At 47.9% G+C, this 141972-nt stretch overlaps 4 protein-coding genes across 12 annotated transcripts in view; 2 read left to right on the forward strand and 2 right to left on the reverse strand.

The window, feature by feature from the left end:
• Positions 1-6152: 6152 nt before the first annotated feature.
• On the forward strand, positions 6153-28239 carry XCR1 (X-C motif chemokine receptor 1). 3 transcript variants are annotated; one of them, XM_032649050.1, is made up of 3 exons: positions 6228-6285; positions 9780-9825; positions 27193-28239. In XM_032649050.1, the coding sequence occupies exon 3, from the start codon at positions 27210-27212 to the stop codon at positions 28209-28211; it is 1002 nt and encodes a 333-aa protein (XP_032504941.1). In that variant the 5' UTR covers positions 6228-6285; positions 9780-9825; positions 27193-27209; the 3' UTR covers positions 28212-28239. The 3 variants fall into 3 exon arrangements, with proteins under 3 accessions (XP_032504939.1, XP_032504941.1, XP_032504942.1); XM_032649048.1 differs by lacking the exon at positions 9780-9825 and having other exon boundaries at positions 6153-6285; XM_032649051.1 differs by lacking the exons at positions 6228-6285; positions 9780-9825 and adding an exon at positions 23453-23626.
• FYCO1 (FYVE and coiled-coil domain autophagy adaptor 1) lies at positions 6154-120258 on the forward strand. 3 transcript variants are annotated; one of them, XM_032649030.1, is made up of 18 exons: positions 6154-6285; positions 43261-43403; positions 46391-46497; positions 48116-48241; positions 52122-52228; positions 62162-62305; positions 65766-65856; positions 66805-69180; positions 70229-70321; positions 71024-71142; positions 73566-73733; positions 75688-75840; positions 76590-76801; positions 78215-78359; positions 103281-103376; positions 106894-107104; positions 114295-114404; positions 116392-120258. In XM_032649030.1, exons 2-18 carry the CDS (start codon positions 43349-43351, stop codon positions 116465-116467), a joined length of 4389 nt encoding a protein of 1462 aa, XP_032504921.1. In that variant the 5' UTR covers positions 6154-6285; positions 43261-43348; the 3' UTR covers positions 116468-120258. The 3 variants fall into 3 exon arrangements, with proteins under 3 accessions (XP_032504921.1, XP_032504924.1, XP_032504923.1); XM_032649033.1 differs by lacking the exon at positions 6154-6285 and adding an exon at positions 28884-29019; XM_032649032.1 differs by lacking the exon at positions 6154-6285 and adding an exon at positions 33053-33824.
• Positions 81305-90833, reverse strand: CXCR6 (C-X-C motif chemokine receptor 6). Of its 3 annotated transcripts, none has more exons than XM_032649046.1 (2): positions 89970-90129; positions 81305-86504 (listed from the first exon to the last, which is right to left on the reverse strand). In XM_032649046.1, exon 2 carries the CDS (start codon positions 86481-86483, stop codon positions 85458-85460), a length of 1026 nt encoding a protein of 341 aa, XP_032504937.1. In that variant the 5' UTR covers positions 86484-86504; positions 89970-90129; the 3' UTR covers positions 81305-85457. The 3 variants fall into 3 exon arrangements, with proteins under 3 accessions (XP_032504937.1, XP_032504938.1, XP_032504936.1); XM_032649047.1 differs by having other exon boundaries at positions 89904-90129; XM_032649045.1 differs by lacking the exon at positions 89970-90129 and adding an exon at positions 90162-90833 and having other exon boundaries at positions 81306-86504.
• Positions 120259-133947: 13689 nt separating the features above from the next.
• CCR9 (C-C motif chemokine receptor 9) overlaps positions 133948-141972 on the reverse strand; it is a 16877-nt gene continuing 8852 nt past the window's right edge. The window contains exon 3 of one of the 3 annotated variants that reach the window (XM_032647307.1): positions 133948-137156. In XM_032647307.1, coding sequence (XP_032503198.1) covers positions 135965-137038 — 1074 coding nt within the window. In that variant the 5' untranslated portion in view covers positions 137039-137156 and the 3' untranslated portion in view covers positions 133948-135964. Of the gene's footprint in view, positions 137554-141972 lie in introns of all 3 variants that reach the window. The other 2 variants (XM_032647308.1, XM_032647306.1) reach the window with 2 other exon arrangements.

Below are 141972 nucleotides of genomic sequence, written 5' to 3' on the forward strand. Positions count from 1 at the left end.
CCAGGAGAGAAGTCGAGGGCATGGGCAGGCCCCAAACTCCCTGTGACACCCAAAAGCGCTCCCACCCCTGCCCTCACAGGTGGGTGTCCTCTCAGGAAATCCCCTTCTTTTAAGGGGCCTGAGGTACTCAGAAGTCTTTGCTGCAAGTCCGGGGTATTCAGTCCTGTTGTAGGTGAGGTCGGAGCAATGTTTTAATTGTGGTTCCATTCTCTAGATGAGAAAACTAAACCCTAAATGCTTCATCATCTGTCCTCAGGTCCCTTGGCCCTAATGAATCAAAGAAGAAAAGATACATCAGAAACTGTTGCTTGCAGCCTCTTGATTAGTGAGAGAAACAAACCATCAATACACAGTGCTATCTGGCTTCCTCTGTGTGGAAAGTGCAGATGGAGATCGTGAAGGTCTTGTTTGCTAAGGCCACAAGCTCAGGGTGAGTCAGCCGTATAATATAACAATAGAAAAGATATGAGGCTGGGATGTTTAATGGGCACAGACACACAGGCCCTCGCTGAGGTTCCATGTGTATGAAGCCTCCCTTGGAGATCACAGTTCAGTCAGCCAGAGTGCACAGTGGTTCTGGGACATGTAGGAAAGGAGAATGGGGCCAGGACATAACTAGCATGGAGGGGATAGGACTAGCCTTAGGTCTTGGGGGAGGAAGTCCTTCCCAGAAGGCAGAAATGGTTCTTGAAGGGGATGGCCAGGGTGACAGCTTGCCTGGCATTATAACTTTTGAAAATAAGAGTCCAAAATCACTTTACAGGCCTTAACTGATCTACAATATGCATGAGCCAGTTGTGGGGAAGCTCAGAGGTGCAAACATCCTACTAACCCCAAGAGTGGGTGTCTGCCAGACACACTGGCCATAAACCAACTGCTCAGCAATAGTGAGGGTCTCCATTCTGGCCTAGATGGTCCTCAGGTTACGACCAGGAAGCATCAGGAGGACAGAGTGGGTGATTGTGGTCCTTAGCACCAAGCACCAGAGGTTCCAGCAGCAGCACAGGGCTTCAGCAAGGAAGGTAAAAGTGGTCCTGTAAAGCAACTACTGACCATTGCTGGTGGATAAGTTAATCAGAAACTTAAACCAGCTTGCACCAAAAAAGGTCACTGGGGGCTATATAACCAAACCACACAGAGTGCACATTTGGATACAGCTGGACCCAGGGACAACTGGATTTAGAGATTCAACTATTGTCAGGACTTCCTATCTCTCCACCTACATCTTAATCAGCTCAGGCTGCTGTAACAAAATACCATAGACTAGGTGGCTTAAATAGCAGGCATTTATTTTTCATAGCTCTGGAGGCTGGGAAGTCCAAGATCAAGGCACTGGCATGTTTAGTTTCCACTTCCTGGTTTGCAGACAGCCACTGTCTCTCTGTATCCTCACGTGGTCTCTTCCTTGTATGAGTACATGTGGGGGGAGAGAGTATATGAACTCTGGTGCCTCTTCCTTTTCACTAATCCCATCATGGGGGGCTCACCCTCATGACCTCATCCAAACCTAATTACCTCCCAATCCCCACCTCCTAATATCACCACCTTGGGAATTAGGACTTTAACATATGAATTTGATGGGAGGGACACAAACATTCAGTCCATAACAACGTATGTCTCTGATTCTCTCTGCATATTGGATTTATCCTCACAATTCAGCTGTCTCCACAAGGCCAAAGACATGCCTGCAGGCAGCTTTAAGAGAGTGTCTTTGCGGAACTTCCCTGGCAGTCCAGTGGTTAAGACTTTGCCTTCCAATGCAGGGGGTGCGGGTTTGATCCCTGGTCGGGGAGCTAAGATCCCACATGACTCACAGCCAAAAAACCAAATCATAAAACAGAAGCAATATTGCAACAAAATTCAATAAAGACTTAAAGGAAAATGGCCACATCAAAAAAAAAATCTTAGAAAAAAAAAAAGTGTTTTCGCCAACTCTGTATTGAAAAAAATCTCTAGGAAGTGTCTTGATTGGCTTTGCAAGCCCCTTGTCCATTCCTAGCCAGTCACTTTGGCCAAAAGGATGAGGCTGTAGTGATTGGCCCAGGAAGGTCACATGCTCATTCCCACAGCCACACGATGGCTGGAGTGGGGAAGAAGCAACTTGCCCCCAACGTGGGGAGTGCTGTTGTAGGCATTCCAAACAACAAATGCCTGTTGCAGAGGAAGCTGGAAGTGGAAAGAGATGAAGTGGGGACTGTGCTGAGCTATAGCTAATGAACCCATTGGTGAGTCCACATGAGACTCCTGGCAGTACCTAGAAATGATTCAGGGGACTTACTTTGCAGGGGGCTGAAAACCATGGAATAACATCTTGTGAGCCAAAGAAATGCTGATTATTGCTATTATCATGGAGGCTGGGGTGCCCTAGTACTATGACGTCTGCAGTTGATACTTCAGCACTGACAGTGTGCTCTAAATGTGGTTCATTCCTTTTTTTTTTTTTTTTTTTGCGGTACGCGGGCCTTTCACTGCTGTGACCCCTCCCATTGCGGAGCACAGGCTCCGGATGCGCAGGCTCAGCGGCCATGGCTCACGGGCCCAGCTGCTCCGCGGCATGTAGGATCTTCCCAGACCAGGGCACGAACCCGTGTCCCCTGCATCAGCAGGCGGACTCTCAACCACTGCGCCACCAGAGAAGCCCGGTTCATTCCTTTTTAATCTATACCCTAGAGGAGGCCAGTTGCGCTAATCTGGGCAACTCCAAGGGTGGTAACTGGGGCTTAATCAGAAGGCCACACAGCAGAGGAGCTCTCACAAGTGCTTCAGCTATCTTTATAGCTGATCAGTACTAGAGGTTTTGTTAATTAGCATAATGAATGGAGAGAAAGGTGTTCACTGGTGAAGCATGGAGGAACTCCACAAACATATATGAACAGGGTATTCGAATCTAGTGAATCTTTCCTCCTTCCCTGTTAGGAATGTTGCCCCCAGTCCAGCTGCTGATTCCAGAGAAGGTGGGCCAACCTGAGTCTGACTAGATGGTTTGCCAATCCCACTACTAGAGTATTATCACATTTGCCCCAAGTGAAACTTCCTTTCATGTGTGATCTTGTTGGAGCACCCTAAAGGACAGAGAGTTTGGACTTTATCAGGCTCACGGGAGGTGGTGTAACTTGTGCGTATTTGCTAATCATTGTCTCTTTGGGGGGAGAATTTAGTCTGAGACTTCCTTTAATGGTAACCTAGAGTGAGGCCATAAGAAGGAGCCAGCCCTTGAATCTTATAACTAATGGCGGCTATTGGTATTAACCAAACAGAACCTCATGGTTGTATGTGACCAAATTGGGAAGTAGGAGCTCCCCTTCCAAGTCTAGGGACTCATCAGTTTTCCTCAGAAAGACCTGTCATCCATCAGGTCTCAGGGTCCCAGCTGAGCTGGAGTCTGGGCAGGAATCCAACCCCCAAAGAGGTGGAGGAAGGGTGTTGGGTACAAGGCAGGGCTCATTCATAATGAGACTGGGGATTGAGCAGCCTTCCATGAGGGAGACAGGAGAAGACCCAAGAAATGAGGCAAAGATCTGGTACCCAGAACTGGAGTAGACCTGGAGCCGGAGCGCACAAGGGGCCTCCATGGATGTGAGCCTTAGGATCTGGGCTGTAGCCTCCTTAGAGATCTGGCAGAAGTGAGCTGAAGGTAATGTTGGCTGTAGAAAGAACGAGGCTACAGAGACTGGAAACCAGGCCAAGCCTGACAGCTGTCCATCCATCCCAGCAGCACCCTGGAATTACCACAAGGAAATGCAACAAGGTTAGAACTCGTGATGCCTCACTCTGTGTCAGCAACTCTGAGTCATCACCCCTACCTTTCGCTGATCAGCCCTTTCAAGGTAATTGCAAAGACTATGGAGAAAACATCTTTGTAGCTGCTGGCATGAAAATTTCTTGGAGGAGAAATGGTCTTTGAAAGGTCCAATTTTCAAGGGTAGAAAGGGCCCTTCCAGCCTGGACTTGGAGCTTCTCCCCAGTTTTCTGTAGAAGGAAGGAGATTTTCTGGAACATGAAGGGGGAAGGAGAAGTGGGGCTGGGTGCTGTAGGCAGGAGACCAGGGGAGAAGAGCGATGCCACCATAGCCCAGAGGAAGAGTTCAAGGGACTTGTTGGATACATGCATGTGAGTTTAACTTTCCCTGGTCCACTGCCCCCAACTCAAATCTTTAGTCAATTCTCCACTGCCCACTAATGCACCTCCTACTCCCCAGTGTTAGAACTGACCTAAGCCACTTTAGTCCTGTATAACCATTCAGGTCCTTTTGGTTAATAACAGCAGTTGCCATGAGCTAAGGGAGTTGACAATCACCTACTCCCCTATAACCTCACTCAGTGTCACCAAAAGCATAAGTTTCAGAATGAATTTGGCCCTGAATACAGACATTTGTTAGCAAGAAGGTAGTACTTTGAAGTGCAGTCGTTTGGGACCACAAAGAGATGGTGAGGATGAAAACAGAGACCTCAGACAAAGAGGAACAGATCTTAGTGGGCACTACTATAAATGGATTTCCTGTATATTTATTTACAAACACCTATTACTTCATTCAAAAACTCACTGGAGGCAGGGACTACTTGTTTGCTTTTAAAATCCCTGTGTGACCTTACTCCCTAACCAGCAGAGGAGAAATATGACAAAACATGAACGACATAAAAAGGTGCCTTGTGCACTGAGAAACATGAACAATTTTTGTTCTGCTATAAACACTGCAGCTGAAAATCTAGGCTGTTGTCCCTCTCAAACCAAGCATTGTCCCCCAAGGTGTCCACCAGGAAGATCTATGAGGAGATTCCCTTCTGAGGGCAGAAAGGGAAGTGTGGGAGGGGCCTGTCCAATGCAGGTGCAGGGAGAAAGTCCAGTCCAGCAGGCAGGACTGGGTGTCTGGAATCTGGTACAAAAACACGGTATGAAAACAGACCTAAACCAGGTGAGCATCCAGCACTGGGGTCCAGCCAGCCAGGCACCAAGACGGGTAGAACTCGGAACACAACAAAGAGGACCCCAAGAGCAGTGGTCCTCACAAATCCAGGAAGATGGGCAGCAGTTAGGACGGCACCTGGACAACAGTGGATTATAAGGCTCTAGCCACTGGAGTGAAATTTTGGAAGTGGAGGGAACTGCAGCCCTAAGCAGGAACTGAGAATGACAGGAGTAACAAGAGTGGGTTCCAGAGGGACTGAGCCACTGTCAGGTAGAGGCTGAGTGCAGAGAGTGAGAGAAAATCCCAGCGTAAATGAACAAGGACAGATTCAGAGGCAACTTTGAGAGGCTGTTTCTGATAGTTGCAAAACAGTGAACGTATCTCAATTCCTCTTTTTGGCTAGTTAAGGAATCAGTGGAGAGATTCTTTGGAAGCGTGATCTGTGGGCATCTTACCAGGAGGTAATAACGATGGACTTTCACGTTTATGCAGCTCTTTGGAGTTTGTGAAAAGTAAACTAACTAATTTAAATGTCAGAACTAAAGGGCTAGGGCACAATTCAACCTTCACCGTGGCCCAGCACCTCCTCCTGGAATTCCTAAGACTATGACCCACCTGCTTTCCTTAGAAAGAACACTTATGGCTGAGCACCATATGTAACGGGCACATTGTCAGGCACTTTCCTAATTGTCTCCACATTGTACCTTCATATGGGGACAGCAAAGAGGACTGGAGGCCTCTGAGCTACCACGTTCCTATGTTGGTCCTCCTTTTACTTGTCCCAGAGCTTCCTGTGATGGTCTCAGAGTCCAGTCTCCAGCAACCCTTTTTACAGCTGTTTTTAGCAGCTGCTGTCTTGACTCTTGTCAGGTGCATCCTCTGGTTAATGGTTTTTCTTGCAGTGGGTATGCAAACAAAACCTCCTGATGGCTCTGTGAGATGGGCAGAGCAGATATTAATAATGGTACTAATTACTTCTAAGGTGGTAGCCAGCCTTCATGATGGCCCCCAGTGGTTTGTACCTTCTGGTGTTCACATCCCTGATTAGGGTTGACTTGGATAACAAGTGAGATAGTGCAGAAATAACAGTGCTTGACTTCAGAGGTTAAGATATAAAGATCATAAAAGATACTGTGGCTTCTGTCTTGCCTCCTCGATTGCTCATTCTAGGGGAAGCCAGCTACCATGTCAGGAGGACACTCAGGCAGCCCCACAGAGAGACTCATGTGGCAAGGAACCGAGGCCTCCTGCCAGCAGCCATGTGAACAAAGCTGTCTTGGATGTAGGTCCTCCAGCCCCAGTCAAGCCTTCGGATGACTGCAGCTCCAGTGGACATCTTGACCTCTTCCCATGAAAGACCATGAGCCAAAACCACCCAGGTGAGTTGTTCTCAAATATCCGACCCACAGACACTGTGTGAGATAATAAATACTTATTGTTTAAGCCACTAGGTTTTGAAGGAATTTTTAAAAGAGTGGTAGATAATTAATACACCCATTATACAAGTGAGAACCTGAGCCTCAGACACATACAGTGACTAGCCCAAAATTGCACAGCTAGAGTTGTAGCAGAACTGGGAAGAGAGCCCTCATCTTGTGACTGCTGATCCGCACCACACGGGTTCTCTTTACAGTCCCATGATTCATCAGTTCTCTAATTTGGGTTCAGAAGAGGCAGAGATGAGGTTGCAGGCATGGTGCAGCGACTATCCAGGCACCCGTGGCCACACCCAGGGCCTAGACTCACAGGGGTCCTTGACCAGGAATCCAGGGTAGGGAGGGGGGCTAAGACCCTTTGCTCCCACTCGCGTGTGGCTCTCATGAGGAAGAGACACAAGCCATAAACAGGGACTTCTTCCCACCTGGGCAGACCCACACCTGTGCAGGCTCACACACATGTTCTGGCCTCAAGCCAAACTCAAAACAAACTACAGCTGACCCATAATGCTGTAGTTCTGCGGGGGTGTGGTGGGGAAGATTTGTGGTGTTAGGGCTTGCACTTAAGATCCCTGCCTGCGACGCGGGGTCTGCCTTGCCTCCCAGCTTCCCCGCCTCTGATTCATGTGTCCACTTTAGAGAAGTCACCCCACTGAGGGGTGCTTTCAGTTTCCATGTGACGCATCAGCCATGTGATCACGGTCCCCACTCTGCAAGGAGGGCCTGTGGGCAATGTGAGCTGTCTGTAGTGACAGAGGGTGATGGACACAGGGTCAGCAGGTGATCAGTCTAGCTGGCTCTATTTGCTCATCCTTCCGGCTGAGTTGGACTTATTCCAGCAAGAGCTACGATGGCCCCCTGGGTGGGACTGGAATTGGACAAGTCTAGAGGATAGTTGAAGACAAAGGGGTGAGAAGGGCTCTGTAGTCACTGCTTGTCTCCAGGGTCTCTATCCAGGCTGTCAGTGCCAGGGAGGAAGCAACCAGATAGAGCCCTAAAGCAGGGCTGGGCTTCCTAGCAGAGAGCAGAAAAATGCTCACGGGGTTGGCAGAGGATGCAAGAGGGAGTGGCCCCTGGGCTGTGCAGGAGACCTGTGGAAGCAAACAGTGAGAGACCTGAGGTGGTGACATTTCTTGATAAAGGACCTTAAAGGCCCACAGGACATAGTCTTGTGCCTATGTCCTCTTGTGGCATTCAAGGACCTCCATAATAGGAGAGATTTTTTAAAAAAAAGGGTATAGGACACCTGCATTCTAATCTAAACTCAAGATCCCATCACTTGGATCACCTTGGAAAAGTTGTTGGCCCTTGTGGGCCTCAGTTTCTTCATGAGTGGTCAAGTGAATGGTTTTCTAACTGGGTTCCTTGCAGACCAAGGGTTCTGCAGACCACCCTTAGAGTTTGCCATTAGGAGGGAGCCTCTAAACTTATACTGTCCAATAGAAATATGAAGTAAGCCACACGTGCAATTTTAAATTGTTTAGTAAACATATTTTTAAAAATCTAAAAAGAAATAGGTAAAATTAATTTCAAGAGTGTCTTTAATCTATCTAGAATATCATTTCAACATTAATCAATTGATTACATTTATTAATAAGATATTTTACATTCTCTCTTTTGTACTAAATCTTCAATATCTAGTGTGTAATTTGTACTTAAGCACATCTCAGTTGGGACCTGCCACATTTCCAGTGCTCAATAGCTAGAGTTGTGTACCTGACCTGCAAAGAGGGAGGAGGAATCAGGCCTTAAGAGAAGACTTCCCCCTGGTGGAGAAAATAGGAAAATACATGGAAGACCAAAAGATTGGAATGAGCAAAATGTCTTTGGATTGTGAACTATCACATCCATTTCCTTGATTCAGTAATCATGTATAATATCAGCATTATATGTATAGTGAGGGTGTTTGGAGGGAGCACATACAAATCAGAGAAGCAGGTCAAGGCCAGACTCCTGAGGAATTTGGGAGTGAGAATTGATGGCAGAGTCTTTTGCTTCTGGGAAGAAAGTGAGTGTAGACTATACTTTCAAGGAATTTTACTGTGAAAGGGAGGGACCTATAAGGGATGGAGCATAGACTTGAAGATGTTTTAGATGGGGAAAAAAGTATTTGGACAAAATACAGGCTGCAGAACAATTGTCATGATCAGACCAAAGGAACCAGAGGCATTCAAGAGTCAGACCTGCAGAGCTGGTTAAGAATACAGACCTTGGAGCCAGCTTCACTGCTTCCTGACTGTGTGACTTCGGGCAAATTACTTATCTCCTTGTGCATCTGTTCTCACATCAATACAATAGTACCTGCCTCTTGTGTGTACACCGTGTTGAGTTGTGTTTGTTATGAGGATTGATTTTTTTTTTTTCAAAATAACATATTCAAATGCCAATAATAGACATAAGAAAGTAGCTGTATTGTATTAGCTATAATGATTAGAGGGATTCCTTTAGAGGGGAAGCATTTTCTGTGAGTGCTGAAACAGCAGTCTGCCTTTTCCCCAGTGAGTTGAAGTTCACATGCTATTACATGGCAAGTCTGAGAATTCTGTCCTCGGAAGTGACAATATTGTTTCAACAGGGGGCAGGCAGTGGCCAACAACATATTTCTCTAGCATCTTCAAACTGAAACTGCCAAGGCCAGCTTCCTGACCTAGTAGGGACATTCTGGAACATGGTGGTCCAGCCCCTTGTTTTACCTCCTTCCCAGGGAAATATGGAACTTACCGGGATTCACAGTTCTATTCTTTTAACTTTGATGCTGATGAATTCAATGATCTCCTACTTTTTTTTTTTTTTCAAAATAATGGCTACCATCTGTTGAGCCACTACTAAGTGGCAGTCAGTGACCAATATCCCGTCTAATCCATTCAATTCTGCAAGGTGAGATTGGTTTACATAAATGACATTATGCCATAAATATCATTCAGAGTACTTTTTTATTCAATATGATGTTTTTGTTTTTATTAATTAATTAATTTATTTTTGCTGTGTTGCGTCTTCGTTTCTGTGCGAGGGCTTTCTCTAGTTGTGGCAAGCGGGGACCACATCACGGTACGCGGGCCTCTCACCGTCTCGGCCCCTCCCGTTGAGGAGCACAGACTCCAGACGCACAGGCTTATTAGTTGTGGCTCATGGGCCCAGTCGCTCCGCAGCATGCGGGATCCTCCCAGACCAGGGCTCGAACCCGTGTCCCCTGCATTAGCAGGCAGACTCCCAACCACTGCGCCACCAGGGAAGCCCCAATATGTTGTTTTTGAGCTACAACTGTGCAGCTGTAGTAAATGTATTTCTGATTACTGCTTTGTCTTACTGTGTGTGAATGTTCTGGCATTTATGTATCCATTTCCTAGTGACAGACACTTAGATTGTCCCCGATCTTTGCCGTCAAAAACAATGTTGGAGTGAGCATCTTTCCATCTGTCTCCTTATGGCCTATGCAGAGTTTCTCTGGATGAGGAGCCCAAGAGTGGAACTGCTAAATCAGAGGTATTTTCAGCCTTACCTTCTTCCAGGTTGTCCCTCAAATGCTACACCAGTCCATACTCCCACCAGCCTTGCCTCCAGGGTTCTCACTTCCCTCATTCTCATCAGCCCTTGGTATTATGACTTTCTAATATTTGCCAAATACATGGGCAAAAAATGATGTCTGGCAGCTTTAATTTGCATATGCTATTGAAATCTCCTCATATTCCTAGAGCCATTCCAGACTTGAATTCAAAGGGCTGTGCAAAGGGCAGTTTCCATCCAAGAACAGGTAAAAATTTCTGACAGATGTGTAGCTTTTCACCTGGTGACTTCGTGTATCTATTGCTCCCACCAGCCCTAGGAAGTACTCACAGCAGATGAGACTCAGAGGGCTTAATGACTGACCCATGGGTCGTCCAGCCAGTTATTCTAGAACTAGGATGAGAATCAAGGTGTCCTGACCCCTCACCACAGCTCTTCCTACTCGACTGTGTTGTACCCGGAGCCCATCAGTAAGAGATGGCCTTTCCGCCAAAGCGCAGGGTTCAGATGTTTGTGAGAGAGCTGGGGATTTTGTTTGTTTTTGTTTTGTATATTTAATCAGCTTCATTGAAGTGTCATTCACATACAATAAAATGCACCCATGTTAAATGGGTGTTTCCACGAGTATACACCGGTGTAACCACAACCAATCAAGATATGAAACATTCCTGATACCCCCAAAAGTTCCCTTGTAACCCGCCTTTCCAGGTAATCACCCACCTTGCCAGATAATCACCCACCTTGCCAGATAATCACCCACCCTGGCAACTACTTATTTTCTTTCTGTTGGTGTAAATTAGATTTGTCTTCCGCAGATTTTCCAAAGTTTTGTTCAGAATATGTACTCTTTTGTGTTACTCAGCATAACATTTGTGAGGTTCATCTATTTTGTTGCATGGATTAGTAGTTTGTTCCTTTTTATTGCTGACTAGCATTTCAGTGTATGACTGTATCACAATTTACTGGTCCCTTCACTAGTTGGTTGACAGTTGGTTGTTTCCAGTTTGGGGGTATAATGAATAAAGCTGCTAAGAACCTTTAAATCCAAGTCTTTATGTGGAGAACAGGGCCAGGAGCAGGTGGAGGCAATCTAAGATGCAAAATTTAAGGAGGCACTCACTCTAAGGTTCAGGAAGTGCTAACTCTGCACTTCCATGGACCCGAGAGTGAGTGCCTCCTTAAATATCACACCCTTGGCTCCTTGCCTGCCTTACCCCGTCCTGGATCTGGTGAACATATATTTTTGTTGTAGAGGAGAGTGTTAACTGTAAACTAAGAGCTCAAGAGCAGAGCTAGAGTCTGAGTTTCTCAAAGTGTGACCTGAAGACCCCTCTTGCAGCCTAATCAACTGCTGAGCTCGTTAGATGTGCTGACCCCCGCCCCACCCCCTTACCTACTGTATCAGAATTTGCATGTTTAATACAACATTAGTGATACTTACCTACACTAAATTTGTAAAACCACTGCTATGGGCAGTGGGTAATTGTTGAAGCTTTTTGAGCTAAAAATAGCAGGATTATAGCTTTTTTGTTTAACTTTGAAATAATTATAGATTAGCAAGAAATCATAAAAATAGTATAGAGAAATCCCACCTGATTCACTCATTTTCCTCCAGTGGTTACATCTTCCATAACTATAGTACAGTATCAAAAACGGGAGTTAGACACTGGTACAATGTGTGTGTACAGTTCTGTTCCATTTTATCACATATGTAGATTCCTGTAACCACCACCCCAATCAAGATACAGAACGATTCTGTCATCACAAAGATGTCCCTCCTGCTACCCTTTTATAGTCACACCTGCCCCCACCATTCCTAACCCCTGGCAACCACTGATCTGCTTTCTATCTCTATGATTTTGTCATTTCAAGAATGTTATGTAAGTGGAATTGCTCAGCATGTGACCTTTTGAGATTGCATTTTTTAAACTAATCATAAAACCCCTGAGATCTATGCAGATCATTGCATATACCAAAAGCTTGCTCCTTTTTATTACTAAGTAGTATCCCATGGTATGGAATTTAGCCATTCACCCATTATGGGACATTTTGGTTGTTTCCAGTTTGGGGCTATGAAGAATTAATCTTCTGTAAACAATCATGTATTGGTTTTTGTGAGAACATAAGTTTTCATTTCCCCAGGGTAAATGCCCAAGAGTGTGATTGCTGGATCATATGGTGTGTGTTCAGTTTTTTAAGAGACTGTCATACTCTTTTCCAGAGTGGCTGTGCCATTTCACATTTCCTACAGCAGTGTATGAGAGATCATTTCTCTATATCCTTGCCGGATTTTGGCATGGCCCCTGGTTTTTATTTTAGCTTTTCTAATAGGTATGTGGTAATATCTCATCATAGTCTTAATTTGTATTTCCCTCATGGCTAATGACGTTGAATATCTTTTCATGTGCCTATTTACAATCTGTATATTCTCTTCAGTGAAATGTCTCTCCAAGTTCTTTACCCATTTTTAACTGAATTGTTTGGTTTTTTTACTGCTGACTTTTGAGGATTCTGTATATATTCTAGACATGGGTACTCTGTCTGATATGCAGCTTGCAAATGCTATCTCTCAGTCTGTAGCAAAGCTTTTTCATTTTGATGAAGTCTAATATAGCTCTCTTTTGTTTATGCCTTTGGTGTTATGTCTAAGAACTTGTCACTAAGCTTTAGGTCCCCAAGATTTTCTCCTATGTTTTCTTCTAAAAGTTTTTATAATTTTATATGTACATTTATATCCGTGATGCATTTTGAGTTAATTTTTATATAAAATCCAAAATTTAAGTTGAGGTTCTTTTTATTTACTTATTTATTTTTTGGCCTATGAATATCCAATTGCTCCAGCACCATTTGTTGAAAAGTCAGCTATCCTTCCTCCAGTGAATTGCTTTTGCACCTTTGTCAAAAATCAGATGGCCTTACTGGTGTGGGGCTATTTCTGGGCTTTCCATTCCCTTCCATTAATCTTGGTGTCCACCCCTCTGCCCATACTGCGGTCTTAATTACTATAGCTGCGTAATAAGTCCTGAAATAGAACAGAGGGATTACTCCCATTCCTTTCTTCTTTTTCAAAATGTTTTATTTATTCTAAATCCTTTGCTTTTTATATAAATTTTAGAATAAGCCTGTCTCTACCTACAAAAAATCTTGGAGGATTTTGCTAAAAATTTCATTATAACCATATATCATTTGAGGGTGAATTGACATTTTTACTATGATGAATCTTCCAACCCATGAATATCTCTCCATTTATTTAGATCTTTTTTATTTCATCAGCATTTTATAATTTTCAGTGTACATGTTTTGTACATTTTGATGATTTATGCACAGGTATTTCTTTTTGGAGAGAGAGATTGTAAATAATATTGTACTTTAAATTTTGCTTTCCATGTGTTTATTGCTAATACATAGAAATACAATTGATTTTTATGTTGATCTTATATCTTGCAACTTTGCTAAACTCACTTATTATCCTAGGAATTGTTTCAGTTTTGTTTTGTTTTTGGATATTTGGCACTTTCTGGGTAGACCATTATGCTATCTGCAAACAGGGACAGTTTTATTTATCCCTTTCCAACCTGTACGCCTTTTATTTCCTTTTGCTTACTGTGCTGCCCGAGGCTTCCGGTACTATATTGAACAAGAGTGGTTAATATAGACACCCTTGCCTTGCTCCCAGTCTTATGGGAAAACATTGTCTTTCAACATTAGTATTTTGTCAGCTGGTGTGTTTTTTTGTTTTTTGCGGTACGCGGGCCTCTCACTGTTGTGGCCTCTCCCGTTGCGGAGCACAGGCTCCGGACGCACAGGCTCAGCGGCCATGGCTTACGGGCCCAGCCGCTCCGCGGCATGTGAGATCTTGCCGGACCGGGGCACAAACCCGTGTCCCCTGCATCGGCAGGCAGACTCTCAACCACTGCACCACCAGGGAAGCCCAACTGGTGGTTTTTAATAAGTATTTTTTATCAAATTGAGGAAGTTCCCCCCATCCTTAGTTTTTTCTGAGAGTTTTATCATAAAGAGTTGCTGAATTTTTTTTTAATAAATTTATTTATTTATTTATTTTTGACCGCATGTGGGCTTTCTCTAGTTGCGGCGAGCGGGGGCTACTCTTCATTGCGGTGCGCGGGCTTCTCATTGCAGTGGCTTCTCTTGTTGCGGAGCACGGGCTCTAGGCACGTGGGCTTAAGTAGTTGTGGCACGCGGGCTCAGTAGTTGTGGCTTACGGGCTCTAGAGTGCAGGCTCAGTAGTTGTGGCACACGGACTTAGTTGCTCTACAGCACGTGGGATCTTCCCAGACCAGGGATTGAACCTGTGTCCCCTGCATTGGCAGGCAGCTTCTTAACCACTGCCCCACCAGCGAAGTCCCAATAGTTGTTGAATTTTGTCAGATGATTTTTCTGTATCAGTTGATATGATCATGTAGTTTTTCTTCTTTAGCCTTTTAATACAGTGGATTTCACTGATTAAGTATTGAACCAGCCTTGCATCTCTGGAATAAACCCCATATTCTATTTGCTAATATTTATTAAAGAGTTTTTTCAGTTGTATTTGTGAAGGATATTCGTCTGTAGTTATTATATGTACTTTTTGGTACCATCTTTATTTGGTTTGGGTACCAGGGTAATACTGGTCTCACAAAGTGAGGTGTGAAGTATTCTCTCTTCTTCTATTTTCTGGAAAGGGTTATGTAGAATGGGTGTTAATTCTCCTTTAAACATTTAAAAGAATCATCCAGTCAAATTATCTGGGCCTGGAAATTTCTTTCTCAGGAGTTTTAAATTATGACTTCAGTTTCCTTGAAGGGCTTATTGGGTGAGCCCTTTCATATTGCATGAGTTTATTTATTTAGTTATTTCATATTGAGTGAGTTGTGGTAACCTGTGTTTTTTGAGGAATTAGTCTACTTCATCTAAGTTATATAGATGTTCATACTATTTGATTATTATCTTTTTTTAAAATATTTTTATTTATTTATTTGGCTGCGCCAGGTCTAGTTGTGGCATGCGGGATCTTTTAGTTGCAGCATGTGGGATCTTTTAGTTGCGACATGCGGGATCTAGTTCCCTGACCAGAGATTGAGCCTGGGCCCCCTGCATTGGGAGTGCGGGGTCTTAACCACTGGACCGCCAGGGAAGTCCTTGGTTATTATCTTTGATGTCTGCAGAATCTGTAGCAATATCCACTGTTTCCTTCCTGATATTAGTAATTTGTGTCTTTCTCTTTTCTCGTTAGTCTTTCTAGAGGCATATCACTTTTATTGATCTTTTCAAAGAACAAACTTTTTTTGTTTCATTTCTCTTGGGTTTATGTTTGCAATTTTATCAATTCTTCTCTTTATTTTTTCTTTCCTTCTACTTACTTTGAGTTTATTTTGCTTCTTTTTCTAGGTTCTTAAGATAGGTGCTTAGATTATTTATGTGGGACATTTTCTCTTTTCTAATGTAAGCATTTAGTGCTAAAAATTTTCCTCTCAGTGCTGCTTTAACTGTGTCCCACAGAGTTTGATGTTGTATTTTCACTTTTATGCCATTCAATGTGTTTTTTTTTTTAATTCCCCTTGAGTCTTGTTTGATCCTTGGATTATTGAAAAGTGTGCTATTTATTTTCCAGTAACTCACTTGTTGACGATTTTCGGGTACAGTAAGTTGGTTTACTATTTTTATTATATTCTTTTCAGCTGTTGATTTCATAGTGAGGGTGGGTTAGAAGGAGACCCATCTTTATCATTGAAGGAGTCCAGAATTTTGCCAGCCAACTTGTGTTGACATGGAAATCTATACATACACACACAGGAACACACAACCACACACACGCATATACACACACACACCCATGGCATACTTATACCCACACCTAACCAGCAGAGCTCAAATTCTCATTTTCAAAAAACAAGGCTAATGGCAGAGACCATGGTAAGAAAAAACAGGAAAAGGAAGCTGATTAGGAAGGGGAAAAACAGTACCAAATCAGCATTGCATCTCTAAAAGAATTAGGCCAAACCAGAAACCTCCAGCAGAAATAGCAGTGACATTTAAGGGTCTGAGTTGACTGTAGACAAGCTGAATTTCTTGTATGTTGGCAACCCCTGCCTTCTAAGTCAGCTTCTTCCCCACTTCCCACCATCACTGCCCCTATCACAACAAGGTCAATCCAACTAATTCTGCTTCAGAAAACTGAAAGGAAAAAAGACACTACACTGACTACAATAGAATAGAAATTCCAGGAACTAAAGATGTATCAAGAAGAAAGCAAGCTATATCCTGCAAACCAATTCACTGTCTGACAGATAATAATGCCCTCCTCAAATGACATGTGCTGAAAACCATAGACATATTGTATTTATGTTTATATGCAATATATGTAAATATATGTTTATGAAGTCGTTCCCCATCCATCTGATAACTATTTCTGTTTTCCCCCTTTTTTGGTTTCACTTCTTACATTTCAGTCTATCTAGAACTTCATATGGTTGTAACTTTATAATACATTGACATATCTGGCAGTGTCTAGTGTCCCTTAGCAGCTAAGCCATGAAACTGAATCTCTGGGCTCTTAGCTCCAAACGTGCAGTGACACAACTTCACCTCCGTGTATAAGCTAAGGGCACCCAATCCGTTTAGACCATCGTTTCTCAACCTCGGTATTATTGCCATTTTGGTAATTTTCTGTCATGGGAGTTTGTCCTGTTTGTCAGCATCCCTAGCCTCTACCTGCTAGATGTCAGTACCTCCTTCAAGCTGTGAGAACCAAAAATGCCCCCCAGACATCACAAAATTGCCCCCAATGAAAGCTGCTTCTTTAGACATATGCCTCCTTATTTCCTGATTTGGATGCTTTACAAAGCCATGATGCTTGGTGCCATAGCAGCCATCTTGTAGTTGTGAGGAATGACACTACAGAGGCGCTGAGGCTAGTACAAGAGGTAGAAGGGGCCGTGGTTCTTGATGACATTGCCAAGTTGCTGCACCAACCCTAGCATTACCTTCCTATGGAAAATTAACAGCTTCGACCACTTAAGCCTCTTCAGTCCTGTGCTTTGTCACTTACAGCCAAGAGCATCCTAGTGAATCCACGGATCACCTTATTCCTCTGCTTAAAACCCTTTACTAGTTCTCCATTCAGGATGAATTTCAGACTCCTGAGCTTAGCACCCAAGGGCCTTTGCCTCCCTCTCCTTCTCATCTCCCAGCACCCCTCTCGGCACACATCTTGTCTCGAGCCTAAGTTGAGTCCTTTGACCCAGCCTCAAGACCTCCTGTCTCCTGATGTTTACATTTGCTGGTCCCCGAATGGCACATCCTTCCTCCTCTTCTCTCCCTGTTCAGTCCTACTCACCTTTCAAGACTTGGCCCATGTCCTCTCCTTCAGGAACTTTTCCCTGAATCTCCATGTGGTGATTTTGAAACATGGACTCCAAATTATTTGACACTCCTCCACTTGAGAGTGACTTGGGCAGGGATTTGGACCTCTGTGACTTTTCATACTCTGGACACTGAAGCAGGGTGCTAACTGACTAATCCAGGGGACCGTTATTCAGTGACACACGAGGCAATCTTCATGATAAGGACGTGCAGTGTGTGAGATGAGCTAGTCAGACCTGAAGGCACTGGGCAACCCAACCAGCTGATGCTGCTCATCTTTCCAGCCTCAAACCCTAGCGCACTGCTTCTTCCACCACACGTCTCTCTCACTTTGAGTCATTGGGAGGCTCAGAATGTGCCCTACTGCATAAATGTTCCCCCACACCTGGCATTCAGCCCCCTTTCCCTGCATAACTCCTACTCATCCTTCAGATCTCCCTTTGACATCACCTCCTCTAGGAAGCCTTCCTTGCCTCTCCAAGGCTGGTATGCCCAGAGCCTGTCCCTCACATCACACTTAACACACTGTATCCTAACCACCCATTTCCACATCTGTGAGCCTGTGAGCATCTTAACGGCAGGGAATGATTTATTCCTTTTTGAACCACCAGCACCTAGAATAATGCCAGAGCTTGCTATAAAAATAAATGTTCATGGCATGGTTGTGCCAGTGGCATGGCTGAATGTGTTTTGCTCTTGTCCTCCATTCAACAGACATTTATTGAGATTAGACCCTGTACTGAAGGTACAGCTTCCTGCACTGCATCTACTGCCATCGTCCGGGTAGCTGGAGCTCACAGTTATTGAGCGCTCACTGGGCGTTGTCCTAAGTACCTAACTCATTCACTTTGTCTAATCCTCATAACAAGTCCGTGAGGTTGATGCTGTAATTATCTGCAATTCACATGGGGAAACTGAGGTGCCAAAATTCCATGGGCACTGAATCCTGGAGTCCACGTTTGCACCCCTGCAGCCTAACTCTGGAGCCCGTGGTATTAATCTCTACACTGTCTGGCTTCCTTCGGAACCCCCCCGGACACTTGTCACAAATGCAGAGGCCCAAGCCTCACCTGAAGAGCTTGTTTCTATAGGTCTGGGCAGGGCCTGGGAATCTGTATTTTCCACGAGCCCCACATAGTGCAGAAATGATGGGTGTGCCAAGGGCATCCAGGAGCGTCCGAGGCTCTGTGAGGTCTGGCCCTGATGCACCTGTCTCACTGCCTCACGAACACATCCTGTACTCGCTCTTCTCCAAACTCTTGCTGCCTCTGCCAGGAATGCTGTCATGACGCCCACCCACCCACCCAAGTGTGCTTGAGGAGCACCGGTGGGAGTGAGAAGAGGGAGACCTTGCTGCTCAGGATGGGCTGGCAAAGCCCTAGGGGCATCCGCACGCAGCCCCTTCCGGAGGCCCTGGAGAAGGTCAAGAGGCCTCAACCCTCTCAGGCGTCTCTTTAGCCTGCGGTGCTGCCAGAAACGTCCAAAAGGCTCCATTCAGAACCCTGCACACCTTCAGAGCACACCCCCAGGGATTAGTCCTCTAGCTGCAACCCGTGTGGCCCTCGGAAGCTCCTCACAGACAAGTCCTGGTGATGCCAGCAGTGTTTGCTCTGCCTGGGACGGGACCAGCGGGGAGCGGGGCAGCAGTGGAAGCCGGGGCAGCCCTGGCCAGCGCCTGATTTCCCCAACCAGGCCTGTGCGTGGTCGGGTGGGCAGAGCAGGCCTCCAAGGAAAGGGCCTCTCCCCGGGAGTCAGTGATTTCACGGTCACAAAAGGTTGAAGGGGCCATGTGACGATTTGGCAGTTGACCCAGAACCACTCAGCTCCCTTTTGCTGCCTACAGAGCAGCCAGGCCTGCCCTTGGGGGATTTCCCAGCCATGTTCAAATGGAAGCTACCTTGAGTGGGCACCTCTGTTAAAGCCACATCAAAGGTGACTTGCTGGAGAGTCAACAAGACTCTGGGTGATGACAGTCGTCAAGGGGCACGTAGAACGTGGGATGGGTAAAGGTGGGATAGAAAATCAGCATAGGGATTTCCCCCTAACCAATGTTATAAGTTCTGACTATTGATGTGTAATTAAGCACTCTCAAATATAGAGGTCTAAAATAAGAGCCATTTTATTATATCTCATAAATTGTGACTCAGAGCCTGAGCAGCACTCAGCTGGGTAATCCTTTTTCGTGTGGCATCAGTGACGGTCCCTCGATGCCACTGAGCTAGGAGATGGAGGGCTGCTCCAAGGCAGCTTCCCTCCCAGGTCTAGCCCCAACGGAGAAGGCTGGAGAGCTGAGCTCAGCCAGAACTGTCAGCCGCTCCACATGTGGCCTCACCAGCACGGTGGCCTCATGGAGTTGGACTTCATAAATGGTGGTTCAAGGCTATCAATGAGAATGTTAGGGACCCAGCTGAAGTCCCAGAATCTCACTTTCACCACGTTCTATCAGTCAAGTACGTTACCAAGAGCAGCAACGTTCAAGGAGAATGGAGTTAGACTTTGCCTGTCAGTGGAAGGAGCAGTAAAACATTTACAGCCATATGTAATCTCCCATACTACAGACTAGCTGGGAAACACTTGTTAGGGTCATTGTGAGGAGTTTTACTCCACATGTTTGTCAAGCTCCTAGTGTGTTCCAGGCTCTGTCCTGGGCACTGGAGAGAGAGAGCAATGAGCAAGACAGAGGCATGGTGCCTGCCCTCTCGAATACAGCCTAACAGTTACACAGTGCCTGGCGTGTGGGAAGTGCCAGTAAATGTTGGCTGCTGGTATTTTAATTGTTAAATGAATCATTATTGGATAAAAATGATAAGCATAATAAGCATTAGCAGAGAATTGCTTTGAAGAATGACAAGGTGTAAAAGAACACAGGCAACAGGAGGGGGAATTTTAAGCCAAGGAGGAGGGGTAATGAACTAGCGGGGGAGGGAGGAAGCAGCGTGTGTGGCCACCGAGTGCAGTGGGCAAGGGAAGCGTGCACTGAATGAGCTGGATGGGGACGGACCACTTAAGTCTCTGAACTGGATGCCTTACTTCCATCCCTCCAGGTCTGCCTTCCACTTTCCTCACCCACCTCTGCTTCTGAGGCTCCCCTGTATGGGCTGCGTGAACAGTCTCCCTTGCCTCCCTGCTGGTGCCAGTAGAAGGCACCAGCAGGAGTTTGGGTGGAGGGGGGTGGGAAGAGAAAGAGGTTGGCATATTTATTCTTCTGGCTCTCTCTCTGTTGGGCAAGTGGTGGAAGTGAATACTTCCTCTGCCAAAATCCACATCCAGTGTCCAGCAACCTTCTTGTAGGGCCCGTCTCACCAGGTCCTTCGGTGGCTCTTTCTCCTGTGCATTTAGCCCTGGGCTCAGTGGCAGCTGCCCACTCTTGCTGGCCCAGGGGTACTTCACCATCGCTGCTTGCATTCCCTACACCCTGCCCACACCTTTGTAAAAGTCCTTTCCCTGCATTGTCCTCAGTCACCCTCTTGAGAGGGCCACCTGTCCCTTTCTGGAATCCTGAATGATACCACTACACCAGCAAGGACAGGAATTTGGGACTTTATCTTTGGAGCAATTCTGAGAAAATGCTAACCTTCTATCCAGTGGTGTGATGGTAAATCTTAACAACCAGCTCTCCAGAGGGAAAAGCCCTGATTTGCAGTGATTGCCAGATTCCAAGGCGTCAATACTTCCACCATGGTTGATTTCATGCTACTAATGCAACAGCAACCAACTCGTAAAATTCCTAAAAATGAAACGCACACAAGCTGGTATGAGCCAGCTCCAGCATACCTCTGCCCAGATCAAACACTAGCTCTAGTCTCTCCCACTAGGGCCACTCCAGCCAGGGGCTAGATGTTCCCACAGAGAGGTGGATGGGCCTTCTGGATGCTGTCAGCCTCCTCCCTCCCATGCCCTGTGAATGTACTTCCCAGTGAAGCCAGGATGCTGTCTCCAAGGGCTCCCAAAGCTGCAAGACCTTTCATTTGCCCATGCCTGTGCCTCTTCTCATGTGCATGGGGCTGAGGCTCAAACAGAACCATCCATCTTGCTGGACTTGGTCCAATTAGATCATGAGACCCTGGGGATCTAGAGTCAGTGGTTCCCCTATTAACAGCAATTAATTCCCGCCAAGAGCCCCACTCTGATGCTGATGCCAAAGACCTCTTGATGCTGGTCTCTGCCCTGGATCCCACTTGCCCACAGATGGGCCCAGACCCTGAATGTGATAACCAGGCCCCTATCCACATTGTGCTTTACCCAGAACTGAACTTCCCCTTCTGTATGTCGAGTCTGTATGAGGCTGGAACTCAATTCCATCTTTGTCCAGCCTGACCAGTGTTTTAGAACTTTCTGTTTAAGGCGAGAGCATGAACTTTTTTCACAATGAAACCAAATGTGAGGAAATGTGAAAATGTTAGTTTCAAATTGTGTCTTCATATTTAGGGAACAAACATTTGTTAAACACTTGCTATATGAGTCCTTGCAATAATTATCTCCCTCAGCAAGGAACAATTACACACACACACAATTGGACGATAAATCTGTAGAGAAAATTCCTAACTCCAAATAACAATATTTTAATCAAAACAACATGACACTACAAGTATCCTTTCAGAATGAACAAAATTTTTAAAGTTAGTAACACCTGATTTTTGACCAGGTATACACTATTTTGGAAATGTAAATAAATACAACCATTTTAGAGGTTCTAAATGGTAAGTATTTTGGCAGTACTTACCAAAATGTAAAATGCACATTCCCTATGACCCAGAAAGGCACCACTTCTAGAAATCCATCCTACAGTAATTCAACACCAGTACATTAAAGGTGTATGTATTAGATATACCTTTAATCCCTGCAGCATTGTGATAATTTTAAAAATTGAAAGCAAACTGGATGTCCATTGACAGGAAAATAGGTAAATCCTGATACCATAATGCAGTGGAACACTTTCCAGCTGTTACAAAGAAGAAGACTTGGAAAGACGTTCATGCCATTTTGTTTAATGGAAAAAGGATAAATCAGTGTACATGATACGATCCCATTTTTGCAGAGAAGATCAACAGAATTGGAGCCTTCATACGTTACTGGTGGGAAAATAAAATGGCACAGCTCTGTGGAAAATGATTTGGAAGTTCCTCAAAAAGCTAAACATGGGCTTCCCTGGTGGCACAGTGGTTGAGAGTCCGCCTGCCGATGCAGGGGACAGGGGTTCGTGCCCCGGTCCGGGAAGATCCCACATGCCGCGGAGCGGCTGGGCCCGTGAGCCATGGCCGCTGAGCCTGCGCTTCCGGAGCCTGTGCTCTGCAACGGGAGAGGCCACAACAGTGAGAGGCCCGCGTACCGCAAAAAAAAAAAAAAAAAAAAAAAAAAAAAAAAAAAATTAAAAAGCTAAACATGGGGTTTCCAAACAATCCAGCAATTCCACTCCTAGGTAAATACCCAAGAGCACTGAAAATATATATCCATACAGAAATTTACAAGTGAATGTTCAGAGCAGCATTATTCATCATAGCCAAAAAGTAGAAACAACCCAAATGTCATTCAGTTGATGACTGGTTGAAATGTGGCTTATCCATGCAGTGGAATATTATTCAGCCATAAAAAGGAATGAAGTACTGATACATGCTACAACATGGATGAACCCTCAAAATATTATGCTAAGGGAAGGTAGCCAGACACAAAAGGTCACATATGATTCCACTTACATGAAATGTCCAGAATAGGCAAAACCATAGAGACAGAAAGTAGATTAGTGGTTGCCAAGAGATGGAGTGAGGTAGGGAGTAGGATTTTCTGCTGACAAACAAGCATGAATTTCTTTCAGGGTGATGGAAGTGTTCTGAACTGGATAGTAATGGTGGTGTACAACATTGTGAATATGCCCCAAACTACTGAATTATACAATTTAAAATGCTACATTTTTTATTACATGAATTATTTCAGTTTAAAATAATAAAGCATTACTGGTACATTAATCAAGTATAATTTTTGATAAGATTAAAATACCACTTAAAAAAAATACATTATCTTTTATGATCCCTTCCAACTCCAAAATTACCTGCATCTTTCCTTGGTGGAACCCAGGGGCTTAGATGACCCCTAAGCTGTGGACCCCACCTTCCTGTGGAGACAGGCTGGGTGACCAGCTCTTTTCCAAGGGACGAGTGACGTAGCCAGGTTCTACATGAGGTCTTGGGTGGAGTGGGGGGTTGGGAGCAGATCAAGCCAGGACGCCTAGTGGTGGGAAGAGGGGGGTTAGGAAAACTCCCTGTCTCTCTCTCTGTCTCCCTCTGAGACTCTGCACATTAGCCTTCCCCCACCTTCCTCTAGCCTACTGGGCAGGGTGGGTGTTTTGGTTTCTTTGCGCATAATATGAAACAAAGAAGCACCATTTCTGCCTCAAGAAGCGTGTAAAGAGGTGCAGATATAGGTGAGTTCCTTTACAAACATTTCAAACATATGTTTTCCTCTACTTCTAATAGCCTACAGCAGGAGTTCTTAAACTCCCAGGTAGGTATCAGAACCACCTGGAGAGCAGGTAAATAATGCAGATTCCTGAGCCCTCCCTCCAGAGGCTCTGATTCCCTGGATCTGAGGATTCCCAAAAACCTGTATTGCTAAAAAGCAGGTCTGTGGACCGTGCTTTGAGTACAACTATCATATATAATGCTTTGCTTTTCCTTGTGCTAAAGAAAGTGGAGGTGTTTGGTTATAAGTCTCTATGTAAGGCATTGTTATTATTAGTGTTTGGGTAATTGAGAGCTGTATTTCTCAATCCAAATTGTAATGTGGACCAGAAAACTAAAGTTACTCTGTTAGAATTGAAGTGGGCTTCAGAGATGGGGTGGGAGAGCAATGACAGGCAAAGGGAACCAGACCCCTAGGATGTAACTCGGAGAGCTTTGGGGTTTGGCACCATTCTTCTTTCTGTGCCCAAGGCCTACCAGGCCCTGACTGGCAGCTCCTCTGAAATTTTGAGTGAATGAATCAATAACCAACAAAACACTGGAATGTTTTTTGTAGGTACCTGATATCCCTTTTATTTCTAGTTTGCTGAGTGTTTATATCATGAATGAGTGTTGAGTTTTGTCAGATGCTCTTCTGCATTTATCAAAAAGGATCATATAGTTTTTGTCTTAATACGGTCACTTAAATTGATTGATTTTCAAATATTAAACCAACTTCATATTTCTGAGATAAACACTTGGTCATGACGTATTAACCTTTTAAAATATATTGCTGGATTTGATTTGCTAATATTTGGTTAAGGATTTTTATGTCTGTCTTCATGAGGGATATTGGTCTATAGTTTTCTGTTGTTGTAATATTTTTCTCTGGTTTGGTATCAGGGCTATGCTGGCCTCATAAAACAATTTGGGAATTATTCCATCCTGTAGTTCAGGTAGTTTGCCTAAGATCAGTGTTATTTCTTTCTTAAATGTTTGACAGAAGGCACTAGAAAAATCATCTGGGACAGTTTTTTAGAGTTAACTAAATTACTATAATAAAGGTAGGACTATGTCATATCATTTCATGTCAGTTCTGGTAGGTTGAATTTTTAAGGAAATCTGTCCATTTCGTTTGTTGTTGAATTTGTTATAACTGATCATAATATTTCTCTGTTATCCTTTTAAAGTCTGTAAGATCTGTAGCAATAAGCACTCTTTCATACCTGCTATTGACAGTTCGTGTTCTCTCTCTTTTTGTTCTCAGTCTAGCTAGAGTTTTAGTACCTTTAAAAAATTTTTTTTCAGACAACCAGCTTTGGCTTTGTACGATATGAAGGGTGCTTACAAACCCCCTGTTCCAAAATATCTCCAGGAAATCCCAGATATTTGTATCATTTCTGATTTCATTCTAAACTGTAAGCTTCTTGTACGTAGAGTCTATTATGTTCATACTATATAATCCAGCATCTATCATAGCACCTGACATATGTCATTGGTCATTAAGGGCTGTTGTATTGAGTCAGATAAGCTCTTCTTTAAAATGTAAGTACCCAATTTCTAAATGTCAAAAAAGTAGGACCATAAGACATAGTCAGAAGCAGAATGAGTTGACCAGACTAAGTAAAGTGCTCTTAAAAATCCATAAGAAAAACAGTGTTATCCTAAGTAGAAAAATGAATAAAATCCATAAACACTAAAAATAAGAAACAGAAGTGGACAGGAAACATGCAAAAGCATATGTATCCCTCTCTAGATATCAAAAGAATACAAAACAAAACAACCATATTAATATTTTCAACTATCTTCACTTTTGTGTTTAGAGACACAAGTTGATTTAACTACCTAAAATAGGATACATTTTGAGACTGCACCCTCACCGCTATTTTTCCTCCTGTCCCAAACCAGGAAGTGGGAAATTATTTCTCCAGTTCTCCTCCTCAGAATACAAGGTCATAAAGCCTGGGTTCCAGTCTTGGCCCTCCTTGCTGCTTCCTGGCTTTATAACATTGAGAAGGTCATTTTACCAGTCTGAACCTGTCTCCTCTTCTATAAAATGGAAATGGTCACGTCTTAAGAGAGTGCGTTGCAGGATTAAGGGAGCAGTTGAGTATAATGTGTTAGCACAGTGCCTGACACATAGTGGATGATGAGAGTTCTCTTATCTGTTTCAGGCAGCTGCTTCATCCAAGTCTCCCATCCTTCTCTGAGGCCCTGCAGCTTCATTTGCCCCTCTCTCAGTGAAATTTCCAGCTCTTCAATCACTTCTCTTTTGTCTCCTTGGCCTTCTAGTCTCACTATTTCTTTTTTTTTTTTTTTAATTTATTTATTTATATTTTATTTTTGGCTGCGTTGGGTCTTCGCTGCTGCACGCAGGCTTTCTCTAGTTGTGGCGTGCGGGGGCTACTCTTCGTTGCGGTGCGCGGGCTTCTCGTTGCGGTGGCTTCTCTTGTTGTGGAGCACAGACTCTAGGCATGTGGGCTTCAGTAGTTGCGGCATGTGGGCTCACTAGTTATGGCTCACAGGCTCTAGAGCACAGGCTCAGTAGTGTGGCGCATGGGCTTAGTTGTTCTGCGGCCTGTGGGATCTTCCCGGGAAGGCGGATTCTTAACGACTGCACCACCAGGGAAGTCCTAGTCTCACTATTTCTAAAATCTCACTAGCACAGAGGATTAAATCAATTTGACCATATGTTTTCTTAGCTACTCCCCTCCTATTGGACACTTAGGATTTCCACTTGCTTGTAAGATACTCTGTAGACCAAACTCCCAGATGATGAAGCTTTCTGCTCTGAGAGTTAATCCTCTGTGTTAGTGGGGATTTGGTCTCCCAGATTCTCAACATTCACTGAAGTCTTGAGATGATTTCATAATTGGATTTACATGAGAGAGATGTTTGCTCCTTTTGTGTCCTCTCTTTTTGGACCAGTTCCTGGAGACAGCAAGTTTCCTGAAACAATCCTGCCATCAGGGTTTGTACACTTTACGGGAGGAAGAAAAGGAAGGAACAGAGGAAGAAAGAAAGGAAGGGAGGGACAGAGGGAGAGGAGAAGGAAAGGCAGGTGGGCATAGTAAATTCTTAGTAGATATTTGTTGAATAAATGAAGGAATGACCCTGGGATCATTAGTGCTGTTTTGTAGATGAGGACCCGAGGTTCAGAAAGGTTAAAAAGCTTGCCCAGGAACGTGATATTGGGCCCCGCCTTTGATCTCAGGTCTTTGAATCCAGTTCCACTGTCTTTCTCCTACACCTACTGGGACACTGGTCTAGCTTAGTGTTACTCAAATGACAGTCTTCAAGAAGGGAAGGGGCTTATGACATATTGTAAGTTAATGTGTCACTTCCTTCAAGAAAGTCTTGCTAAGGAAAAATGCTAACCAAACCAAACAGCATGCTTAGTGACTTCACATTTTGGCAAAAGTTGCTAATTTCCTTATAAATAGTTCGCTGCCCAGTAGCTGGACCATGGACCACACTTTTTTGTATCATGGGCCCTATTGCTCTCTAGCCTAACCACATGGCTTTGAACTCCATGTCTGTATCACTTCAGATGCTCTCAGCGTCTAGATGGAGCCCTCAGACATCCCGGAGACCAGCACCCCTTTTGAGTATGATCCTCAGAGCTTTCTGTGTGAGAAGAAGACCTTTGTCTTTGCCACCTTCAGCACCACCATCCTGTACTGCCTGGTGTTCCTCCTCAGCATGGTGGGCAACAGCCTGGTGTTGTGGGTCCTGGTGAAGTATGAGAGCCTGGAGTCCCTCACCAACGTCTTCATCCTCAACTTGTGTCTCTCAGACCTGGTGTTCTCCTGCTTGTTGCCCGTGTGGATCTTGGGGTACCACTGGGGCTGGTTGTTGGGGGACTTCTTTTGCAAGCTCCTCAACATGATCTTCTCCATCAGCCTCTACAGCAGCATCTCCTTCCTGACCATCATGACCATCCATCGCTACCTGTCCGTGGTGAGTCCCATCTCATCCCTGCGTGTCCACACCCTCCAGCGCCGCGTGCTGGTGACCGTAGCTGTGTGGGCAGCCAGCATCCTGTCCTCCATCCCCGATGCCATCTTCCACAAGGTGTTCCCTTCGGGCTGTGATTATTCAGAACTCGAGTGGTTCCTAGCCTCAGTCTACCAGCACAACATCATCTTCCTCCTCTCCTTGGGGATTATCCTGTTCTGCTACGTGGAGATTCTCAGGACCCTGTTCCGCTCGCGGTCCAGACGGCGCCACCGGACAGTTAGGCTCATCTTCACCATTGTGGCAGCATACTTCCTCAGCTGGGCTCCCTACAACCTGATCCTGTTTCTGCAGACACTGTTGAAACTTGGCGTCATTCAGAGCTGCGAGGTCAGCCAGCAGCTGGATTATGCCCTGCTCATCTGCCGCAACGTTGCCTTCTCCCACTGCTGCTTCAACCCGGTGCTCTACGTCTTTGTCGGGGTCAAGTTCCGCAGACACCTCAAAAGTCTGCTCTGGCACTTCTTGCTCTGCCGGCAACAGGCACCTGGCCTTCCCCTGTCACCTCACCCCCCAGGTGCCTTCACCTATGAGGGCATCTCCTTTTATTGAGAGGGAGTTTGGTGGAGCAGGTGGCGGTAGACAGAGGAGCCGGAGGAGGTGGAGCTGAAGGGGAAGCAGGGCAGGAAGGAGCATAGAAGGCACAGCTCTGGGACACGCTACCACTGCAGTGACGGGGGTGAAAGAAGTACATTACGTCAAGGGGTCCTATATGCCCCCTCTTCTGCGGAAAATTTCCCCATCTGGAAATTTTATATTGCCATCCAGAAAAACGTTTCTTAGATTTTGAGAAAATCTTTTAGCATTTATTCTTTCATTCAGACATGGATTTCTTATGCTTGCTTAGTTCAGAAGGCTCTAAAATAGGAAAGCATGCCCTGAAAGGAGCATCCCTCGAGACTTTGTGAGGGTCTGAAATTCAACTGTGCAGATGTAGGCTGCTGGCAAGACAGTCTCTCCCCTCCCTGACGGTAGGGCTGTCCCAGCTGATCTTGGAGGGGGTTGGCTCTGGATGGGGCTGTCTGCAGAACAAAAGTAATCACATCCTCAAATAAGCACAGTCAGAAGGAAATCTGGACTCTAAAAACCCACAGCTGGACTCGAGACGTGCTCTGTATCACAGTTCCAGTTGCTAGCACGTGAACCGGCACTTGCATATTTAGTCTATACTCTTCAGAAGGAATGCGATGAGTGCCATCTTCTGCCGGCATTTATTTGGAGGATGTAAAAATGAATGAGATGCAGACGCTACCCTCCAGGTGCCAACAGTCCAGCTCTGAAGCCCAGATAACCAAACACCCACCTTGATGAAGGCATCCAGAGTTGAAGATTCCTCCAGCATCGCCTCCTCTCCAGCTGGGTATTGAGCTGACATTTCCGATTCATCATGTTCCACCTAAAATGTTCTCCCCCTCCTGGTTGATGGTCCCAGCTTCCCCCCAAAACCAAGTTATCTTTGAGCCCTGCATTTCCTTCCCCTCCACTCCCACTCCCACCGCCAAGTCCTGTTGATGTTACCTTCCCAGTGTCTCTCACATGCCGGTGGCTTCATCCCCAAACCGCCTCACTTCCTCTGCACCTTCCTGCTGCTCGTCTCTTTCCCCACCAGGCGTCCTCTGCATTGACATCAGGGTGCTTCAAAACCCTCAGTGGCTCCACGTTACATGGCAAATAAAGCCCAAACACTGTAGGCTTTATTTGCATGTAAATAAAGGCCCCTACAATCTGGTGCCAACTAACATTTCCATTCTTTCTAATTTTATTCCAACGTAAGCCCCCACCCCACAAGCAGCCTGGGATCCAGCCACAAAAGGCCACGGGTCCTCTCCCAGATACCCTTTTCCCAGTCTCCTCTGGGCCTTTGTCATGCTGGGCCTTCTACTCCCTAACCTACAAGCCCCAGCTGAAATGCCAGCTCCTTCAGGAAGGTGTCCACAACCTGTAAATCAGAAGAGCACTCTCTGGGTTGCCACAGCACTCCGCTTGTTCTCTCTAAAATAGTATTTGGCACTCTCCAGCATGTCGTAGTTACACCCATGGGTGTCCTATCTCCCTGCCCCATCACACTGCAGACTGCCAGAGGGCAGGAACCTGGTCTTGCACCCTGCCAAGCAGTGGACCCTGGTGTTCTATCACTGTGTACTGAGTGGGAGAAAAGAATGATAGCTGTCATTTTTCTTACAATTTATGCTCTTTGTAAGAGCCCTGCTCATGTGACATATTCTACCTTGTTTGCCCAGGCTGCTGCTTTATAAATATTAACCTTTCTTTGCTAGTCTCCACTCTCAGAGCACGTTGCTCATCTCTCTCTGTGGCATTGGGTAAACTTGCCCTTGCTTTTTAGTTAGTGGTACACATGCCTGTCTCTTACACTGTCCCAGAGCTTCACATCCAAGGACATAGATAAAAACCACCCTCTGAGCTTCCCCATACCCCACAGACCTGGTCTCAATCTGTGAACCTGATTCAGCTCTGGATAGGGGCCTTTGGAAAAAGCTCCCCATGTGATTCTGACATGCACCCCAGTTGGGAACATTTGGCTGCAACTCTTCGAAAATGGGAATTCCAGAGTCTTCCACAGTCCCTTGAGCAGGACTTTGCACTCAGCAGGCACTCAATACATGCTTGTTGAATAAAGTAGCTACTAATATAGCCCTCACCTGGAGCCTAGAGAGCTTGTAAAGCATGTTCCCCTTCACTTCCAGCTGCAATTGATCAATGATCTATTTGCCCCTGGGCAGCTAGCCTTGAAGGAGTGTGAGCTGACTGGGGAAGAGTGAGGGTCTAGTTTTAAGAATTAGGCCTGTAGCACCTGTTGGAGAGGGCTGGATAGTGCACCCTTGAAGGGATAAAACTCCCGTGGACTTATAGCCGGTTGGTGGGGCCATCACTCACCACAGAAGAAAGGAACAGCAAAAGGAAAGACAGTTATGGGGTCAGAGCTAAGCCTATGAGCCTCTGGTCAGGCTAATCATTCTGCACTCCTTCAAATTGATATTATTACAATTTTATTCAACTTTTGTTCAGAGGGTGGGCTGAGCCCAGGGATCAGAAGAGCTGAGGACTCCACTGACACACCCACTTCGCCAAACCAAAGCAGGTTTTGAGCCCACTTTTCTTAGAAGGCAGGTTTGGGGAGCTTGTATCACTACAGAGCGTGCATGCCCTCACTCCACCGTCTTCTCGCCCCATCCCATTCCTTTACATCCCAAGATACTTACCTAAGTATTCTTTTCAACACATATAGCTGTATCCCTGGGAGCACTTCATCAGTACAATCACATTTGTCTCTTTGCATTTCTAGTGACGTTTTGGCATCCCTAGTAGACTAGCTCCCAGGGTAATCTTTTTAATCCAGAGTCTTCTCCTAATCTAGCTCCTTGGGAATCCAAGGGAAGAGGCACAGAGAAGGAGAGGCATGAATGGGAAGATGGAGGGGCATCCATCCTACCAGAAAGGGAACCTGGGCAGGACTGCTGAAGGAAGCAACCCACAAGCTGCACCCCAGTGACCACACCCCACATTTGTTGACCACACTCTTCATGGACCACCACCTCCTGCTTTCCCCTCCCCCCACCCACTGAAACCACTGCTCAACCTCAACTGGACCATTGTGGGCCTATCCCTCCTACTCCAGTCAAAAAATGGTGCCCTGGACCGAGTGCTGCAGACCTCCTACCACTCCAGGAGCATAAAAAATCCACAGCAGCTCTGAGGGAAGATCCTCTTCACAGCATTTCCACCTCCACACTCTCAGACAAAATCAGCAAGAGAGAAACCTTGCTGATCTCTCAATAGGAACGTGCCTGCAAGCCTGGGGCAGCCCCAGACCTCAGATGACCGAAGCCAGAGTGGAAGTTCCTTGAGGGCACAAACCCCATGTTGCATGTCTAGAACCTCCCTCAGTGCCCAGCGATGTTTGTGGTTGGTTGAGTAAGTGGATAGGAGACCATCTTTTTGACTCTTTTCTACTTCTGTTTCTTCTTCTCACACTTGCTTATGTCTTCCGGTCAACACGAGGCACCACCCCAATGGGCTTCCCATGAACTCTTCTCTTGGGCCCACCAGCCCGGACAGTGCCTGGTTTGTTGAACTCGCAGCTTTCATTTATGAAACCTGCCTGTGACGGGACAAATAAGAATTATTCTTAAAATCATCTAATAAAAACAGAAAGTATCACTGTATCATATATGCAAATAAAAGATTAGCATGTACTGACTTACCTCAGACTGGTTATGTTCCCCTCATTTCTACCCAAGATCATTATTTAGGATTCTCAAAAGTTCTCTGCTTATGAAGGATCTGGGTTAAGATCTTGGGTGAAAGGAGTGATACAGAAGGAGGACTGGAGATAAAGTGTCAAACAAGCCCTGTGTGGGTCAGGATGGTAGGAAATTGGCTCCATTCAGGCCTTAGGTGAAATTGTCCAGGAGGCCAAGTCTGTCTTGAGAGCTCCTAGCCTCAGCTTTCTGTCCCTATCTCTCCCATGGTCTGGCACCTATGTTTTCTGCCTTCAAGTCCAAGGTTTTTTCTGTCTCATGACCCATGGTGCCTGAACAAGAACCTTCCAAAGATCAACCCTCCAGCCAGAAGGAATGATACCACTTCCTGCTGGGAATTTCAGGCATCCTGAAAACTTGGTAGGATATATTTGGCAGGTTTGCAGGGGATTTTGGTAAGGGAAAGAAAGTTATCCTAAATCCTCACCAAGTTATTCCGAGTACAGAGCTCCCGTCTCCACCTTGGGGTCAGCCCAGATTTTAGGTGTAGGGTTGTTGCAATCCCCCCGCATCCCACACCCCATCCCCTCCACAAAAGAGTGTGGCTAGAAGGACCAAAGGATGACAAGGGTGGCCTGGCTCCTTGACTTTATCATTTCAGAAAATCAGCCTTGGGAACTTCCCTGGTGGCACACTGGTTAAGATTCTACGCTCCCAGAGCAGGGGGACCGGCTTCGATCCCTGGCCAGGGAAGTGGATCCCACATGCATGCCGCAACTAAGAGTTTACATGCTGCAACTAAGGAGCCCTTGAGCCGCAACTAAGGAGCCCACCCGCCGCAACTGGGATCTGGCACAACCAGATAAATAAATTAATTTTAAAAAAACTTACTAAAAGAAAAAAGAAAACCAGCTTTGAGCATCACCCACAGTTAGAGAGAAGACATGGGCAACAGATGGCACGTGGAATTGGATGGTTGCAGGGATTAGAGACGAGGGTGGAGGTGAGGGAGGGATATGTATGTAGACCTCCAGCAGGTCCCTGGCCACTTTTGTAGAGGGCCTGTTCCGGGCCCTGTGCAAAGGCTATGGGAGGGCCACGTTGAGGGGAGTGAGACCACAAAGCTCCACTCTCAAGTTGGCCAGCCTCTGGTCATTCCTGTGTGGGGAAAGATTTCCAGGTACTGTTCCTCTCCTCTCTTGTGACCATTCATTACTAATGAGTGCATTTTGTTCTATTGAGTGCAGCCTCAGAGTGCTTCACAACGTATAAATGGAAAATGTAACTTATAAATAGAAATTGGGCAGAGAGTAGGGAGAAGTTAGGAGTGATGATAGTTCATTAACACATAGTTTTTGAGCAGTGATTTTAAGCAGGTCCCTGTGTTAAGCAGCAAGGGGGATGAAAAGATAGACCATTAGGCCCAGCAATATATAATGCTTTTTATTTAGCCCGATATATTAAAACATTATTATTTCAACATGGAATCAATATAAAAATGTTAATGAGCTATTTTACATTCTTTTGGAACTCAGGTGTATTTTGCACTTACAGCACATGTACAATTCAACTCAAACTAGTCACATTTCAAGTTCTCAAAAGCCACACGTGGACAGCACTGCTTTCAGGATCCCAGACATACGATTTGTGGACACACGTGCTCCCAGGGATTGCAAGGGTTAATATAGAGCCGGCTGCCGCCATGGAACCAGTGGGCGTTGTGAGCATCAGCTCTGCGGAGCATGCCGGGAGTTGTAGTCCGCACTCTGTCCGTGGGGTCCGATGGGAGTTGTAGACAGAGGCCCTGTGGAGCATGCTGGAAGTTGTAGTCTGCGCCAGTCTGCGGAGGGGGTCTGCGTATCATGGCCGCCTACGCCGCGCTCTCGTACTCTTCCGCTTGGCAGCAGAAAGTTTCGGTTCTGTCCCGCCGTGGACCCACGAGCGCGTAAGTGCTGCGGCTGGCCGTCCGGACTCATGGGGCCCCTCTAGTTGCTGTCGTCTCCGGAGCGGAGAACTTCCCTCCAGGCGCGGCTTGTCACCTGTTGCCCTTACCGCCTCTGCCCTTATGCCGGGTGTCCCACAGACTCCGCCGGAGCCCTTGCCCAATGCCCTTGCCCTTGCCCAGCGGGCCTAGGAAGCACCTAGGGCCGGTGAATCTGACCCTGGAACCCAGGCTGCCTCTGGTAATCAGTTAGAAAGACAGACAGCCCCCCTCCCCCCTCCGCCCAAACACCAGTTCCAAAACACCCGACGGCCAAGGATCCCACATGTGTGGTCTCACAGCAAGTCTTGGAGTCTTTAAGCACAGGAGGGACAGGTCCCCGAGTTTCTGCTTGCATTGTCCAAGAAGCCGATAACCCGAAGAGGCGTATTTCCTGGCTCAGCTGGGCCGGGACAGCCCAGACCTTAACTTTGCAAAACCCCAAGACTTAACTTTGCCCGGGTCTCTCCCCTCTCGTAAGGGGACGGTTTGTTCATCCTGGGCCATCCGCAGGCCATGGCCCATTCTCTTTACCCACTGTCTCTTGTGATCTGGTGCAGGGTTTCGAGATAGCCCCCAGGTGATTGTTCCTGAAACACCTGTGGATTTTTGGATTGTGGTGTGGCTGCACCGGACTTCGGCTAGGGTCCGTGATATGAAGAACCTAGGCCGGAGGGTGTAAGGGGAGGGCTGAATTTTACTTTTCCTCAGAAAAGCGTGTGTGGTTGACACCTTAACCACGTGGCTCCCAGATAGTGCACTTGTGTCATCTGATGCCTCTTGTCACTCTTCACAGTTCCATCCGCTGCCGCCCCCCCCCCCCCCCCAGAGCAAAATAGAGCACTCTTTGAAACTACCGGTGTTGGCCACAGCCTCTCTGCCCCTCTGCCTGTCTTACCACAGCAGTTTCCTTTCCCAACGGAGAAATGGGTCAGGGGCTCTTTGAGGGCAGAGGATCAGGCGTTAATCTGCTCACTGCTCTCCTGCCACTTCCAGCCTTGTGCTCTGTAGCAAGCTTAACTCCCCTGCCATCTGCCTAATGTGGGCTGCTGGGTATTGTAGCTGCGGAAGAGCTGTCACGCTGAGGTTCTGCTTTCAGTGGCTCCCACGCCTCTGAAGTGGGCCCATGTTGAGTAGGTTCCACTTGACCCTCCCTCCCTTGAGAGCTACTGTTCAGAAATTATTGAATGCCCTGTACCAGTTATGAGCCATTATTATTAATCACCCTGGAAATCAGAGTTAATTGTCTCAGTGATGGGACGGGGCCTTCTTTGATTAAAAGAATGTGAAAAGGCTTTAGGAAAAAGATTTTCTGTTTCTGTTAAAAGTGTTCTTTGCGTAATGCTTCATTTAGTTTTTAATTTGGGAAAACAAACATACAGAATCATTGAAAGAATTGTATAGAGAACATATACCCACCTGTTAGATTCTACAGTTAATATTTTACTCCAGTTATTTTTGTGTTGCTTTAGAGTCGATCCTCTAGCTACTCTTTGGATGGTCTTTGCTCCTTGTGACTGGTTTTGGGACACCAGCAGGGGTTCAGGAGCCATGCTTTTAACCTGGTCCTTCTGGGATGGAATGGCCCCCACAGATGTTTGTGACAAGAGGAACCACCCAAAACAGCACAAGATCAGAGCAGTTGGTAACTTTGTCCCATGTTGGTCACTGAGACTGTGGGCTGCTGCCTCTAGAACATACAATAGGCACTCAAGAATGGCAGTCCCCGTCTTCCCTTTAGGGGAGCGGCTTGGCTAATGGGTAACCTGCATTTTCTGGTGATTCCAAGGACAGCTTTGGTGACTCAAAACCAAAGTGTCTTTAAACCTGAGGCAGAGGAAGCATATTGTCTAGCTGTGGTGTCATGGTGAAAATCACTGATAGGAACTCAGAGTCTGGAGCCACATTCACTAGCCAGCCCAGGCAGCAGAGCAGGTAAGATTCGTTAACCAGAGGCCGCCTGTGAGCAGAGATGATTCGAGTTTGGCCTTGTGAACATCTGTTCACCTAGTGGATGGATGTCATTGTGTTGCTCAAAAGATAAACAATATTTCCTATTTGTGATCTCAATGCCAGATTTTTTTAAAGCTTTTGCTTGGTTTAATAGCCTCTGTTTGAACACCTAAATCAATCAGTAGGGTGGGTTTTGAACTGTTTCCATGGGTCTCTGTTTATCATGCTGTTTTTAAATGTGTTACTGTACTGTCCCCATAAGAGCTTCGGCCTCAGAGTGCATGGGCTCCCTGGCTTTTACAAGATGAGGATGACAGAACTGTGCTGATTTGGGCAGGAGGTGTTTCTCCCTCTTCCTCACTTTGGAGCCAGTCAGCCTGGTGGTTTTAGTGGCCGCCAGTGGTCCTTGCTGTTCTCTGTGGCATTTGAAAGAAACCAGGTGCCTGTTTCTAGTTGGGTCAGATCCTCTTTGCAGGGATGAGGATGTGCGTGTCGGTGTGTTTCGGAGGACAGACTTAAGGAGAGTCTGTGGTCTGGGTATAGTCTTGTGGCAGTGTGGCTGGTTTCAGAGCCCAAGGGCAGGTCCGACTAACCATCTCAGGAGCCTGGGGTACTACACCCTTGGCCTGGGGCAGAAAACCGAGTTAGGGGAGCCCTTGGAATCCAGAAGAAAATCCTGAAGGGAAAAAGCATTCCAAGCAAGCCATTAGTCTGCAGAGGGCTAGGCCAAGAGGAGGATCCCTGTAAGAGGTCCAGGGTGGGCTGGCAACTGAACCAGAGGTGGTGGCTTAATGTGGAGCTGGAAGGAACTGTAGCCCCAGGTGCCTTTTCCAGGGCATCTACAGCCTGGGTCAGGAGCGGGGCCTAGAAGCCTCAGCCAAAGTTAACCACCGAGAATGTCTGTTCTTCTCCTTGCACACCTCCTCCGTGGAGGAAGGTAAAGGGTAACCTCTCTACACTGTATCTGAAAACACACACACACACATACACAGTAGGAAGAGGTCAATACTTTGAACTAAATGTACCATGGGTCTCACCCAATCATGGCATAATCTTTATCGCATTATTTGTTACATGATAGGGAATGGAAATTTCACAAGATGAATCTGATTCTGCATTCTGAATAGGGTCCAGCTTGGCAGGACTCAGCTGTGATTGAGAGAAGAGAAGACACTTTCCTTGCCCATTGCTTCCTGGATGTTTTCTCTGGGCTTTCCAGTGAGAAGACCTCCGCCCTGCACCCCCAAATGTGGATATATGGCTCCTTCCTGAGTAACTGCCCACCTTCGTAAAAAAGATAGCTTTCTCCAAGCCCAGAAGCAACACCGCACAACCACAAGTCCCTCTTGACCCTGCTCTCCTGGGTCAGCAGACTGGAATCGGGGCCAGTTTTGTGTATGTTCCAGGGGGAGTGACCAAGAGACCTGGAATTGTTGGTGGGAGGGAGGGGGCCAAGAGAAGTTTCAAGAAGTGATGGCAAAGTTTCAAGTCTTCATTCCCTTTAAGAAAGAGAAGATTACAAGCAAGGAGTGGTTTGGGCGAGATGACCCAGGCCTGCAGTTGGTCAGCCCTTTAATTATAGGTCTTTAATTATAATTGTGTAGCCTAATGAGCCTTTGTTCACGTGTGCTGAAATCTTGGCCTCCGAGCTGGCCTCTGATAAACTCTTGAGCACTCTCCTGGGCACCATCTAGAAGCTCTGGTGAGGGCAGTCTGCCTGACCACTGACCGTTTCAGCACGGAGCCCCAGGACCTCCAGGCCTTCAAAGCTGCAGGTACCAGCCAAGTGCCCCCTTTCCATAGGTGGTAACGAGATAGTTGCTGTTGGGTGTGCTGAACCAGGCCAAGGCAATGGACTCTTCGGAAAGGCTTTCTGCTTTTGACTGGTCTGAACTGTCCTTGTTAACATTCTTTCCCAGTCAGGGTGTAATTGACAACTTGTATGCCCCAGCTTGTTCAGGAGTCTGGGGAGGAGCCGACTGGATGGTGCCCTCTCTGGGTCATGTCTCAGCTATTTTGTTGGGAGCAAGTATGGCAAATTTGGCAGGCAGGGCAGGGTTGTCTTCTATGCCCCAGACCTCCTCCTCCCCTTCTGATCCTTCTTTCCTTATGTGGCTACTCAGATGCTGTTGTCAACTGAAAAAAAAATACACAACATGAGAGCCGTGGGTTAAGTTTTGTAAAGGGAGGGAAGGTCAGTATCATAGATGATTTTAGTGAAGGGGGTACGTGCAGTCAATCACACATTTTGGCAAGGCTTGCTGCTAGTCACAAGGAGCAGATGTCACTGTTAATGATTTGAGTGCTTTTCTGTATATGAGAAGATGGAAGAATTTAGGCTCGTAAAATCTTCTCCTGAAAATATCGAACTATCGGAAGGCTTGGTCTGCCAGTTTTTCCCAGAGCACAGAGTGCCTCATTCCTGATCTCCACCCTGAACTCCTTTCAGGATGTCTTGAAGGTCAGTGACTGCAGTGGCTTAATCCTTGTAGAGGCAGATGGCAAGTGCCAATTTCAGCTGGCACTGTGTTTCTCCTGCCAGAGCCAGTTTGGGGACAACATCATGAGTATTACTCATTTGTACCATAGTGTAAAGAAGTTTACATGAGTCAGCGTCTTTGTATCTTAATTTGGGACTGAACTGCCAGTCTCTGTTGTTTAAGGCACATCTAGGCAGGTATGGGAGGAATTTGGAGGTCAGGGAAGATCCTTTACCTCTGAAATAATACATAGGCTGTGACGAGGAGCCCAGGTAACAGTACCAGGTAATAAATAAGAATTTTTAAAAACGCGTTTAGTCCCTTTTCCTCTTTACCAGAAGATTGGATGTTTTCAGACATTCTGGATAAGGTTAAACATAATTTTGAGTTGTTGGCAAGAGAATCCAGTGTTCCCCCCAATTTTATAAAATGAATTTCTCTGGTATTTGAAAGAGCTTGCTAGAGACAGTGATGGAGGTGTTCACAATGTCATGCAACAAGGACCCTGGGTTGATGGAGGTGATTTGCACTTTGGGGGCCTTGCAAGGCGCTGGAGTCCTGGAGCCCATGGCGGTGTGGATAGAAGCAATCTCTGAGTGTCTCCTGAGTTAGGAGAGCAGTTTGCCAATGGGTTGTAGAGGTCAGGATCGCACTGGTCCATGCCAGAAGTCTGTGATTCCCGTAATATAATAGGAAATATATATTTGGTCTCTTACCCTGGTTCCTGGCACAGAGCTTCCAAAACTCTTGGAATTTCCTGAGTAATAGGAGTGTCTTTTGTTATTCATAGCAAAACCCTTTCAACCATAAGCATAACCATATGCTAATAAGATGACTCTTCATGGGCCCCTGGATAGATAGCTTCTGCCTGAGGGCTGGTTGCCAGAGGACTTTCAGCCCCACCCTTAGACCCCTCTGGGGAGTGGAGAGGGGCTGAAGGTGGAGTAAATGGCCAGTGGCCAGTAATTTAATCAGTCATGCCTGTGTAATGGAACCTCCATAAAAACCTCAAATGTCAGGATTCTGAGAAATACTGTGCTGGTGAACACATTGAAGTGCTGGAGGGCGCAGAGCCCTGAGGGTATGGAAGCTCCCACCCCACCCCCCTTGTCTTGCATCTCTTCCATTTCACTGTTGCGGAATTGTGTCCTTTAAAATAAACAGGTTATAGTAAAATGTTTCCCCAAGTTTTGTGAGCCGTTCTAGCAAATTATAGAACCTGAGATGGGGATTTTGGGAACCCTAGTTTATAGCTGGTTGGTCAGAAGTACAGGTGGTGACAGGTACTGGGACCTGTGACTGGTGTCTGAAGCCAGGGCAGTCTTGTGGACTGAGCCTTTAACCTATGGGGTCTGCACTGGCTTCAGGTAGTTAGAGTTAGAATTGAATTGAGGGACTTCCCTGGTGGTCCAATGGTTAAGGCTCTGCGCTTTCACTGCCGAGGGCACGGGTTCAATCCCTGGTTGGGGAACTAAGATCCCGCAAGCCCTGCGGCATGGCCAAAAAGAAAAAGAATTGAATTGAATTGCAGGACACCCATTAGTGTCAACTGGATATCGGTGTGGGGGAAAAAGCCACACATTTGGTGTCAGAAGTGTTGTGAGTAAAAAATATCTCATCCCTAAACCAAAGGGCAAGCTTATCTAGAGACACAAGGAAGTTGACCAAGGAGTGGAGAGAGACTGTGCCCCATTCTGTGTCTTTTGAAGTTTAATAATAACCTCAGGCCCAGGAAAAGGGAGGCCAGAATGCGAAGAGTCATTCTTTCAAGTCCATGAAAATAGCATTCCTGTGGTGACCATTTGCTTCCTGAAAACCTGTGAGGTGGTGACCCACAGCCGTGGTGGGTCACTGTGTAGTCACTGTGACCTACAGGCCCAGCAGCGGTTTCTCAGGGCTCATTATCTTGGTGGTGAGGCAGAGGGTCTTTGGAAAATCAACTTGTGTAATCAGTGGTTGGGCACAGCTCACCTGTGACCTGGGGACTTGGCCTCAGCGGAGGGAGGCAGTCCGAGGCTCAGGCGGAGAAGGCCTCCTGGGCTCGGGCTGACACTTGCGGCTTCACCAAAGTGCCAAGAAGTCTTGAAGGAGCGTGTTTCTATCTGTTCAGGCTCGTCGTTCCAAGGTGCCAGTTTGGTTTGCAGACACTATTGCCCTTGTGCCAGGCTCCAAAGAGGGCTGGTTTCTAGGAAATCCAGCTGGTCGTATAGTTCATGCGTTGTCCCAGCCAGAGCCTGGATGACTGAGAATCTGTTGTCGTTAGTGCTTCCTTTCCAGGCTCCGCCCTCTCTGTCATTTGCGAGTCTCAGCCTAGTTTTAAGTAAGTATACACAGAGACCCAGTGGACTCATGGGGTATAGGTTATCTTCTTACAAGATTATTTCTTCCCGAAGGTACAAAGCTCTCTGGTGACCATAGTCAACTAAGGGGAGTGCAGGTAGAGAAACAGCCTCTACACCTGCTGTACCCTCCACCCTGGCGCCCTTTCCTCCTCAGGTCTCTTCAATGACCTCCTGTTCATCACCCAACTCAGTTGCCATTGCTGAGAGTGTCCACCATCCTCTCCCTTCCCCCAGCAGAATGAAAGTTCCCTTCCTCGGGTCCCATTGCATCTTGCTAAATTCATACCGGTGCTGCTCTTTTGTTTGCTGAGATAAGATGTACAGTATGTGAGTTCTGACAAATATATGTTCATCAGATATATACAGGCATGTAACCAACACCATAATCACGACACAGAGTAGAGTTGCCCACCAAAATTTCTGCATACTCTCTCGTAGTCAAACCCTCGCTTCCCGCCCAGCTCCTGGCACCCATGGATCTGATTTCCCCCCTGGTGTTTTGCCTTTGTAAGAACAGGATGCAGATGGAATCATAAAGTAGGTAGCTTTTCAGTCTGGCTTCTTTCACTAGGCAAATATCATTTGTCGCGTGTATCCCTGGTTCATTCCCTCTCTTTGCTGAATACCCGTAACTTTTTATTCATGTCTCTGCATGGACCTCTTCTGCCATATCCGCATATCTGGATGCTTTTCTGTCTGTCTTCTTGATGCACAGTCGAGCTCCTCCAGGGCTGGATGGTGCCTTGTTGCCCCAGTATCCCCAGGCTGCACTTGACAGTGTGGTGCCGGGACAGCTGTGCATTGACAGTGATGATCCTTGGTCCTCTCCTCCTCACTGGGGGAGGAACCAAGTGTCTGCCCAGGCAGCAGAGCCCCTGCAGAAGTCTGGCCCATCCTGGGCTCCTGCTGTCTAGGGCCCTGGCTGGTCCCTGCTCAGGCTCTGTGTTCAGCAGCTGACCTAGAGAGCCGCCCAGGGATGGGCAGGCTGGCTTCTGGTAAATCACACCCACCCTCGGTTTGGTGTCTGTGATGGCAGGTGCCAGCGCTTGCTAGGGGCTTGGGCGGAGTCTTTGTGGATGCCCTGACTCTCTGGCGCTCCACGTCACGAATTACTGGGAGCGTGGTACAGGTATGTACCTGTCTAGTTCCTCCTAGGCTGGAGAAGCCCTCTTTGGGCCTTGTTTTCACTGACTCACAGATGCACTGGCTTGTGAGTTAAAAACAGGCCTTGGCATATCTGCACCATGACAGGCCCTCCCCAGGCCTCAGGCTGACCTGGAATGCTTGTGTAAATATTTGGAGGAACTTGAGGTTGGCGACCATTTCTCCCCCTGGATCTTCTTGCCTTGTCTCCTAGAGCAGTAAGGCGAAGAGCGTGGTGAGAGAGTGAGGACCAGTTCATGTTTGAAACACTCAAGGCGGTGGCACATTTGAGAGGCGCTGGAGTTCAGGGCAGTTCCTAGAAGCCAGTGGAAGTGGTTGACATTTGCTGTGGTGACAGTGGCTCCGTTGTAGAGCCAAAGGGGTTGAATTCAGACTGACCAGAGTTCACATCACGATTCCCCTCCCTACTGGCCCGGGGCCTTAGACAAGTTACACAGCTTCTCTGTATGCCAGTTTCTCCCTTGTACGCTATCTGTCTCCCAGGGTGCTGCTGAGAATTAAAATGAGTGAGTGTGTAAAGCACCTAACAGGCCCAGTGCGCAGCAGGCCCTCGTCTAGGGGTGGCTACTAAGGCCACCTCTAGTCTTGCCAACTGCTTTTGCCAGCAAATGTTACGCCTTTGCAGCGGACATCTAAGGAAAGGGTCAGAGGTTCTGAAAGGAGAATATGGTGGTGTCCAAGTGCGTGTCCAGACCTCCTTCCGATGCTGCTCGTATCTCCTCCTCTTTGTTGGTCTCCAGCCACCCCTGTGTCCTTAAATCACTTCAGCAGCTGCCCAAGTAGCGATGGTAACTTGGGACTCACCAGCCGTGAGAGAACTGTAACCGAGCTTAAAATAGAGACTGCCCTTGACTGGTCCTGAGGGCTGCACAGGCCCCTGACGGCCCCTGGTGTCTGCCCTCCCAAGCTGAGCAGGACTCTGGTGGCTGGAGGCTGCAGACCTCCCTGAGAGGCAAGCCAGGCTCTCCTTGGTCCGGAAGCCCTTAGGGTATGTGTCCTCAGCCTCAGGCCTCCACCGCTGCCTGGGGAGGGGAGAGGGCCCGACCTGGAGGAGACGGCAGATTTGGTGTGGTGGCACCTTAGGCTTAGCAGGTCAGTGAGCGGGGTTGGACTAGTTCTGGCCTTGGTGTAGGGGGATGGGGGGAGCCACTGGGAAGAGTTTTTAAAGGTGGAAAGTGCAGCAGGCCTGCCTAAGGGCAGACTAGGAGGGGAGCTCAGAAAGAATAGGTCATGCTATTTAGTTGATCTTGTTTCTTTTGAAGCTCCCAACCAGGTCCCTGTGTCTGAACATAAGTGTATCAGAGAATGCCCACAGAGCGAGGCCCACACAGAAAGGTCAAGCCCTTCCCATTGAGGGAAGATGCCCAGATGGGGCGACTTTGTGCCCAGAGCAGTGTGCCTCTACTACTGTCTTTAAATTGTGTCTGTGACCGCCTCCTCCACGGCCTCCTTCCTGTGCAGGTGCCACCTCGGAGTCTGACCACTGCTGAGCAGCCCCAGGCAGGAGGCCCACAGCCGGGAAAGGCGGCCCCTGACGGTCACGGTTACCATGGCGTCCACCAGCGTGGAGAGCCAGCTGCAGAGAATCATCCACGATTTGCAAGGTACGGCTTGGCTGCAGGGCACACCGGGCTTGGTGTTGAGAGAGCTGTGACTGTGCTTTTGCTGTTGCCAGCTGAAATTAGCCCTGTGATCTGTGTTTACACCGAGAGTAATCAGAGCCCTCGGGACACATCATATTGAAATATTTGGGGCTCAGATGTCCGCCCTGTTAAGGCCGGGAGACCTTGCCTGGCCCTCCTCTCAGGCACTGTAAAGGCACTTTGTAAACAAAATCAAATACCTCTTTCTGGGTCTGGGTCTGATTTCTGTGTGTGTGTGTTTGTGTTTTCAAACCACCCGTTAAGTCTTTGAATTGTGAGTCTCTGGGAGACGGCGGAATTGGCTCATTTGCAGAGATATTCTGCCTCCTTCTAAGCAGGAAGACGAGACACCCATCTTGCTTGTTTTGCTCTTCCACCTGGTTCCGGGTGGGACTCACTCCAGTTCTGGGCCTGCTGCCTCCCAGACTTCCCTGAGTTCAACGTTGCCCAGTGAGAGTGACTTGTGGGCCTTGGCTCACTGGACAAAGGCAAGGCAGGTGGGGGTGCGCGTGCAGAGAGCAGGCTCGGGAGGAACCCGCTGTGTGCTGTACTGGCTGTGGAGTCCAGGGCCCAGGTTCACCCTTTCAGGTGACGTCCCAAGGGGAGAATTTTGGCAAGTTTTCCGTCCCTCATGGATCACCAGGGCAGGTCTTGTAAGCCTCTCTGGAGCACCAGCACATTTGCTACAACGCAGTCTGAAGCTGACTCCTTTCTCCGTGTCATGGGGACCCCAGTGACACTCTCCTGACAGACTCAAGGCGCAGGTTCCTAACTGCTCAGACCCAGTGATAACCGACTGCAGTCTCTCATACCCAGGCTAGTGGAGGCCACAACAGTCTTCATTGTGAAGGCAAATAGCGATGAGATAAAAATCACTGTCTCAGGCGTATCTCCTGTTTATGTAGTGTTTTGGGCCTTCATGGCATTTCATGTGTGCCAGGCACGAGTCTCACAGATAATAATAGCTCATTGAGTCCTCATGTTTGGTCCTGTGAGGCAGGGACCATTATTATTCCCATTTTGCAGATGTGGAAACAGGCACAGAGAGGTTAAGTGACTTGCCTACGGTCACACATCCAGTCAGGCAGAGCCTGGGTTTGCACACACACCTGGTGCCAGGGTCTGTGCTCTTAACCACACCAGTCTACATCCAGCTAAAATGTGGGAGATGGCTTTTTTCTTTTTAAATCTATATATACACACACACACACATGCACACACATACACACAGAAAGTAAAATGACAGTCCCTGCAAATCTGAGTTTGCCCCTGGTCTTCAGAGGTTTCTCCACAAAGTAAGCCATCTTCTCTCTGTTTTAGTCTCTGGTTCTCAAGGATGACTCTGGGACCCAGAGGTCCTTATTGGAGGGAAGAGAGGAGCCCATGGCAGAGCTCCTGATCCAGGGAGGAGGACAGGCATCAGAATTTGTTCAGTTGCCCTTTCCCACCCCGTGTGCTATCCTCGTCTGTCATGCCCCACATCCCAAGGCCATCTCAATGTCCTGTACCCAGCCCTCAGAGCACTTTGGTGGGAATTTTTAAAAGGCACCACACTTTCTCAAGACCCTTCCTTTTCATCTGTTGGTAATTATCAGAGATTAGAGCTGGAAATTTCATATTCCACATCCAAGGCTCCTTCTTTCAAAATTTCAGGAGTTCCCAGGTCAGGTTATGAGCTTTACCCCAGCCTGAGGGTGGGGGAGGAAGGCTGTGTGTCTTTCCTGGTCCCTGGCTGCCTGCTGTCAGTGCCGCCACAGCAGACACTTCTAGTAGGACACACCAGACCACAGTCACTTGTTGTGAGACTCAGTCCCAAGAACATGTCTTTGCCATTTGCTGACCTTTGCTTGAGGGGTCAGTGTTGATTAACTTTTAGCAGCTCAGGCTCAGCTTCAGTCCTGGCAGGTCTGCTTTCTAACCGTGGTGTTTGAGAGCAGTGGCTAGGGGTTCCTTTTCTTTCAAGAATTGTCAGAGGAGGTAGCTTTGTGCAGCATGTCCCAGCCATCTCGGCTGGGGACATTTTTCTCAGTGTCTAAACCAAATGCAACTTCTGACAGTCCCTCTGTCCCACGGCAGGGCTGTGAGTGAGAGTCAAAGGGGTTTTTCCTCTTTTTCTACACTGGGAGGTAAATCGTCTTAGAAGTTAAGAGGTGAGCTCTGGGGTCAGAGAGCCCCTGAGAAAACCAGCGTTCTCATTTCAGCTCCGCTGTTTGCCACCCGTGATCTTTGACTCTGACCTCTCCGTGAGTTCCTCGTCTGTAAAGTGGGGATGATAATGCCAGCCTTCATCAATTCTACCGTGCATTTACGTTTTTTTCACATTTTAACAGCTCTGGATTTGGGATCATCTTAAAATCAGTTGCATCTTAGATTTGTTGAAATAAAGCAATTCCTGCCTCACAATGCTCTATTGAATGAGAAAAACATGCAGAGGCCTGGTGCCTAGCCAGGACTCAGTTAACAGAAGCAGGTGGTGGTGTCATTCTTGGCATTGTCGTCATGACCTCTGCATATTCTGGGTCCTCTGGAAACCTGGACTTAACTGTACCGAGCAGTGGGGTTACAGTGAAGAACAAGAAACATGGCTGGAGTAGAGGATAAAGCTCTCAGGAAGTCAGTATTAGGGGACTGCTGTATGATTTATCCACACAGCAGACATTTTTGACGAAATACTACTCGCAAATGATAAGGCCTACATGGTGGGCCTACAGGGATGACCAAGAAATGTGCCCAGTCAGTGAGCTGTTGTGAAGTACCTTTGGGTCTCAGGACATCCTAGCGCCTTCTGACTTGGAGTTCCCGCCCATGGATGTTTATGTGGTGCTCCACGTGTGCATGGTGCTTTGCCGTCATGGGCCACTCAGGCCTGCTGCTCCCTGGGGCCATCCCGCTGCTCTCTCTGAGGCCAGTCTCCATCTGGTGACATGCTCCTGTTTGTTGTCTTAAAGATGCTGTGACAGAACTAAGCAGAGAATTTAAGGAAGCAGGGGAACCCGTCACAGATGACAGCACCAGCTTGCATAAGTTTTCATATAAACTTGAGTATCTCCTTCAAGTAAGTGACTCCTGTCATGTGTTGATTTCTGCTCTATTGTCTCTTGTCTCCCTCTTGGCTTCTTCATCAACATTCAGGACTCAGCTCTGAAAGCTCAGTGCAGCCGTTGAGCCCTCCTGGTTAGACTGAAGGTCAGAGCCGTCCCCAGCCTCCAAGGTGATCCTCTGGGGAATCAGAATGTTGCCGCTCAGGATGGTTTTGGGAATCGAGAACATTCTTCAGAGATTTAGGTCATCTTAATGCAGGTCACAAGGTCTCTCTGTATAGCAGGGATCTTAACTTTGGGGGAGTCACGTACCCCTTTGGCAGTCCGGTGAAAGCTATGGAATCTTTCCCCAAACACATGCATACACACGCAATCACACATTTTCTAGGAGTGTGCGGACCCTCTGAAGATTATCCAGAGGCCCCTGTTTTAGAGCCTCGCTCCTCTAAGTGTAGTCCGTAGACCAGCAGCATCGGCATCACCTGGGAACCGGTTAGAAGTGCATTCTTGGTTCCCACCTTGACGTGCTGAATCAGGATCTCTGAGGTCAGCTCAGGAAGTTTTCTTTTAACATGTTTACAGTGTAATGCTTATATCTGCTTGGTTCAAGAAGCACAGATCTAGAGAACTCTGCAGATGTGGAAAAATACAGGCAACTACAATAGGCAGGAAGGAAATGGACCAGTATGATAACAGAAGTTATCTTAGGGTGATGGTGTAGGCGTTATAATTTTTTCTTTTCTTTTTTTTTTTGTTTTATCCAGTTGTCCTAACAATGTATGCAAATCTTTTATAATCAAAAAAAATGCTATAGAACATTACATTATAGGAAGATATCCTCTATCATTTTGAACACCATAAGTCTGCAATGTCACCTCCCACCAACGTGTATAGGATGAGAGCCCACTGGAGGAGGTGTCTCAGTGTATTGAAGGCTCACCTTTCATGTGCCTTTTTTTTTTCTTTAATTTTTATTAGAGTATAGTTACTTTACAATGTTGTGTTAGTTTCTTCTGTACAGCAAAGTGAATCAGCTGTATGTATACATATATCCCCTCTTTTTTGGTCACATGCCTTTTCAACTGGTTCTCTTGTTTTACATTATGAAAGTATTAATAGGGCGCTTTTTTTATTTCAGCCCATTTTGGTTTTGGATTTGAAATGGCTCATGGCTGACATTTATTTGGATTTATTCTATGTATATTAAAACAGTATTGAAACTTGAGTTGAGTAACGGATAAAATGTCACTAACACATTTCCCTATGTCAAGACATCGTTAACACTCTTCATGTTACCCTTAAAACTTTTCATTTGAGTTTCTTTACCATGTCTTAATAGCACCTTTGGTGTCTTCCACCCAACTCTATGCACAGAGGTCCCTTTGGGCGCCTGTTATTCCTGAACCTCACTAGTTGTATGACCTTGAGCTAGTTACTTAACCTCTCCTAGCCTCAGTTTCCTCACCTGTAAATTGAGGGCGAAAACCCCCTCATTCACCAGTAAATAAAAATAATGCCATTCAAGGGCCTTGCCCAGTGCCAGGCAACTAAGAAGCTGTCATTATTCATCGTTTAAATGGTGGGATAAATAGCAGTGGGTTTGGACCTCCTCACTCTCCTTTCCCTGCCCAGTTTGATCAGAAAGAGAAGGCCACCCTCCTGGGCAACAAGAAGGACTACTGGGATTACTTCTGTGCCTGCCTGGCCAAGGTGAAAGGAGCCAATGACGGGATCCGATTCGTCAAGTCTATTTCGGAGGTAAGCAGAGCAGCCAGGGACCTCACCTCTTACCCTTGCCTGCCTTAAACCTCTCTCGCAGAGACCTTTGCTGCAAACAGCCAAGTGAGGAAGTGAGGGTTTACGTGTAGGAAGGAAGTAAAGAAATCCAGTCCAGGTATATGCAGTGCCCACTGAGAGCTCCGGGAAGCCACCTAGGCAAGCGTTTACCAAGCCGAGGAGTGGCTCAGTCCTGACTTTATTAGACCCCAACCCAAATGTAACCTAACAGGGTGGGCTGCTCACATTGTGGTCTGCTCATGGTGCCCCCGAGAGGTGTACAGCCTAGGACACCTTTACCTTTTTTAAAAGAATCGGTTTCTTAGGTAAAATTCTTAGAGTTTGCTAGGCTACTTTCCCTATGATTTGCCCAGGAAACTTGGATTTAAAATGAAGAGAGTGATGTGGGATCTTGAGAGACAACTAAGCAGCTTCCCACATTAAGTTCTGAGCCCCTCAAGAGCAGAATGCCATGGCTTTGCTGTTTTACAAAACTCCAGATCAACAACACGCATACTCTGTCTCTCTGTCTCTGTCTCTGTCTCTGTCTCTCTGTCTCTCTGTCTCTCTCTCTCTCTCTCACACACACACACACACACACACACACACACACACCAGCCTAGTCCATCTGGGAGTGAAGCACATTGCACATTAAGGAGCAAGTAATCCCCTAGATTTGAGGCAGGAGGCCTAAAGGGTTTGTATATTTCATCTTTCTTTCCAGTATCTCATGAATAAGTCTAAGGTCCATTTGAAATCGGCAGACATGCTCCTTGGCCAGCCTTCCGCAAAGGCCACAGGGTCAGGTTCTCTGGGAAGAACTCCCTGGCCGTGCCAGCTGGAGCCAGGTGGGTTTCTCCTTATAGTGAATGATAGTGTTAGACACGTGGACACTGAGGGTTGGGCATTTTCCACCAGCTGTACCTTCTGACAGCTGAGAAAATGAGGAAAGATCCTGGCTCAGAGGAGTTGGTTTAATGTCCAGGTAGCACAGATACGTCCTGTGAGATCTTGCCTGGTGGGACACTCAGGTGCATGATTAAGTGTTGTATCACTTCTCGGTATAGTGCAATGAGTTCTGATTAGATGCTAACAAAAATTAAGAAAGTGGATAATGAAAGTGGACCCGTGATCTCAAAAAGTTCAAAAACAAAAAAAACCCAACAAGGCTATGAAGTATATTCATTTGCTGTATAAGGGAACTACTACTGTTCCCTTCCCCAAAGGATGTTTAAAAAGACCTTTTTTAAAGAAAATAATAAATTTATTTATTTTATTTTTGGCTCTGTTGGGTCTTCTTTGCTGTGCGCGGGCTTTCTCTATTTGCGGCGAGCGGGGACTACTCTTCGTTGCAGTGCGTGAGCTTCTCATTGTGTTGGCTTCTCTTGTTGCAGAGCATGGGCTCTAGGCGTGTGGGCTTCAGTAGTTGTGGCACGTGGGCTCAGTAGTTGTGGCTGGCAGGCTCTAGAGCACAGGCTCAGTAGTTGTGGCGCATGGGCTTACTTGCTCCACGGCATGTGGGGTCTTCCTGGACCAGGGCTCGAACCCGTCTCCCCTGCATTGACAGGTGGAATCTTAACCACTGCACCACCAGGGAAGTCCCTAAAAAGACCTTTTAAAATAGCTCCTTTTACATATATAATCAATTCAGTTAATAAGCCTGATTTAAAATGTAGCCTCAACTCTTTGCCTTCAAAAAATTAAATGTTCTAAATGCTGTTACAATGGCCATTTTATTAATAAGGAGAAGCCCCAGGACATCCCTGGTGGTGCAGTGGTTAAGGATCCGCCTGCCACTGCAGCGGACATGGGTTCGAGCCCTGGTCTGAGAAGATCCCGCATGCCGTGGAGCAGCTGAGCCTGTGAGCCACAACTACTGAAGCCCTCATGCCTAGAGCCCATGCTCCGCAACAAGAGAAGCCACCACAATGAGAAGCCCACGCACCACAAAGAAGAGCAGCCCCCGCTCTCCTCAACTAGAGAAAGCCTGCGCACAGCAACCAAGACCCATCACAGCCAAAAATAAATAAAAACAAAAAGACAAGCCCTTCCCTTGGGAGCTTACAGACATGGGCTGTTATGTGGGGTTCTTTTTAGATTCTGCAGGGCCTATGTGTGGGTGTGCATTTGTATGACCAACACACTTCACTTCAGGATGCCTTGCTCAGCTGTTCTCGGCTGCCTGGGTCTCCTGGTTATCACCACTGAACACTTTGTTCTCACCTCATTTATCAGTGGAAAAGCATTTGGACATAGGGATGTCATCAAGATTCTCCCCTAGGCACCTGTCTTGATACACTCCCCACGGACGTGCCATGGTGGTTTTTATAAAGCCACGTCAGGCTGCTGCCCACCTTCATTTCCAGACCTCCTGGCTATACCCCAAACCCACAAAACTCACATGGAAAAAATGTCTTACAGCCTCTTACATAAATGTCTTATGAGGTTTCACACCTTCTTATTTTTTAAACCTACTTCATATTGTGGTATCATTGCCTCGAATCAGCAATGAGAAGGCATATAGCTCTGAGCTAAAAGGTGCTGGGTACCGGGATGTTTATAGCATCATGAATGTGCTGGTGCTTGAGGTCATACCTCATGTTTCCTGTCTCATTCCAGCACCATGGCTGGCTTCTTAATAGGATGGAGGATTAGGACCATCTTTTGGTCAAACCACTACCGTCCCTTCCCCCAACCACCAAGTAAACATTTCTGACCTTTGAAGAGGTGAGGAGGGAATGGGTCTTAGCTTACCCTGCTCAGAGCCAGCACCTGACAGAACAGGTGCGTGTGGTAGCTTGAGAGATTTTGAGTTCATGCCTACTTATCTTGAGCTTCTGGGGCTGAAACATTGGGGGCATGAATCCTAATTTGATCAGATCTACATGGCCCATGGTCCATCCTGGCTACTAGGGCCAGAGTCTGTGACCAGCATACCCCACCACCATCACAACAAGCTTCCAGAAACCTCTTTAGAAGCCATGTTTTGGCACTGTGGGGAGAGGTTTTGAAGACAGGCCTGCACCTGGACCCTCCGTCCACCTCAGACTTCCTGAAACAGAACCACACCCATTTTTCATTACTTCAATGTAACTGTGCCACCTAGAAACACCCCTGCCCTCACCCCCCGGGCACCTTCTGACTAAATGCAGTGAGTTGGTATAGCTGAAAATAAATCCAACCAGGAAAGCGTTGACAGATATGTGGATTTTAGTGGTGGTTCCACGAGGACACAGAGGAGGCAGTTATACATCCGTCACAGGTCCCCAAACACTCCTCTGCCTTTTGCCCTCCTCTCTCTTCCCCCTTCCACATGGGCTCCAGCCAAGCCCCTTAGGCCCTTCCCCTGCATCTCTTCTCCCAAAACTTCAAAAATAAGCCCAGGCATTAGCTAAACTTGAGACCATCTCTTCCTCTTCAAGTATACTTCTGGTATGAGAAGCCCTTCATTTATCTCCAGCCTGTTTTCTAAATACTCCAAATTAAGTCAGACTGTTTCATCTCTGACTCTAAACCCAGGGATTCTGATGGAGCAGAGGAGGAAGAATGACATTCCAGTAGAATCCACAGTAGATATTTGATCCTTTTGTGACTGTATCTTCCTTGACACATTTGCTGGAGTCTACAGATTATTCTCAGACGGAGGCCAGCAAGACGTCCACCCACTTTAGGCCTCCCTTTGTGGGGTGACATTCTCAAATGTTTTGTGTTCTTTGAGGGACATAAGTGAAGGTTATGTGTAGGGTAGGATTGGGTGACATTTTCTGCCCTGTTTTGTTTCTGCTTTTGTCAGCCATCCGTGAGGCCTGTATTTGGAGTTAGGCTAACAGCTCTTCATTTCTATTTTATCTACATTTTCCAGCTCCGAACATCTCTGGGAAAGGGAAGAGCATTTATTCGCTACTCCTTGGTGCACCAGAGGTTGGCCGACACCTTACAGCAGTGCTTCATGAACACCAAAGTGACCAGGTAAATACATGACAGTGCTGGGCTTTACCCACACCATTCAGAAATGACCCAAAGTCCCCTCATTAATAATAACAATACAACTTATAAGTCAGACAGAGAAAGACAAATATCATATGATGTCACTTATATGTGGAATCTAAAAAACAGTATGAATGAACGTATTTATGAAACAGAAACAGACTCACAGACATAGAAAACAAACTTATGGTTACCAAAGGGGGAAGTGGGGAGAGGAATAAATTGGGAGTATGGGATTAACAGATGCACACTACCATATGTAAAATAAACAGAGATTTACTGTATAGCACAGGGAACTATATTCAATATCTTATAATAAGCTATAATGGAAAAGAATAAAAAAAAGAAATATAGATATGTACATGTATATGTGTAACCAAATCACTTTGCTGATTAGTACACCTGAAACTAACACAATATTGTAAATCAACTAGACTTCAATTTAAAAAAAAATGGTGATGCTACTTACAGTACACAAGATGGAAACCATCAATGTCCAATGATGGGAGGCTGTTAAATTACAGCAAATTAGAACTTCCCTGGTGGCACAGTGGTTAAGAATCTGTCTGCCAATTCAGGGGACACGGGTTCGAGCCCTTGTCCTGGAAGATCCCACACGCCGCGGAGCAACTAAGCCCGTGCGCCACAACTACTGAGCCTGCGTTCTAGAGCTCACGATCCACAACTACTGAAGCCTGCATGCGTAGAGCCCGTGCTCCACAACAAGAGAAGCCACTGCAATGAGAAGTCCGTGCACCACAACGAAGAGTAGCCTCCACTTGCCGCAACTCGAGAAAGCCGCGTGCAGCAACAAAGACACAGTACAACCAAAAAGAAAAAATAATAAATAAATAAATGAATTTATTTTTAAAAATTACAGCAAATTATTTTAAATGACATAGCAAGGCATCATTTAAAATTGCAATAAGGTATACCAAAACGTGATCTGAATTACCATATTTTAGTATATGTTACCACCCTTTTGCTAATATACATATGATTTAAGTAGCGCCATGACTGTCCAGGTTAGACTGTATAGGGTTAAAGGAGGAACTAATTATGTAAGCCTTGGTAGCTGCCCAAGAGTGAGGAAGAGGTGGTCTCCCCTCCCCACCTTTTCTTTGATTATAAAAATGTACCCTACTCTGTTCTTGGGGCTGCTGCGCTGCCTTGCTTGCCCACTTGTATCTCTCACAAGTTTCCTATGCTAATAAACTCACTCTTTGCCTGCCAAATAAATAAATAAATAAAATTGCAATAAGGAAGTCTATATAGCAACAAGGAAAATAACAATATAATAATCAATGAAAAAGAATGCAAATCTTATCTATCCTAATGGCAACAATGAAATTACAAAAAAATATATAAAAGAATTAGAAAGTATATGAGAACATGAGGAGGCGGAGTCAAGAGGGTGGTGTGGGAAGACGCAGAGTTAGCGTCTCCCCACAACTAGGGTGCCTGCCAGCCGCTGGTGGGGGACTCTGATGCCCAATGAGATGGGAGGAAACCCCAGAGTGAACCAGTAGGGGGACTGAAGGGGGAGGAGAAGTGGAGGCCAGACAGGATCAGTGCCCCTGAGGCCGGGGAGATCAGGAGAGGCAGGCGGGAGGGACCACCCAGGAGGGGCAGAGGGCATTTGCCCTGCCAACTTGAGTCCAGGAAGACCGCTGGGCGTCCAAGAAGCCCGCTGGGCTCCCAGGTAGGTCCCCTGCCCTCTGAGACCAGGGGTGGGGAGCATGCCTGGGCCCCTTCTGTTCCTTGAGCCTAAGCTGCACCCCCAACAACCCCCAGGGTGTTTTCCAGCCCTGTGGGTCCTGAGCATTGGCCCCGCCCACCACCCAAACCTCATCCTTGCTTAGGCCCCACCCTCCACAGGCAAGGCCTTTTCCCCCCGTTTTAAATTTTTATTTGTTTTTTTTTTTTTTTTTCCCCTTCTCTTTTTTACTATTGTGGTACTCATGTACCTTACGGTTGTTGATTCATCTATATTTTTATTTTTATATTTTTCCTAATATATCTGTTAGTTTCCTAGTCTAATTTTATTTTTTACTTTGCTATTGTTGTATGTTTCTTTTCCTGCTGCCCCAGGCAGCTTGCGGGATCTTGGTTCACGAGCCCAGGGTTGGGCCAAAGCTCCTGCAGTGGGAGCTCCAAGTCTGAACCACTGGACTAACAGAACCTCAGAACCCAGGGAATATTCTTTGGAGTGAGGTCTCACGGAGCTCCTCATCTCAGCACCAAGACCCAGCCCTACCCAATAGCCTACAAACCCTAGTGTTAGAAGCTTCAGGCCAAACAACCAGTAAGACAGCAGCACAATGCCACTCATTAAAAAAAAAAAATGAGATGGCAAAAAAATATGTCACAAATGAAGGAGCAAGGCAAAAACCTACAAGACCAAATAAATGAAGAGGAAATAGGCAATCTACCTGAAAAAGAATTCAGAGTAACGAGAGTAAAGATGATCCAGAATCTCGGAAATAGAATGGAGGCATGGATTGAGAAAATACAAGAAGTGTTTAACAAAGATCTAGAAGAACTAAAGAACGAACAAACAGAGATGAACAACACAATAACTGAATTACACTAGAAGGAATCAATAACAGAATAATTGAGGCACAAGAATGAATAAGTGAGCTGAAAGACAAAATGGTGGAAATAATTGCCGAGGAGCAGAATAAAGAAAAAAGAATGAAAAGAATTGAAGACAATCACAGAGACCTCTGGGACAACACTAAACGCACCAACATTCAAATAATAGGGGTCCAAGAAGAAGAAGACAAAAAGGGTCTGAGAAAATATTTGAAGAGAATATAGTTGAAAACTTCCCTAACATGGGAAAGGAAATAGTCACCCAAGTCCAGGAAGCACAGAGTCCCATACAGGATAAACCCTAGGAAAAGCACACCAAGACACATATTAATCAAACTAACAAAAATGGGGCTTCCCTGGTGGCGCAGTGGTTGGGAGTCCGCCTGCCGATGCAGGGGACACGGGTTTGCGCCCTGGTCCGGGAGGATCCCACATGCCGCGGAGCGGCTGGGCCCGTGAGCCATGGCTGCTGGGCCTGCGCGTCTGGAGCCTGTGCTCCGCAACGGGAGAGGCCACAGCAGTGAGAGGCCCGCGTACCGCAAAAAAAAAAAAAAAAAAAAAAAAAACTAACAAAAATGAAATTCAAATAAAAAATATTAAAAGCAGCAAGGGAAAAACAAAAAATAACATACAAAGGAGTCCCCATAAGGTTATCAGCTGATTTTTCAGCAGAAACTCTGCAAGCCAGAAGGGAGTGGCAGGATATACTTAAAGTGATGAAAGAGAAAAACCTACAACCAACAGTACTCTACTCAGCAAGGATCACATTCAGATTCAATGCCAAAGTCAAAAGCTTTTCAGACAAGCAAAAGCTAAGAGAATTCAGCACCACCAAACCAGCTTTACAACAAATGCTAAAGAAAGTCCTCTAAGCAGGGAAACACAAGAGAAGAAAAAGGCCCACAAAAACAAACCCAAGGGCTTCCCTGGTGGCGCAGTGGTTGAGAGTCTGCCTGCTGATGCAGGGGACACGGGTTCGTGCCCTGGTCTGGGAAGATCCCACATGCTGTGGAGCGGCTAGGCCCGTGAGCCATGGCTGCTGAGCCTGCGCGTCTGGAACCTGTACTCCACAACGGGAGAGGCCACAACAGTGAGAGGGCCGCGTAACGCAAAAAAAAATAAAAATAAAAATAAAGAAAATGGTAATAGGCACATACATATCGATAATGACCTTGAATGTAGATGGATTAAATGCCCCAACCAGAAGACACAGACTGGCTGAATGGATTCAAAAACAAGACCCATATATATGCTGTTTACAAGAGACCCACTTCAGACCTAGGGAGACTTACAGACTGAAAGTGAAGGGATGGAAAAAGATATTCCATGTAGATGGAAATCAAAAGAAAGCTGGAGTAACAATACTCATATCAGATAAAATAGACTTTAAAGTAAAGAATGTTACAAGAGACAAGGAAGGACACAGCATAATGATCAAGGCATCAATCCAAGAAGATATGACAATTATAAATGTTTATGCACCCAACATAGGAGCACCTCAATACATAAGGCAAATGCTAAAAACCATGAAAGGAGAAATCAACAGTAGCACAATAATAGTAGGGGGCTTTAACACCCCACTTCCACCAATGGACAGATCATCCAGACAGAAAATAAATAAGGAAACATAAGCTTTAAATGACATAATAGACCAGATAGATCTAATTGATATTTATAGAACATTCCACCCAAAAGTGGCAGAATACACTTTCTTCTCAAGTGCACATAGAACATTCTCCAGGATAGATCACATCTTGGGTCAGAAATGGAGCCTCAGAAAATTTAAGAAAATTGAAATCATATCAAGCATCTTTTCTGACCACAATGCTATGATTTTGGAAGTGAATTACAGGAAAAAAAACTGTAAAAAACACAAATACATGGAGGCTGAACAGTGCAGTGCTAAATATCCAAGAGATCGCTGAAGAAGTCAAAGAAGAAATTAAAAAATACATAGAAACAAATGAGAAAGAAAACACAATGACCCAAAACCTATGGGATGCAGCAAAAGCCGTTCTAAGAGGGAAGTTTATAGCAATACAATGTCACCTCAAGAAACAAGAAAAATCTCAAATAAACAATCTAACCCTACACTTAAAACAGCCAGAGAAAGAAGAACAAAGAAAACCCAAAGTCAGTAGAAGGAAGGAAATCATAAAGATCAGAGCAGAAATAAGTGAAATAGAAACAAAGAAAACAATAGCAAAGATCACTAAAAGTAAAAGCTGGTTCTTTGAGAAGATAAACAAAATTGATAAACCCTTAGCCAGACTCATCAAGAAAAAAAGGGAGAGGACGCAGAGCAATAAAATTAAAAATGAAAAAGGAGAAATCACAACGGGCACTGCAGAAATACAAAAGATTATAAGAGACTACCAGAAACAACTATATGCCAATAAAATGGACAACCATGAAGAAATGGACAAATTCTTAGAAAGGTATAACCTTCCAAGACTGAACCAGGAAGAATTAGAAAATATAAACAGACCTATCACAAGTAATGAAATTGAAACCGTAATTAAAAATCTTCCAACAAACAAAGGTCCAGGACCAGATGGTTTCACAGGCAAATGCTATCAAACATTTAGAAAAGAGCTAACACTGATCCTTCTCAAACTCTTCCAAAAAATTGCAGAGGGAGAAACACTCCCAAATTCATTCTATGAAGCCACCATCACCCTGATAGCAAAACCAGAAAAAGATATCACAAAAAAAAAAATTATAGACCAATATCACTGATGAACATAGATGCAAAAATCTTGAACAAAATACTAGGAAACAGAATCCAACAGCACATTAAAAAGATCATACACCACAATCAAGTGGGATTTATCCCAGGGATGCAAGGATTCTTCAGTATACACAAACCAGTCACTGTGATACACCACATTAACAAATCAAGGAATAAAAACCATATGATCATCTCAATAGATGCAGAAGAAGCTTTTGACAAAATTCAACACTCATTTACGATAAAAACCCTCCAGAAAATGGGCATAAAGGGAACCTACCTCAACATAATAAGGGCCATATATGACAAACCCACAGCAAGCATCATGCTCAATGGTGAAAAACTGAAAGCATTTCCTCTAAGATCAGGAACAAGACAAGGATGTCCATTCTCACCACTGTTATTCAACATAGTTTTGGAAGTCCTAGCCACAGCAATCAGAGAAGAAAAAGAAATAAAAGGAATCCTAATTGGAAAAGAAGTAGTAAAACTGTCACTGTTTGCCAATGACATGATACTAAACATAGAAAATCCTAAAGGTGCCACCAGAAAGCTACTAGAACTAATCAATGAATTTCATAGGGTTGCAGGATACAAAATTAATGCACAGAAATCTCTGGCATTCCTATACACCAACAATGAAAAATCCGAAAGAGAAATTAAGGAAACACTCCCATTTTACCATTGCAACAAAAAGAATAAAGTACCTAGGAAAAATCCTGCCTAAGGAGGCAAAAGACTTGTACTCAGAAAACTATAAAGCAGTGGTGAAAGAAGTCAAAGATGACAAACAGATGGAATATACCATGTTCTTGGATTGGAAGAATCAATATTGTGAAAATGACTATACTACCCAAAGCAATCTACAGATTCAATGCCATCCCTATCAAACTACCAGTGGCATTCTTCACAGAATTAGAACAAAAAATTTTACAATTCGTATGGAAACACAAAAGACCCCGAATAGCCAAAGCAATCTTGAGAAAGAAAAATGGAGCTGGAGGAATCAGGCTCCCTGACTTCAAGCTATACCACAAAGCTACAGTAATCAAGACAGTGTGGTACTGGCACAGAAACAGAAATATAGATCAATGGTACAGGATAGAAAGCCCAGAGATAAACCCACACACATATGGGCACCTAATTTATGACAAAGGAGGCAAGAACATACAATGGAGAAAAGGCAGCCTCTTCAATAAGTGGTGCTGAGAAAACTGGGCAGCTACATGTAAAAGAATGAAATTAGAACACTCCCTAACACCATACACAAGAATAAACTCCAAATGGATTAAAGACTTAAATGTAAGACCAGACACTATAAAACTCTTAGAGGAAAGCATAGGAAAAACACTTGTTGACATAAACCACAGCAAGATCGTTTTTGACCCACCTCCTAGAGTAATGGAAATAAAAACAAAAATAAACAAATGGGACCTAATGAAACTTCAAAGGTTTTGCACAGCAAAGGAAACCATAAACAAGACGAAGAGACAACCCTCAGAATGGGAGAAAATATTTGCAAATGAAACAATGGACAAAGGATTAATCTCCAAAATATACAAACAGCTCATGGAGCTCTGTATCAAAAAAACAAACAACCCAATCCAAAAATGGGCAGAAGACCTAAATAGACATTTCACCAAGGAAGACATACAGATGGCCAACAGGCGCATGAAAAGATGCTCAACATCACTAATTATTAGAGAAATGCAAATCAAAACTACAATGAGATATCCCCTCATGCCGGTTAGAATGGCCATTATCAAAAAATCTAGAAACAATAAATGCTGGAAAGGGTGTGGTGAAAAGGGAACCCTCCTGCACTGTTGGTGGGAATGTAAATTGATATAACCACTACGGAAAACAGTATGGAGGTTCCTTAAAAAACTGAAAATAGAACTACCATATGACCCAGCAATGCCACTACTGGGCATATACCCTGAGAAAACCATAATTCCAAGAGACATGTACCACAGTGTTCATTGCAGCACTATTTACGATAGCCAGGACTTGGAACCAACCTAAATGTCCATCAACAGATGAATAGATAAAGAAGATGTGGCACATATATACAATGGATATTTCTCAGCCATAAAAAGAAACAAAATTGAGTTATTTGTAGTGAGGTGGATGGACCTAGAGTCTGTCATACAGAGTGAAGTAAGTCAGAAAGAGAAAAACAAATACCGTATGCTAATGCATATATATGGAATCTTAAAAAAAAAAGTACTGATGAACCTAGTTGCAGGGCAGGAATAAAGAGGTAGACATAGAAAATGGACTTGAGGACGTGGGGTGGGAGGTGAAGCTGGGGCGAAGTGAGAGTAGCATCGACATATATACACTATCGAATGTAAAATAGTTGTCTGGTGGGAAGCAGCAGCCTAGCACAGGGAGATCGGCTCCGTGCTTTGCGATGTCCCTAGAGGGGTGGGATAGGGAGGATGGGAGGGAGGCTCAAGAGAAAGGGGATATGGGGACATGTGGAAGTTCGCTTTGTTGTGCAACAGAAACTAACAGTATTGTGAAGCAGTTATACTCCAATAAAGATCTATTTAAAAAAAAGTATATGAGAACATGATTTGATAAAGGATAGGATTATGTATATTTTTCTTTTTAAATTATTGTTTTTGCAGTGAACAGTTCTTCAGCACTTTTCAGCATGTATTAAAGTGTATAACATCTCTGAAACAAGTTCAGAAGACCTCAAATAAATGTGATAAACTAAACAATAATAATGACAACCACAGCAGCAGTGCCTGTCTGTGTCACACCCTGGCACAAGCAGGGACCTCCCCCTGTCATCCTCCTCTCCCCTTCCCTACCACAGTCCTTGGCGCACATTGGGCGGTAGCACTGAGCTTTCACAGGTGAGGAAAGTGAGGCTCAGAGAGGCCAAATGCCTCTCTGGGCCCCACTGATGCTGAGGCAGAAAGCAGGAGCTTGGGTCTAGGTCTCTGAACTCCTAATGCCAGGTAGTTTCCTCTGGTGGATGGCAGGTCCTTGGTGCTGGCACTAATGGGCAGACCCCACTGGTCACCCTGGACCAGTGGGTTGCAGCCTTGGCCTCTCATCAGAATCACCTGTGGGGTTTTTAACACCAACAAGCCTGGGGCCTCACCTGAGACACTGAGCCAGCACCCGCCCCATGGGTCTGGGCTCCCTGGAGATTGTGACGAGTGACCAGATTGGGAGCCTTTGTGCCCCTAGTGCTGAAGCCTCAGCAGGAGGTGAAGGAGGAGGGAGAGGTGGGCTTGAGCGTGTAAGGTGGGGAGAGGGTGTCAGATTAGGAGCCGCATATCAGCTGCCAATCAGCTGAACCTCTTCGGCTCGCCCGGCACCCCTTTTCCAGCTCTGCCTCCCCTCTACCTCTGGAGTGTTCTTCCAGTTAATTAAAAGAAATACTTCTGAATTAAAGGAAGACCATTGGGGGGGAATATTTTGTTTCATTTTGTCACCTTTAAGATTGATTTGCATAAATGTGTATTGCTCTTGCATGTGCCAGCCTTTGTGAATGCATGTGAGTTGAGAACCTCTGCACATTTGATTTGAAGGTATTTTGTTGTGATGTTTGGTGAAAACTGTCATAAACAGCTTGACTCCCAGTGTATCCCAGTTCAGCCGAGTAGCTCATTAAACTCATCAGTGTTGTCTTTTTGTTTTTGCTTTTTTTTGCGGTACGCGGGCCTCTCACTGCCGCGGCCTCTCCCGCCGCGGAGCACAGGCTCTGGACGCACAGGCCCAGCGGCCACGGCTCACGGGCCCAGCCTCCCCGCGGCATGCGGGATCCTCCCGGACCGGGGCACGAACCCGCATCCCCTGCATCGGCAGGCGGACTCCCAACCACTGCACCACCAGGGAAGCCCAGTGTTGTCTTTTTAATTCTTATTGCTTCACGTGAAGTGAAACAACTACCACTTCCAAATGGAGATGTTTTGTTCCTTGGCTTTTATGTTGGTGTCTGGACAGAAATTAGCAGTGAGTTCAGTGTCCTGTATTGAGTTCTCTGGAGGGGACAGAAGACAAGATTTTCTTTGAAAAAAGAAGTGTTCTGGGGCTTCCCTGATGGCGCAGTGGTTGAGAGTCCGCCTGCCGATGCAGGGGACATGGGTTCGTGCCTTGGACTGGGAAGATCCCACGTGCCGCGGAGCGCTGGGCCCGTGAGCCGTGGCCGCTGAGCCTGCGCGTCCGGAGCCTGTGCTCCGCAACGGGAGAGGCCACAGCAGTGAGAGGCCCGCGTACCGCAAAAAAAAAAAAAAAAAAAAAGTGTTCTTTCCCCTACAACTGCCTTTTCTTGGACAGTAATTCAGATTTAAGGTTTCTCTCATTCATTTGGAAATAGGTATGATATAAATAATAAATAAGCATATAATTCATTTCAGTAATTTCCCTGAAGAAGAGCAAACTTATTTGAGAGTTATGTGCTCCTACAGTGAAAATCAAATTGGGGTGTATGTGTATGTGTCTGTCTTTAATTAATTTAGTAATCTGAGTTGGAATTTGATGAGGCAGAGCCTTACTGGGAGGACTGATTTCTTGCCTTTCTTTATGTACTCCTGTACTTGACCCCTTTTTATGTTTCCCTGCAGTGACTGGTACTACGCAAGGAGCCCCTTTCTGAAGCCAAAGCTGAGCTCTGACATCGTGGGCCAACTCTACGAGCTGACTGACATCCAGTTTGACCTGGCATCGAGGGGCTATGACCTGGATGCTGCCTGGCCGACGTTTGCCAGGTACCTTGAAGAATTAATTGCTTGATTGAGAAGAGCAGAAAGAGATGTTTGAAGTTTTGAAGCTTGCCACCAGTCTACTCAAAGCAGTTTTGCTCATGCAGTAAATTACCTGTAGCTTTGCAACTCTTATCCTTGCTAATTTTACAGACTTGGTTGAATCGTGACTAGCGATAGCATCTGGAGGCTCCAACCTTAAACTAACCTAACTGGCCAGGTGGCATGAGTCAGTGGAGACGCATATGTGAAACCCAAGGTTTTCAGATGTGTTAAGGGGCTTGGTGTGGGAGCAAGGGGGGAGCAAGTGGGCTTTTCCCCAATATGTTCTCATAGATACAGTTATCGTGGAGGCCAGTAAGAGAGGGAGCGAAGGCTCGTCCACGTAAGGGTTGCTGGAAAGGTTGCTCTGCTGTGTTTTCTTTTCCTACACCAGTACGGCACTCACACACTGTCTAACTGCATCCTCACAACCATTCCAGGAGCAAGGTGCTGAGGAAACAGGCTCAGAGAGTGGAGGGACTTGCCTAGATTCACACAGCTGGCAGGCAGCAGGGCCAGGGCCAGGGTACTAGACTTGAGTTAAACTCAAGTCCAGCATTCTTTGGTTTGTTTTGCTTTCTGTTAATAAGGTGGTGTTTTGTTTTGGTTTTTTTTCCAAGTTTTGTATTTCTTATTAGGGACTTCTTTCTATGGAGGAAAAAGTACTGACTATAATGGAACCCATTTGCCAACCACCAGGATTTAAGAGCTAACATTTTTGCCATATTTACTTTATGTCATTTTTAGAACTGTTCAATTTTAAAATCATTTCAGACTTACAGAAAAGTTGTAAAAATAGTACACAGTACTCATTCACTTTGATTCCTCAGTTATCAGTATTTTACCACAAACGTTTTAATCATTCTTTCTCTCTCTCTCTCTCTTTTTTTTTTTTTTTTCCGGCCGTGCCACGTGGCATGTGGGATCTTAGTTCCCCCACCAGGGATTGAACCTGCGCCTCCTGCAGTGGATGCGTGGAGGCTTAACCACTGGACCGCCAGGGAATTTCTTATCGTTCTTTATCTTTATGTAAACATGTTGGTTTATTTCCTGCATCATTTGAGAATAAGTTACAGACCTGATTCCCCTTTACTCCTAAGTACTTCATCGTGTATTTCCTAAAATCAGGGACATCCTTTCCTAAAGTCAGGGACATCTATATAACCTCAGTTCAATTGTTAAAATCACAGAACATTGATACAATACTGTTGTCTAATCTACAGACTGTGTTCAAATTTTAAGAATTACACCAGACATGTCTTTTATAATCCAGGATCACATGTCAGTGAATTGTTGGGTCTCCCTAGTCCTTGTTCATTTGGAACAGTTTCTCCTCTTTGCACAGACATTTTTGAAAAGTACAGGCCAGTTATTTTGTAAAATGTTCCTTAATTTGAGTTTGTCTAGTGTTTTCTCATTATTGGATTCAGATTAAGCATTTTTGGCAGAAATACCCGAGGTGTTGTGTCCTCAGCACGTTGTACCCAGAGACACAGGATGTTGGTTTGTTTCATTACTTGCAAGGTTAACCATGATCATTTGGTTAAGGTGGTGTTAGCCAGGTTTCTCCTAAAGTTCCTGTTTCTCTGTAATTTATATGTATCTTATGGGAAGACATTTTGAAACTAGGTTTTTTGTTGTTTTTTTTTTTTGCGGGTACGCGGGCCTCTCACTGTTGCGGCCTCTCCCGTTGCGGAGCACAGGCTCCGGACGCACAGGCTCAGCGGCCACGGCTCACGGGCCCAGCCGCTCCGCGGCATGTGGGATCTTCCCGGACCGGGGCACGAACCCGTGTCCCCTGCATCGGCAGGCGGACTCTCAACCACTGCGCCACCAGGGAAGCCTGAGACTAGGTTTTTATCCTGTTTCTTTTAAATCTCCCTCCTGTTAGTTTTAGCATCTGGTAAATCTTTCCTGAATCAGTTACTATCATGGTTACCAGAGTGATTTTCTGACTCCATCATTCCTTCTACACTAGTAGTTGGCATTCTATTGTAAGGAAGATCTTTTCCTTCTTCCCCATCTACTTATTCATTTATAGCAGTATTGACTCATGGATTCTTATTTTATTCAATAGGTTATATTCTGTCCCTGTAATTATTTTAAACCTTAAGGTGCCTTATATTTGGCCAAAGTCCCTTCAAGCTGGTTCTTGTGGGATTTTTTTTGTTATGTCTGATACCTTTTTTTTTAAAGAAATAAAATATTATAGATCCCAATAAAGCCCCACCCCACGGCCATCCTTTCTCCTTTTCTCCCTTCCTAGAAGTAATTACAACCCTGTAGTTAATGCATGTCATTCCCAAATATTTTTGTGTTTCACTACGTTGCCTGTAAATATTACGTATGTATAGTTGTATTATATATATATTTTTTTAATTTGCTACATTGATTGAATCATGAGAAGGCTATACTTTTGCAGGTTGCTTTTTTCATTCCACATTGTTTTTGAGATTTTTATCTGTGTTTGTACAGGGAGTTCTATAAATGTGGAGTAGGGCTGGCAAACCACGGCCCACAGGGCCGTGTGTAACACACCTTCATTTACCTATTGTCTATGGCTGCTTTCATGCTACAGTGGCAGAGTTGAATTGTGACAGAGCCCGTAAGGCTTGCCAACCGAAAATACTCACTATCTGGCCCTTTACAAAAAAAGATTGCCAACCTGTGGCATAGAGTATTCCATTGTGTGAGTAACAGTTTATCTGTTTCTCTAGTGATGTGGAGTTAGAAAGGTTCTGCTTTTTCCACCATGACGGTGCTGCCAGGAGCATCCCCACACATCACCTTATGCACATATGTGACTGTCTTTCAGGTAGATACTGAGAAGTGCAGTTGTTGGGTTGTGGAGACTAACAAGGTTTAAAGTGCAATAATTGCAGATTAAGGAGAAGATTCTGGTCGTTAAGTAAAAGTGTGTTTCGTTTGCAATGACTAGCGCCATCAAATAGAACTTTCTGCAGTGAGGGAAATGTCGTGTGTGAACCAGAAGAGGTCTTCCAGCCACATTACTCGTGTAACATAACGTAAAGCAGTGACCTCAAGGCCCGAAGCACAGCGTGACCTTTATTTACCAGATTGACTGTTGTTGGTTCCTCCCTGGTAGACAAGTTATGGCTGGCATCAAAGGTTCTAGGAAAACTTAAACTAAAAACTGGGAAATACTATGTTCACTTCGTTCCTTTTTGGCAGTGAGAGCAAAGCCATCATGCTTAGACTTCAACAGCGGGGTCCAGCTGCTACGACCAACCTGAATGTGTGCTTCGGTGGAAATTGTTGGATTTTGCCTTCTTACTGAACCCGGGAGGGCACTGCTGCTACCACCACCTGGTTGCCTAGTGACAACCAAGGCCTCCCCGAGTGTGTGTGTATGTGTGTGTGTTCCCTGCTCTGATGCAAGCATGTCTGTTTTGTGGCCCCGCAGGAGGACCCTGGGCACTGGCTCTTCTGCTTACCTATGGAGACCCCCCAGCCGAAGCTCCAGCATGAGCAGTTTGGTGAGCAGCTACCTGCAGGTAATGCCAAGAAGGCTGGGGACTCCCTCTCTGTCATGTCAACCAGGGCATGTTCTTGCCCCTCCCAGCTCAGGGGGATGTTCTCAGATGCCTGGTGTTCCAACCCGAGCGATATAACCCCTCAGTCCTACCCACTGTTTCCTCGAGTCCAGGTTTTTATAACCAAAAGGAATTTAGGCCTTTTAAAAACTAAATTCTTTTAAAAGCTTTTTAAAGTGTTTCAGAAGAAGTGGTTTGGCACTGTGATTAAAAGTGGCAAGGTCAAATCCTGACTGTCACTCGCCCCCTGTGTGACCCTGAGAAGGTGACTTACCCTGTCGAAACTTGAGCTCTCTCATCTGAACAGTCTCATACCAGCCTGTAAGGTGGTTGTAGGGAGTAAATTAGGGCACACGCGCACAGTGTTTAAGGACTTGGCACAGGCTAGTGCTCAGTAAACGTTAGTGCGTCAGGTCAGTTTCATTAATTTTGTTAGAAATGTGAATGTATCGTATAGTTTAATGGGAAAGAACACTGAAATTAATCAGCAAAGCAAAGTAAGACTAATCAGTATAAGTAGCATTTTTACCCTATTTTATGATTTAATTGCAACAGGAATTGTGGGTAGGGTGCAATGGGGAAGCAGTAGTTTACATATAACATCATTTCTCTAAGAGCCAGCATCCATTATGTTACCAAAGCTACAGGAGGCTGAATGGGAAACGCAAGTTCTGGGTCTCAGTGGAGCTCACACATGTGGCGTTGCATCATATTTTAGGATGTGCTCCTGACCTCCTCTGGCATATGCTTTGAGCAAAGGGGTTCCAGTCCTTTGAATAGCTTGATAGACTAACCTTAGGTCATGTAATTGCTGTATTTTTACTTCCGTTCTCATTAACTTCTAAAGTTTTGCCAAGCAGCAATGTAGCTTCATCCCCAAGCCACTTGTTTTTCGTGTTTCCTCCCCAGACTCAGGAGATGACCTCCCACCTTGACCTGAGCAACCCCTTAAACCATGAGGCACTGGAGGGCTTTGACGAGTTGCGGCTAGAGCTGGACCAGTTGGAGGTGCGGGAGAAGCAGCTGAAGGAGCAGATGCAGCAGCGGGAAAGAGAGAACCAGGAGCTGAGGGCGGCCATCAGCCTGCATGGAGAGCAGCTGCAGGCAGAGAGAGAGAGGGGCCGCGCCGCCGCCGAGGACAACCTTCGCCTCGCCGGTGTGGTGGCCGCACTCCAGGAGCAGTGGGAAGTCACCCAGGCCACGCAGAACACTGTGAAGGAGCTGCAGACGTGCCTGCAGGCCCTGGAGCTGGGGGCCTCGGAGAAGGAGGAGGATTACCTCTCAGCCCTGCGGCGGCTGGAGTCCCTACTGCAGCCCCTGGCTCGGGAGCTCGAGGCCACACGTGACTCCCTAGGCAGGAAGGACCAGTGCTCAGCCGATGTCCCAGACCAGCTGAGTGCAGCCGAGCAGAAGGCTGACATGGCACTGGACGCAAAGGGGCGACAAAAGCGCATCCCCAGTGACTCGCCCCTGGAGACTCAGGAGCTGGGGGAGAAGCTCCTGGAAAGGGAGAGCACCCAGCTGGAGCAGCTGGCCAAAGAGCTGCAGCTGAAGGAGGAGGCCCGGGCCAGCCTGGAGCGCCTGGTGGAGGAGATGGCCCCGCTCCGGGAAGAGCTGTCCAGGAAGGGGCAGGAGGCAGCCCAGCTCCAGCGTCAGCTGCACGAGTCGTTGGCCCACTTGAGCTCCCTGGAGGAAGAGCTCGCGGAGGGGAGGCGAGAGGAGCAGCGGCGGCAGGAGGAAAAGGGGCTACTGGAGCAGGAGGCCAGGTCCCTGACGCGGCAGCTGCAGCTCCTGGAGGCCCAGCTGGCCCAGATGAACCAGCACGTGAGTGACCTGGAGGAGCAGAAGAAGCAGCTCATCCAGGACAAAGACCACCTCAGCCAGAGGGTGGGGACGCTGGAGCGACTTGCTGCCCAGTCAGGCCCAGATCTGCCCGTGGCGGCTGCAGAGCACGAGGCTCTGAGCCCCACCCTGCAGCAGGCCTGTGAGAAGCTGGAGGAGGAACAGAGGGGCCTGTGGGAGGGACAGGTGGACGATCCCAAGATGCAAGAGGCCGGCCAGGAGAAGAAGCTCCAGCAGGCCAACAGGGAGCTGGAGAAGGAGTGGCAGAACGTGGTGGAGCGCAACCAGCTGTTGGAGGATAAGCTGCAGGCCCTGCAGGCTGACTACCAAGCGCTGCAGCAGCGGGAGGCGGCCATCCAGGGCTCCCTGGCCTCCCTGCAGTCAGAGCAGGCCAGCATCCGGCACATGGGAGACCAGATGGAGGCAAGCCTCATGGCTGTGAAGAAGGCCAAGGAGACCATGAGGACCCATGTGGCTGAGAAGGAGGCTGCCCTGCAAAGCAAGGAGGCTGAATGCCAACAGCTGCGGGAGCAGGTGGAGCAGTGCCGGCAGCTAGCGGAGGCCCGGGCTGAGGAGGTCAGGGCGCTTGAGGACCGGTGCCGCCAGCAGACCCAGCTGATCGAGACCCTCACGGCAGACAAAAGCCAACAGGGGTTCAGCCCACCTCAAGACCACGCGTCCCAGGAGCTAGCAGCCCAGCTGGCCCTGTCTCAGGCGCAGCTGGAGAGCCATCAGGAGGAGGCCCAGAGACTGCAGGCTGGGGTGCTGGACCTCCAGGCCAAGCTGCAGGCAGCCCTGGGTGACCGGGAGAAGGTGCAGAGCCAGCTGAGCGTGGCCGAGGCCGCTCTGAGGGAGCACAAGGCCCTCGTGCAGCAACTGAAGGAGCAGAACAAAGCCCTCACCAGGGCCCACGTTCAGGAGCTGCTGCAGTGCTCGGAGCCTGAAGGGGTGCTGCAGGAGGAGAGGGCCGGAGAGGCCCAGCGGAGGGAGGAGCTCCAAGTAGTGTGGAAGGAGCTGTCCCAGGCAGCAGGCAGCTCCGAGGAGGCGCAGCTAGAACCTGCTGAGCTGCAGGAGCAGCCGCACCGGGCCAACGCGGATATGGCCGAGCTCGGCATCCAGGTCTGTGCGCTGACCGCAGAGAAAGAGCCGCTGGAGGGGGCGCTGGCCCGCGCCATGCAGGAGCTCCAGGATGCCAAAGAGGCAGCCTCCAAGGAGCGGGAGGGCCTGGAACACCAAGTGGCAGGGCTGCGGCGAGAGAAGGAGAGCTTGCAGGGGAAGCTGAAGGCAGCTGAGGAGGCAGCTGGCTCACTGCCTGGCCTGCAGGCCCAGCTGGCCCAGGCTGAGCAGCAGGCCCAGAGCATCCGGGAGACTGCACGCCAGGAGCTCGACACCCTCAAGTTCCAGCTGAGCACCGAGATCATGGACTACCAGAGCAGACTTAAGGTAACCCTCACCTTGACCGTCTGAGCTGCACTTGTCTCCTGCAGCAGGGCCTGGTGGGTCCATGAGTGGTTGGGATGCACCTTGGGCCAGGTGGCACATGAGGGCCCAAGAATGTCCTGGGGGCCCAGGCCAACATGGCCTCATCCTGGTGTCATAGCTCACAGCATCCTTCTCCCTGCAGGAACATGTTAGGGACACAGCATTGGAGAGGGATGCCTTAACCCAGACGTCTAAATTTAAGGCCATTGCAGACAAGTTTGGCCCACACAGAACTTTTTTTAACTTAGTAGCCAACATTTCAAGAGCAGGGTGTTTATAGATTCAGTTTTTGGACTTCTTTTGAAATCTTGGGAGTTCCTAAAGCCTGTGCTCTCGTTCCTACGTGGCAGCAGTCAGCAGGAGCTGGGTGGGGACTGCCCACTTTAAGGAAGCGTGCATCCTCTGCTATTTTCCTTGTACTCGTTTATGTACTTGTTCAGCCCCTTTTGGCATGTGAGTTCCTGACTGCCTCGAGTCCTGTCCCTGGATTCTCTGTCCCTTCCGGTGCCTCCTGATAGCAGAGCAGTTGTAGGAAACCAACTCAATTCATTTTCACAGAGCCCTTGGGATAGACAAGCTTATGAGAACAGCGTTTACCATGTGTCTTGAACTGCAGAGAAAGGGTTAAGAGTGAGGACACAGGCAGACATCTACGGGGCTTTGGCTTCTGATGTATCTGCTTCTGGGTCTGTGCACTCAGACCACTCCTGACCTCTCTCTTAGGCAACTATTGCGTTCCCACAGATGTGCCTCCCACCTTGTGTCACCGCACCCCTTGCAGTTCCATGTGGCTCATACTCCACCTTTCCTTGGCAGAAATGAAATTCTAAGTTTGGGGGCCAAGCTTAAGTCTCTTGGCTTGATGGGATTGTATTACCAGGGAAGCCCAAAGTTTATTGAGCTTGGGAGAAAGAGAGGTAGCTTGTTTTTACCCATTTTGGGGGAGTGGGGCCGAGGGAGTCTCAGAACAAGGATCCCACTTTTCTGATCCCTTTCTCATCCTCTCCAGACCTCCAGTGAAGAATGCAGGAGCCTCAGGGGCCAGTTGGAGGAGCAAGGTCGGCAGCTACAGGCTGCCGAGGAGGCTGTGGGGAAGCTGAAGGTAAGCCTGGCCCCTGAGGCCCAGGGGAGGTGCTCCTGTGAGCCCTGAGCAGTGGCTGGCCCATCGTTCACCTGGTCATTCCACTCCCAGGGTGTGGGCCTGTCGAGGAAGGGGATGTGGCTTGGCTTTCATTGGACCATCAGAGAGGCCTCCCTGCAGGAGTTCCAGTGCCCTGGCTAAAGCTGCCGTCAGCTCACCTTTGTAGACAACCTGAGTCTGTGTCATGGCTCTTCCACTCCCTGAACACCTGGCTAGAGCTGTCAAGTGTGCTTTTCACCGCCCCTGTGTCTTATGGAAAGGAAATAAGTCATCCCCCTCTGCAGATGTTCTCCAAGTCAGTGTTTCTGACGTGAGCCAGAGCAGGGGTGGAACTGAAACCCGTTTTCATGGCAGTGACTTTTTTTCAGTGACTCCTGTACCCTGCCACCCCACCTCTACCCCCACCCTGGAGATTCTGATACCTGCTGCCCCACCAGCCACCACAACAGGTTGCAGCTGATGCTTGAAGGACATAATTACAAATGGGAGTCTGTCATACTCCACACACATACTAGTTCATGGTTTCTTGAACTTAAAAACAGACAAAAGCCCCTCCTGTTAGAAGTGCGCCAGCCAGATGGGGTGGGGAACATGCCAGTCACTTGATGGCATCTTGCATGGGCTTCTGCAACCGAGCGTCTTCTCCCTGCTGTCCTGTGCCAGGCTTCCCAGGCCGATGCGGCGGAGAAGCTGAGCTGTACCGGCAAGCACCTCGCTGAGTGCCAGGCCGCCATGCTGAGAAAGGATGAGGAGGGGGCCGCCCTGCGCCAAGACTTGGACAGGTTAGTTACACGGTCCACCCACGCGGCCAGTGGGAGAGTCCTCAAGGGAAGGGGGTGTTTGGTACAGTCATTTAGAAAGTCAACCACTCATATCAGGTTAAAGAAGCCCTTTTGCAAGAAAAGCCACAGACTCATAAAGTGCTTATGTCAGAAGCATCCACGGAGAACCTTGGCAATCTGCCTGTCACAAGCCTATAGAAGGCTGCAGAGACCCTTTCTCTTAATTCCATTGTCTTATCTCTAGCAGGGCATATTTCAGTTCAGTAACTTCATGCTTTGGTAAAACTAAAATGAAGTAAAAGCTGGGAGATAATCATGGTACTACTAACAGCAAACATTTAAGTAATGCCTAAAATGTGGCAGGTACCGTTTTAAATACTTGGTATCTATTTGCCCATTTAATCCTCCCAACGGTCCTGTGAGGATGGTATTATTATTTATCCCATTTCATAGATGAGAAAAACAAGGCTCAGAGGAGTGAAGTCACTTGCCTAGGGTCACAGTGGTGATGACAGGATTGGAACTCAGAACATTTGGCTCCAGAGTCTTTGTCTCAACAACTACCCTAAAAAATACATAGACAGATAGTTTAGTGTTTTGTTTTGTTTTATTTTAGGGTACTGGTGTGAGAGTATTGTGTGTGCATGTTTTCCCCCCGTGTGTTTTGACTTGAGTTCTTCATTTCCTCTCTGAAATGAGAGGCTGCGGGGTTAGGTGTGAGGTTCTCGCAAGCTCATCTGAGAGTGAGTGAGCGAGCCAGGGAGCAGGATCGGCTTGTCTTCCTGGAGACTCTCTGGTGCTGTGTCTGTGGAGAGCACATGTGCTGTCACCCTTTCATCATAATGGGTTTTGTTTGTTTGTTTGTTTGTTTTTGCGGTACGCGGGCCTCTCACTGTTGTGGCCTCTCCCACCGCGGAGCGCAGGCTCATCGGCCATGGCTCACGGGCCCAGCCGCTCCGCGGCATGTGGAATCTTCCCGTACCGGGGCACGAACCCATGTCCCCTGCATCGGCAGGCGGACTCTCAACCACTGCGCCACCAGGGAAGCTCCCTCATAATTTTTTTTTAACCTTAAAGTATGGCCCTACCTGTGTCCAACCCCGAGACCTCTTCATCTTCAGGCTTGGGGGCCACCCGGAGTTGTGAGCATCATCAGCCCACTGTCTGGTGATGGGGCCAAACTGGAGTATTACAGGAGTAATACAGGTAATACAGTAGTACAGGTCCAGGAGTATTACAACAGGGGATGCTGGGACCTGATTCCATGTGTGCTCCCAGCAAAAACAGACACACCAAATTCTCCCGAGGCTTTAACTTTTCCACCCATCTCCTACCATCTGCTTCTAGGCCTGGGCCCAGGCTCAATGGGAGATCCAGACCACGCTGGATGTTTAGTAACCTCAATGTACATTTCTTGTCATCTGACTCTTCTCAGCTGACTCCTCACAGAGTTTGAATCCTATAGGACTCTGGCTTCCCTTAGCCAGGCGGTGTTCATGTGACAATTTAAGTAGAACCTCCGAAGTTGGTGGCATTTTTTTTAATGCTGTAACTCTGTGGTTGTGTGTGTGTGTGTGTACCCGAGATCGTTTTGGAGGACAGTGTCTAGTAAACAACAACCTCCTGACAACTTTATACCGGACATGGAAAGGCTGGATTAGATACAGATTAATTAGTCTTGCACAGCCCTCTGTTTTAATGGAGCTGTTATGAATGCCTTGCTTTATGAGGCATCCTTGGAAAACCACTGCCTTAGGGGACAGGTGAGCTGAAAGAGAAGTGGGCAAGGGCGGGAAGACAGTGGTTCAGCCGGCCCCCCTGCTGCAGCTTGAGGCTCCGAAGCACCCAGAACAGGATTCCTTAGGCCTCAGGGCTGTCAGGTTGAACGCCTCGCAGTGTAGATTGAGTGCCTGCTGTGTGCCCCATGCCAAGCCCCATGTGTAGAGTCCCAAAGACACATGGAAGATAGACGCTTCTCTGTGTGGTCATCTCCCCGAAGCTACGCCTCTGTTCTTTCTCTCCTGGCTCCTTTTTCCTCTTGTGTGTACTGCCATCACCAGCCCATGTACTTAACCCGTTGGGCTCCTCTCAAAACCTCAGTCTCTGCCCAAGAACCAAGTGGTACAGAGTTTGACGCACGTGGGGTGCTCCTAGTGACCTGAGCTCAGCCTCCTCTCCCAAAGGTCCCTTGTATTTGTCGTGAGGGGTAGTGGTGTGTGAAGAGTTTGGGTGTGTGAGGGAAGTTTCGAAGGCTTAAGAGAGTGTACAGCCTGTGAGTGGGGCCGTGCCAAGGGGCTCCCCCCATGAAGGGGAAAGCCTGGTAGGGCAGCAGGACCCCCCCATTAGAGGCCTGGGTTAGCCCAGAGGCACGGGGGAAGCTGGAAGTAGTGGGCAATAAGGAAAACTTACTACTCCTCCACCAGGACCCAGAAGGAACTTGAAAAAGCCACGACAAAGATCCAGGAGTATTACAACAGACTCTGCCAGGAGGCGACAGACAGGGAAAAGAATGACCAGAAGATGCTTGCTGACCTGGATGACCTGAATAGAACCAAGAAGTTCCTGGAGGAGCGGCTGATAGAGCTGCTCAGGTGAGTATCAAACAAGGGGCCGGGGGCTGCCCCCAAGCTTGGCTTTTCTTTAAAGAAATGCAACTGTTCTTGAAAGGACTCTTCGAGGGAAATGGGCCCCTGTCTGCTTGTGTTCTGTTGTAAGCGCCCACACACGTGGACAGGGTCTGCTCAGGCCCTTGGCAGCCTTGCACCTGGTCCGTGTTTTCCTACTGCTATGCTGTTTTCAAAATCTCCGTGTGCTCAGCCACAAGAGTGACAATCAAAGATGTTTAATATCCTCAGGGACTTCTCTATTCCCTTGTCCCTCTCTCGTGAGCCCTTTTCTCCTTCTCCTCCGTCCCACTCTCCCCAGCACCTGGGCCCCCAAACTCCAGTGCCTGCAGGTAGCAGACAGTGGTGTAAATGTGTGAACCGGGCCAGGACGGGGCTCTGAGAAACAGGAGGACATGACCTGCTCTGCTCTTGCTGACTGTTGCCCCGCAGGCATCAAGTCCAGGGTTGCCAAGTCACCTTACTTCTTAAGAGAAGGTGGAAATCTGAATTTTTATGTGAAATTGGCCTGACTTTTAAATGTTGACAACTCATTCAAAAAGTTTTTTAAAGTTTTTGTATGGAATTATTATTATTATTTTTTTGGCTGCGCCTGGCTGCTTATGGGATCTTAGTTCCCCAACCAGGGATCAAACCCACGCCCCCTGCAGTGGAAACGCGGAGTCTTAACTACTGGACCTCCAGGAAAGTCCCGGAAATTTTCAAAAATACAAAAATAGGATAGCAAAATGCACTGCTGTGTACCTGTCACCCAGCTTCAACATTATTCAGCTCGTGACCAGTCTTGTATCATCCAAGAGTCCTACCCATTTCCCCCACCTCCTCAGATTCTCTTGAAGCAAATCCCAGACATCCTGTCATTTCATCCACAAGTATTCTGGTACGTACCTCTCCAGCACAAGGACTCTATTTTAAACAACCACAGCATCATTACCGCGTTTGAAAGTTAACTAATTCCCAGTATCATCAAGTGTCTAGTCTAGTTTGAAATTTATCTAATTGCTTTATAGGTTTTTCTAATTAGGATCTATATTAGATCTATACATTGCATGGTGATATGTTTCTTAGATCTCTCTTACTTAGTCATGGTTCCCCCACCATCTCACTCTCTTTTTTTTTTCCTTTGCAGTTTACTTCTAAAGAAAGCAGGCCATTCATCTGGTAGAGTTTCCCATAGCCTGGACTTTGCTGATTGCATGCCCATGGTGTCATTTAACATGTTCTTCCATCCTCTGTGTTTCCTATAGCCCCGAAAATTAACAGCAGTTTTAAGGAAGGCTTTATACACATCTTCCCTGGTGCATCAGGCACATTCAGATGCTGCCAGAGCCTCCTGAAAAGCTGCGACTTTTTCAGTGTGCTTGCTTCCTGTAGTGGCTGTGCTGTCTCTCTAAGGAGTGGAGGAGGTCAACATCCCATCGGATTTTCAGGCTGGAAAAGCTTGGCTCTCCTCCATTAATTGTTACTTAAACCATAAAAACACGAAGGATCCCGAGCACATTTAAGATTTGGGTTCTTGGGCTCACAGCACACAGACGGTCATGTAATCATGGCAGCACGTGACAGCTTAAACTCCCATTGGCCACATGCACTGTCATTTAGACATCTGAGCAGCTGGTGGCCCTTGTCAGTGCCAGCAGGTCTGCAGTTGCCAGAGCCTTTTATGGACATCACAGACCCCCCTGTACCTTCACACAGTGTGGTGTCAGTTGAGGACTTAACACGTTGGGAGGCTCCTGCTGAGTCTGGGACTGGTGTGGGGTGACAGAGGAGACGTAGACTGGGGGTTTATTTCCAAGGTAAAAGTGAATTCTCCTTGTGTTTTGGGAAATTCGGAAGCAGTCTTTTGAAATGAACCAGAGATAATTCTATTGTTTTCATGGATTCTTTCTTCTATTTTTCTAATGCGGCTTTTTCCCAGGGACAAGGATGCTCTCTGGCAGAAGTCAGACGCCCTGGAATTCCAACAGAAGCTCAGTGCTGAGGAGAGGTGGCTGGGGGACACGGAGGCGGCGAACTACTGCTTTGACTGCAAGCGGGAGTTCAGCTGGATGGTGCGGCGGCACCACTGCAGGTCAGCAGGCGGCTTGCGGGAGGGGCCCAGCACTAGGGCAGACGCCTCTGAACGAGGACTCCGTGGCAGGCGTTGGCACTGCAGCCAACTGTCTAGGAAGACCACGTTGCCTCTTAGTTTCGAGGGAACCAGTTGTGGAGGGTATGTTAGTCAGGGTCTCAGCAGGACACTTGGGGATCCCCGAAAGGGAAGAGAGTTTAATACAGGGGGTGTAGGCAGAGTTAAGGGGACCCACAGGGACGTAGAGCACCCAGAGACCCAACCTCTGGCCCTCTCTTGGCCTGCAGGGGTCAGAGGGGAAATGAAACCCAGAGAGAGCAGGGGCTGAGGCTTCACCAGAGAAACACAGAGCAAAGACCCCACCCCCACCCCCCAGGGCCCAAAGAAGGGCAGGCAGGAATGAATCTTGAGTTGGGGTGGGGACAGATGGAGAATGGTCAGCACAGGGGGATGGGGTCTGTGGTCTCTTAGAGCCCAGCCCCCGAGGCCTAGAATGCACACCTGCATCGTTGCGTTAGGGAAGGGGGCTCGGCCTGCCTCCCAGGACCCTAGGAAGTAAACGTGTCTCCCATCAGGCTTAGCAAGATGGCGTTTTTGGAATCTTATGAGATAGGCCTTCAGGCCCCACTCTAGAGTGGGGGCAGAGCCAGGTCTGACGAGCCATGAACAGAGCCCGGTTCCGGTCCCAAGCAGGTCACTCGAGACCTCTAGTGCAGCGTCCTCAGGGCCCGTGCCTGTGTCGTCCCCAGGATATGTGGCCACATCTTCTGTTACTACTGCTGCAACAACTACACTGTGAGCAAGCACAGTGGCAAGAAGGAGCGCTGCTGCCAGGCCTGCTTCCAGAAGCTGAGCGAGGGCCCTGAGTCCCCCGACAGCACCAGCTCGGGCACCAGCCAGGGAGAGCCCAGCCCCGCCCGGTCACCAGCCCAGGCCGCACCCCAGGCCACCGGAGGCCAAGGTCAGGCTCCGCCACCGCCCTCGGTGTTCTCCAGGTGCCACCCTCACCACTACCCCACTGTGGCTGCTTAGCTGGAACATGCGTAGTTCAGTGTTTTCCAAACTTAGGCACTAAAAAGGTAGTACCACCAATCTGAGACTTTCTTTTTGATGTAATTAGGATTGAAGGAGAATTGAAAAGGGAATAACTTTCTCCTGACATGATTCAGTGTTGTTTAACGTGGTGTCTGTGTACTTCTCAACTCACACCACCAGTGGACCCACAGCTTAGGAAAACGCTGTCTCCCAGGGCCCCAGCCCCATATCCAGCCCTCTCTTTCAGGGTAACCAAAGGCCAGGAGTTGAGTGTGGAAACGAGCACGTTCTTCCCTGTCTCCCTGTAGCTCACACTCTCTCCCGGCGGCCAAGAAGGGTATACTCTCCTTCCTGTCCTCTCACTCAGCTCCGTAAAAGGAGGCGGGGTTTGGTTCCTGCTGCCCCTGCTCGGCACAGCCTCGCGGGCCAGCCCAGGCCGCTCCCTCAGGGCTGGCCTGTGGGTGTCTGTTCTAAAGCACGGCCTGTACCAGGAGCCATGCGGCAGGGCCTGCTGGGAACTTGTAACTCCCATGAACTGTTCTTCTTGCTGAATCTTCCCCTCGCCTGGCTCACTAGTGGGTGTTCCAGTGACGACAGAGGGTGGCATGGTGCCAGCATGCTGAGGTTGCTTGTTTTGCTTTCTGACATTTCCTGTCTCCTCCTCTGTCTGTCTGTCTGTCTTACTTTCGGTCTTTTCTTCTTTCGTCTCAGGCCTGCCATCACATTTTCCATCACATGCAAGAGACTGCTTGTTGGCGGGGTTGGGGGTGACTGGCACAGCAGCATCGCACAGCATCCTTCCTGCCGGGTAGCCTGCAAAGTCGGGCACAAGTACCCTGGTCAGAAGCACAATGGCTGCTGTGCAGAGGGAGGTTCTTTTCCACCCCTCAGTGGATTGAGGTGAAAATGCAGGTCAGACAGAATCCTCCTCTCAAAGAGGCATGAGTGAGGTCTGTGTCTGCTGGAGCAAGGATTCAGCAGCACAGAAGTACGATTACCTTTTTGTTAGGTTCTTTCCTGATAAGGTTTTGATAGGTTTTTTTCCTTCTATATAAAGGGCCTCAGAGAACATGTAAGAGCTTAAAACCTCTCCACACCACTGCCTGAGGGACTTCAGAGAAATCTCTTGCATGGTGCATTCAGTTTCATCTGTAGTCCCCTCATCTGCTTTTCTGGAACATCCCAAGAGCCATTTCTCTCCATCTGGACAGAGGAGCTGTCGGTTTGAGTGAGCACTTAGAGTGCGTCCTGGTGGCTCGTCCCATGTAGCTGCACTCCCTCCCCGTACTGTCCATGACTGTGCATTTCTCTTCTCTCCCGACCTGCCTCTGCACCCCAGGTGCTAACACAGACTGCCGGCCGCCAGACGATGCCGTGTTTGACATCATCACAGATGAGGAGTTGTGCCAGATACAGGAGTCCGGCTCCTCCTTGCCTGAAACACCCACCGAAACTGATTCTCTTGACCCAAACGTGGCTGAACAGTGAGTAGACATCACCTCCATTTCCTGAATGCTCATTAAGTGCACTTATCAAAGGATTAGGAAAGCTTGGAAGCAAGATTGGCTGTCTTTGCTTAAGGGAAGGTGCCTGCGAACAGTGCTCGGGGCAGGGTGCCCTTGAGGAGCACCAGGGCTCGAGGAGTAGTCAGTGTTGAGCCTTGTCAGAGGGTTCCTGGGCGTGTCTGTCAGCGGTCCCCCTGATTTCAGCATCTCCAGGAAGGCCTTTCTTGGCTTAGGCAACTGTATTAATCTGCTCAGGCCACCATAACAAAATACCATAGACCAGGTGACTTAAACAGCAGGGATCTATTTTCTCACAGTCCTGGGAGTCCAAGGCCAAGGCAGGTTTGGTTTCCTGAGGCCTCTCCTTGGCTTGCAGACAGCTGCTGTCTTCCTGTCTCTTCACATGGTCATGCCCGCTATGCATGTGCCACCCATGTCTCTCTGTGTTCTAATCTTTTCTTCTTATAAGGACACCAGTCAGGTTGGATTAGGGCTCCCCTTATTGGCCTCATTTTAACTAACTTACTTCTTTTAGGTCTTATCTCCAAAAACAGTCACATTCTGAGATACTGGGCGTTAAGGCATCAACATTTGAATTTAAGGGGTGGACACAATTCAGCCCACGAGAGCAGCGTTTGCTGGGCTGCTGTAGCCATGCTCAGAGTAATGCGCTGCTCTTTAAAAACCGTGTTCATCTTTTGGAACCACTCATCAGGCTTGGTAATGGTGCCACAAGATTAATTTCTGTTGTCTCAAGTAGATGTTTCTCTCAGAAGTCCTCTTTTTTTTTTTTTTTTTTTTGGCTGCGCCATGCAGCATACAGGATCTTGGTTCCCTAAGCAGGGATCGAACCCGTGCCCCCTGCAGTGGAAGTGGGGAGTCGTAACCACTGGACTGCCAGGGATGTCCACCCCAAAGTTCTAAAAGCAATAAAAATATAACCAAGTTTGTTACCCGGTGCTTTCCCCTCCCCCATCCCGTGCCTGCCCCATCACCAGTATCTTGTGCTGCTCTTAATCAGTGACCCAGACCCACCAAATGTTCCCGATGCCGCAGATGGACAGCGTCAGGCACAGGGGTGTCCTTTAGTACCGGCTCTCCATTGGCCCTCTCATTTTTCTGGGCCAGCTCTTTTCCAACAAGGCCTGTGAGGAGAGTTCTGCAATGACTAGTTTCTAAATATATGAAGTAAGTGCACAAAGTGCCATTGTATTAAAGTGTCAAGAGTTTAAGCCAGGGGACCCTTGGGGAAAGTCAAGTTCCCCTACGTGGCAACCTTGCTCGGTGTCTCTCAGCCCCTGGGGTCTGGCTTAACTGCAGTTCCTACAGCAAAGCACTGCCTGTTTAGAAGCTCAAGGGAAAATTGACATGGCTCCTGTGTCCGGACGTTTCCTACAGCAAAGCACTGCCTGTTCAGAAGCTCAAGGGAGAATTGACATGGCTCCTGTGTCCAGACGTTCGTTGACTCACTTTCCATCCAGTTAGGGAGCTTTGTGATGCTCTTGCCGACTTGTATTGAGACCTCTGTTCCTCTATTCCTGCCCAGAGTTCAGAGGAAGGGCTGTCAGATTTACCATCCAGGATTTCTGCTGCATGGGAGGAGATGCACTTAATCTTCGGAAGGTTCTCAGCACAGGAGATTTTAGGCTCAAGTGTATGTCTCCATACTCTTCTGTTCTCTTGCCTGAAGGTGACTGACCTTGCCTCATGGATAAAGCCAGCCCATCACCCAACCCAAGAAAGCCTCTGCTCACTGTGACCATGGGCCCTTTCTTTTCCTTCTGAAGCCTTTCTTGGCTGCGTGAGCCTGCAGCGTTCTCCCCAACCCCCATGGTTCAGTGGTCCCCAGGGCACGTTCTCTTGCATTTGCAGTAAGCCATACTCATGCCGTCGTCACCTGGCAGCTCTTCACTGACTGTGCCTCAACTGCTGGCCAGGTGGGTAGGTGGGTAGGGGGTTTGGGGAGCAGGATTGGAAGCTCAGGGCCTGGGAGGATGACCTTGGGCTGTCACCTGCATGAGAAAGTGCCGCCCTGCAGCTCCCTCTTCCCTTCACCTTTCGCCTTCCCCTTTCTCAGTAGGAGTAAAAGCAGAAGGTCTTCTGACTGCTGACAGATAAGTGTGTTTTGGGTCATGGGAAATCAGGAAGCGGTCCAAGGAAAGCAAACTGCCAGCACGCTGGCCTGCAGCCTGCGGAGGAGATCCAGGGCTAATGGGCGGGCCTGCAGTCCCCATGCGTCCTCTGCTTGGGTGGAGGGCCAGCCCTCCAAGTCAGTTCAGGGCCTGCCTTGTCTCACACCTTCCTTGTGAGTTAGCCAGAGACAGACCCTCGTGTCTCTGGTGGCTTTTTCTTATGTTCTTTTTCTTCCTAAGCTTAGGACCAATCAAAACCACCAGGAGTCTGAGGAACTCCGACGGGTTTGGTGGGGTGGGGGGGTGAGGGGTTGGTGTAGAGCCTGGGTTTGTGTATGCATCCCTGCCAAGACACTGAGAGAAAGAAATCAGCAAGTCCAAAGGAAGAAGTGGTCCAGGAGGGGTTAAAGGCTGTGAAAGCCCTGATGTGGGGGGAAGGAGGCTGCCTGGAGGCAGTGTATGTGGAGCACTTTCCCTGTGTAGCAGCTTTTGCACGTGACCTCACTTAGTCCCTGCCCAACCCTTCAAAGAGTAGGGATTATGGTCCCCATTTTACAGGTCAAGGTACTGAAGCTCAGGAGGCAGGTAACTTGCTCAGGGTCAGGGGGCTGTAAGTGTCAGCATTAAGCTTTGTGCCCAGAACCCCTCCCTCCAGTCCACAGGCCCGAGATTCATTTTGAAGAGTACAGCCCTCTCCTGGTCCCGTTTCCCTACCTTCACATCAAGCACTTGCCCACCTTCCCTGCCTCTTTGTCCACTCCTACCCCCCCCCCCGACACACACACATTCTCAGGACAAACACAGTTGTCTGCCTTGGCCCTCCTGGCCGTGATGGGACAGGAACAGGTCCCAGAATCCAGCTCTCGGGGAGACCCGGCAGGATCCCGCAGATCCCTAAGCAGCCTCCCAGAGGCCCCTGCACGTGGCTCAGGAGCACAGCCCACCTCAGGTGGAGGGGAGATATTCTCCAGAACCCTGCAGCTGTGCACACCCCTCCCAACTGTGACCCAGGCCCACCCTCAGCCGTCTCCCTGACCAGGTGCCCGGCTCTTCTCAGGACCGAGGCAGGCAGAGGAGGAAAGAAACTGTCCTCCAGCAACAAGCCTGGCCTTGGGTCCCTTGGCCTCTGTTCTGCTTCCAGCAGCCATTCCCTCCTCCAGGCCCGGCCTCCCTTCTCAAGCAGACTGTGCCCATGAAGAACTTGAGGTCCAGAGTCAGACACTCCTGGTCTGCTGCCTCCAGGTTCCCTGGCTTTGAGCACCACAGGCCCCAAACTCAGTTCCCTCCCTCGTGCAGAAGAGACAGGGACGGCACCTCTAGGGTCGTTAGGCGGATCAGATGGAAATGATGTGGAAAGCCTTCCATGGAATTGCGTGGTTTTGGTGATGTTTCCCCTGAGCTGTGAGGTCAAGGGCCACACTGTGATGTCTACTGCCACGGGCCCTGGTTCCTTACATCTTGTGGCTCAGTTGTGTTCGCCAACGAAAATCCCACCAGATGCCCAGATGATACTGAGCTCAAACTCACGCACGGAGACTGTCCCTGACCCACAGAGCATCTTTGCCAGTACTTGCTTTAGAACGGGTGCTCTGTGGTCAGAGTGCTTCGGGGATCCGTGGCAGGTTTATCACCAACCAGGAGATACGATACCTGGTATCTCAAACCGAGAACAGGATATGGTGATAACAGTTAAGGTTAGAAAGCCACCTTGTGCTTGGGTTAACCTAGCATCTCCGCCTTCAGACAAGTACAGAGTTGTCAGGTACCCCGGGCCATCTTAGCCAACGTTTGGGGGAAGAGAAAGAGGTTATTCACTGGGATTCCAGCCCTAGCTCTGCTGTGTGAGCTTTGGCAGGTAGTAATGTCTCTGAACTAGTTTCCTCATCTGGAAAACAGGGATGATAGTACCAGGCGTCCTACCAAACGGTATTGGGAGTTACCGTGGATCACAAAGGACTGGGCCTGTGGAAGGGGTGCTGTGCTGAGAGAACGAGGCTAGAGCCAGCGCCCCGGCCACTCCTGGGCCCTGTGCTCTTTGTTCCGCCTCCACCCCTTCAGTACGGGCAGCTTCTGTTTTTTCTCTCCTGCAGCACCATTTCCTCAGTCAAGAGTGCTCACTGAGAATCCCGGGCTTCTGGCTCCTGGTAGCCCCTGGAATCAGGTTCACCCTGTGTTCACCACATCTCAGACAGTGTGGCCGTCATGGTCTCTAACCGCCCCGCCCCCGGCCTGCAAGTGCAGGGAACCTGGTCGGGGAGGAGACCCTGAGGCCGCATGTGAGGCCAACTGGACTCACCCAGGGTCCACACCCAGCCTGACCCCCTCCCGCCAGTTTCCCCCACACCCCAGGCTGCTTACGTCAAGCACTGGTGCGTGGGAGCAGAGGGGAGAGCCAAGGGGAGAAGGGCGGGTCTGAGCTTGTGCTCCATGGGGCTGTCTCGTGGATGAGTGAAGTCGAGAGTGAAAGCCTTGTTTGGGCTGTGCCCATGTCTGTTGCCCATAATGGTGTGTACCCAGGAGGGTTTTGGGAAAAAGATCTCTACTCCCAAGTGTGAGCAGGTGAGGGCCCAGAGAGCAGGGCCAACGAGTGACTTGGGAGGCAGAGAAGGTGAAAGAAGATTCAGCTGCTGTGCTTTTCCTCAGGACAGGCAGGCAGGTTCTCCTAAGCTGTGGAAGGGCCAGTGAAAAACCTTTTTGCAAGGACCCTGGAGAGAGGGCATATAATAGGCCTGGGATGGGGCACGGCCTGATGGGTGCCTGGTCTCCTTTGACTCAGCCAGGCAGGCACCGTTCAGGGAGAACCCAGCGGTCCCAGCAGCCGCCCCTCTGTTGCCGTGACCAGCAGCCCCCAGCGTGGCTTGGAGTGCACTGTCCGTGCCTCACAGCGCTCCTGGAAGGAGGGCCGTTGTCAGCTTGGGGTGTGGATGGTGAAATGGGCTTGAGGAGGCTGCGGGGCTTGTCCCAGGATGGACAGATGTGGAGCTCTCTCCGGGGCAGTGACTGAGTCACCCCAGAGCCCTGCTTTTCCCATCCCACCACACTGCTTTCCTCCGTGGGGACACATGGAAAGGCCGCAGGGCCCCTGGCTCCCCGACTCTTCACTCCTTCCTTCCCAGTTAGGGCCTCTGCCTCTTGTTTTGGGACATTGTTGGGGAGGCCAGGGGCTCGTGGTCCCTCTACCAGAAGTGCTTGACATTAAGGTGACAGCACAGAGGAGGGTGACCAAAACTCCCCCTCTGAAGCCAACGTAAACAAGTTGAAAGTCAGCCTTGTCACCATGAAAAGGGCAGGTTTTGGTGTTCGAGGAGCACTGGGTAGTCCATGCGGCCTGAGCACAGTAAAGCCGCTCTCCCCGTGGGTGCATTTAGGCACGTGTATGAAACAGTCGGTGGCCCTGTAGGCCCTGCAAGGCCGGCCTGTGCGCAGCTGGACTGCGCCGTGTGCCTCTGGAAGGCACGAAGCCGACCCTGCCCCGCCCCGCCAGTGCACAGGGAAAGGCAGGCGGCTCACGTTTTGTGTGGCTGGTTCTTGAGAGGATAACAACTACCGCCATTTTGGGGGCCCTTCCTCCCACAAATGCAAACCGTGCTAAGTGTTTGTGTGCACCCTCTGCAGTCCTCGCACGCCTGCCCTGAGAGGTGGTACTGTTACGGTCCCCGTTTCACCAAAGCGGAAGGGATTAAGAGATGACCAGCTGGCCTTACCCACTCGTGACTCGGGTCTGTCCAAGCTGCGAAACCTCGCTGTTTGGCCCTCTCTGGCCCACCTCCCTGAGCGCTCTTCTTAGCTGTTGTCAGCAGGTTCTCCATATTTCAGTGAGTGATTTTGTGACATGTGAGCCAAAAAGGCCACTTTTAAGCCTGCTGAGCAGGTTGCTGGGATCTAATAAACATGCTAAAACTCTGCCTCATTCTGTGACCACATCTCAGAGGTAACAAACGCACCTCTCGTTCTGGGCAGCAGGTTGAAGCCACAGTTGTTGTCATTGGTGTATTGATAGAGCAGTGCCCTGAAAGTTGGCAGTTTTAACTTATTTCCTGTGCTCTGAGCCCACAAGTGATCACTTTTGGTATTCAGGAATACCACAGTAAGGTGGAACGTGCCTAAGGATAAAAGTTTTATTTCTCAGTCACGAAAATCATGCTGTTTGAGAGGTGTGTGTGTGTGTATTACATACACATTTCTATATGATTTGTGTGTGTGTGAGGCATTGGCTAAATTCAGGTTTTAAATGAGCAGACCCACCGAAGATCCATTTCAGAGGTGCTGCTTAGACTCACGGTAGTCTTAAAATCAGCTTTGCACATTTTTCTAGCATTCTGTGGCCCGCTGGAATCCTCAGCCGACCCTCATTTGCTTTGGCCCATTCATATTCCCTGGTGCTAGTCCTTCCAGGATTAATCAAAGAGAACATAAAGCCCCTATCTATATGAAACCAAACCCACAAGGCGTGGCAGAACCTGAGCTCGTTTCTGTTGGGTGCCTGGTGATGGAGGTCTGAGTCACAGTGTCAGCACTGGTTTTCATGGCTGCTTTAATCTCCCCTGCTTCCCAGTCAGCAGAAGAATCTTCTGAACTTGGGAGCCCGGAGTGTCACCTGCCATCAAGACCTTTGTTGGCCAGGCCCCCCTGTTCAACCCTTAGTCCCATTCCCATTCCCATTGAAGGAGAACCTGGGGTCTTGAGAATCACACGTCATTCCCTGGTGTCAGTGTTCTCGGGGTAGAGAAAGGAAAGCTCTGGCAGCTTTCAGCCTCCCCTCTGAGCTTCAGGCCTGGGTGTAAAAGAAGAGGGCACAGTCTGCGCATGCCTGAGAAGAAGCATCCCACCCCAGCTGCACCGTTTGATAACTTCTCCTTGAGAACGCTCATGCTATACACAAAGCCTTAGAGGACACAGCCATGCTCCTGTGACTTCTGAGCAGCCTGTCCAAGCCCAGCAAGGCCTACAGCTGGAAGATGCTGGTCGCCTCCATGTTGCGAGAGGCTGAAGCAGTCCTGGAAGTGTCCTCTGAACAATTCCGTTGGCTTGAGACACCCAGGTGAGGGAGGCAGCCAGCGTCTTTCACAAGTTTCCAGAAGTTCTTCCGAAACTTCAGGCCAACAAAGGCATAGAGCACAGGATTAAGGCAGGCACGCAGGTAGGCGATGGCCTCTGTCACTGTGATGGCATAGTGAAAGCTAGTCATGGCGTGGTACTCCCAGCTCATGCTGCGAATGAGCTTCACGAGGTTGAAGGGCGTCTGGGTCAGCAGGAACACCGCCACCACCAGGAAGATGATCTTCAGAGACTTGTGCTTCTGGAAGCCTCGGGCCTGAAGCAGTGTCTTGATTATGACTGAGTAGCAGACAATCATGGCAAGCAATGGCAGGAAGAACCCCAGTGTCATCTGGGTGGCCAGAACCATGGTGGAAATCTCCTCGTTGTGGTAGCCGCAGACAGGCTTGTCAAGGTAAAGGACGTCGCCATAGATGATCTGCGGCAAGGAGACCAGCAGGGAAACTACCCAGATGGACAAGCAGACGGCCTTACCCCAGGCCATCCGCTTGGCCTGCTGGTTATAGGCCTTGGTGGCCTGAACCACTGCAATGAAGCGGTCCATGGTGATGCAGGTGAGGATGAGCATGGACGTGTAGAAGTTCAAAGTGTAGATGCCCAGCAGGGTTTTGCACATGACTTTGCCAAAGACCCACTCGTGGATGCCTGCGTAGGCCCAGAAGGGCAGAGTACAGGCGAACACCAGGTCAGCCAAGGGCAGGTTCATTAGGAACACGTCCGTCAGGCTCTTCAGCTTCTGGTAGAAGATGTATATGACCAGCACCAGGGAGTTCCCCACCAGGCCACAGATGAACACCACCACATACACGCAGGGCAGGAACAACTTGCTGAACTGCAGGAAGTGTTCGTGCCCCTGGCTGCTGTCATTGGAAGCGTTGAAGAACCCGGGGTCTCCGTAGTCGTACTCGGCCATGGTGTCTGTTCTGATGGACCCCTGGGAGTCAAACCACAGGAATTATATATATTTGGGGCTGAGGGTGATCCCTCCTGTCTTCCCATTGCCCACAGTTAGGGGGCAGATAGTCACCTCCTAAACCCACCCACTGTTCTGCTCAGTAACAGCCCAGTATATTGGGGACAACCAGTTCTGAGGGGAAACTGCTCAGACAGGACGAGGAACCCTTCACTGGCCCTAAAGTTCTCAGGATCTCACCTGTCTGGGAGACAACACATAACTGACCCCACCCACATTCCATAAAATCCTGTGCTCAATGGCCTTGGAAGCAAAGGTCACCACGTGGTGAACTGGGGAGTGTGTCCTTTTGGAAGAGCTGCGCTGCTCTTCAGTGGGGAGGGCTGTATTCATCTGTCCATGCCTCGCAGAAGGTGCCCACCTAGCCTGTGCCCCATCTTCTGTTAAGTTGACCCCTGGACTACGACTTGTGAAAGCTAAGGCAATATCCCCCTTCCTGGGGGTCCACCATCAAGAAGACTCCTGGAGACCAAGAGGTGTTTGGTCCTTTCTGCCTAGGTGGGCCATCCATCCTGCCTCGTCTTAGCGTGATGGGGAGCCAGGGCAGGGAAGAGCCCAGGCTGCCCAGTGCTTTGGCCAAGCGGCTTTCTGACCAGGGAACTGGGCAGTTTTCCTCACGCCCAACCCCAGCTTTCCCCTTCATCTGTCACAGTGTATGACATTCCACCCTCAGGGCCTCTTTGATCTTCAGGAATCTCTTTACAAGGTAGATTCCCCCAGAAGGGAACATTGCTTTAGCTTTTATGACTAGCAGTGTAGGGCTGAGGGGTCTCCTTTAACACACGGAAGAGCTGATTGAAATGGGACGTCAGGTGGATGGGCTACCACAGCAGGGCTCGTGGCCAGCCTTGCAGTGGGACTACTTATAGCAAAGACCAAATAGCTATCTTTCTTGCCTGGGGGTCCCAGCCCTTCAAGGTTATCACTTCCCTCTGACCCTTCTCTGGGCCCTGTGACTGCTGGGGAGCATGGACCAGACACGGGTGATATAATCTGTGGTGTGGGAGTAGGGGCAACTGCGGCAGCAACGGCCTTGGAGGGCCAGGTCAGTCCCTGCCACTGTCCTGGAGGTACTCAATATGCAGGGACTCTTCCAGTGAGCGGTGCCATATCCCACTGGCACCTCAAGGAAATGTTTAAGAAGAGCAGGCCTTTGGTTTAGCAAAGTCAGAATATCAACCGGCCAGACAAGGGGGTATAAAAGGAGAGATGATCTTTCCTTTCTGATCTACTCGGAGACTTTTCTTTTCCTGATGCTGGGTCCTGACAGGAAGGGATTTCAGCCCTGCTGCCACCTTGGTATTTCATGGGCTCAAAGCACCCTTTCTCTCCAAGGAAGAACCTTGTCTTTGGGCTAAGACTACTCAGTGAAAAGCCCCTCCTCCTGGACCACAAAATGTTGGATCTCTAAGAGTGAAAGGCCAACTCATGGGCATTGTGCCCCACCAGCTCTGGGCTGCTAGGTTAAGTGGGTCAGACGATGCTCTGTGGGTGTTACTGCTTCACATGGGGACAAAAATATATTCATCATTATTTAGAATGTGACATTAAAAGTAATGTCAGATCTCCATTATTGTTTGACTTCTCTTGGCCTTTAAAAAAAATTCTCCTGGGACTTCCCTGGTGGCACAGTGGTTAAGAATCCTCCTGCCAATACAGGGGACACGGGTTTGATCCCTGGTCTGGGAAGATCCCACATGCCGCAGAGCAACTAAGCCTGTGTGCCACAACTACTGAGCCTGTGCTCTAAAGCCTGCGAGCCACAACTACTGAGCCCACATGTCACAACTTCTGAAGCCCGCATGCCCTAGAGACCGTGCTCCGCAACAAGAGAAGCCACCGCAAGCAATGAGAAGCCCACACACCACAACAAAGAGTAGCACCCACTCGCCACAACTACAGAAAGCCCACGCAGCAACGAAGAGAGCCAAAAATAAATAAATAAATTAATTAATTAATTAATAATTCTCCTACTAAGGCTGTTGCTGCATCCTTAGGCTGGCATTGCAGTTTCCTCAAAGGACCCATGCAAATTCATTTGTAATAATTGGTAAACTAAACAGTGTTTAACAGATTGGGACTGCACAGTTCTGTGCAGATAGAGTGTTAAAAATTACTTTCCCTTCTAGAAATATTAAAAGCATTTGTTTCTTTATTTTCTCTAACCAAAGTCCTATGTTGATTTGTGAAAATTAAAAAGAAAGTAATATATACTAAACTTTGGAAATAGTGTCTGATAATAAATAAATAAGCAAAGTATAATTTAGGCATAAAACAGAATATGACTGAAATGTTTAGGAAGTGCCTTTAATGATTGGAAAATGCAATACATTTTTAAAATTTTTTTATTGGAGTATGGTTGATTGACAACATTGTGTTAGTTTCAGGTGTACAGCAAAGTGAATCAGTTATATATATATAACTGATATGTATAAGATATATATATATAAGTGAGGTATATATATAGATAGATAGATACTCTTTTTTTTAGATTCTTTTCCCATATAGCTCATTGCAGAGTACTGAGTAGAGTTCCCTGTGCTATACAGCAGGTTCTTATTAGTTATCTATTTTACATATAGTAGTGTGTATATGCCAATCCCAATCTCCCAATTTATCCCTGCCCGCCCCCCGCAAAATGCAATGTAATATTGGCTGTTACTATTACAACGAATAGATGACAAAGTGAATGTAAAATTGATCATGATTCTCAGCCTTCTTTGATCATAAACCCCTTTGAGAGTCTTATTAAAGCTGTAGCTCTTTTCTCTCAGTAATAATGTACAAACATGCCTGCAACTCCGGGGGTTCATGAACTCTTTAAATCCCTCTGCCCCATATTCTATAGACTTTGTTTACAAATCTGTGATAAGCTATATATTTTTTTTTTTTTTTTTTTTTTTGCGGTACGCGGGCCTCTGACTGTTGTGGCCTCTCCTGTTGCGGAGCACAGGCTCTGGACATGCAGGCTCAGCGGCCATGGCTCACGGGCCCAGCCACTCCGTGGCATGTGGGATCTTCCCGGACCGGGGCATGAACCCGTGTCCCCTGCATCAGCAGGCAGACTCTCAACCACTGCGCCACCAGGGAATCCCAAGCTATATGATTTTGACTATATTTTTTAAAACATAGAAAAATGATCAGATTTTATCAGCAGTTCACCCCTGGCTGGTAGAATTAGGGGTGACTTATTTCCATTCCTCCTTTATATTTTTCTGTATTTTCTGAAGTAGCTACAGTTGTATATTGACATATATGGAGAAAAGAAAGTAAACCATAATCTAAGGTAACAGCCTGTCTTATAAAATGGAAAAGAAAAACAGAAAAAGAGATTAGTCAGTGAACACACACAGTGACTACCTTATCTCCTGGGGAGGGTCTAATTATGCCATTACTACCAGCATCATCTTACAAGCATCATCTTACAGAACGAGGTTGTCATAATCCTCTCCTCGGACCCTCATGGCAGCAAATAGCAGAGATGGAGTTTGAGCCAAGGGCAGTTGAGCTTGAAAGCCTGGGCATTTGACACCGTACCGTGCTGCAGGCAGGACTCTGAGAATCCCAACAACCTGGAGTTAGCCCCTCTTTTAACTATAAAGAAGACCAATGACTCACCAGTAGAGATGCTCTTTCAGTTTGTTCCCGAGATGAGGTTGCTCACAGCAGCAAGGTCGGCCTCTGCCTCTCTGATGTGGTCCGTGTTTCCGTTGAGTAATTTTTAAGAGCCCTCGGTTGGTGATTATAGGAGACCCAGCCCTGCCCAATCTTGCAGATCAGAATCCACATGACCAGCCTGCACCCATGTAATTTGGGAGTCAAAGAGACGAAGCAGTGGCTCTGATGCTGCGCACCCCCTGCAACCTGGCTGGGGTCTTACTCTTTTGCCAGGATCCAAGAGGGTTTTAATTTGTAAACTGAAGGGGAGCGATATGCAGTGTCTGGTAGTCCACTGAAGATGGTGGCATTTGTACCCTAAAATTATTTCATTCACTAGTCGTATGTCTCTTTGGGGCAGTTTGGGTCTGGACCAATGCAAAGTCGATGCTATGGCCTGGATTCCCTGTGTGCCTGCAGCTCCGGTATACGTGACAGCCCTGATTCTCATACCAGTCCTGCAAGTAGGTATTACACCATTTTATAGATGAGAATACAGAGGACTGTAGCCAAAGAACAGCCCCACGGACTCACAGCTAATAACTGCCACTTCCAGGATACGAACCCGGGTCTCCATCGTTGCCAGACCAGTGGACCAAGTGGCTTCTAGATGATGGGTCTGCCAGAGGGCCAGACACAGCCCTTCCTCCTAAACCCACACCACTCAGACAGTGCTCACCGCCCTGCTTGTCCAGGCTAGAATCAACAGTGAACAGGCTGAACCAAATACTGCAGGTCAAAGCACCCATCTTTCTGAAAGAAGTCTTCTGAGACAAGGCATTCCTTCACAGTGAGCCAGCCTGACATCTTGGAATCTTTAAGCTTTGAGAGATGAGTTTTTCCCAGGGACAAACGAACCATGTCACTTAGGACCAGTTCACAGGGTGATGTTAGAAGGGGCTGAACCTTGTCAGACACACTGGCTCAGCCATGGTCGTCCCTCTCAGCAATCGCTTTCCCTCCATGGGGCAGAGCAGGCCTCGGCCCGGTGCCCTCCGTGACCACATACATGCTCGGGAAGGAGGGGTGATGTGTACCTTAGAGAGAGCGTGACCATACTTGTCATAACCATTCTCCAGTGGAAAGTTCTCCGATGGAAAACTTGCAACTAAATTAGATGATAAGAGCCCCTCACAATTTGGGGGTCAGAATTTTATTTCAACCACTTTACAAAATGCCTTCTGTTGTCTTCCGATTTGTAGTGCTCATTGCTTCTCTTTGAAACAAAACTCTGAACTTCTTAAGGGCAAGTACCCAACCATATGTCTTGGGTTTTTCCCAGAATACGTAAACATTTCCGAAACAGAATCGGGGGAGAGTAAAAGTGCTGTGGCAGCCGTGCCCCCTGCAGATTCTCAGAAGTCAGACTGTGTTGGCCTGCTTCCTTTTTCTGAACACCTGACATTCTGGAGCCAGGGCCCTGCGTAGGACGGCAGTTCAGGACGCAGGGATGAGGCGGTTGCTGCTGGTTAGAGGAGTAACTGCCAGGCGGTGGTGGGTGGCGGCGGCTGTGGAGGATGAGTTGGAAAAACCCTCAGAAAAGCAGCCTAACCAGAGGACCGCAGGCGGCAGGCCAGTTGTCAGGACGGGCATGTGGGTCTGAGTGTTTTGGTCAGCCCATAGTTACCAAGTAATCAGAAACCAACACCAGAAGCGATCTTCTTCACTTGGTTTTTAGGCAAAAAGGAAAACAATGACTACAAGAAAAGCTACTAGGAATTTAACAGTAAAATAGAAAGATGCACCCAAGCCCCGCAGTGAATGTGGCCCACCGTGTGGCTCAGCCTCTCCTTCCAAACCCGAGCTGTTCAGTAGAGCCTTCTGAGATGACAGGCGTGTCCTGCATCCAACACAGCGGGCACTAACTCCTGTGGCTGTTAGGCACTCGAAGTGTGGCTAGTGCAACAACAGAGCCAAGCTTTTAGTTTTGTTTTAATTCTGATGAATTTGAATTTAAGCAGCCACATGAGGCCAGTGGGTCTGTACTGAACAGGGCAGTTGTAAACCAAAGACTTCTCCAGTTCACAGGAGACCCCGTGTAACAGGCAGAGCGGCACTCCAACCGTGCTGGCTTAGCAAGGCAGAGGGGTGGATGGAGCCCTCGGGGGAAGGCTGTCAGCAGGACACTCAGGCCATGAGGCTCTCTGGGCTCCATTCCTTCCTCAGCCAACCTGAACAGCCAGAGAGAATCTGCTCCTTGGGCAACTGGCAGAATTGAAGTTAAAGAAAAAAGAGGCTAAGGCATTTTGATTTGTGACAGGAGAATACTGTATATTACAGCTGCAGAGAGCAAGCTGGAGGGACCTCACCTGTGACCCCCTAGTCCAGGCAGGCGTGGACCCCTGGACTGCGTTGCTGGGGACTTCCTCAGCATCCTTGCCTGTGGTCACCACTTTATTCTTACTTGGTTCCAAAGTGGAGCAAGCCTTGGTCATGTCCTTGGGGACATTTGGGGCAGAAGACCACCTTGGCTGTGTGCATGACGGGTGCCCAGGCCAAATGTGGCAGGTGTGGCCAAGATGACTGCCCTGATAGGGTGGAGCAAGTTGACAGATGTACATGCCTTAGGACAGTTCAGCTCGACCAAACCACAGGCTCAGGGACAGAAATTCAGATGGACAGGAAGGGATGACGTGCCATCAGCCATGAGAGGCCACCATAGCTAGCAGTAGGCTCCCATGGCCAGAGCTAGGGGAAGAGGAAGGTCACTTGTGGGCAGTGAGCTTGTCTTGCATCTTTTCTGAGGGAAACACCTCAATGGCAACAAAAGGAGATAGGGTGCCCCCTAGTGGCCTTATCTTTGTTTCCCGTCATTCTCAAGCTTAAAAATCCATTGACATCTTCCAACACAGTTGCTTGAACATTTTCTACTGCATCCCACAGTCAGAAATTTACATGACTACCCAGGTGTGTATGTGTATAGACAGAGTCAAACAAGAGCCTCATAAAACAATGCTTATCCTTACCACATGCAATATAATGCAAAAACGCGTTCATATTTTCTATTATATCCTATTTCTTTTTTTTTTTTACCCTTTTATAGGAACATTTTTGCAAAAGCATCAGAGTACACCCAGAACTGTCTGTCAATGACAAAAGACTTAAAAATGACCACGGTTAAACATTTGATGAAATTTCATGATAATGCAGTTGACAAGGAAATTTAGTTATTTCTGAGATACACATTTTAAAATAATAACTAGAGTTATGACTTATAACATTATACCAGAACATATAAGATTTTTAGGAATTTCATGTAATGTCTGAAACATTTATATTAACATATTTCCATACAAATAAACCAAAGAAAGTTTAGTATTAGTTTGTTTGTTTGTTTTTTTAATTTTTGAATTTTATTTTATTTTTTTATACAGCAGGTTCTTATTAGTCATCAGTTTTATACACATCAGTGTATACATGTCAGTCCCAATCGCCCAATTCATCAAACCACATCCCCACCCCCCCGCAGCTTTCCACCCTTGGTGTCCATATGTTTGTTCTCTACATCTGTGTCTCAACTTCTGCCCTGCAAACCGGTTCATCAGTACCATTTTTCTAGGTTCCACATACATGCGTTAATATATGATATTCGTTTTTCTCTTTCTGACTTACTTCACTCTGTACGACAGTCTCTAGATCCATCCACGTCTCAACAGATGACCCAATTTCGTTCCTTTTTATGGCTGCGTAATATTCCATTGTATATATGTACAACATCTTCTTTATCCATTCGTCTGCTGATGGGCATTTAGGTTACTTCCATGACCTGTCTATTGTAAATAGTGCTGCAATGAACATTGGGTGCCTGTGTCTTTTTGAATTATGGTTTTCTCTGGGAATATGCCCAGTGGTGGGATCGCTAAGTCATATGATGATTCTATTTTTAGTTTTTTAAGGAACCTCCATACTGTTCTCCATAGTGGCTATATCAGTTTACATTCCCACCAGCAGTGCAAGAGGGTTCCCTTTTCTCCACACCCTCTCCAGCATTTATTGTTTGTAGATTTTCTGATGATGCCCATTCTAACTGGTGTGAGGTGATGCCTCATTGTAGTTTTGATTTGCATTTCTCTAATAATTAGTGATGTTGAGCAGCTTTTCATGTGCTTCTTGGCCATCTGTATGTCTACTTTGGAGAAATGTCTATTTAGGTCTTTTGCCCATTTTTGGATTGGGTTGTTTGTTTCTTTAATATTGAGCTGCGTGAGCTGTTTATATATTTTGGAGATTAATCCTTTGTCCATTGATTCGTTTGAAAATATTTTCTCCCATTCTGAGAGTTGTCTTTTCGTCTTGTTTATGGTTTCCTTTGCTGTGCAAAAGCTTTGAAGTTTCATTAGGTCCCATTTGTTTATTTTTGTTTTTATTTCCATTACTCTAGGAGGTGGATCAAAAAAGATCTTGCTCTGATTTATGTCAAAGAGTGTTCTTCCTATGTTTTCCTCTAAAAGTTTTATAGTGTCCAGTCTTAAATTTAGGTCTCAAATCCATTTTGAGTTTATTTTTGTGTATGGTGGTCAGGAGTGTTCTAATTTCATTCTTTTACATGTAGCTGTGCAGTTTTCCCAGCGCCACTTATTGAAGAGACTGTCTTTTCTCCATTGTATATCCTTGCCTCCTTTGTCATAGTTTAGTTGACCATAGGTGCATGGGTTTATCTCTGGGCTTTCTATCTTATTCCGTTGATCTGTGTTTCTGTTTTTGTGCCAGTACCACCTTGTCTTGATTACTATAGTTTTGTAGTATAGTCTGAAGTCAGGGAGTCTCATTCCTCCCTCTCCGTTTTTTTCCCTCCAGACTGCTTTGGCTATTCAGGGTCTTTTGTGTCTCCATACAAATTCGAAGATTTATTGTTCTAGTTCTGTAAAAAATGCCATTGGTAATTTGATAGGGATTGCATTGAATCTATAGATTGCTTTGGGTAGTGTAGTCATTTTCACAATATTGATTCTTCCAATCCAAGAACATGGTATATCTCTCCACCTGTTGGTATCATCTTTAATTTCTTTCATCAGTGTCTTATAGTTTTCTGCATACAGGTCTTTTGTCTCCCTAGGTAGGTTTATTCCTAGGTATTTTATTTTCTTGTTGCAGTGGTAAATGGGAGTGTTTCCTTAATTTCTCTTTCAGATTTTTCATCATTAGTGTATAAGGATGCAAGAGATTTCTGTGCATTAATTTTGTATCCTGCAACTTTACCAAATTCATTGATTAGCTCTAGTAGTTTTCTGGTGGCATTTTTAGGATTCTCTATGTATAGTATCATGTCATCTGCAAACAGTGACAGTTTTACTTCTTCTTTTCCAATTTGTATTCCTTTTGTTTCTTTTTCTCCTCTGATTGCCGTGGCTAGGACTTCCACAACTGTGTTGAGTAATAGTGGTGAGAGTGGACATCCTTGTCTTGTTCCTGATCTTAGAGGAAATGCTTTCAGTTTTTCACCGTTGAGAATGATGTTTGCTGTGGGTTTGTCGTATATGGCCTTTATTATGTTGAGGTAGGTTCCCTCTGTGCCCACTTTCTGGAGAGTTTTTATCATAAATGGGTGTTGAATTTTGTCAAAAGCTTTTTCTGCATCTATTGAGATGATCATATGGTTTTTATTCTTCAGTTTGTTAAAATGGTGTATCACATTGATTGATTCACGTATATTGAAGAATCCTTGCATCCCTGGGATAAATCCCACTTGATCATGGTGTATGATTCTTCTAACGTGTTGTTGGATTCTGTTTGCTAGTATTTTGTTGAGGATTTTTGCATCTGTATTCATCAGTGATATTGGTCTGTAATTTTCTTTTTTTGTAGTATCTGTCTGGTTTTGGTATCAGGGTGGGGCAGCCTCATGGAATGAGTTTGGGAGTGTTCCTTCCTCTGCGATTTTTTTGGAAGAGTTTGAGAAGAATGGGTGTTAGCTCTTCTCTAAATGTTTGATAGAATTCACCTGTGAAGCCATCTGGTCCTGGACTTTCGTTTGTTGGAAGAATTTTAATCACAGTTTCAATTTCATTACTTGTGATTGGTCTATTCATATTTTCTATTTCTTCCTGGTTCAGTCTTGGAAGGCTATACCTTTCTAAGAATTTGTCCATTTCTTCCAGGTTGTCCATTTGATTGACATAGAGTTGCTTGTAGTAGTCTCTTAGGGTGCTTTGTATTTCTGCAGTGTCTGTTGTATCTTCTTCTTTTTCATTTCTAATTTTATTGATTTGAGTCCTCTCCCTCTTTTTCTTGATGAGTCTGGCTAATGGTTTATCGATTTGGTTTATCTTCTCAAACAACCAGCTTTTACTTTTATTGATCTTTGCTATTGTTTTCTTTGTTTCTATTTCATTTATTTCTGCTCTGATCTTTATGATTTCTTTCCTTCTGGTAACTTTGGGTTTTGTTTGTTCTTTCTCTAGTTGCTTTAGGTGTAAGGTTAGATTGTTTATTTGAGATTTTTCTTGTTTCTTGAGGTAGGCTTGTATAGCTATAAACTTCCCTCTTAGAACTGCTTTTGCTGCATCCCATAGGTTTTGGATCATCGTGTTTTCATTTTAATTTCTCTCTAGGTATTTTTTGATTTCCTCTTTGATTTCTTCAGTGATCTCTTGGTTATTTAGTAACGTATTGTTTAGTCTCCATGTGTTTGTGCTTTTTATGTTTTCTTTCCTGTAATTCATTTCTAATCTCATAGCGTTGTGGTCAGAAAAGATGCTTGATATGATTTCAATTTTCTTAAATTTACTGAGGCTTGATTTGTGACCCAAGATGTGATCTATCCTGGAGAATGTTCCATATGCACTTGAGAAGCAAGTGTAATCTGCTGCTTTTGGATGGAATGTCCTATAAATATCAATTAAATCTATCTAGTGTATTGTGTCATTTAAAGCTTGTGTTTCCTTATTTATTTTCATTTTGGATGATCTGTCCATTGGTGTAAGTGAGGTGTTAAAGTCCCCCGCTATTACTGTGTTACTGTCGATTTCCTCTTTTATAGCTGTTAGCAGTTGCCTTATGTATTGAGGTGCTCCTGTGTTGTGTGCCTATATATTTATAATTGTTATATCTTCTTCTTGGATTGATCCCTTGATCATTATGTAGTGTTCTTCCTTGTCTCTTGTAACATTCTTTATTTGAAAGTCTATTTTATCTGATACAAGTATTGCTACTCCAGCTTTCTTGTGATCAACATTTGCATGGAATATCTTTTTCCATCCCCTCACTTTCAGTCTGTATGTGTCCCTAGGTCTGAAGTGGGTCTCTTTTAGACAGCATATACATGGGTCTTGTTTTTGTATCCATTCAGCAAGCCTGTGTCTTTTTGGTTGGAGCATGTAATCCATTCATGTTTAAGGTAGTTATCGATATGTATGTTCCTATTACCATTTTCTTAATTGTTTTGGGTTTGTTTTTGTAGGTCCTTTTCTTCTCTTGTGTTTTCCACTTAGAGAAGTTCCTTTAGCATTTGCTGTAGAGCTGGTTTGGTGGTGCTGAATTCTCTTAGCTTTTGCTTGTCTGTAAAGCTTTTCTCCATCGATTTGAATGAGATTTCTCCATCGATTTCTCCATCGAATCTGAATGAGATCCTTGCCGGGTAGAGTAATCTTCGTTGTAGGTTCTTCCCTTTCATCACTTTAAGTATATCATGCCACTCCCTTCTGGCTTGTAGAGTTTCTGCTGAGAAACAGCTGTTAACCTTATGGGAGTTCCCTTGTATGTTATTTGTCTCTTTTCCCTTGCTGCTTTCAGTAATTTTTCTTTGTCTTTAATTTTTGCCAATTTGATTACTATGTGTCTCGGCTTGTTTCTCCTTGGGTTTATCCTGTATGGGACTCGCTGCGTTTTCTGGACTTGGGTGGCTGTTTCCTTTCCCATGTTAGGGAAGTTTTCGACTATAATCTCTTCAAATATTTTGTCTTGTCCTTTCTCTCTCTCTTCTCCTTCTGGGACCCCTATAATGCAAACGTTGTTGCGTTTAATGTTGTCCCACAGGTCTCTTTGGTTGTCTTCATTTCTTTTCATTCTCTTTTCTTTATTCTGTTCTGCAGCAGTGAATTCCACCATTTTGTCTTCCATGTCACTTATCCGTTCTTCTGCCTCAGTTATTTTGGTGTTGATTCCTTCTAGTGTAGTCTTCATTTCAGTTATTGTATTGTTGGTCTCTGTTTGTTTGCTCTTTAATTCTTCTGGGTCTTTGTTAAACACTTTTTGCATCTTCTCGATCTTTGCCTCCATTGTTTTTCCGAGGTCCTGGAACATCTTCACTATCATTATTCTGAATTCTTTTTCTGGAAGGTTGCCCATCTCCACTTCATTTAGTTGTTTTTCTGGGGTTTTATCTTGTTCCTTCATCTGGTACATAGCCCTCTGCCTTTTCATCCTGTCTGTCTTTCTGTGAATGTGGTTTTTGTTCCACAGGCTGCAGGACTGTCGTTCTTCTTGCTTATGCTGTCTGCCCTCTCTACCCTATTTCTTTTAATATTCGTCATAACGTATTAATTGATTCACAACTGACTCAATGGGTCATGACCCACAGTTTGAAAAGCCATTGAAAGGAAACTCTGTGTCCCTAATCATTGCCTTTGAGACTGCATCACCCACCCGTGCACACTCCCACCTCCATCTATCTCCCCTTCCCACCTCACAAAGCTCCCCCATGTAGGTCCTCAACCAGGACTAGCAAGGGTTGCAGGACCTACTCTGGTCAGAGGGTTGTCTGTGTTGTGATGGTCAGAGAGGTGGGGAGATGGAGGAGAGGGAACAAAAGATTAGGACATCTTGGGGGTTTTTTTGCTCCACCCCACGACTTGTGGGATCTTAGTTCCCCAACCAGGGATCGAACCCATGCCCCTTGCAGTGGGAATGCGGAGTCCCAGCCACTGGACGACCAGGGAATTCCCGACATCTTTTATTCTTAATGAGGGAATATGAGAGAACCAACCACAGTTTTCAGAGTTCGTTTCATCATATGTTATTTATCTTTCTCATTTATGGTATTTGCACTTTGCACAAGGATGAGCGCAAATGAAACGAGGCAGGCCTGAGTGGCCTTGAGCCCGTCTCCTCTCCCCTGGCCCCTGCCTCCTTAGCCATCAAGTGGGGTTGGACTGGATGGTCCTTTGAGCTTCTTCTCACACCGACATTCTGTGATGGGGGTGGGGGAATCTGGAAGCTAGCGATTGGAAGATGAACAAGAAAGAGGTGTTGGACAGGAAGGAGGTCAGAGGTGGGCTGAGCTGGGGAGAAAAAGGAGTGACAAGGCTTGCCCTTGGTGGCAGCAGGCACTTGAGGACATGTTCTTGCTGTACCTTCCCTGGGAAGAGTGGGGAAGGCTGAGGGCACGAGCTGCCGACCAGAGCGAGCCCACCTCTTTCCCAGCCAGTAAAACGCCTTCTCCAAGTCCCTTGAAACTTACAGCCTTTTTAAGCCAGCAAAACTTGGAGTCCCTCCGGTTCCATCTCCTCCCATTTAGAAAGGAGAAATCTGAGGTCTCAGAGGAGGAAAGGGCTCACCCAGAGTCACAGTCATAAAGCCAAGACTGAGACCACCTTGGAGTGATATCCCTCTCCCCTGAGCCATACCACCTCCCCTGCCCTCTGGAGCCACAGTGAGCTACAGCCAGAGGGAGCCCACTGGTTAGGCCTCAGCGCTGAGGGCGAGGTGTTTGTGAGGACGCGCTCTCCCACCTGCCGTGGGCTGATGTAGACTGTGCACAGACAGCCCGCCTGACACCTGAGTGCTAGTGGGCGTCTGATTATCTAGGCAGCCCTGGAGGCCCCCGTACCAGCCACCACCTCCAGCCCCTCACAGCAGCGCCCTGAGCAGCTTGTCACAGCCAGCGGCTTCAGCGCTCCAGCAGTAGACAGGAGTGAGGCCGGGAAGTGGGGCCATATGGCGGAGCGAGCAGGCGTGACGTCCAGCTGTCTGAATGAAGCCAAGTCTCGAGCTCAGAGATTTCCAGAGAGGACGGAGGCCTCCCCCTGTGCAATGCTGTCCTCCAGACAGAGATGCTTTGTAAGTTGGCAGCGAACAGTCTGTTTTGTGTCTGAGAAAATCCTGTTCGAGGTGAAGGTGCTGCAGTTTGTCCCCAGGTGTGGCTCTGCTAACCCAGCGTTTGCCACTCCATGTGTGACTTGGGGTCTTCCTCCTTCAGGATCTGTTGCTGATTCTTTTCTTGATTTCATCAGCATTACCTCTGCCCTTTCATCCTGAATTTACACACTAACAATTTACGCCCCCACGTATATTTCTTAGCAAGTAGCACAGACATTCTTTGGTTCCTGCACACGGCAGTGACCTGTCCTTTGGGACAGGGAAAGCCCAGCCACAGCCCCTGCTTGCAAAGAGCATGTGGACCAGGGGGAGATAAGACCCAAAAGCAGATAGGCAAAGCCCAGCGTGAGCAGGGCTGTGACACGTGGGTGGCGGGGAGGAGTATGGGGTGCAGGAGCGTGGGGGTGGGAGCGAGCTGCAGGTGCCGCGTCTGTCACAGCCCCTGGGGTGACACCACCAGTCGCTGACCCCAAACTCTTGGTGCATCATGGTTGCTGCAGGCGCACTGCATGTTGCACAGATATTCCTGCCCCCAGGGTTGAGTGGCATCCGGGACAGGCTTAGGCGAGACTCACTGGATTTTGCCAACTCTGAACCACCCGTCTTCGCATCTGCATGAAGAACACCTGGGTGCTCCCGGGACCTTCCCAGCGTCCTGCTGGCTGAGTGAGGAGCCTCAGGCCTCAGACACAGGGCATAGACTTCGGGGGACGGTATCTGCTGCCCCTCCCCATGGGCGGGTTGTGCATCTCTGCCCATTGTTAGTGCCTCTCCCTGTGGAAGGATGAGCCTCATGCCCCTGCTGTGGCGTGTTTCGCCACGGGACCCACCCGGCAGTGAAATGTGAGGAGCAGTGTGGTGAGAACCATTTCTGAGCAGAGGCGATGGCCGCCACCTCCAGCCAGAAGCTCTGTGAGCGTTAGGGTCTGGCCACCCACCGTGCTCTCTTGTATTTCTCACGTTCCAGAGATGATGTGAGGTCCCAGGCTCACCTGAGCTCTGGGATTCAGGGTCTGTTAACTCCCTAGGAAAGCTGCAGAGCCCCTCCCCAGGCATCATACCTGGCCGCAGCCTAGATAGCGCTCTCAGAGAAGCACACCAGTTTCCCAGCGTAAGTTGTAGGTCCACTGTAGGGGCAGCCGTGAACTTGGTGCTCGAGTGGGTGTGAGGGTAGGTGAGGAGGGCCATCTGAGCGCGTGGTCTGGATGCTTGCTGTCAGCCGCTGACCTCGCGTGCGCTGTATGTGCTGAGGCCTCCTTCCAGTCAGGCCGCAGCTGTCTGTCCCTGCCTCAGAGGGAGCGCATCTGTGGGGTAGGGCCCGTGCCCGCCTCACGTGTCCTGCGCAGTGCTGGGCCGCCGCCTCAGGACCCGCTCAGCAGCAGGCAGGGTGAGGGTAAGGCAGGTCTGAGTTCACACAGGGCCTCAGAGGTTGAGTGAATGTGCCCGGGGGCCAGGCTGGTGAGAGCCCAGGGGCATGTGTAGGGGGTGGGATGGGGGAGCAGAACTGGGTGAGGGCATTTTGGGGCCTATTGACCTCACCCCAGAAACATCTGGGGAGAGCCTACTAGGACAGTTGAGAAGGAATTATCACAGCATTTTGGGAAAAAGCCATGCTGCTCAGGAGATCTTCCTCATTAACCCCTTCCCATGGGGCAAATCAGCAAATCATTTCCCTTTCCTGGACCTAGGTTCTTCTCAGGCAGCATTGGACACTGGAGCTGGTTGGCTTTGAGATCCCTGAGCTCATATAAGCGATTGGCCGCAGTGGGCGTGGGACCCAGCAAGATGAGCACTGAGCTGGAGTCAGGGTGTCTGGCTCTGGCCCTGCCTCTCAAGACCTGCCTGGGCCTCTGTGTCCCCATCAGTGAAGTGTGGGCACTGCTCCGAGGATCAGCAACTCAGCAGTGGTTAAAAATGTTCCATGGGAATGCTAGAGTTAAAATGTAATAGATGTCTTGGGACTTCCCTGGTGGTCCAGTGGTAAAGAATCCGCCTTCCAATGCAGGGGACTCGAGTGTGATCCCTGGTCAGGGAACCAAGATCCCACATGCCGTGGGGCAACTAATCCCGCGTGCGGCAACTACTGAGCTCGCGTGCCTCAACTAGAGAGCCCGTGCGCCACAACTACAGAGCCCACGCGCCCTGGAGCCTGCGTGCCACAACTAGAGCGAGAAAACCCCCAGGCCACAACTAGAGAGAAGCCCCGAACGCTGCAAATAGCGAAGAGCCCGTGCACCGTAACGAAAGATCCCGCATGCCTCAACAAAGATCCCATGTGCCACAACTAAGACCTGATGCAGCCAAAAAAATAAGGAAAATAAATATTAAAAGAAAATTAACAGATGTCGTTATTGCAGGACATCTCAGAGCCTTGAATTTACTGTTTAAGAATGCCATGAGTTTCTAAGAAAGAGCGCAAGGTTCCCCTCCCCTGGCAGTGGTGTTCCACAGAGCACACTTTGGGAACCATGGCACCTCTGTACTGCCAGGCAGCTCCCACAGCTGGTTCTCCACACAGCAGGCAGTAGGTTGTAAGGGAAGAGGAGGTGTGGCGTGGATCTGCCCTCTGTGTATGAGTCTGTCCCACAGCCTCCTCCTCAGGCCGTGCCGCTTCCTGCCTCATCAGCTCTGGGGGCCTGTCCTTGTTCTCCAGAGACGGGCCAGAGCAGGCTCGTCTAGTCAGGGGCTGGCACTGAAAAGGCAGCATCAGTGGTGCTGGAAACTTACCCCGTGGCTGTAGCTCTGCTGGCGTGGGACAGGAAGGTGGTCCATTTGTGCTGTGGTCACCCATCCCACGCCCACCGGGAAGACATTGGGGAAGTCACTGCAGCCCTGTTGTCTTCCCTCCCCGTCCTGCCTGCCTGGGCCTGGCCCCCATGGCTCTCCACCCCCAGAGTCTGCGGGGCCTCTGTCCTGGCCTCCGTGATTGAAGGGTTCCCCGTGCATTCTGAGGTTGGCTACCAGACTCCAAGACTACGGGCTTCAGGATGTGGGACCCTGTGTGCTGATGGGTAACTGGCTGTGTTCTCGTTTGTGACATTTCAGGGACACCACGTCAAACTCGCTAACCCCTGAAGACACTGAAGACATGCCTGTGGGGCAGGATGCTGAAATCTGCTTGCTGAAGTCGGGAGAACTGATGTAAGTGATGGGCTCCCAAGCTGGACTTCCCAGGGTGTCACTTTTGGGAGGAGGAACACCAGAGGAGGCCTGGCCTTCCGGTGTCCCAGCTGGAAAGCACCCCAGAGGCTCAGACTTGGCACCCATGGTGGTTTTCAAGTTTGTGCTTCTGTGTGTGTGTGTGTGTGTGTGTGTGTGTGTGTGTGTGTGTGTGTGTGCTGCTTTTTCTTCCTTCCTCCCTTCCTTCCTCCCTCCCTCCCTTCCTTCCTTCCTTCCTTCCTTCCTTCCTTCCTTCCTTCCTTCCTTTCTTTTGTAAAATTTATATACAGTAAAGGTCCCCATTTGTAGTATACGGTGCTTGGATTTTGACAAGTAATACAGTGTAATCACCAGGCATCTGCCAGCCCCCACATCGAGCTCTGCCAGTGGCTTTACAGTCTCAGACCTCAGCACCCAACCAGCTCCACTCCCAAGTCTGCCAAAGGGGAAACCTAGGTCCAGAAAAGAAAATTGACCGGAGTGAAGATATAGAACAGTTCCATCACCCCGAAAAGCTCCCCTGTCCTTTTATACTCATCCTTCCCCCACCCCTATGTCCTGTGTTCTTCCTTTTTGAAAATAACTTTATTTTCTTATTGTAAGAAAATTTTCCTTGTAGAAAATCAGGAAACAGAGATAAGCAAACCACTTTGGATATAGCCTTCCAGTCTTGTTTATACTAATATACCTAATTTTTGAACATAAATATCCTACATCTTATTTCACAGTCTTTTTAAACTTAATATTGCACGAGTATTTCCCCATATCATTCTTTTTCTCCAGTGTTGTAACGAATGGCTGCGTGATTGCATTATGGTCATTGAGTAGATTCAGTCACTCATTCACAGATATTTATCCAGCACCTACTATGTGCTAGATACTCTTCTAGGTCCTTAGAGCACATCAGTGAACAAAGCAGACAGAGATTCCTGCCCTCATGTTCACTTTACATTCCAGCAGGGGTAACAGACAATAAACATCAGTAAATAAGTAAATTATATAGTATGTTACAAGGTGGTGCTTGCTTTGGAGAAGAAACAAAGAGTAGGATTGGGGGGAGGGGTTGCAATTTTATTTTTTCTTAATTTTTTTAATTAGTTATCTATTTTATACATATTAGTGTATATATGTCAATCCCAATCTCCCAGTTCATCCCACCACCACTACCATCACCACCACCCCATGCCTGCTTTTCCCCCTTGGTGTCCATACGTTTGTGGGGTTGCAATTTTAAATAGAAAACGCTCAGAAGGTAAGACTTGAAGGAGTTTTCATGCAGATATGTGAGGGACAGCATTCAGGCAGAAGGAACAGTCAGTGCAAAGGCCCTGGGGCAGGATGGTGTCTGGTGTGTTTAAGGAATAGGGATAGGGTCAGTGTGACTGAAGCAGAAAGAGGGAAGGAGACTGGGTCAGAGAGGGAACAGGGCCCACGTCACATCAGGCCTTCTTGGCCATTGTAAGGACCTTGGCTTTTAATCTGAGGGGAATGGGAGCTTTAAAATTAGATTTGGAACAGAAGTGTGACTTAATATAATTTACATTATAAGAGGAGTCATTCTAGTTGCCATGTGGAGAATGACTATGAAGGGACAGAAGTAGGGAGACCAGTTGAATTTACATTTATGATGTGAGTCTTATGGACAGCAGACTTCTTTTATTTAAGATTATATTTGAGCAGAGATGGCAAACCCTTGATTTCTTTTTATGAGCATCTCCTTTGGCGAGACCGAGTATTGTCCTCTCACTGAACAGATGAGGTCTAGAAAGGTAAAAAAGAGTAAAGGCACAATCCAAGTAACTCGGTGCAAGGGGAGAATTCTAGAATGTAAAATTATGAAATGACCCAGCATTAGTGGGGCACCCTGTCAGAGTAAGTAATGCAGCAAGATTTCCATGTTGTAAGAGACCTCTTTCCAAAATGGACCCTTCTGCCTACTTGCAGATTCTTGAAAATTGTAAATATTGGACAAGACCTTTTTTTTTTTTACTATAATTAGCAATAAAGCTTAAATTAACACATGGGAAAGTGGTCCATGGAATTAAATTTTTACACAGGTGAATGACCTGTATCAGAGCTGTTCCTTAGAGCATTTTGGTTTTCTAATCATTGATTAGTCTTCTCATTTGCAAAGCTTGGGGAGTATTCCCATCCACCTCTACGACTTTGGAGCCAACAGAATTCTTAGCACCACCACTTATTTGCTGTGCAGTCTTGGGCAAGTTACCTACCCTCTCTGAGTTTTGGTTTCCACCCCTGTGTTAAAGGGGACAGTACTATTTTTGTCCATGAAAGGCAGTTTGGTGTAGTAAGAAGGCAATGGCTTTGGATCAGACCTGTACGGACCTGGGTAGAGCTGCTTAGTCTTTTTGAATCCTAGCTTCCTCGTGTGTAGACGGGAGCATCCTGCTTCCTCACACAGCCCTTGTGACAACACCCGAAGCTGGCGAGCAGGGTTAGCCCTTGCACAGTTGAGGAGAGGAGATGGGACCGTCCAGGGCCACACACTCCTGAGCTGCAGCCCCGCGCTGGAGGCCCAGCCCTCGTGGCCCTCGCTCACCTGCTGCCTCCGGATTTGCTGGGCAGGAGGAGGCACCACTTAATCAGGGAGACTTTGCCCTTCAGCACAGGTTTATCTTCTAACGTAACTGTCACTCCCGCCAGAGGCAGGCGTGATTGTCCCTGTCTGCAGGTGAGGAGCCTGAGGGTGACGTGAGGGTGAGCCCTGCGGCAGATGAGAAGCGAGGCAGGTACCAGCACCGGGTTCTCTGGGTCCTGCAGAGAAACTCACTGTCCCTAAACCCTTTAAACTTTTGGAACTGGCTCTTAATCCAGCTAATGAGAGTTAGAATAGGGACACAGCCCCAAGACACCTGTCTCCCCAGGGCCGTCAGACTACCCTGCATTAAAGAGTGTGGGGTGTTTGCATTTATGAAAAGTCAGGGTGCCTGCTTGGAATTTTTTGGCGGGCCCCGGATTTCCGCTGAAAAGAGGGATGACTGACCGAAAGGGCAGGAGGTTTCAAACAATGCGTGTGCTTACTTCTGGTGCTAATTAGGTAAAAGCGGGAGGCGAGGAACTGGAAGGAGAGAGGGGAGAGAAAGAGTGGACAGCTGAGCCGCAGGGCAGCTGCAGGAGAGCTGCAGAAAGCTGAGGCCTCGGCCCGCGCTTCCCGTCCTTGAGCGGCACAGAGCGGCCCAGGCTGTCCTCTCAGTTCCAGCCGGCGCGGGCAAGGATTATCATCTGTATTTTTTACTTCTGTGTCCCCAGTGCCTAGAGCTATGCCAGGCACCTAGTAAGTGCTCAGGAAACATCTGATGGCATGAGCTGCACATCAAGAATTCTCCCATGTTTAAGCGTGTCAGTCATGGGGACCCAGGGCTTTTCCTCCCAAGAGCCTCCAGGGTTTCCAGTCACCTCGGAGTCACAGACAACCTGGCCAGTGGACTCAAACGCTTTCCCTGCTTTGATCAAGTCCCTCTCTGCATTCGTATTTTAGGATAAAATTACCCCTCACAGTGGAAGAGATCGCCAACTTCGGGGAGGGCAACAGGGAGCTGTTTGTGAGGTCCAGTACCTATAGCCTCATCCCCATCACTGTGGCCGAGGCAGGCCTCACCATCAGCTGGGTCTTCTCCTCCGACCCCAAGAGTATCTCCTTCAGTGTGGTGTACCGAGAGGCGGAGGACACGCCACTGGATCAATGTAAGGTGAGGCCATCTCCCTGCCAGCGGGATTCCCCGGGCAGAGCTTGTCTGGGACCTTCTGAGAGGGACACAGACACGTGTCTGGGCTGCATCATGCAGAGCGGGCAACACACCCGGGCTTGTCCAGCCTGGGGGAGGAGAGCTGTCTTCTAATGTCTGAAGGCCCACTCCTGGGTCAGCTTCAGACAGACCTTGGAATAGGTCAGTAGGTGAAACTGAAAGGAATACATATGTGTGACTCAGTTTAAGGATCATTTCTTTAACAGAGCCATGCGGAGCAAGAACGGGTCACCATGGGAGGTGGGGACCAAGATCTTTGCTTCTGGTTATGAGCTTAGGGTGTTCAGCATCTCACCCTCAGAAAGGTCAGTAGAGGCTCATAGCCATTGTGTCACTTGGGTGGTTGGGCTGGAAATCTTCGTGGCAGATACCAGTTCATAAACTCCTAAGACATTCTAAACACGAGACATTGACAGTGGCCGGGACCATAGTTCTCAACCTTGGCCACACATTAGAAACACCTGGGAAGCTTTTGTTAAAATAAATTTATTTATTTACTTATTTATTTTTGGCTGTATTGGGTCTTCATTGCTGTGCGCATGCGTTCTCTAGTTGCGGTGAGCGGGGTCTACTCTTCATTGTGGTGCACGGGCTTCTCATCGCAGTGGCTTCTCTTGTTGCGGAGCACGGGCTCTAGGCATGCGAGCTTCAGTAGTTGTGGCTCACAGGCTCAGTAGTTGTGGCACACAGGCTCAGTAGTTGTGGCTCACAGGCTCAGTAGTTGTGGCTCACAGGCTCTAGAGCACAGGCTCAGTAGTTGTGGCTCACAGGCTTAGTTGCTCCGCGGCATGTGGGATCTTCCCAGACCAGGGCTCGAACCCATGTCCCCTGCATTGGCAGGCGGATTCTTAACCACTGCACCACCAGGGAAGCCCTGGGAAGCTTTTTAAAACACACTTCTGAGTCCACACCCGAGACCACTAAACCAGAATCTCTAAGGGGCATCCCCCTATCTAGGGGGATCTCTAGATGGTCCCAGTGGGCAATCAAGGTTGAGAGACACTGGTTTAGCTCAAGGGGAAGAAGAGTAGAAAGGATGGAGTAGGATGCAGAGCACAGGACAATGAACAGGCCTCCGTGGGGGCTGATTCATTGTGGGCCGAGGAAGAGGGAGGGTCTGAATTCCACACCTGAATCTCTGCAGGGAGGGTGCCAGGGGATGATGGAGGGAGAGCTGGTTTGGGTGGAAACACGAGTTCCATTTGAATTACTGTGAGTGGAAGGAATAGTGAGGACAGTCACACAGGCTGGATTGGAGCTCCGGGTAGATCCTAGACTTCTAATACAAAATCTCCATTTTCTAAGAATGAAGCTAGAGAGGAGCAATTTGAAGTTGTGTGAAAGAAGCCTTCTGTGAAGTCTCTGCGATGACATCCACTAGTCCCTCACGCTTGTGGTCCTCTGGGTGTCCTAAGGGGCTCGCAGTGAGGGCTGGGGAAGGCCCAGAGCCCCAGGAGGGCCCGGCTCAGGCATGCTGGGCACACAGGTCGCCGCTTCAGCTTCAGTATCCACATGGGGGGACATGTGTCCATCTGTGTTTGCTCTCCTGCCATCCCTGTCCTGGTGGTATCTGCCTGTTATAGAGATTGCTTTGTCATTTCTGTCCTCTTCAAATTCACTCCTTCAGTTTAATTCTGGCCCCCCTGAGTTGGCCTTGGTTATTGGAGTCTCATGCTTGTGTTTATTTAAAAACTGCTCTACCCCTCTTTTCCTTTTGGAGGCTCACAGTCACACCACACTGTGTAGCCTTGGAGCCCTTCCTTCCCAAGTGGTTCTGAACGTCCACCCGGGAGGTCCTGGGCTTGTGGTCAGAGAGTGGGTTCAGGCTCACTGCTGCCACCTGGGCATATGTCTCGGTCCATGAGGCAGGTTTGCTGATGACGAAACTTGGGTGCAGAGCGGCCTCTGGGCAGTTGGTTGGGCAGCAGCTTAGGCAGCGTGCTTCTCAGCTCTGCACTAGCAACCAGCTGCACCACCTGGAACTCAGCACCAGCACCTTCGCTGCTCACCTCCTGTTCCCAACGCCCACCGAGCGCCTCGCACTGTGTCTGCGCACGTTAGATGCTGGTGGATATTTGTGGGAGGGAGAGAGGGAGGTGACTGGATCCGGTCTCCACGCCTCTCTCCTTGCTCAGTCACTCACCAGCCTAATCCTCATGGCCCTGGGAGACCTGTGTGGTTCCTCCCAGGAATCAGGAGCTCAGGGACGCCCAGGAGCCATCCTCATCTCTGGCTCCCTTATTGCCTGAAGGATATGGTTGCCATTGTCTTTCCCACAGTGGACGCCAGGGGGCAGAAGGAACCCATTTGCAGGGTGGGTGAGAAGGGTGCTCAGGTGCTCCTCTGCCGTCACAGGCCCGACTGTCACCAGCCAGCTGTGGGGATGGCTGTTAGGTCTGCCTGAGGTCCCGTACAGACATCAACCTGGAGAACCTACGTCCAGGCTCACACCTTTAGCATCTATCCTGGGGACTCCCCGTATGATGCCCTGACCAGACTGGACCTTACTGGGAACAATGGGACATAGTGCAACTTGCAACACTCAGGTTTCATGATTGTGAAGGTTCAGGCATGAGGAGCTATGCTGTGTACTTGCACCCTGTTCACAACCATTTAGTGTACGCTGTACACTGGGCTCTGTAGGGCGGGCCCACTGGGGATAAAGAGAGAAGGAACAGCATGGGATCTGCCCTCGAGGAGCTCATGGTGTGATCAGAGAGAGACCTTATTAAAAAAACAACTGTGGGGGAAAAAAGAAAGAAAGAAACAACTGTGATTCCAGGTGGTGACTGTCATGGTGGGGTGGCACTTGGGAGTAGGGGGCAGGCACCTAACCTGGGGAGCAGTGATCGGGGCAGGAGACTCCTGGGCCAAACCAAGAAAAGCTGTGGGGAGGGGCTGGCAGGGGGACATGGGTTAGAGGAAAAGCATACAGGTGGAGGGAACAGCATGGAAGGCCATTCCCATCTCTAGGGGCATGTCAGACACTCCCACCCGGGACCACCCTCTCTCCAGAGGGACCTCCTCTATCAAGGCCATGCCTCGACACTGAGATTAGAGACTGACTTTGGGAAGCACTTGACGAAAGAAGCGGTGAATCAAGGACTTGAGGCTACCCATGTGCAGACTGCTGCCCTGAAGCCTGGGACAAATCGGGGAAGAAGACCTAGGCCCTGCCTTTCTCTTTGGCCAGAGAAGCTCAGAGGCCTGCCTGAGGCTACTGGGAGCAAGGACCCCAGACTTTATTTTTTAAACAGCTTTATTGAGGTATAATTTACACACCATATAATTCACCCATTTAAAATGTGTAATTCACTGTTATTTCGGTATTATTCACAGAGTTGTGTAACCATCACCACTGTCTGATTTTAGATCATTTTCATCATCCCCCAAAACAAAAAGAAACCCAGTGCCCATTAGCTGTCACTCCCCAACCTCCACCCAGCAACCACCAACCTACCTTCTGTCCTTACAGATTCCCGGTTCTGGACATTTCATGTGAATGGAATCATGCAATATGTGGCCTTTTGAGACTGACTTTTTCCATTTAACATAGAACCCTGGCTCTGCACCAGGCCGCCAGGTCACTAGAGTCCCTCGAGAAAGCAGTAAAACCAACTTGGACTGTTTTGCAGACATATCACTTAAATCAGGTCATGGGCGCCCAAGCACTGGAGGCTGATGAGAGACGCCCCCAGAGCTCACACAAAAGAGACCTGTCTCACTCAGGGTTACGTGAGACCCCAGTCATCTCCTGTCACCTCTGCTGTACGGGCTTTGACACCAGAGCCTTCGTTAATCTCCCCTAGACTTTTTTTTTTTTTTTTTTTTTTTTTTTGCTGTGTTGGGTCTTCTTTTATGTGCGTGGGCTTTCTCCTAATTGCGGCAAGTGGGGGCCACTCCTCATCGCGGTGCGCGGGCCTCTCACTATTGCGGCCTCTCTTGTTGCGGAGCACAGGCTCCAGATGCGCAGGCTCAGTAATTGTGGCTCACGGGGCTAGTTGCTCCGCAGCATGTGGGATCTTCCCAGACCAGGGCTCGAACCCGTGTCCCCTGCATTGGCAGGCAGATTCTCAACCACTGTGCCACCAGGGAAGCCCTCCCCTAGACGTTTTGATTGATTGATTTTAAAATCAGTCTTACAGATTTTGACCGTGGTAGAAAAAAACAGCAGCTGGAATGAACCAAAAGTCCATAGAGTAGACTGTTTATAAAGAAATGAAGAGTATTATCTTACACGTGTCCTCTTCAGAGGACCTGCCTTAACAAGCTCTTGGGTTTTGCTTTGTAATCAAAGTAGTGTGTGGGAAGGTTGAGGCGCAGGCCTTTCTCCCCAGCACTTCCTCCTACATGTGGTTGCTGAAGTATCTTAGGCCAGGCTCAGAATTTTTAGGTTATGCATCATGGGAACAGACCCAACCACCCAGCCTCCCAGGATTCTCAGTCCCCAGTGGAATTAGAATATTGTAGGACATTAATGGAACTTGATGAGATAAGAAGCAGCTGCCACAGAGCCCACGCATAGTAGGTCCTCATGCATCTTTGTCCCTTCCAGGCTTGTCTTGGGCCCGTCCTACTCCCTCACCACCACCAGCTTCCAGCCAGAGCACATGTACTGTGGTGTCAGGAACATACTGTGTGCTGTCTCTCTCTCCCATGCCTTTGGGATCTCCCTCTTGACTTCTCTTTGACCCGTATGTTATTTAGCTTCCAAATATTTTGGGATTTTCCAGGCAACTGCTTTTTTTTTTCTTACTTAATTCCATTGTCAGAAAATGCACTTTGTATAGTTTGAATCCTTTTAAATATAAGTTTTGGGTTCTTTTTTTTTTTAATGGCCTAGAATATGGCCTACCTGGTGAATGTTTCAAGTACACTTGAAATGCATGTGTGTTCTGCTCTTGTTGGATGGAGTGTTCTATACATATCAGTTAGATCAAGTCAGTTGACAGTGTTCTTCTATTTCCTTACTGAGTTCCTGTCTACTTATTTCATCAATTATTGAGGGACATTAAAATATCCAACTATAATTATGAATTTATTCTATTTCTCCTTGTAACTCTACCACTTTTTGCTTCATATGTGTTGAAGCTCTGTCATTAGGGGCATAAATGTTTAGGATTGTTTTGTCCCCTTGATGAAATTGACATCTTTATCATTATGAAACTGTCCCTGGCCACATTCTTTGATGTAAAAATCTACTTTGATATTAATATAGTCAATCCCTCTTTCTTTTGACTAGTGTTAACATGGTATATCTTCTTACATCCTTTTAACTTCTTTGTATCTTTACACTTAAATTGTATTTCTTGCAGGCATGATGGGGTTGGGGCTTGCTTTTATCCAACCTGATAATACATGCCTTTCAATTGGGATGTTCAGCCTACTTACATTTAATGTGATTGTCAATAAGGTTAGGTTTGAGTCTCTCATCTTACTGTTTTTTATTTGTTCCATCTGCTTGTTGTTCTCTTTTCCTCTCAAAGCAGTAAACTAGGGCAATTGCAGGGCTCACCTTGTTCTCTCACAGATCACTGTCCATCATTGCCTGATGTACAGTGTCTTAAAAACTGTTTTGTATATTTTGTTGGGTTTGGTTGTTACTTGAGAGGGTAAATCTTAGCCATTCTCCCGTGCTTTTGAATATGTTGTCCCTGCTCCCTGGAGCTGCCAGACCTCCCTATAACTAGCTAAGTTGTCCAAGCTCAGGGTTGCCTCTTCCAGGAAGTCTTCCCTGATTCTGCCTCTCCTCCCTCCCACCCAGAGGCTGGGATAGGCACCCCTCCCTGGTAGACCCCTCATGACAGTCTCACCCAACATAATTGAATGTTTTTTTATCTGTTGTCACCATTAAAACACAAGATCCTTAAGGGCAGCAGAGCCTTTTGTGGGAACTTACTTCACTTTGGGAACTTTGTGGGCACCATGTAGTGTTTCAGGAAACAGGTAGCTGTATTCAAGTTTGAGTTGAAAAAGTAACCACATCTTTATAACTATTTTGGATTCAGTCATTTTGCACAGGTTGAAAAATGTTTAATAGGAAAAAATTAAAACTAAATTTAACAAAAATTGAATTTCCAAAAAAGGAGCAACATTTAATTTTGTAGAGAATGAAGATTTTTACATTGTGGGGCAGCTCACCACCTTAGGAACCCGTTGCTAAGATGTTAACATGGTCGCGTGACCATTTATGTGTAGTCAAAAATGGGAGGCTTATGGATGCTTAATGAGACAAGACCCTCTAAGACCCCTTAGAGGGTCTTGTCTCTAAGTGCTTGTCCCTTCAAAAAAATGTTTTTAATTTTGGTTGGCTCTTGTGTTAATTCCTGTCATATCTTCAATTTTAAAGTATCTTAGCTGGCTAACAGGTTGAAGACTCTGCCCATGGGAAAGAGGTTGGCCATCGATAGACCCCAGCCCTGGCCCTGTCCAGCACACAGCATTTGCTCAGATTTGGCCTCTTGACAGTGAGGCCCTTAGAAAATAAATGTCTCCTGGGATTAATTTCTCCTTCTCAGAGGAGATAGAGAGGAAGCAGGAGACTTGGAAAGATGAAAGGGCTCTGAGGCATATGGACCGACTGGGGCCAAGTGAGAAGCCACGGGTGGAGCCAGGGGTGGTCAGCCTGGAGGAAAGTGGGCCCAGCAGCTTCACAAAGTGCTCGAGAGATGTGGAAAGAGGGCTCGGCCTGTCCTGTGAGACCCCCAGGGGTAGCAGCACCTGCGCAAAGGAAAGAGCCAGGCAGGATTTCACCTAGAATAAGCCTCACCTTCCTGAAGCCAGAAGGGGGCTGCTCCTCTGGATGGTGGAGCGTTCTGGCACTGGCCATGGTCAGAGGAGGCTGGAGGACCATTCTTTTGGGATGCTGACCAATTCATGATTCTGGATGAAACTCGTGTCTACAGCCTCCCCACTATCTCAAGTTATCGACCCACCCAGGGCATGTGGAAGGTACCCCACCGATCCTGGGGGCTGATCTCAGCCCCAACCCTGCTCAGCTGTGACCTTAGACGAGGCAGGCACTCAGCTTCCCTGGGCCTCAGTTTCCTTCCCCAAGATACAGAGTCTGCCCAGAGGATCCATGGTGCCCTCTCAGCTTCTGTTTCACTTTTCCTATCTGCTTTGTTTCCCAGGTGCTCATTCCCACAACCCGATGCAATTCCCACAAGGAGAACATCCAGGGCCAGCTCAAGGTCCGCACACCAGGCATCTACATGCTCATCTTCGACAACACCTTTTCCAGGTAGGGGCCGCCTCATTCATCAGCATCCAGAGGAATCCACCCGGCACCTGGTCCCAAGAACAGAGGTGGATGTTTAAAAGAAGTTATTTAATTATCAGTAGCTTATCATCAGTAGTTCTTTGATTTTAGACCTATGCTTTGGTGTTCGGTGTCTGTTATAGACTGTGTAACACACAGGCTAATACTTACAGACTCTCGCCACATGGCAGGTGTGTTCTCCGCCCTCCGCTCTTACTTACTCACTTCAGCCCCACATCAGCCTCATGCAATAGGGACTGTCTTTCTCCTTGTGTTACTACTAAGGGACTGAGGACCAGAAGGATAGAAGAGTGACAATCCCAAGTCACACAGCTGGTGGTGGAGCTGGATTTGAACCCAGGTGGCCAGGCTGCAGACTCTAGGCTCTTACCCGGGACGCTCTTCTGCCTCTCTGCTGTCCAGATTCCCACTGCCCAGACCAGAGAAGAGCCCAGTAAATATAGTGGAAGGATTAGGTGGATGGATGGATGGATGGATGAGAGAGAAGCGAAGGAATGAAGGCTAAAGTTTGAGACCAGAGCTGTGAGGTGAGGCCCCTGGGCCCTCCTGTCATGGGAGTGGAGCAGCAGGTACCATCTTTGGGAAGCACTGTTTCAAAGCACCAGATGCAGATCCAGGAGTGTAGGGCTTGGGGGGCAGGAGGATGGGGATGTAGGGAGATAAGGCTAGAGGGGCGGCCAAGAAAGGAAGTAGGATAGAGGACCACCATTGGTTGAGCATCTGCTGTGAGCCAGGGGCCTACGTCATGGAGACGTGAGACAGGTTGCTGGGCACCTGTCCCTTTTATGTCTTCTGCTTCAGCGTAAGCCCTTAATTGGGGCTTGCCTCTTTTATAAGACCTGTCTTGTCAGCATCCAGCCACATCCTCTCTGAGCGGGACCTTGAGCTAGCGGCCACATCCCTCCACATGGGCGCCCTTCCAAGCCCACTTAATAGGCTGGGAATAACTTAATAGGACACTCTAGGGGAAAGCTAGAGTGCCACCCCCTCACCACCTCCAGGCCTTGAACTCCCAGGGCTTGTGGCCATGGGCATCCACCAAGGGAGAGGTTAGAAGAATGGGCTTTCCACCTTGCCCCACTCCTGCCCCTCCCCCCAACCCCCCCCCCACCATGAACATGAACACACCTTGAGTTAGCAGGACTCTCGGGCACAGGCCCAGCGTGTCCAGAGAGCTGCTTTCAGACTGGACGTGGGCCTCAGCCCCTCTGGGGCAGCAGTTAGGAGACTGGGTGGAGGCCAGCCAGGCACAGGCTCTGCTCTTCCCTCTGTGGGTTTTAGTTGAACCCCAGTTTCCTCTGAAGTGGCAGCCAACATTTTTACTACCTCACAGAGCCCCACTGTGTGTTGACGGAGAGGCCGGTAGAGGCATGTTGAGGGCAGAGTGCAGCCCCAGGCTGGCCCCCAGTTATCATTAGAAGCGGCCGTGGTGCAGTGACACACTCTGGCCTTAATCCAATGAGGTCATCTCAGGGGCCGACTCGAGACTTCCAAAGCATGGACGGCAAAATGGATTTCGATGCCCAGTCAGAATGAAATCCAGGCTCACTTCCGCCGTATATGTCCTTCTCCATGCCTGCTCCATTCACTTCCCCAGTGCAGTCCAGACCACCTAGACCCCGGAGACCCCCGGGACTGCTTCAGAGCAGCAAGGCAAGCGGGGGCGGGGCTTCACAGTGTGAGACCAAGGGCCTTTCTGCACCCAAGCCCCAGGAAAGTCTGTGGCAGTGTCCCAAGACCCCTGATACTTTGCAGGGAGATGTCTCTGCTAGACAGACAGGAAATGGGGGTGAGGGGGCCTGGAAGAGTCCACACATTCTGCAAGACGCCCCAGCTTCCGAGCAGAGGTCTCTGCACAAAGACTCGCCGTGCCAGGTCACTGCAGCTGCTGCCCCTCGGGCTTTTAGCCCTCAAGGTAACACCTCCTTTTCCATTTCTGTTTCCTCAGGTTTGTCTCCAAGAAAGTATTTTATCACTTAACGGTTGACCGGCCTGTGATCTACGATGGAAGTGATTTCCTGTAACCTCAAGCACGTGGATGTTAATAGTTTCCCATTACCCACAGGAAACACTACTCTTCCTCTCCTGTCACATAAAGCACTTACAAAACCCAAAAAACAGAAACCAGCTGCTCTGAAGCTATCAAGATCCACTGTGCAGCGGGCCCTTGGCTGCCCTTGGAGCTGGGTTCCTCGTACTCAGCACCACGCACGTCACTCTTAGCCCTGTGGCTTCTAAGGGCTCAAGCAACGTTTTCATTGTCCTCACACCCAGAGGGACACTATGCCAAAGTTTTAAACACTCAGGAGACCATTGGCCTCTCCTGGGGGCACAGTTGGTTCCAGGCCTCCTGTGGAGAGTTTCCCAGGCGAGAGAGGATCCCACATTCTGCTCAGGGAGAGACATGGCCCCCCTGTGCCCAGCCTGGGGCCACGCATCATGGGTGACCATGAGCTGGGATGCCCTGGCCAGACCCTGTGAGGCCCTCGAGTCCTCCCAGGAAAAGGAGGTCGGGGCACCCAGGGGCCCACCCAAGATCCCAACCAGCCTCCTCCATCATGCCTCTGTCCCTTCCTGCCCCGTGAGTCCAGGGCTGCTCCAGAACTCAGCCATTTCAGAGGGTCCTCCAGCTGCACTTGCCTCCTGGCCCTTCTGTCTGGGCAATTCTGTCCTCAAGCAAAGCCCTTCACTCAGCCAGACCTCTCAACAGCTCAAAACATCACCCTAAGAATCAGAATTGAAGCTAATCCAGGGAACAGAACCCACCTACTGAGGGCCTGCAGTGCTGTCTGTCTGCGGACGGCCAGAGCCCAGATGCTGGGTAATGTCAACGCCATGACCAAAACGCAGGGTTGTGCTCACTCCTGTAGGGCTCACTCCTTAGCTGACAGCCTGTCTTTGTTTATATCAATAAGAGCTTCTGCCCCACCTGCAGATATGTTTACTAAAGATCATAAATCAGGGTAGGAACCACTTTTAAAAATTGGGGCTTCTTAACAGAAGTCTTTGGTAACTCAAGTGTAAACAGGCATAATTCATGAATCTGCTCTTTGCACACCTCTTGATCCCCCCTCCCCACCTACCAGATTCCCTACACCCCATTTGCCCACTTGCTGCTGCTCAGCCTGCACCTGACACCCGTGAGCTGCCTCCCTCTGGGGCAAATGACTCCTCTGTCCTTTTCCAGGACGAGAGGAGATAGTCTTCCTGTTCTCTGTGGCCCTCTTCTCCCACCACAGAGGGCTCACCTTTGATGGCCTTTTTGTGCCCTGTTCACAGGGCAGTCAGGTCCCAGGTACTTTTCACAGTGAGTAGAACATCTGACAAAGCAGCCCACCTTGGCTGGGGACAAGGGAGAGGGTGCCGGGCAGGGTGACTGTGGGTCTGAGTGCTGGCTGGTGACTAAGCCAAGCCACACCACCTTGAAGCTTTATCTCGTGGTTCCCAAGCCTGGTCTGACCAGTTCTGAGAGCTGGAGAATGGGTCAGGAACCCCAGGCCAAGTTCAGCTCAGACCCCACACCCACCATGCACCAGCAGAGAGGACTCGTGGGGCAGGGGCAGGAGGAAATGACTTTGGCGATGGATTTAGAGCTTTGATTTAAACAGGAGACTTAGGCACTCCCAGTCACTTTAAGTGGGGTTTGGGCCATGGTGAACAGAACCTTCCAGAGAGATTAGCACCGAGAAAAGCTGGACCTCTTGTGCTGTCTTTCCTGGGAGCAGCCGCCTGTGGCAGAAAGCCACGTCTCTAGCATCTCCTCGAGCAAGGTCCTGACAGTGCTCAGCACCAAAACGGAAATAGCCAGGCCCCCAGAGACTTCCTAGCCTCGTGCTTGTCCTCACAGGGTGCCACACAGCCTAAAGGTTGTTCCAGGGCAAATGATCCTGCCTTTAAAGCCACCCACCCTCTTGGATAATCAGGTGTAGCTAGTCCACCACATGAGAGAAACTAACAAAAGAACCCAGAGCAGTCTGGGATCTTGGTTTGGGTGCTTAGCTTTCCCAGGATACCGTGGAGACTGGCCAAGCTGATGGCCTTCTGCTGGTATCACCACTGTCACCTGCAGCTAGAACCAGCGTTTCGAGAGTAGCTGATGTGTTTCCTGCGAAAGGCCTGGAACATTCCATCTGAGGCTGATTCTGAACCTCCGTCACTCAGCCCAACTGTAGCTTAAAAAATCACTTGGCTCTTGTGAAGCCAACCCAGAGCCACTCCCGCAGGAGAGCATGGGCCTCTAGCGGCACCACAACAAAAGGTGACTGCAGCTGTGCAAAAAGGCCTTTGCTGTGTTCAGAGACCTGCCCCCCGACCCCCGGTCACACCCCGCTTCTGCAGCATATTTATTTTCTGTGTTGAATGGACTCTTGTCCTTTGTTCCTCTGCTGTGTGAGCTCAGGTTTGCTGTGCACTATGCGGCTAGAGAATGTGTATGGCTGCAGGTATGCTTGCAGCCATATTTAGGTATGGCTCCTATAAATAGCTTTCTTATTTTAAACAGGTTCCCAATTTTACTGAGGCTTTGGGGTTGCAGTATTTTTTTTTTTAATGCAAACGACAATGAAAGCTATTGAAAGTGGTGGCTCCACCCAGTAGACTGAATTACACTAGAAGTCAAGAAGAAGGAAACATCCTTGGGGTCTCAGATCACTATTTAAAAACAAAAACAAAACCCCAGCAGCCCCTTGATGGCCCAGCTCTCTGAATAACCGTCACTCTTTAGTGTTGATACCAGCCACCTTGCTCACCACTGTCTCAGAAGCCACTGATCACCCTCGCCCATGAACACAGCCTCTGTCAGGCACACTCATAAACCTCAAGGAAGGGTGTTTGGGAGAAAGCGTGGCCTCTGCAGAGCGCTTCTGGCTGGAGCCCACCTACTCCAGGTCTACTGGACCAAGAGCAGGCAAGGAAATTCTCAAGCAGGAATCTGGAACTGAAACACCACATAGGGTTTAGAAAGTAGACATGAAAAGCCACACTATGTAGTTCAAAAATAGAGGGGATGGTTTTTCTGGCAGTTCTCGGTTGTCACTCACCTTCGGTGGTGAAGTCATTCCAGACTCACGTGAAAAGAAATCCCCATTTGGGGATGAAATCTCAATCTGTTTTATGATACTGGTTAGATGTCCACTGACGTGGTTTTACAGGAGTTTCAATCTCAGAAGCCCACCTTGGTGACTCTACATGGGAGAATCCCATCCTTGATTCAGAGGTTTTGAGAATCAGCAGAGCCACCATCTGTGATCCTCAGAACCAAGGGTTGCCCAGAGACTGGAGTCAGCCATCCACATTTACAAAATGCTTACCTGAAACGTACTTTTCAGTGGAACCTTGGGTAAGTTTCTCTCTTTTCATTGTGCTTCTTCCAAGGAAACAGGAAAGACTGAGTTAATGCCTTTTCTCTCTTAAGCACTTTTTCAAAATAATAAAGTACATCTTTAAATTTGGGGAGGCATTTCTGATAAAAAGGCTTCCTTAGAACCTTAGGACAAGTGTTATCCAGAGATGATCCTGCCCCTGGTGGCTGCAGAGCAACAGTGAAGCCTCAGTTGGATGGCTTCCAAATCGGAATTGCACTTTAATTGACTAATCCTCAGTTCTTGCAGCCCTATGGGATAGCGGGTCTGGAAACCCATCGCATTCTTATCTGCCAAAGAATTACCCAGAAGCACATCAAGTGTCAACACTCTACCTGCACAGCAGGGGTGATGAACTTTTGTATCCTAAAACATATTCCTTATAGCATCTGCTGCACCATTTGGGAATGTCTTTATTTTTAACCTCAGGATTTAAATAAACACTATGTCATTGACAGTAGTGTCATCTTTCATTCTGTTGAGACATAAGGCAAGCGATGAAGTTGCCCACAGCAGAGTCAGGGTCGAGCTGCCCTTCTGGGACATGTCTTGTACCATGACTTTTCAAAAGGGCCTGAGCCAGCAGCTGCCCTGAACAGTTGCCACATGGCCTGATATCTGGACCCACAGTCTGCTCTGAGGCCTGTGTCCAGACCTGCCTGAGCCATCGCAATGCACCAACCCACTGCCCTCTGCCAGGTGAGCTTTTGCTTTCAGCAAAATTCCGCAGCCCTCCCCTGGTCCTCAAAGAGCACACTGAGCAAAGAGCGACCTGATTTACCAGCATAATGGGGTGGGGGAGGAGGTCATGGTGACCTAAAACCACAGTTAGTGAATCTGGATATAAATCTGGGCAAGACTGCCAGCACGAGGCAGTACAGAGGATCAGCAAAGAGCCTGGACACAGGCCCCGGGGTGCATGTCCCAGTCACTCCACCGGGCAGATTGAGCTCGAGCTGGGCAGTCCATCTGCACTCACCTCTCCTGAGTGCCTTGTGCCCCACAGAGCTCCTCCCAGTCCCCCTTCCCTCCACCTCCCTCCAACCCTCCCCCTGCCCCCCAGATTCTCCTGTGGCCTCATCTTTCATCAGTTACTCAGGAATAAGTTACTTTCCGTAATCGGATTGTTCCCGCTAGGGCCAGGACCTGTGTTTCTTGCATCTTCATCTCCCTCTGCCTCACCTCACAGCATCCAGCCAGCACTGTGCCAGGCACGAGAGAGCTCGCCAGCCTCTGAATCGGCGAGGACACTCGGTGCCTTGGTCAGCTCTAAGCCATCAACAATCCCACTGGCCAACTTGGCCAGAGACAAACTCCCAAAACCCCCATGTCAGAGAAGGACAAAGGGCAAGCCTGCAGGGGAGGTTTGGGGAGAATGGAGGTGAGCTGGTCACTAGATCCGACCCCTCACAACCCCCTATACCTTCAAGTCAAGCCTCTTACTGTCCAGTAACAGAAGAGTGGTTCATCCAAGTGCCCAAAACAGCACAGCAGAAGGATTTCTTTATTAATAGGACAGTCCCTCCCGAGACTCAGGTGGCCACGTGGACTGGGCCTAGAAGGAGAACCGACGGGGACACATGGATGTGCAGGCTGCTCTATCTGGGCTGGGATCCTTCGTGGCAGAATCCCTGTGCACCTCACCCCACCTGCTGAACCGCTGAGTAGTCCAAGGTGACCAAACCAATCCTCCGCTCCAGGGTTTCCCAGCCCCCACTCGATTCCAGGCATTCTGGCCCATCTCGGCGTCCGTACGCGCCGTGGCGCTCGGTTCCACACCTCTTCCGCTCGGTCGCCGCGTGGTGCTGGAGAACGTAGAGATTTCCCCAGGTGACTCAGAAGGACACTGTCTGCAGGGTCAGCCCTTTCGGTTTGAAGATGCGTGGGAAAAATCTGGCAAGTGGGGCCCGCCACGCACGCACATCTGAAAAGCAAATAGGTGGTGAAACCTGTCGCCCAAGATGAGAAAACGGACTTTTTCGGGGGGGAGAGATTGAAGCCGAAGCCATCAAAACCCAGGGGAGAGCCGAGCTATTATGAAAGCCGCTCAAAGTGGGTTAGGGTTGAAAGAAAGGTCAGCCTTTTACTTTTTCCACACCTGCTGGTTTCTAAAGAAAGATGGTAAAGCCGAGCAGAAGTCAGAAGTGTGATTGCTGACCTCTGGTCTTTGATGTGTGTCTCCTGGTCCCTCCCCCATCCCCCGAGCCCTGGGGGAGGATGGAGGCTGGTGTAGCTTCCTCACACCTCCTGGCAGGTTCGTGCTGAGGTTATCGCAGACTTGGCAGCCCCATATGCAGCCTGGAATGAGTAGTCTTCTTAGCTCAAAAATGAACAAAGGGAGCCAGGCCTCGCCAAAGCTGAGAAGCGTGAGTGCCCTTCCCCAAGGAAGGCCTCATTTCCAGAGCAGGTTTGGCTTTGGGCCTGTGGCTCCACAGAATCCTCAAAGGGGAGGTGATTTCAGGGAGGCCTCCCAGCTTTCCACTCCCAAGGTGGCCTCTGACTGAGCCTCAAGGAGAGAAGGACACCATTCCTGGGAGGTCACACATCCGTCTGCCAGGTCAGTGGGTCAGGCGTTGTCTTCTCCCTGGCGTGAGAAAGGAAAGCGGGTGGGGGTGGGGGAGGGTGAAAGGATAGGAGAGTGACGAAGGGGTCCGAAAAGAGGACCAGCAGCAGGGAGGGCCTTTCCGGAGGAGGCCTCGAGGGGTGCCACACCGCAGGCCAGCTTAGCAGAAGCCGCCTTTCTCGTGGGAGGAAAGGAGCAGTGGGGAAATGGCAGGTTTACGGAACAGACACCAAAGGCAGTGAATGCAGACACGGAGAAGGTAATCCAGTTTGTCCCTCTGACTTCAAGGCCCCACGTGCTTTCACCAAACAGCCCTTGCGTGTGGCAGCAGGTCAGCCCTCCAAGTGGCCTTTGCACGATACACAGGGTCCATATGTAGAACCAAAGGTCTTTGTAAAGACAGCCCTTCTCCACCAGCAAGGACCCCACAGGACTGTTGGGTGTTCTCAGCAAGAGGATCACACGTTCACACCCCCAAGATGACCCTGTGGAAGAGGGATAGGGACCCATGAGGCACAGATCAGGCACACAGGCTCCTTAGGATCAAGGGTTCAGGTGTTAAGCTATCAGGAAAAGCCCAAGACTCACCCAGGGCTCAATTTTGCTCCAGAGTCAAACTGTTCATTTATTAAGTGTCAGTAAATACAAAGCAAGTAGCATAGAGTTTCTTAGAAGAAAGTCCTCTTATTTGGGTTACCTGGTGGCACATTAAAATGCAGAGTCATGGGCACTCCCCACATCAACTCTGGTTCATCAGGTCTGGTTCATTCACAAGTCGGCCAGGTGATTCTGGTGGAGGTGATCCATGGACCACACCAGAAAGTCATTGATGATCACTACTGTGTCACCATTTTGGTTAGAACTTGAGGAGAGGAATAAAATCAGCTAATGGATATGTCTTCTAATTTAACTCTGCCAGTGACCCTCAAATCTTGGAACCAGGACCTATCCCTCAATCCACTGATCCAAGCACTAGGATGCAGTGGTGGAAATTTCATTCTTGGAGAGGAAGATATTTCTAAATGAATCACCTGATATGAAACTATTCTACAGGTAAAATCTTTTTACAATCATAATTTTCTTCTTTATGGCTTGTATTTGTATTCAAGGGACATGTTGTTAACTGGCGTCATTTGTAAATGGAAAGACATTCCCTCCCCCAAATCCAAAGTAGTCCCATATGTGTCCACAATTTAAGAATTAGAGGAAGAAATATGAGTTTGGTACCAAAGGGTTTGGGTTCCTAAGCTGGTCCATACACAGAATTCAGAAGGTCTATGAACTTGGAAAATGACATCTTTCCCCTATTATCTAATTAAAACGTAGGTCTTCCTTCAATTATGGATATAGACTACATGCCACACTAGTATGTATTAGCAAGACCTGTGACTCGGTCACTGGTGGAGATGACAGATATTTTCAAGTTACACGAAAGTTGTTGCAGACGCTCAAAATATCATTTATGCTGACTTCCACTATGAAATGAAGGTTGTCATTAGGCCTGCTGGTAGATTTTATTTAACGTGTTCATAAAGAGGCATGTGTGTTGCTAGTTCACAAATTTGTTTTAATAGTTAGAGAATTATACGTCAGTGTAATTGGTTTCCTTTATAATCCTATTTATTTTATTCATTTTAAAACATTCTGAAAAGGAGGCTATAGGCTTTGTCAGATTGTCAGAGGGGTGCGTGAGGGGAAAAAAAAGGTTAAGGACCTTTGGGTTCTGGCAGGTCTTCATGGAAAAGAATACAAAGATCATCTCGTTGCAGCACTGATTTGTTAATAATAACATATAATTAATAGCAGCATATCTAATTTAATAGGCTCTTGCCATAAGTCAGCCACGTTTTCCAGATGAGGAAACCAAAGACCCAGGGAACTTGATAAGTTAGAACCATTTGGAGAAGAGGTTACTACTAGGCTGAGACGGCTGCGGTTCTCCAAACCGTTACCATTTCACTAGAACATAGATTCTCCAGTGATTAAAAAACAACCTTCCATATACCAGGCTATGCTATGGCAGCTCTTAACCTTCAGGCCCTTACTGTGTATCATCTTCCATACATGAGGCTTTATCAGTTGTTTATTGTCACAATAACACTGCATAATGAACAGTCTCAAAACCGGTGGCTTAAACCACTAAGCATTCATTTCGCTCACACATCTGTAGGTTGACTAGAAGGTCTTCTGGACTCACTCTTGCTGGGCTCACTGATGTGTCTGCCCTCCATCAGCTGTGTGTCATCTAGGCAGTTCCGCTCATCTCAGCTGTGCTCTCTCACATCTGAGGGCTGGCTGGCTGCTCACTGACCTTGGCTGGGCTCACTCCCATGTCTGTGGTCAGTTGGTTGGTCCCCTGGGGCTGGCTGGGCTAGCATGGCCTTGGCCAGATGACTGTGCTCTGCCCCTCACAGTCTCCCATTCCCCCAGCAGGATGGCCCAGGCTTGCTCAGACGCCTGCTGGGCAGGTTTCCAAGCGAGCAAGGAGTACACAAGCCTTGGGAGACCTAGTCTCAGAAGTGCACAGCCTCACTTCAACCACATTCTGTTGACCAAAGCAAGTCACAGGCCAGCCCAGGTTCAAGGTATAGGGAAAGGGACTCCTTGATGGGAGGAACTGCAGGGTCACATTGTAAAGGCTTTGGGGACAAGGGGTGGAGAATTCGGACTATTTTTGCTATCATTCTACCGCAGAGTCAGTTCGATCTTCCCTTCTTGCACTTCCCCCTCCACCCCGATTCTCACTCTCCTTCAGGAAAATACAGGCCTTCTCCAGATCCACTCATCCCTGTGCACAAAGATACACACAAGACTCTTCATGGACACATTGTCTGTGACAGCAAAACACAGGAAAGAGCATATTCAAGGTGGGTGGGTTGAAGAATGAGTGCCTGTGGAAATGGGGCTTTGGAGATGGTGGCTTTTACTTTTCTCTTATAACTTTTTGTACCATACAATTGTTTTTACTGCATGCCAGTTTAACTTTTAAAATTTGAAAACTAATTTATCAGAAGAACAAATTCACCTCAGTTTGTGGTTATCTCAGTTTCCCAGTAAACAACCAAATGCCCGGTTCCTCCGAGCTCAGGTCATAACAGAGTTGTTCATCTCTTCCTACATTCACCAGAGGGCCACTGCTCCTGTGAGCATGACCACATGAAGCCAGAACGGGAGGGCCTGGGAGCAAGCCACAATCTGATCAGGCCTCTTGCTCCCCCGACCTCAGGGCTGGCCCATCTGGGGCCACCGTACCATCCTGACTCGACCCACATGAGAAGAGAGCTATTCCTAGGCTCCATGGTGGGAGTTTGACCACTGGAGCAAAAGTACTTGAACTCCATTTGGGGAAAAAGTATAGCAGTATCTAGGAGGTCGGATTCTAGTATCAAGAAGGCATGAATGGATTCCTGGTACCACTACCTGCTAGCTATGGCTTGTGGTGATGGGGGGTACTCTGTGCCCCACTTTCTCCATCTGTTAAATGGGAGACATAACAGTAGCTACTTCATAAGGATGCTGTGGAAACCACATAAGAACAAAAAGGGCCTTATGGAGTGTTTCCCATAAAGAGCCACTCAGAAATGTGATAGCTGTTGTTATCAAGAAAGCTCTCTGCATACACCTTGTCCAACCCCTTTTCCTCTCCTCTCTGGGTATCAGTCAGCTAGGTAGTTGAGGGATTGAGCGGTTGGGATCATTGAAGACAAGTTAATTTACAGAATAGCAGCTTCTGGTGGTTGTGAAACACAACCCAAAGTTATTAGACATTCCTCCCGTAAGAGGTGGGTCTGGGGCCACTCCCCCACTTGAACCTGGGCTGGCCTGGCACTGCTCTGACTGGGGAGAGCAGCCAAAGTAATGCTATGTGACTGACTTTTGGTGCCAGGTCAGAAAAAGACATACAACTTCCCCCTGGTCCTCTTGGACCCTTGCTCAGGAGAAGCCAGCTGCTACGTGCGACCCCTGTGCTGAGGGACCATGGCTTGGCACCCTACTTGGCAGGCCGCGCAGCTTCTGGCCCAGTGGCCTGACCCTCCCAGTGCAGCTTTCGGGTGACCACACCCCCAGCCAGCATCTGACAGCGGCCAGAGGCCTCAAGCTAGACACGCCCAGCCAATCCCCTTCCAAATTCCTGACCCTCACAATGGGGAGCACTGTAAACGGTTACTGTTTTATACCGCAGAGCTTTGTGGCAGCAGTAACGGGGACATAGCTGAACAGAGCACAGGCACGTTCTAACAGCACTCCTTTCACGTAATTGTGAGTGAGACAAAAAGAGAACACTGTATCGAAAAAATTGTTTCATTGGATGACCCCTTATACTTCATCACAGCAGATCTGACATGAGTGTTGTCTATACATCCCCTTTCCACATCCTCACTTCCCATGTGCTTCTCACGCAGCCCTAATCTGCCCTGACGAGGCGTCAGAAGGCACTCACATCGAGGCCACAGGCAGCCGCTGTGGAGCCAAGTCCAGACACGCTCCCGGCCCTCATCCTCCAACTTTAAGCATCTCAACACAGTTGATCCCTCCTTGATCCCCCCTTGCTTGCCTCCCACGGTGACACTCCTCTCCTGTTTCTCTTACCTGAGTGGGCGCTGCTTGGTCCCCCACGCAGGCTCCTCCTCTATCCAGCCTCTAATAGTGGGTTCCTAGAGCCACATCCTGCCCTACCCTCAGCCCTCGTCCTCTCCACTCTGTCTTGATCTTAGCAGTTCCCATGGGCATGACTGTCATCTTCATGTGGGTGACCTCCAGATTTGCATCTTTTCTCTAACTCCAATCTTGCGGGGAGAGCTAGGATGACCCTAGATGGAACTCTTGATTTCTACCCCCAAGCTTCTTCTCCACTAATCCTCCCCTCCCCAGTGGTGGCACCACCGACCGCCCGGAAGTTCAAGCTCAAAACCTCATCCTTGATTCCTTCCTTTCTCTCAACCCTCACCCGCGCCTGTTGCTTCTACTCCAGAATGAGTCTCAAAGTCATCCACCTCCTCCACCACCTCTGCCGCCATCACCCTGAGCCCAGCCACCATCGTCTCTTTCCTGAACAACTGCAGCAGCCTTCTGATTGGTCTCTCTGCTTCTACCCTTTCCTTCCCACTCCCAGAACCCCTGCCAACCTTTCTTCACCCAGGGGCTTTAGAGATCTTTAAAACATGAGTCAGATCAAGTCACACTCCCACTTAAATATCTTATCCCTGGCAGTGGAATAGAATCTAAATTCATCATCTGGGTCTGAGGAAACCCCTACCTTTCTCCCCAGTCTGACCTCCCTCACGCTCATAACCTCCAATCAACAGTGAAAGAAGCCAGAGTCTTCTTTCAGCTCCTGAACTGTGATAATCACTTCCCTGCCTCAGTGGCACCAATGAGGATTAGAGCTGATGGTCCCACACTGTCTCAGTGAGTCAGATCTCTTCTGGCCCTTAGAGGCTTTCTGGTTCCAAAAGTTGAACGAAAGTACTGGGGCTCACTCTGCCTTTGTTAGTCTCCCAGGGTATTCTGAGTTCCCTATATTGTTAGTCCCACTGAGAAGGTGTCGCCCACAGTGTGAGACCTTTTAGAGTCTGCTCATTCATTCCTAACTGTCTCTGTATCTCCCTTGGTCCCTTTGGTAAGGAGCGGCCCAGCCAGATAGGAAGTTTCCATCCAGTATTCATTCATTCATTCATTCATTTGTTTATATCTGGAGCTTTGAAAGGATAAGAGCATGATTTTTGAGGGAACTTATGTGATGTCTTGGACTTGCTTTAAAATACTCTAGCAAAGATAAAGGAAGGAGCTAAGGGAGAAAGGTAGGAGTGGAGGAAGAAAGAGGGGAAGGGAGGAGCAAAGGAAGGAAGGGGGGCAAATGAAACGAAGAGTGAAGAGAAAAGGAAAGAAAGAAGAAAAGAGACTGGGTGGTATAGGCGGGGTAAGAATGGGGAGAATGTTGATCACTGTTGAAGCTGGGTGATGGGTACGTGGAGGTTCATTATGCTCTTCTCTCTACATTTATGTAAGCTTTTTAATTTCCATAATTAAAGAGTTTAAAGAGAAAAGGACATGAGTGGAGATAACCTGAACCAACGCAATGGCAGGGACACTTTCCTACGTACTTAGCCTGGCATAGGCATGGGTGCTACAGGGCCTTTGCACGTACCACTCCCTCCTCCCAGTACGCCCTCCCTCCCCTTCTTCTTGTAGGTGATTCCTGCTCATCCTTCAGCTCTCAGCTCAATGTCAGTTTCTCATGGAAACCTTCCCTGTCTCCCATCCCCCGAGTAGGTCAGAGCCTCCTGTAACGCACTTTCTAACATCTTAAAACCATCTCTTTGTGACAGTCTGATTAGGGTCTGTCACCTGTGGACTGTGAGCTTCATGAGCGCTGGGCCCGTGTCTGCTTTTGCTCAGCATCACCTAAGCCCAGTGCCTGACACGTAGAAAATGTTCTGTAAGTTTTTGTTGAATGAGGTTGTTAAAGTATTGTTGTCAATTGCTGTATTTTCCCAAGGTACAGGGTTTCACGAGGATGGGTGCTTCATGAGACCAAGTATTTGAAATTGGAGGGCCCACTGATTGATTTGACACACGGTTCTTGTCTGTCATGTGTGAAGCCTATTGTAGGTGCTAGGCAAATAGCAGTGAACAGAACAGAAGAACAATCCCTACCCCGTGGAGTTTACAATTGTTGTGTATCAGGTGGTGCTAAGAGCTGTGGAGAACAACAAAAGCGGAGGGTGGGGGCGGCGGGGGAGGACTGAGGCGTGGCAGGGAAGGCCTGGAGGAGAAGGTGGTGCTTGACCACAGACCTCAGGAGGTGGGGTAGGAAACTTGACTGGTGGGGATCCAGCCACAGTCACCTAGAGAACTGCAGGGTGAACTGTCTGATACCTCGTCCAGCCTCTTCTTTAATGCTGGGTCTTTGCCGTATGCTCCGGGGGGTTCACCCGGGACGGTCCCGTTATTGTGTTGGCTCTGAAAGACTAACACCAGAAATTGTTGGCTTCTCAGCATTCTGTTTATCAACTGCTACATAACGAATTATCTCAAACTCAGTGGCTTAAAACAATAATAACCATTTTATTATATCTCATGATGGTGTGAGTCAGGAGTTTGAGTAGGCCTTGGCAGCGTGATTCTTCTGTTCCATGTGGTATTGACACACTTGGTGGCATTCAGCTGGCGGATGGTCTAGTCTGTTTGTGAGAAAGGAGCTAGGAAAGACAGGTGGGGACAGAGTGGGCTGAGGAGGACAGGTGGGTGTCCGGAAGTCTGGCCAGGTTTGGGTGCAGTCTCCACGGACCTGCACGTCTGCAGACCTGCAGCGGAATCTGTGGCTCCTTCACACAGAATTTGAGGCTCCACAGCTGCATGTGTTTGGGGAGGAGCCCGGGAGAGGGAGCAGGGAGGAACCTTCTTGAGTCTGTGAGGATGATGACATTGTCCTGTGCTGGTCCTCCCGCATGGCCCACTTTCGGAGGAGGGCTCAGCACGGCCTCAGCTGTCACATGTCATCATTTAGAGTTTGTGTGCAGTGGTATATGAAGCAGTGCTGGCCAAGGCTGTGCCCATCCATCTTGGCATCCCCTGGTACTCAACCTGGTACTTGGCAAATTGTTGGTCGACCCTCCAAAGCAATGGCTGATATGTCTGACCATGTCAGGCAAGGCGGGACAGCATGGTGGGCAGAAGCCAAGGCTGGAGTGCCAGACACGCCCAGGGTCGTGTCCTAGCCTTGCTGATTACTAATGGCGTGATGCTTAGCGAGTTCCTGATCTCTGAAGCTCAGCCTCTTCATCTGTAAAGCGGGGTGAGTTACCATGTCTACCTGGTACAGAGCAAGCAAGCAGGAGATGACGGCTGGAAGGTCATGAGGGGAGACTGTCTGTCCTGTACCCGTGGGGCCTGGCAGGCCACGGGTGTGCACGAAGGTCTGCTGAGGGTTGAATTAAGATCAGGCAGCCTCCTGAGATGAGTTCTGTGACGGATGCTCACAGAATTCTCTGTAGCTCTGGACACCCCATGTTCTTTACCCGGAGGGTCTCAAATGCGCTCTTGTAATTGGCAACCCCTGGTGAAAAGACTGTTGCAGGCTGCCTTCTCTAGAAGCAGATGCTGAGCTGGAATTTGGGGGGTGAGATGTCTATTAGGGATCAACAACTAAGAAGGGAAGTTGGGGGAAACAGGTTTGGGCAGAGGGAGGAGTCAAACTGAGAAGCAAACCCAACAGGCGTTGCCAGCCTGGCAGGAAGCTCTGGAGCGGATGCTGCCCATCAGAGCACCCCCGACAGGCTGACACCCTCTACACCCCCCTTCCAGGCGTTGGACGCAGGGGAATGGACCTTGGGTCACGTGGCTCTGGCCAGGGTTGCGCCGTGCAGCGGAGGCAGACCTGAAGGAACTGGCAGCTGGACATTATGTGCTGACCAGGTTCCCTACAAGTTATTTCACGAAAGGACATCGGTTGGTGCCTCTCCATTAACCACAGAGATTTTTTACTTATCTTGTGTACAAGAGCGGAGAGGAATTCACAAAGGGTCTCGTTTTGGAGAAACACATTTGCATGTCTTTCATAGGATTTTATAAAACAAACATTGAAAGGGACATTAGCTATTTGGGTTGTCTGTAGTAATCATGCAGAATTGACTAGAGGAACACTCCATGTCCCAAGAGGATGCTGGGCTTAGACTGCAGTTGTAACAGGAGGGCCATATGGAACGGGGCAGAAGGAACTGTGTTGCAGGCGCACCATGTCTTGGTCGTGATGATAATTCTAAAGCCACAATATTTGTTAATCACACATAGTAAACAATCAGTAAACATTTGTCAAATGAAGAGAGATTTGTTTGGAGCATCTAAAATGTGTGAGGTGTGGGTGCTGGAGGCCCTGATTATTTCCCTTTTCTCAAAGTCACTTAGAGCCCCTTGACCAGACCTCACTTTGAGACAAGCTGACCAGAGTGGAGGAGGAGCAGCTCCAGTGTAGAGAGGTCAAATCCACTGATGGACAGAGATCCGGGGGTGGGATGGGGTGATGCTCCTTGCCATGCTTGACCTGGAGCCCACGGGAAGCTTCAGTCAATGAGGCCAACTCAGAACTGGAAAACCAAGCACACCTGCTGAAAGATTACAACCATAAAACACAGGTGCCAGCTTTTCATTTATTAAAGCAGAAAGACAGTTGGAGGTGTCTGAAGGTCTCAGGCTTCGTGGCAGCTTTGCTGTGTGTCTAAGCCCATCATACAAACACTCCGCATAACCGCCACACTACGATGGTGACGGCCTTCTGTGAGGCTGACAGGTCGAAGTGGAAGGAGCTCGCTGGAGCTGGTTGCTTCCTCGCACAGGACTATTTGTAGCAGGCGCTATGGACAGACAGAGGAAATCATAACCACACGCCTCTCCCAGGGGTTGGCGGCGGTGGTCTGAGCCACTCAGCGGACCGTGGGAAGGCAGTGGTGTCCAGTACCACTCTAGCCGGCCCTCCTTGACCACCAACTCCTCTCAAGCTGCTGTAGGTAACAGGACAGCACTATTGCCCAACAGACATAATGTCCCGTTGCTCAACCTTGCTAATTTTGGGGGGGAAGTTTTCCGGCAGCTGACTTCTAATATGTGAAGTACAAATTTGAGAAATGACCGATTTTAACAAATTTCTTCATTCAACATAGTGTATCTGCTATACCCAAGGCACTGTGTATGGGGTGTGTTTGGCACATAGACCAGATGAGGAACGCACACACGAAGTTGCTGTCCAAGGGCTCGCTCACCCGAAGAGGCTGCTTGTCCTGGAAACTATCTGCAAACCAGTTTATAAGCCATACGGTGACACCAGCCTCGTGACTCTCAGCCGAGGTTGGCGGGGGGGGTCTCACCTGAGACTTGGCTTTCCCATATTGCTAGAACGTAAGCATCTTGGCAGAAAGGACTATCATATTCCCATTATAACCTCAGTGAATAGAAAGGGGCTGGCTCACGGTGTGCACACAGATGTTTGCTGAATGAACAAATGAGGATTCTGTAGGCCTGAAAGTCAGGCCAAGGACCACATCTCTAGTCGTGCAAGCAGACTGCTTCAGAATGGCGATCCCCACTTGAATGTGCATGTTGTGATGTGCTGATTTAAGATTAGTCTTTAAAAATTGTTTTTCAGTAGAAAAGGCAATTTCTTTTTTATAATAAACACATCCAACTTCATTCAGTTTCTTGATTTTTCTGATTTATAGAGTTCCAGTAAAATGTAATTATAGTATAATCCTCTTTTATCATTATTTCCGAAAAGTACGCACACAGCGTATTTTATGGAAATGTTGAGTGGATCACAACTTCCTTGTGGCTTTCTCCTTGTTGATTCTTCTGACGTTTTTATGTTAGGATAAACCTGCTACTAAAACCTAGCTTAATTTGAATATAAAATGGTCCTATTCATGCAGTCATTTAAAAACGAAGACAATTTGCCAACAAAGGATACTTAAAATCTGTTAAATATAATATAGCTGCAGCATGTCTTTAATCCTGCATTGAAGCTGCGTTAGGACTGGGACAGTCTAATAGTGACAGTCGGGTCCTAAAAGAAGTCTTTGGAACTAGGCGTGGTCATTGTGCGTTAGGGTGCAATGCAGGGTTCGTAGTTCTTGTGGTGTTCCCACATCTCCTCTCTTAAAAATCAGGGGGGAAAGGGCTTCCCTGGTGGCGCAGTGGTTGAGAGTCCGCCTGCCGATGCAGTGGACACGGGTTCGTGCCGCGGCCCGGGAAGATCCCACATGCCGTGGAGCGGCACTGCTGAACCTGCGCGTCGAGAGCCTGTGCTCCGCAACAGGAGAGGCCACAACAGTGAGAGGCCCGCGTACCGCAAAAAAAAAAAAAAAAATTGGGCCGAAGACCTAAATAGACATTTCTCCAAAGACATACAGATGGCCAAGAAGCACATGAAAAGCTGCTCAACATCACTAATTATTAGAGAAATGCAAATCAAAACTACAATGAGGTATCACCTCACGCCGGTTAGAAGGGGCGTCATCAGAAAATCTACAAACAATAAGTGCTGGAGAGGGTGTGGAGAAAAGGGAACCCTCTTGCACTGTTGGTGGGAATGTAAATTGATACAGCCACTATGGAGAACATTATGGAGGTTCCTTAAAAAACTAAAAATAGAATTACCATATGACTCAGCAATCCCACTACTGGGCATATATCCAGAGAGAACCGTAATTCAAAAAGACACATGCACCCCAATGTTCATTGCAGTGCTATTTACAATAGCCAGGTCATGGAAGCAACCTGAATGCCCATTGACAGACAAATGGATAAAGAAGATGTGGTACGTATATACAATGGAATATCACTCGGCCATAAAAAGGAACAAAATTGGGTCATTTGTAGAGACATGGATGGACCTAGAGACTGTCATACAGAGTGAAGTAAGTCAGAAAGAGAAAAACAGGTATCGTATATTAACGCATATATGTGGAATCTAAAAAAATGGTACAGATGAACCAGTTTGCAAGGCAGAAATAGAAACACAGGTGTAGAGAACAAATGTATGGACACCAAGGGGGCAAAGCACAGGGGGAGGTGGTGTGATGAATTGGGAGATTAGGATTGACATGTACACACTAATATGTATACAATAGATAACAAATAAGAACCTGCTGTATAAAACAAAAACAAACAAACAAACAAAAAACAGCGTGGGATGGAAGAGCCAAACTCAGTTGAGTTCTTCCACTTAACTGCCCAGTGTTATTTAGGTTCGGCCCATGCCTATTGCTTGTTCTAGGTTCCTCAGAGGTTATCTGGGTCTCCTCCTGGAAACGGTGGCCATATAGACAGCTCCGTCCATAGACTGCCTTGGGGAGGCCATCCTTCCCTTTGACTGTAGGCCGTTCTTCTTGTGCCGGGACCCATGTTGATGTGCTGGTCCCAGGCCAATGCTTATTTGCCACCAACTGCCCGCACTCGGGGTGGGTTGGCGCAGCCTTTGTATTACCCTTTGCTCCCCCTGGTTGCTGCCCACTTTCTGCTCACTTTATTTCTCACTAACATGTAGTTTAGAAGTGGGTGGGGAGAAGATGGACACCATGGCAGAGCCTAGAGCTTTTGTGTCCCCTTTGGAAGGGATGGCCTTGGAACTGAAACCACAGCAGTTCACAGCCTGCTGGGAAAAGGAGATGCTTCCTCGGGAGCAAGTGGCAAAGCTGGTATGGTTTATGGTGCTGCTGTAATTGTCCTTCTTGGAGATTCCACTGGACTGACCTGGAAAAACTTGGAAGATAAGTTTGAACAGAGGAGAAATTAAAAATTGGTCAGCGAAGGTGATTTTATGGTATTTTGGAAATGTTATTTCCCTATCCTAGCCTCTTATTCTTCACACTCTAATACGGCTATCTGATCTCTAATTGTACACATTTAAAATATACAGACAGGGTGAAGAAAGTGAAAAGTAACGGATGTATTTAAACAGTCATTTAAAAAGCACTTTTCTAATAAATGAAAGTTTTAAATGTGATAAATTTGCCGAATAGTTAAAAGAAAGACACAGAGCAAAGGTGAATTCTGTTAACTTTTTTTTCAGCCTAATCTCTAAGTTGAAAGCTTTTTTTTTTAACACATTAGCATTATACAGTATGAAGAAGAGAAGCACGGAAGCAGATATCCTTGCAGTGGCCTCAGAAACAAAAGGGCAAATAGGACCAACCCATTTTATAGGGAGCAGATAGAGTGGATCATCACACAAGCCACTCAACACAGTGAGCCCATAATGGAGCCGGTTCCCACGATCCGAGGTTCTTAGTCTCCGTGCACGGGCTGAGAGGACCACTTCCATGACACCACTGGACGAGCTGAATCCTTGCTCGGATCAATGTGGCAGCCAGGTGTGAAATCACAGAACCTCTGGCGGAAGTGGGTTGGAAACCAACAGAATCCGGCTGACGTGCCGGTATGGTCAGTTACCCAGGGCCTTACTGACCAGTGCTGCAGATAGCTTCAGAACAGGAACAAGGACCTTCACTGGCCCAAAACAGATCAAGGAGACCAGAAGGGCATTAGATCTGAGGGTGTTTGGAAAGATTCTAGAGCAGGAATCTCTAAGACCTGGCATGGGTATCAGCCCCCCAAACCAGGGTAGAAATTCTCCGAAGATGGGAGTTTTCATGAAGCCTTGTGCATTTGTGGACTATGGCAGTGGCCAGTGCTTCTGTGTCTTCTTTTGGAAGGGGTGGCATCAGAACTGAAGGCACAGCAATTCACCGTGCACTGAGAAATCAAAGCCTCCTCCAGAGGTCAGCTGCATTAACGCTCAGGCAAGTGGCAAAGCCAGGGAGGCTTGCAATGCTGCTCCTTAGTCCTCCTTTGAAAACTGCAGGTATGGCAGCCAGGAGCCAATCAGCAGCCCCCTGGGATGGCCAGTCAATTTTGAAGACTCTGGCTTGGCAAATCCTGACGAAAAGTATAATGGTATTCAAATTCATCCCTTTCTGAGTTTTTTATTTCCTTTTTTTCACTTCCTTTTCCTTCTCTGCTTTCCCTTTGGCCCTACCAGTAAGGGAAGCCGTAGCTGTATTTCTTGTTACTTCCAAAAGGACCATCCACCTCAGGGAGAAGATCCCTCAGAGGGAGAGAGCTCCTGAGGTTGTCTCCAGCAACACAGATGACAGCTTCAGGCTTCCTTCTCTCCTTGTAAATGAAACCCACTGAGCCTGGCTGATGCAACCCAAGTTCTTTAGGGTCTTCACAAGATCCCGGCGGAACCTCTCACCCACAAAAACGTAGAGAACAGGGTTGAGGCAACTGTGGAGAAAGGCGATGGTTTGAGTGACCTGGAAGCTGATGTCGACGTTGGTGGAGACAGCACAGCTGGAGATGAACGTGCTGTAGGCGTCGATGGTCTGCACCAGCAGAACGCAGTTATGGGGGAACTGAGAGAGGATGAAGACAGTGAGCACAGTGACGGTCACCTTCAGGGCCTTGTGCTTGGATGACTTCTTGGCTTGTATCAGGGTGTGAATGATGATGGTGTAGCAGCAAGCCATGACCACAAAAGGGAGGAAGAACCCCAGGATGACTTTCAGAGTCAAGACAGCCGACTTCAGTTTGGTACTCTCGTCACTGGGGTAAACCATGGTGCAGATAGCGATCCCATACTCCTTCTTGACTTGGCTGTACAGGAGTTCTGGGACGCAGAGCGCGGCCGCCATCACCCAGACAGTAAAGCAGACCATTTTGCTGTACAGAAGCCTTTTCTGCCTCCACATCTGCGCTCTCATGGCCTGAGCAATGGCGATGTACCTGTCCACACTGATGCACGTGATCAGCAGCACACAACTGTAGAAGTTCATCTTGTACGTGCTGTTGACCACTTTGCACATGAAGGTCTGGAATTTCCACTGGTCGGCGGCGGCAATGGCCCAGAAGGGAAGGGTGACGAGAAAGAGAAGGTCAGCGATTGCCAAATTCAAAAGGAACATGTCGGTCATGGTCTTCACCCTCGTGCAGTACCAGTAGACAAGGATGACCAGACTGTTGCCCAAGGCCCCCACGATGAACACGAGCCAGTAAAAGGGTGGAAGGAAGTAGCTTGCGAACTGCCTGACGTGGTTTTTCTTACAGAATAAGTCAGTGATGTTGAAGTTCCCGTAATCTTCCATGGAAGACGTGGTGTCATAGCTATAGTCATCTGACATGTTAGGGATCAGGCTCTGCAAGGAGACACAGGACGGCACCGGGTCAAGGGCATGCTTTTGGAGGTTCTATCTCATGATGGCAGAGGCATGGAGCCCTTGAACCTTCCATTCCCAAAGTCTGTGATAAGACAAAAGAAATGTATGTGTAGGAAGTAGGAATTCTGAGAGCATCTGCTTGGATTGTAAATGATTTATTTACTCAACAAATGTTTGTTGAGCACCTACGACATGGTAGGTACTGGCTACATGCTGGAGAGTCAGACATGGTTCCTGCTCTCATGGAACTTACCTACTCTGGGAGGAGACACTCAAGCAAAGGAACAGTCACAGGCTGCATGACAGATGCTCTGACGGCGTGGGAAAGAGGGTCTGGGACCACTGGTGGGCGGACTTTTATCAAACTAAGTGAATGGTTCTGACTGTCCCTTCTCTCTACCCTCCCAAAAAGGTCCTCAGAGGCTTTTAAACTTTTCTGGGTCCAGGTTCCCCTGAGTCTTCTGAAAGCTGTGGATCCTCTGTTGGAGAAGCACCAAAGAGTCACACGTGCACCCACTTACACACGTGCACACACATGAACACACACACACATATTCATACACTCTCACATACATGCACATACACAAGAACCAGGACAGACTACGTGATTTCAGGGTCCCTTGTTCAAAATGTGTTAAGAATTTCAAGATAGCAGAGCATTAAATCAAGCAAGTGACACTTCTAAGCATGAAGTGTGCAGCATGGGTGTGTGCAACACACCCATGAAACCAGCCCTCACAAGCACACACACACACATTTACAAACACACGTGCACACAAACATGCCTACACTAATATACATACTCACGTGTACATATATGCACACATTCAGACACGTGTGCACACACCCTCATGATGTGTACGCACATGTGCTCGCACACGCACACACACCCCTCATTACAGCTTCAATGGGTTCCTGGCTCAGAAGCCTTCCTAGAACCCCTGCTGGGGGAAGAGGAAATAAAGGCTGGAGATGGAGCCCTTGAGTCAAGCCTGGGATGGAGGGAATGGAGGAGAGGTTTGCCTGGTGGAGGGGAAACTCGGTCCCGCATCTGACATGTTCCAACGCCTCCACTTACAAATTCTCACATGCTCTCACTTCCCACCAGCACCCCCCTCCTAGGGCCCCCATTAGGGCCCCCATTAGGGCCCCCAATCCTGCCAGGGACCACTAGCTCTCGTTCCCTTGCCCCAAGGCACATGCCTTGCCAAATCTCATCTCTCCCTTCATTTCTGCTCCGGAAATGCAGCAGTTGTTCAGTTCATCTAGAAGCATTTGGACTAGAAGTAACCTCAGATCCCCACTAGGTTTTCATTTTGTTTTAAATATTTAATGCCAATAAATATTTAAGTAAAAATATTTCGTTTATGTATTAAACTATTCATGTTGAAATAATAAAACATCTTCTGCCAGTTGTCTTTTAGCTGGGAGTTCCCCTTCTACACACATTATCATCTCCATCTATTTCTAATAGTTTCAACCAGCATTTCCCAAACCATGTTTTGGGTGGAACACTAGTAGTTCAATAGTTGAGAATCTCTGCTTACTGTATCACCTTCTTTGAAATTCACAATAATCGTGAGCATATTAAAGGCTCTGAGAAGTCCTGCTGAGCTTCTTTTATTTTAACTGCATGATCGCATAGTAAAGGCTCTGAGAAGTCCTTCAGAATCTGTTGAACTTTGTTTAATAATGTTTCCTAATTTTACATGAGCATGGAACCTGTCGTGTGTGTGTGTGTGTGTGTGTGTGTGTGTTTACTGAGTGCTTATTAAGATATCAGGACACACTGAGTGGACTGATAAGGTGCAGTAGACTCCAGGAGGCTGTGGTCTCCTGAATTCTGAAGCTCATGCCGAGAGCTGAGGTGATGGGTCCGTTCCGTTTGGGCCCCGACTGGCAGGAAGTGCCAGGAGGACGCCCAAGGTAACCTGGACTGCATTTAGGAAAACCTGAATCTGGTCCTGATCCGCCTCTAGTGTGCGACCAAGAGAAAGTCCTATTGCAGAGAGACCCCTGGGGGCCAGATCCAGGAGCTGGCTCTTCAGGAGCCAGCAGCTGGGAATGCTTCTGGGAAGAGCTGAGGAAAACTCTCCATTTTGAAAGTGATTCGTCCCCCCAGGCCTGGTTCACCCATCCTCAGCGTACATTTAAAGATTCCCCTCCCAGCTTTGGCCGTTGTCTGCAAGCCCAGATCATTGGGAGGACAGATCTTACGGATGACTCATATTTCAGTGAAGATGCTAGGACACTTCTGCCAAAGCAGGACATGGGAGCCAGGCACCGTCAGTGGCCCCACTGGGAAGGGCATCCCCTAAGATGTGGGGTTTGAGTAGACTTTGAGAGGAAACAAAGAACTTTCGGGTGGAAGGAAGAACACGAAGAGCACAGAGACCCACAAAAGTATCACTGGAGATTTAAGAAGTTAGGACGGTGACATTTTGGAGGAAAGTCAGTAAAACCATGCAGATGAGCGGGTGTCAACTGTGAATCCACACAGTGAGTAAGTGTCAAACTGCTTTGTAGAGGGTGTTTCTTTTTACATTTAATAGACTCTCACCTGAGCCTGCACCCAAGGCTGTGAGTTAGGGAGGCAAACAGCATTCCCATTCACAGATGTGGCACAGAGGGTCTCACAGAGGGGACCCCTAGCCGTCCCAGTGTCCTGGGAGACCCATCCTTCTCCATGGCCTGGTAAATGAGCCTGTGACCACCGCTCCCCAAGACTGTGTCCCAGAGTGGGGACACTGTCCTGCTTGAAGCACACGGAGCACGTTTTCTTGTTGGGTGAGGGTTGGAGGACCCAGTGCTTCAGCATAGAATTATATTTAGTTAGGGACTCCCCAGACATATTTTAAGGTGACTGAATTTACACACAAAAAACCTGGGTTTGTGTGAATTTTATCAAGGCTACAAGGTAAGCCTATATCATCCTTACAAGTTCAAAGCATTGGCCATCTTTTTGAGGATGACAAAGGAAGAATTCACGTCCCAGGCTAGGGGGAGCCTGGACAAACTGTCCACCTGCATCGAGACCTGTACTCATAGCTTGGTCCATGCCTGACAGGTAAATACCCAAGGATCCTTTGAAAATCTCCCAGCAAATGTAAACGTCGATTATTTACCAATTTATTTGATTCCCTACTGTCAGAGCACCTAGTGCACCGTCAGACCCAGTGCGGAGTACAGGACATGCATACATTTAATCCTTGACCTTCCAGGTAGGGACGGGCCCCTCTTCCGGATGAGGGGCACCTGGCTTCCGGGAGGAATTCTGAGGTTGCCAAGCCATGCCTCCCTCCCTCCCTGCTCTCTGAATCCTAGAGACACTGCTCTTCCTGGAGAAGCTACCCACAAAGGCTGTTTTCAAAGTCTGGGTCAGAACATCTTGAGAGAAGATCAGTGTAAGGATCTGAAATCCACACGCTCCTGCGTGCATCCAGGAGCACCTGCTGGAGCCTCCTGGCCTGAGCACTGTGTGGAATGACTTCCCACAAGCTGCCGTGAGTTTACCCCGGGGTCTGCATCGAGGTGGCATCTAAGGAGCTCCCCGTGGAGCCCACCCTCTGCACCGAGAGGGGACCTCCAAGGGCCTGTCCATATAGCTCTGTGTCCTACTCACCAAGACCTAGCCTAGATATTTATTTGGCATTTAAATATAAAAGAGAAGTGAAGAAAGGCTTTCGTATCTCCTGAAGAACAGGTGAGGTTTTTTTTTTCTTTTCGCTCACGCACCATATAAGTTTTGTGACTTAATCAGGATTCCCTTTTTAATTGGGAAACTCAGTCAAACTGGTAGCCCAGTTATAGTAACCAAATAAGACCCTTCAACCATTGCTGTCCAATAGGAGTATAAGGCAACTCTGGGTTACTTTTGCATTTTCTAGTAGCTAAGTGAAAGAAGTAAAGAAGAGACAGGTGGAATTCACCTTAATAATGTATTTTATTGGAATCTAGTATGTCTAAAATATTTTTTCGTTACATAAGCAATGTAAAAGTTACCAAAATATTTTACATCCTTTTGTTGCGGAGATTATATTTGAATGGAGTGCATTTTACACGCACAGGGCATCTTAGTTGGAGTGGCCCCATTTCATGTGCTCACGGGCCCCACGTGGCTCGTGGCTACCTCACCAGACAGCACAGCTTTAGGCTGAAAACCCAAGTTCTAACTCCTTCTCTTGGTCTTTTCTCCCTATTCTGTCAATTTCCTCTGACCCTGTTTTAAGGTATGTCCTTTCTTTTCTATTCTGTTGTACGCACCCAGTAAGGTGCCTCAAGCCTGTTATGGAACACGAGGCAGGCAGTGGAGACAGAGTGAGACATGGTGTCGTTATTGCTCGGAAGTGTCCAGGGCCTGCTCTCTGAAGGGGCTGACCATTCTCTTCCACATCAAATTAGAATGTCTAGAAATCTTCTTACCTAAGGTTTCTCTTGCATTTCTTAGCAAACTGTGTTCTCAGACACTCTTAAAAACATGACGTCTTTACCAACTAGACCACTATTCGGAGCCTGTGGACCCCCATGAGCAGAGGTCTGAGCCAGATCTAGAATCTTCTTCCAGTGTGAGGAGTGGTGATTCGCTGGGATGGACAGGACCCAGACCTGGCCAGGATGGTGTTTGTGTGAAAATGCCACCATCTCATTCCCCGCCTGCCTAAGAAAATGGCATGCTCATCCTAGGCTTGAGAAACAGCTATTTCTCGTTCCTTGCCAATAAATAGTGTGATTTGTTCACTCATTCGACAGATATTTACTGAGCACAGAGTACATGCCAGGCAAAGAAACCACTTCCAAAGGACACCATTCGCCTCGGTGATGGAAATAGAATTGGAGTAAAACGTTAGAAAGGTCAATGGCTCCTGCACCAGGCCTCGCCTGTCAAGCCCGAGGCTGGG

This window comes from Phocoena sinus, chromosome 11 (assembly GCF_008692025.1).
Source record: "Phocoena sinus isolate mPhoSin1 chromosome 11, mPhoSin1.pri, whole genome shotgun sequence".
Lineage (NCBI taxonomy): Eukaryota > Metazoa > Chordata > Mammalia > Artiodactyla > Phocoenidae > Phocoena > Phocoena sinus.

What these genes read in the sequence shown, in the direction of transcription:
- FYCO1 (XM_032649030.1), top strand. Translation starts at nt 43,349, where the DNA reads ATGGCGTCCACCAGCGTGGAGAGCCAGCTGCAGAGAATCATCCACGAT. An exon ending in TCGTCAAGTCTATTTCGGAG is followed by an intron (nt 48,242 to 52,121) that starts GTAAGCAGAGCA and finishes TACATTTTCCAG; the next exon opens with CTCCGAACATCTCTGGGAAA. An exon ending in CCAGGCCACCGGAGGCCAAG is followed by an intron (nt 76,802 to 78,214) that starts GTCAGGCTCCGC and finishes TCTGCACCCCAG; the next exon opens with GTGCTAACACAGACTGCCGG.
- CXCR6 (XM_032649046.1), bottom strand. Translation starts at nt 86,483, where the DNA reads ATGGCCGAGTACGACTACGGAGACCCCGGGTTCTTCAACGCTTCCAAT.
- XCR1 (XM_032649048.1), top strand. Translation starts at nt 27,210, where the DNA reads ATGGAGCCCTCAGACATCCCGGAGACCAGCACCCCTTTTGAGTATGAT.